Below are 144,179 nucleotides of genomic sequence, written 5' to 3'. Positions count from 1 at the left end.
CGAAAGTCTTACCGGGACTGCGGGAAGATAGAGGGAACCCACGAACGCACCCCAGCTGGGCAACGGGGAAGGTGAGGATAAGACGCCCTCTACTGAGGGCCTGGAAACTGGGGAGGAAGAGTCCTACCTTTACAGGGGATGCAGTTGGGGGCGCCCCCGTTGAAAATCATCCACTTGAAGAGCGTGTTGTCATTTACATCCTCCTCGGTCCACGAGGTGCTCAGGCGGCCGGTGCTGCAGCACTCCTCCTTGCTCAGTTCGGTCTTGTACAGGACCTGGCAGCGGCCGTTCTTCGCTTGGCGGAGCCAGCAATTCCCAGCTGCGAGGAGACAGGGGTGGGGAGGTGGGTGAGCGAGAGGAGAGGCGGAGTAGGGGGAGGGAGGGGGCGAGGTGGCGAGCTTGCGAGGGAAGGAGGAGACCCAGCGGGGATGGGGCGGGAGTGACTGTGGAGGAGTAGAAAGACATGGGAGAGAAAAGCAGAAAATAAATGGAAGGGAGTGAAGGGGTGGGGAAAGGGGGGCGGAGGAGACGGTTGAAGAGGTGGGAGGTGGGTGAGGGGGAAGGAGAGCGAGAAGCCAGAGCGCCCCAGCCATATCAATGTCAGTTACCAGTGACCCAGACACAACACGTGCAGCTTGCATTGACTTTTACTAGACTGTTTACTTTTATTCGTCCCATTTCATAACCTGCAGCGACTCGAAGAGCAGATTAAAGAACCTGACAAAAACAGGATGCGACGGATGTTTTTACATGTTGGTTTCATGTAGGCGGTACGAGTATTATTTGTGACAGAGGTTAAGAGAGTAGGAGAACTTGAGAGAGGGAGAGACCGACAGACACACACAACAGGAACAGATCAAGCAAAAGGCACTTGTGAAAAATGAAAGCAAAAAAGCAGCCGGGCCCTGCCCGGAGCTGCCCCGCGCGGCCTCGAGGCGCAGCCCGCCCGCCCGGCCCGTTTTGCAATCCGCCAGACCCAGAGGACGCCCGCGGCCACCGCGGTCTTTCGAAATCTCCGAGGGCAGCTTTTCTCGGCGCCCACGTCCGCGGCACCCAGGCAGCGCCTCGCCCCGAAAGGTGAGGGCGGCGAGGGGGCAGTGCCCAGGGGGACAGCTCACAGCACACTCAAAACGGTAACGCTAAAGAAGGAAAGTTACACGTCTGTCGCCAGGAAAGTGTAGGGGAAAAAAGAACAGGGGAAGGGGCGGCTTCCTACTATTTCACGGCAACATATACCTAGCTCATACCTACCGAGAGAAATCTTTGCAAGTACTTTCCCCTCCCCCCCCTCCCCCCGCCTTCCCAGGTTCGCGTTTGGGTCAGGAAGTCTTCTTAGGAACCATCAATACAATTTGAACAATCATTGGACCGCAAGCTGCTATTATTATTATTTTAAAAAATTGTGTCCGAAGACTCACTGCAATAAATTTGATTAAAAAAAAAAACAAACCCAAACTTTAGAAATTTGCTCTTAATGCATCTCAGAAATTAAAGAAGTTGTGAGGTCCTTCCTCGCTGTTCTCCATAAAGTTAGTCGGAGGAATGAGGCACAGAGAAAAAAAAAATTGTGAACTACTCAAAACACTCCGGGGTAAATTTTTTTTTTTTTTTTTTTTTTTTTTTTTGCGGGGTTGGGGGGAAGGGGTTGGAAGAAGCATCCACTAGGCAGAAAACTACTTCCCTCTAAAATTTTCAGCACCCACATCTCCAAGTTTGGGCAAAGTTGCTGAAACCACGTCCCCCGGCCACTGAAGAAATTTCAGTATCTACCCCCATCCCCCAGTCATTTTTTAAAGTATCCAAAAGATGTGGGAGGGAAAGAGGTTACAGTGCAAATGGATCGACTGAAATCTCCAGGCTACTGATGCCTGTCCCCTTCTTCAGAGCCAAAATAGGGGAGATAACATCTAAACTCATTATGTCCAGAACTTGGAGCATCTAACCCTAACTACTGAGAGAGGCTCCAGCTTACTCCCTTTCCTTTTAAAGGATAACCGCGCTCTCAACTCGACTGGCAGTCCGAAAGTGTCACTGCCTTCAGTTTTCCCACTCCACTCCATCCCGGAGTCGCTAAGTTGGTCCAAAATCTTCCGAGAGCAGCGTTGCTTAGAACAGACCCGGTGCAGACGACAGTAAAGTACAAACCCCTGCCCGCAGCCGAGCCTCCCAGCGCATCCCCCCTCGCTTACCCTGGGCGCTGCGGTCCTCCATGAACTGGCAGAGCAGCAGCAGCAGGAGGCACAGCCCGCCGGGCTGGTGCCTGGGACCGACCATCGTGGGGGCAGACGCGGGGCGAGGAGTGCGGCGGCGCGGGGAGCGGGCGCGGCGGCGGGTGGCTCGGGAGAGCGGCGCGCGTCGCAAAGGCGAGCGGCGGAGGGCGCAGCGATCCCGGCGCAGCCCCGCGCTCGCCGCCGGCCGCCCGCGCGATTCAATGGACGTCAGAAGCCGGGCGCAGCCGCGCTTTAAATCTAGACGGGGGTCTCCGCGGTTTGCGGTGGGCGGTCTCCCAGTGTGTGGGGCAGTGGGAGGGCGGCCGCGAGCAAGGGTGTGCGCGGCTCCTTGGGGGTGGGGAGCTTTTAAAAGTTCAGTGTGAATCAGGTGACATTTCCCACCTTCTGGAAACCCTTCCCAATTATCTGTTGGAGGTGCCCGAAATCAAAGCGGCAGGAGGGGAATCGCCGAGTTCTTATTTGCGTAGGAGGGAGAGGGAGGGGGAAGGCGGCCGGGCGGGGGGTGGGGGCGACGCTTCGGGGGTGGGGAGTGGGGAAGAACACCCACTTCAAGTCCTGCACGCCGCCGCTCGCAGGCAACGCCGGCGCGTCCGGGGTGGCGTGTCTGTGTGAGTGTGTGAGAGTGAGTGTGTGTGTGTGTGTGTGTGTGTGTGTGTGTGTGTGCAGGGGGGCGCGGTGGGGGCGCTGGAGGAGGAGGCGGCGGCGGCGGCGGCGGCGGGCGGAGCGGAGCTGTGGTGGTGGTGGGGGGGAACCCGGGAGTTTGTCTCTCCTCCCGCTCCTCGGCTCCAGAAAGACTTTGCAAACGCCCAGAGAGCCCGGAGCTGCTGAAATACCCGGGTGGCGGCCGGGTCGGAGCGCGCTGGCCCCGCCGCTCCGCCGGGGCGCGCGGCAGTTTTAGGCCCCCGCAGCCTGGGCGCGGGACCGGCGAGGTTTTGTGTCTGGGTCTGTGCGTGCCTGACTGTGCGGCCACCCCCCGTCCGGAGTTGGGGCTAAGAACCCCAGCGCCGGCGCCTTCCACCTTGGCTGAGCGGGGCCGAGACGCGGCCCTCGGTCTCGACGAGTCACAAGCAAACAAAAATGTTTAACACCTCGGGCCCGGCCTCCCCCCCGTCACAGTCTCGCCCTCTCCCTTTCTTTTCTCCCCTTTCACTTCGCGGCGTCTGGAGTCGGAGCCTGGAGCGGGGGCGCCGACGTAGGCGGTCTGCCCCCCCTCCCCGGCTCGGAGACTCCCCAGTTTCTGTCCTGTGTGCCTGTCTGTCTCTCAGTCTCCTTCTCAGCTCGCTCGCTCTCCCTCTCTCTCTCTCCCTCTCTCTGTCTGTCTCTCTCTCTCTCTCTGTCTCTCTCGGTTCGCGGAATAAAAAAGATTGCAACATCGATAATGAACTTCTGTAGCCTCAGTTTATTAAGCACAGTGCCTGGCATTCTTCGCTGAAAGTTGGCGGGTCTCTCATTTATAACATTTTTGGCACTGCTGAATGAAACTGAGGAGGCGATATTTCCTTTTATATAAAACGATTACTTCACGGAAAATGCTATATTGTTTATTCCAAAGCTGCCTTTTAAATTTCCATTCTTTTCGCTTCTGGAGCCCGAAGGACAACAGACAGCGAAGTATGCAGACAAAATTCTTGGACATTCGCAGGTCACTGGGATTTGTTCTTCCACGGATTTCAAATCCGCCCCTCTTCGCCCTCCCTCAAGCCTCCCCCCGCCAGACTGCCCCCCCATTCCTGCTTTCGCCCTCCCCCCACCCAACATCACCCCCCCCCCCCCCTTTCCACAACTGCAAATAACTCAGTGATAACAGATTTTTTTCCACCAACTGCAGGAGATAGTGCTAATCTTTTAATAAAAGATCCCATTACAATGGGATCTGTCTGGACAGACTATAATAGATCCCGAAATACAGCCGTGCTAATATTAGAAGACAGTTGTTTGGGTGCCTCTCAGACGGGCCCAAGCCCCCCTTTGAAAGTGGGCATGAATCACAAAGCCCCGCGGCCGCCGCACCTGCACCGCGCGCATTCGGTGCAGCAGGCTGGTAAAAACGGGTGACCTCGCCGCTGCTTTTCGCTTTATAATTACCGTCCTGAGGACGGGAGAGGAGGGGTGCGGGCGGTCTGGGGGTGGGGGGCTGGCTTTCTGCTGACTTCAGACGGCTCTGGGGTCTCCACATCCTTCTTAATATTTCCAGATTTATTCTTTCTCTCTCTCTCTCTCCTCCCTCTTCTCTCTTTCCCTCCCGTCCGCCCACTCCTTCTCTTTTCTCTTTCCCTCCCTCGTCCCCGAGTCTGCTCAAACTCCCCCCCTCCCCTCTTTCTTTCCCGTCTTCCTTTCTTTCTTCCCTCCAACGCAGCATTAATGTAGAGTTGTTTAGTGCCCTCTAATGGCAGACGACATTAACAATTAATAGCAAACTGTCCCCATTGCAGGAGCTGCCCCTCAATGGCAGAGTTCCAAAGTTGAATTTATTTCTTCTTTATTCAGGGAGGTGGATATAGTGCTTATATATAGTAAAGTGCTGGAGGGAAACTTTGCTTGCTTCTCTTCAAGTCTTTTTTCCCAAGGATAACAGCCGGAAGAAAGGGGAAAGCTAACAATTACTGTTATTTGACTTTTGCGTGTGTGTAAAAATTTGTCTTAATAGCAGCAAGAGACACAGCTTTTGTTTTAGCTAGGCTTATCAAACCATGTATCTAGAATTGGAAAATAAGTTAGATATTCTAAATACATAAAAGATCTTGGATGGTAGATGGTTGGATCTTATGGCAGTGCTACCAATAGCCATTGAAAAATTTTAAGACCCAAAAGTAATTATATGAATTTGTATTTGTCCCCTGTTTAAGAAAGAAAGGAAGACATTTATTGTTCCCAAATCTACTGTAGTCTCTTAAAGTTTGGAAAATCTAATTGCAGTTAGATTTTATAGCCTAGGACCATACAAAACATTAAAATTTTACTTGTGGTTGGTCATATATGAAGTCATCTTGCTTAGAGGAGTATAAGACAACATTTTAATCCATGGTTTATTTTCCCAATCCTTTTGGAAAGATGATTCTAGAGACCATCATTTCTTCATATTTTATAACATATAACAATGAAAATGGTGATGTAGCTTGCATGTTCTTATTAGATTTAACTTGTTCAATTACATGTACATATACAGTATGTTAATATAAAGAGAGCATAACAGTTATATGCAATATGGCTTTTTTGGGGGCAATCTATGTGACTAAATAAAACTTGTAATAGAGTCAGTTTTGGGGGGTTTAATAAAAATATTTATCTGGATTTTTGAGCAAAAGTATTTGGTTTATGTAGGTAGTTAATTTACACATAGAGAGGCAACTGGTATAGTAAACACTTTCTAAATTCATTTAATCCAAGGTGTGTCTACACAATTCTGTATGATGGATAAGAAGTAAAAATTCTGTTTCCATTTTATTTTTTGTCTACGTAATGCCAAATACTCGGACTGGTCATTTGACAAAATCAAGTGCATTGACTAGTTGCTTTGGCATCATGTAATTGTCTAGGCTGGCCCAAACAGACACAGGAGCTCTCCTTGTAAAAAACAAAAAAAATGTCACCTCTCATAAGAGTGCTCCAGTACTAGAGGCAGACCCAATACAGGATTACTTCTCGCCCCAGTGAGGGTGGCCCTGCAGGTCAGGGTTGAGGTCACTAGCAAACACACTGTGGAAAACACAAATGCTGTGTTGCTTTTGCCCTTGTGAATAAGCAGCTTGGTGTTTGTTTAATGATACAAGCTCATCCTGTTTTTCAGCTGCACCTTGGATAGTATTGATCTGTTTGGGAGAATGTCTGCCCTGAATCGGCACAGATCAGTCATCAGAACTCTTGCTGGTCTGGGTTATCTTCTGGCCAATTCAAGGAAATGAGACATAGGTCAATACTGGTTCCATATGGGCCTCCTATGGGCATCAACAAGAGACCCATCCAATTTCTGTGGTATGAAATGCTATCACACCTGTTCAATGCCATCACAGAAAAACAGCTGCTATTTTTTTTTTTTTTGCTGTTTTATCTCCTGTAAATGTTAAATATTGGGTTTGTGGATGTCTAAATGTCAAGGGGACATTTTAAAATAAAAATGCCTTCTTTCATTTTTGTTGTATGCCTCTAAGTTTGACTTCTTATTTTTTTCCTTTCTGTTCTGCCAAAAAAGTAAATGTAAATTATGAGAAACACAATAGGACCACTTTGTAACTGACTTTCTGGGCAGCACACAAAAAGACTGCTGTTCTCTGATTGTTTTTTTGTCAGCTTCAAAAGCTGTCTTCCTTCTGAAGTTTATAAATTTAAAATATTAGAGTTTAGCAAATGATTCAATCTAGCTCTGAAGATATCTACTTGAAATCATATGATTGTTGTTTGAGACCAGAACTGACCTGGTTAAATTTCAATCTCTAATAAGGGAATATGTATGGAGGGGGTGGGATGAAGTTATGTATGGAAAATTTGAAAGTCATAAACTGTGTAGCTTTTATTTTTTGCCTTAAAGTTAAGTGTTCGATTTTTTTGAAATTAGGTGTTTTGCAAAATGAATATTAAAATTTCAAATGCAAAGAAATAATCTTGTAGAATTTAAACACTTGATAAGTAGGCTGAAGTGATTTTAAAATCAGATTTTGTTCTTCTAGGTACATAAACATCTACTTAATGCGTCATGGTTTGAAATTGTGCAACTTCATAGGCTAGAATGAGGATTTGAGGTAGGGTGGGGGATAATAGTTCTGTATTAGCTGAATTGTTGCAGAACTAAAAAGTTAAGAAATGTGAGTACATAAAAGCAATGCTTATCCAAGATGTCCAAACCAATTGATTAAGTTTTTAAAAAAGTCATTAGAATATATGTTTTTAATATAGTACTGAGAAAACAATTGATTACCTGAACTTTTCTCTTTTCACTATTGCTTTGATGTTATGTAGAGCCAGTCATCATGGACATCTCGTTCTTTCTGATACTACCTGTCTCTGTATAACATTTTTTTTAAAGATTTTTTTTTTGTAAGTAATCTCTATACCCAACATGGAGCCTGAACTCACAACCCTGAGATCAAGAGTTGCAAACTCTACCCACTAAGCCAGCCAGACACCCCTTTGTATGACATTTTTTAAAAAGTTTATTTGTTTATTTTGAGAGAGAAAGAGAGAGAGAGGGAGGGAGTGCATGCATGGGTGAGGGAGGGGCAGAGAGAAAGGGAGAGAGAGAATCCCAAGCAGGCTCTGCAGTGTCAGCACAGAGACCCATGTGGGGCTTGAACTGACCAACCATGAGATCATGACCTGAACTGAGATCAAGAGTCATGCTTAACCAAATGAGCCACCCAGGAGCCCCTAGCACTTTAAAAAAAATTTTTTTAATGTTTATTTATTTTTGAGAGAAAGAGAGAGAAAGAATTAGAAGCATGCTCCAGGCTCTGAGCTGTCAGCACAGGGCCTGACATGGGGCTTGAACCCATGAACTGTGAGATCATGACCTGAACCAAAGTCGGACGCATAAATGACCGAGCCACCCAGGCGTGTCTCTAGCACTTTATTTTTAAAGATTTAAAAAATTTTTATATTATTTTTATTTAAACATTTTTTAAAAAAGATTTTGTTTATATTTTTGAGAGAGAGCATGACTAAGGGGAGGTGCAGTGGGGGACAGAGAGAGAGAGAGAGAGAGAGAGAATCCCAAGTAGGCTCCATGCTCAGTGTGGAACCCAATATGGGGCTTGATCCCATGACCTTGAGATCATGACCTGAGCCAAAATCAAGAGTCCAACGCTTAACTGACTGAGCTACCCAGGGGCCCCTAATGTTTAGCACTTTTAACCCCTGATACCATTTACAGGGGAGGAGGAGAGCAAATCAGTACTTGCTGTTTTGTTTTCTTACTTTATGATTGAAACAACATATCAATCAAAGTAGGAGCCACTTTCCTGGATTCTTCATTGGCTGAGGGTGAGTTGGCATGCTGTAGTTATGTATATTTTGGTTTCTGTTACCTCATTTAAGTTTCCATAGAGTGGCAGTGGTTTGCACATTTAATAATTAGGTGTTTTGTTTTGTTTTGTTTTTATAAATGTCTTTGTTTTTTTTTTTAAAGTTTATTCCTCCATCCTGAGAGATAGATAGATAGATGATAGATAGATAGATAGATAGAGCAAGGGAGGGGCAGAGAGAGAGAGAGAGAAAGAGAGAGAGAGAGAGAGAGAGAGAATCCCAAGCAGGCTCTGCACAGTGTGGAGCCTGATGTGGGGCCTGAACCCATAAACTGTGAGATCATGACCTGAGCCAAAACCAAGAGTTGGATGCTCAACTGACTAAGCCACCCAGGCGCCCCAATAATTAGGTTTTTTTAAGTGTTTGCCTATTTAATATTGCAGTCAGTAGTTGATGATTGCTGTCTGATCATCCATGTTGTCATCTCTGCTTATTTTTTATTTAACATGAATCCTATCTCATTTCCGATGTCGAATTTGCCCCAAAAGTAAAATATTATGTTTATGAAAGGTCCAGAGTTCACAAGGCAGTTTATACATGACTTTAGACATCCTATTGCGTCTTTATATAAATTTTTAGTTAGTCATCTTTCCTCAAAGGGGAATTAATTCCAAATCCATTTTGTGTTTTGCCTTTGCACCTTTGTAAAAAATGAAATGATCTCATATGTGTGGATCTATTTCTGCGCTCTTTATTCTGTTCCATTGATCTGTTTGTTGATTTTATGGCATACCACATTGTCTTGATTATTGTGACTTTATAGTAAGTAATGAAGTCAGGTAGTATGGTTCCTCCAACTTTGTTTTTTTTCAAGATTGCTTTGGATATTCTGGCTACATTTTCATATATATTTTAGAATCTGCTTGTTGAATTCTACAAAAAAAGCTTGATGGAATTATGACGGGGATACATCAATTTGGGGAGAAATGAAATTTTGACAATATTGAGTCTTCAAAACCATGAGCATTGTATATCTTTCCATTTACTTATGTTTTCTTTCATTTCTCTCAACTATGATTTGTAGATCTGTTTTGTATTTTGGCTGTCATTGAAAAACATGCTGAAGGATGATAAATGCAGTTTTCAGCTCTTTACCTCAAAATAGCTCAATGGGTTATAAAGATTTTCTGGTGCAGGGTTATGCTTGTCTCATTTCCTAAAGTTGATTGTCTATGGCCAGTCAAAAATGTATCTAGCATACTTCCCAGGAGTGGTATGCTAACTCATTAAAATCTGTTGCATGGATTCTTTTAGTGTTTCTCTTAGATTATAGCCACTTCTTTAAATGACCAATTTCTGTCACAATGACATTTACACTTAAAGAGTGTTAGAAATCAGGGTGCCTGGGTGGCTCTGTGGTTAAGTGTCTGTCTTCGGCTCAGGTCACGATCTCATGGTTTGTGAGTTCAAGCTCCACATCGGGCTCTGTGTTGACAGCCTGGAGCCTGGAGCCTGCTTCAGATTCTATTCTCCCTGTCTGTCTGCCCCTCCCCTGCTCTTGCTCTGTCTCTCAAAAATAAATAAAACATTAAAAAAATAAAATGAGTGTTAAAAATGATCCTTTAATGGTTAGTGTTTTGTTGAATATTATTTTATCATTATTCTTAAGTTTAAGCAGTGGAAACATGCAGTTCCCATTGAGCCAACATTTGGGTAGCAGTTACTTTCTGCCTTTATTTTTTTATTGGAGTGTTATGGCATCTTTTCGTTTGTCATTGCCCTCCCTGATTCATTCATCCTCCCCATAGTTTCCTTTCCTCTTATATCTCATTTTCCATCCACCAGAAGAAGTAGTACTATAACCTAAAATTGTACCTTTTGCAGCATGTATTGGTTTATTTTTTTTTCATGTAAATGTTACATTTAAAAGTAAACTATACTTTGTATTGTTTATCCAACCGTACTATTAAATATTTAACAATGGGTTGAGGTCAAATGGTGATGACACAACATGTGGAAATACGGGACAGATGATGCATTAAGTGTTGAAATAAATTATTTCAACACATGGCGAGACTTGCTATTTTTTGGATTAGAATATGAATATATATATTATGAACATTTGTAAAGGAATGACTTAGAGACAGTCTTGGTCAATGTGTGCTTAATAATCTCCCACCAATGGCCACTCTTTAGCAATATAAAATTGTTAGTATGTAAAGGAGACTCATTTATTTGGTTTTCCAATACATGAGATAAATGATTATTCTGAACTGGTCTTGTGCATTTTCCTTGCAAATAAGGATATGAAAATCATCAACAGGAACCATGTGTTAATGGCTCACATGCTGGGCAGATGGAAACACAGTGTAGAAGAACCATTTAGTTGAGATCATTTTGGCCTCAAGACTTCTAATCTTTGCTTTAGCAGAAAACATTGCTTTGGCCAGCCAGATGACACAACCATCACACTGTCAACATTTTCATTTTTGCCAGAGCACCAGATTTCCTGAAGAAATGTTTAGGCAGTGATTCCTAACTTTTTCTTATTCACAGTCCCTCTGAGAAGCTATTGGAAGATATGAACCATCTCCCCAGAACAGTGCACAGACACAAACACATATACACCCACCCAAAATTTTGCCTTCATTTTTAAGGAGGCCATAAACATTTAAAAGTCCATGCATAGATCCTCTAGTGTTCCATGAACTCCAGATCACAAACCCTGCTTTTGAAAGATTCAACTGCTAAATGGGCTGATTATTCTGCCAGTATACCCTAATCAGTCTACTTGCTTTTCAAGAACACTTCAGACCTCAGTCAGTGTTCCTTCTCTGGAACAATTCCATGTATTAGAGTGTCTTACAAAATTAACCAATGTCACCATTATAGCAACTGTCTTGAGAGAGTTCAAAACAGACACACATACTCCAAAATACATCTGTCTATTATTTCGTTCTTTAATAATATGTATTAAGTGCCTATTCCATGCCAGGCACGTGCAATATATCATCTCAATTTTCTTAACTATCTGTTCAGATATATATATATATATATATATATATATATATATATATATATATCTGATATATAACTATCTGTTCAGATATATATATATATTTCAACGCTGTGCTATGAGACTCATTCATACTGTTGTGTGTAACAGTTTATACTTTTTCATTAAATGAATGTATCACCATTTATTCATTCTGTTCTTGAAGTTCATTTGAGTTGATTCAGTTTTGACTATTATGATAATGTTGATATAAATATTCTTGTACTGTATTTGGTGCACATATAAACACTGAAGTATATACAATTAGGTCTATGCCTAAGAGTGGATTGTTGAGTCAGAGGTTCATCCATGTTGTTGTGAGCCAGTAGTTTGTTCCTTTTTATTGCTAAACAGTATTCCATTTTTGTGAAAATACTGCAATTTGTTTGTTTACTTTTTGATGGACATTTGAGTCATTTCCAATTTGGGACTATTGCAAAAAAAAGAACATATATTTTCATTTCTCTTGGGTGGCTGTGGAATATCTAGGAGTGGAATTGCTGGATCATAAAATAAGCATGTAGTTAACTTTATAAGAAACTGTCAAATGTTTTCTAAAGTAGCTATACTATTTTATACTCTTACCAGAAAAGTAGGAAGATTTTAGTCGCTGTGCCTCCCCACCAATATCCTCAGTTTTCCCAGTTTTAAACATTTGAATGAGTGTGAAATGATATATCATTGTGGGTTTTTTTACATTTAAAAAAATGTTTATTGATTTATTTTGAGGGAGAAAGAGTGTGTGCATGAGCAGTGGAGGGGCAAAGAGAGAGGGAGAGAGTGAATCTCAAGCAGGCTTTCTGCTGTCAGTGCAGAGCCCAATACGGGGCTCAGTCTCATGACTGTGAGATCGTGACTTGAGCCGAAATCAAGAATTGGATGCTTAACCAATTGGGCCACTTAGGCTCCCCAACATTCTGGTTTTACTTTGAATTTCCCTAAATGACTAGGTGAGTACCTTTTTACGTGTTTACCGGCCACTTACATCGATTCTGTTGTAAAATGTCTGCCCAAGTGTTTTGCCCATGTATTTTATACCAGGTAGGTATTATTATCACCATTTCCTAGATCCCTCCAGAAAACATAAAAAAAGGCTGAGTCAGGAAAACTCTATAGCCCAGCATTTAGGGAGGGATTATTACTGTAGGATTTCCAAGGAGTAATGAGAAAAAGAAATTGCTCTGTGATTACTACTGTATTCTAAGCAATTTAACATAATTTTACAGACAATTTTTTTATACCTAGATTACTCATAAAATCTGCACTTGAAGCACACAAAATATGTTAACAAAAATAGCCCCAAACATTTTTGTGGCTTAGTTTCCAATATAATTTCAACACATATTTATTAAATATCTGTTATATTCTCCAGATCCTGTGATGCGGATAGAGGAGCAAATATGATAAATCTAGTTGCAGCTTTCTTGGAATTTTGGAATAACAGAAAAGGCAGATATTAAATCAGTATGTGTAATAAATTGTGAAGAAGCTGGCAGGGAAGATCTTCCTGATGAAGTGACATTTAGCTGAGACCTTACATTTGAGGAGGGGTTGGCCAGGAGAAGGTGGTGCTTGAGGGAGATAGTGGAATAATATTTATAAAGTTCAGGAGGAAAGAGAGGAATCATTTGAAGAACTAAAAGAAATTTGGTGATGACCAAAGCACATACTTTGAGAGGAAGAGTGGAAATTGAGGAGATAGAAGAAGTTGATGGCACAGATTACGTAAACTATTGTAAAAACCTTGAGTTTATTGGTTTTCCAGAGGAAATCTATGGGAATATTTTAAGTAAGGAATATTTAAGTAAGTGCCATTTTTCACTTAAAAATGCTCTCTCTGTGTGAACTATAGAGATAGATTTAGAAGGCACTAGCCATGGAGAAAGGCCAACTTTTAGAATGACATCCCAGTAGCAGAACTCTATTAGGTGGTGAGACTTGGGTTAAAAACAAAGATTCATGACATGATTAAAAGATAGAATCCATAGGTTCTATTGATTGACTGAATGTGGGGGATAAAAGAAAAGGAGGAGACAAGGATGACTCTTGGGTTTCCAGTATGAATAAATGAGTGAGTGGTGGTATCATTTCCGGAGATAGATGATAATGGAGAAGGGGCAGGTTTTTATTTGGTACTGTGTTTAAGGATCCTATGGGACTCAAGAAATTTTGAATGCTCTAGATTGCCAAGCTTATCTTTTTTTTTTTAAGTTTATTTATTTTGAGAGAGAGAAAGAGAAAGCACAAACAGAGGAGGGACAGAGAGAGACAGAGAGAGGGGATGCAGAATCCCAAGCAAACTCTGCTCTGTCAGTGCTGAGCCCAATGTGGCGCTTGACCCCACAAACCATGAGATCATGACCCGAGCTGAAACCAAGTGTTGAATGCCTAACTGACTGAGCCACCCAAGTGCCCCGCCAAGCTTATCTTTATGAATAAATCTATTATGGGTAACAAAGATTAGTTTTCTTTTCTCACCCTGGAAACAGCCAGATCTACCTAGATATGATTAATTACAACCAAGAATATAAAGCATTTTGGGATGAACTAACCAAACAAATGAATGAGAATGGGTGGTTGTTTCATAGACCAATACCCAAGAAAATACATATTCCCCTTTGCACTTTTTTTAAAAACCATTTTTAAAAAATGTTTATTTATTTTTGAGAGAAAGAGAGTGCAAGCAGGGGAGGGGCAGAGAGAGAGCGGGAGAGAGAATTCCAAGCACGGTTCCCACTGTCATCACAGAGCCCAATGTGGGGCTTGATCCCACGACCCTGGGATCATGACCTGAGCTAAAATCGAGAGTTGGATGCTCAACTGAGTGAGCCAGCCAGCCCCTCCCCCAAATGCCCACCTCTTTGCCCTTTTTAAGTACTAACTTTAAAGGGTAGCAGCAACTCAAGATACAAGACTTACACAAGGATAGGATGAAAGGGGACCAAGCACCCTCTCAAGATATACAACTGTGTGGGAATCTTTGTCCTGTGTGAAGTTATCTCAGTCTCCAGTAGGCATTACCATCTCGGATGCAGTGCCTGGAGTGGGGATGTAGAGAATGGAAGATGAGAAATCCATCTCCAGCTATCTCTGACATTTATTCACACATTAAACAGTATTTGTTGTGTGTAAAGAATTAACTGAGTATAATTGAGTACCAATTGACAGTGAAATCATTAGATGTATGATTGATGGGGAATTGACATTTATATGGTGCCAAGGAAATCAGACAAGTTCCTAATTTAAGAGAGAAACCACAGCAGAATGGAGGATCAGGCTGCTGTCATCCAAATCCCCTTGTGAATCTTTGTATCACAAAGGTAGGGCAATCAGCTATAGGTGTATCCTGATGTAATGGAATGCAAAGAAATAACATCACCTATGTTGAATTATAGTCCAAAATGTGTAAATCAAATGTGATCAAGATATTGGCTCTAAATCATCATTTATAGGAGATTCAGGAGCTAGAAGAACTATACCTCCAGGATACTATCAAATTCAGAAGGTGAGTCGTTCTACAGAACAACTGACATGATATCAATAATGGAAGATTACAGATAAATACCCCCCTTCCATCCCCCAGATAGCTGGTCCTGAGAAAGATTTCAGATTATTCTGTGGGACTGAGCAACTAGTCACAGTAAAGGTGATGTCAGCTGGATAATGCATCTTTGTATAAACTCTCCTTTCCCTCTCTCTTCTATCCCTCACAATTCACTCCTGAACCACACTCTCCACTAAAGACCTTGGACTTAAGCCTTCTTTCAGGTTTTGCTTTCTAGGGGTCCCACACTAAAACTGAGAACAAGTGAGACACTGCTAACAGGTTTAAGGAACCAATGAGGCCATTAGATTACATAGTATTTTTTAATGTATTCAACTTTTTGGCTTAGTTTGGATGATGTTTACACATATACACTTCCTAAGATTATAGGACAAAGATGACAACTAGGTAAATTTGATTTAACGAGAGCTGAAAAGGATTCTAAGGCTATAAACAATTAGCAATATCTATTTTGGCTACCACATGGAAGTGTGTCATTTACCCATGTTTGTCATCCTTAGACTAAAAGATAAAGGTGATTAAGGTGTCATGCAAATCCACTGGGATGAGAGGTAATTACATACACTGATGGGGGGGGGGAAGGGTCACTGTTTTCAGGTGATATAGACAGTGTTTAATGGGCATTTCCCCCCATTTTTTTACCCCATCATCTAATGTTTCTTTATTTCTCCACAATCTTACTGGTTTCCAAACATGCTCCTCTCCTACAATCTTTACATTTGTTGCTCCTTCTACCTTTTACTGTAGAGATGTGCATGGCTTGCTCCCTTACTCCCTTCTGGTTTCTGCTCAAATATTAGGGAGGATATCTATCTATCTATCTATCTATCTATCTATGATATATAACAAAAGTTGATGATAAATTATATGTATTTATAAGCAGGGCTATTGATTATTTTGAAACCTAGTTTATACTGCAGAGGCAGAATAAATGCTTATGTTTTCCTCCTTTACATTTTTTCCAAAGTAAGGTGTTGTTCAAATGGCTATTTCAAGTGATGTTGATGATTTCAGGGGTTTTATTTTGAATTTTTTTTCTTTCTAAAAGATTAGTTCTCAAAGAATATATTTATGAGCTCATGAATAGTCATAGATTTGGTGATTTTCCATCAACTACAATCATTGGTTTTTTACAGCTTAAGTCATCTTAATTTTGGCCAGTGGAAGTCCCTTCAAGGTAGGTAGTCTCTGTTTCCTTTTCATGCAATCCTATTAATCTTGAAAAATTTATTTGCTTTATGGCACACATTGTCCTAGACCTTATATCTTTGCTGCTGTGTAGGCATGGAATCAGTCTTTCTTTAAGGAGCCCTGTTTTGTTTTTTAAATATATTTATTAATTATTTTTTAAATTTACATCCAAGTTAGTTAGCATATGGTGCAATAATGATTTCAAGAGTAGAATCCAGTGATTCACCCCCTATGTATAACACTCAGTGCTCATCCCAAAAGTCTTCTTTAATGCCCCTTGCCCATTTAGCCCATGACCCCACCCACACTCCCTCCAGCAATGCTCAGTTTGTTGTCTGTATTTAAAAGTTTCTTATGTTTTGTCCCCCTCCTTGTTTTTATACTATTTTTGCTTCCCTTCCCTTATGTTCATCTGTTTGTTTTGTTTTCTTTTTTTTTTTTTTTTATTATTATTTTTTTTTATTTTTTAATATATGAAATTTACTGTCAAATTGGTTTCCATACAACACCCAGTGCTCATCCCAAAAGGTGCCCTCCTCAATACCCATCACCCACCCTGCCCTCCCTCCCACCCCCCATCAACCCTCAGTTTGTTCTCAGTTTTTAACAGTTTCTTATGCTTTGGCTCTCTCCCACTCTAACCTCTTTTTTTTTTTTTTTTCCCTTCCCCTCCCCCATGGGTTTCTGTTACGTTTCTCAGGATCCACATAAGAGTGAAACCATATGGTATCTGTCTTTCTCTGTATGGCTTATTTCACTTAGCATCACACTCTCCAGTTCCATCCACGTTGCTACAAAAGGCCATATTTCATTTTTTCTCATTGCCGCGTAGTATTCCATTGTGTATATAAACCACAATTTCTTTATCCATTCATCAGTTGATGGACATTTAGGCTCTTTCCATAATTTGGCTATTGTTGAGAGTGCTGCTATAAACATTGGGGTACAAGTGCTCCTATGCATCAGTACTCCTGTATCCCTTGGATAAATTCCTAGCAGTGCTATTGCTGGGTCATAGGGTAGGTCTATTTTTAATTTTCTGAGGAACCTCCACACTGCTTTCCAGAGTGGTGTTTTGTTTTCAATTGATAACGTTACTAGGGGTGAAAATCTGGGTGCTAGATGTGCTCATTGCTATGACAGTGACATTGGAAAATTTCTAGGAGATTTCAATGGATAGAGCTAGAGAAAAAAATTTATAAGTTAAAAGAATACCTTTATTTTGATATTTTCTCTTCAGTTTAAAAAAATAATGGTTTCATTGTGGTATAATTCACTTATTATGAAATTCACTCTCAAAGGGTACAATTTTGTGGTTTGTAGAATATTCACAAACGTTACTATCATCTAATTCCCAAATGTTTTTATTATTCTAAGAAGAAACTCTGTACCCATTAGCAGTCACTCTTTTTCGTCTTTTCCCCTGGTCCTTGGCAATAAGTATTCTACTTACTGTCTCTGTGGATTTGCCTATTCTAGACATTTCATGTAAATGGAGTCATACTATAGCCTTTTGTATCTAGATTCTTTTACTTAGCATAATGTTTTCAAGGTTCATATTGTAGCCTGTACTGGTATTCCATTACTTTTTTATGGTTGAATAATATGTCATTGTGTGGATATGCCATATTTTGCTTTTCTATGCATCGGTTGATAGACATTTGGGTTGTTTCTGCTTTTTAGCTGTTACTTCTATGAACATACTCATACAAGTTTTAGTGTGACACACGTTTTCATTTATCTTGAGTTTATATATCTTGGAGTGGAATTACTGGATCATACGATAACATTATGCTTAACTTTTAAGATGCTACCAAATCATTTTCCAAACAGTATTTTTTTAATGTTTGTTTATTTGTTCTGAGAGAGAGATTGGCAGAGAGAGGGAGAGAGAGAACCCCAAACAGGCTCAGTGCTGTCAGCGCAGAGCCTGACCCAGGGACTCAAACTCACCAACGGTGAAAATCATGACCTGAGCCGAAATCAAGAGCCCGACGTTCAACCAACTGAGCCCCCGAGTATTTTGGAAACTGTTCATACCACTTTATATTCCACCAGCAATGTATGAATGTCCCAATTTCTCTACATGTTCCCCAACATTTGTTATTAACTGTCTTTTGGAATATAGCCATCTTAATAAGTGTGAAGTAATATCTATGTCCCCCCTCCCCTCAATAATAAATTCCTTTTGAAGCTAAAGTCATGTAAAGACATTCTGTAGTGAGGAAACAAATGACAGCAATCTACAAATTTCAAAGTAAAACAATTTAAATGCACAAGAGTGAACTTTGGTACTGGTGGATGCAGTTGGGAAAAGTAGCTTGTAGAACTTGCAGCACAGCATAAACAATCCATTTCAGGAAGAAATATATTTTTCAGGTAGAGTGAAAAGCTGTGAGATTACAAGAAGGTAACCTCCTATCAATACAGAAATATCCAAGTCTTGCAACTAAAGCATTGGAAGAATGAGTGCATAGGTTGGGAGGAGGTGATTTCTGAAGTTGAAGGTCATTTGGTTTTGTGTCCTGCTTTCTCATCTTTGTGGCTTTGATTTACATTTTCTCATTCAGTTTTCAAATTACATTACATTAGGGGTGCTTGGGTGGTTTAGTCTGACTTTGACTTGGGTCATGATCTCACGGTTTGTGGGTTTGAGCCCTGTATCCAGCTCTGTGCTGTTAGTGGGAAGCCCACTTGGGATCCCCTGTCCCCTTCTTTCTTTGCCCCTCCTCAACTCATGCTCTCTCTCAAAAAAATTAACATTAAAAATCACATTACATTAATTTATTGTTTTGTAAATTTTAACTTAAATTTTTATTTTATAATGTTCATGGTACCATGAAAATCTTGATTCTTTATATTGTTAATAAATCACTTATCTTCCATTTCCTATGTTATAAAAATTTTTCAAAGTCTTACTTTTTTATGTTACAAAAGATTCTAAAACCTTTTTTAAAAAAAGTTTTCAGGGCACTTGGGTGGTTCAGTTGGTTAAGTGTCTGACTTCAGCTCAGATCATGATCTCACAGCTGGTTGGTTTGAGCCCCACATCGGGCTCTGTGCTGATAGCTCAGAGCCTGGAGCCTGCTTTGGATTCTGTGTCTCCCTCTCTCTCTCTCTCTCTGTCCCTCCCCCTGCTCATGCTCTGTCTCTCTCTCCTTCAAAAATAAATAAACATTAAAAATAAATCAATCAATGTTTCTTTTAGAATTGGTTCTTAGATTTTGGCCTTTTTTGTTGTGGAGAGAAAGTTCTTTTTCACCAGGCTAGATTTGGAAAAGAGAAAGGAGAATTTACTGAAGCAGAAACACAGGAGAAGGGTAATGGTATATCTTGGTAGTTTTAAGCAAAACACATTTTTCCCCCTCAGTACAAAATAATATGTTTTACGGCAGAACATGTGGAAATATAGTAAAGGAGAAAATTAAAATCATATGTTTCCTTACCACCCAGAGATACTGATTATTAATGCTTTGGTGTATGTTCATCCAGAGTTTTTCCAAGTATAAAATCAATAATTCAGAGCATCACCAATACCAGTCCAATCAGGCAGGCAGAACTTTGCCAACAAAGATCTAGGCATTCTGGAAATACTTCTAACTTCCCAAGATTCCTATCAATATGCAAGGTCTAGCTCTGAGAAGGAAGGCTGGTAGGAAGTAGTGTTCAGGGAAGGTTCTCAGCCTGCAGATTGAGTTTTGAGCAGGGTTCCAGGTCTGTCTATCAACAAAGAAAATATGGAGGACAGGATGGAAGGCTCGTGGGTCTGAGGAAACTGATCTATTGCCAAGCTCTACAAGAATGGTAGGGTTATGGCTTCTATGTGTATCTTTTTCCTGATAGGGCTATCTCAGGAAAGCAGACAGACTTGGCCTCTACCCATGGAGCTCATCAGAGGTTCCAACCTTGGATTCTGAGGAAGAGAGACAGGCAACTAAAACAAGGGCTAACATTGTGCAGGTTGAAAATGAGTATTTCTAATTATATTACACATTTTCTGGAAAAAAAAATCTTTAAAAGTATGTACTAACATGGTGATTTTTTTCATCTCAAGCTATTAGTGGGCTTAGTTGAGTATGTTAATGACTATTTTTAATGGTAGAAGCAGAAAATTGCATTGTGTTATGGGAAGCAATTGGAGATATTTGAGGAATGTGTGTTCTTGTTGCCCTTATAATAGCTAAAGAGCTTTTAGGTTTCAGCCAAAGTGTCCCCCCTCCCCCCTCCCTCCGCCCCAGAAAATTCTAATAAGATGCAAGCTATACATCAGTGGAGAGCCTGGTCCAGTGGTGGGTGTTCAATAAATATTAAACACCAACAACAATTGTTGAAGTTTCCTATGTTATGTCTGCTCCAGAAAGGACGTCTTTAGCAGAACTATGGATTATGGATAGCCTGGAACTGCAAGAAAGAGAGACATAGAAACTTTGCCCACAGCCTAATCCCACACACCAATGTGTCAGAACAAAAGATTAGTATATGGCAGTAACTCCCGCAGTCCTCCTGACACACTGAGCTGCCTTTTCTTGCTATTGGCCTTTTATGAATAAGCAGTTGAATCAGCCTGTGATAAGGCAACTGAGAAGTGCTGGCATTTTGAAAGGGATAACCTGTGAATATGGTCTTGGGTTTTACTTACATATTTACATCTCCCCAGGTCTAGCTGCAACTTGAGAAGAAGTTGGAAATAAGGAGATAAGTATTCTTTGGACCAAATGAAGGGCAGAAGTCAGTCTCCCTTCTGATCTGCAGTCTGGATCTCATATCTGCCAGTTGAATCTCTATTGCATGCAGGACAAGTGCAGATTGTGCAACAGAGGGCCCCTGTGTGCATCTGACAGGAGAAGTTTGTTCCGAGTGTCATAGTGTTGCTTTCATCTTGATAGACTAGCACAGTCTGGGTGAAATGGTTGGGGGAGGGTGCTGGGGCAAAGAAAAATGCTCAGGTAGCTGAACAATGAAAGCTTACATGCTACGTGGACAGAAATGAAAGGAAGCACACAGATGGCTCAGTGAAACCACTGGTTAGCTGAAGCAATTGAGAAAGTGGAGTGGGGATTTCAGGAAAAAGAACATTTGTGAAGGCTGAAAACAATCAAGGGGATCAGGAACATGTACTGGAAAAGTGATGGGAAATACAGTAATGTGTCCATTAACCACAGCACCATCGCCATCAATCATCTTTAGTCCATGATGAAAATTCAACTCTAGAGAGACCTGTCTTGGCTTGTGTCTATACTTCATGTTGAAGTATTTATTTTTGTTCTTAGTATTAGAAGATGCTGCCACTGACAGCATTACTATTCATGTATGTGAATGGGGCTCAAAGCCGCTCCATTAATGACACATAGTCACATCTTGTCTAAGTACACATGTAGACAGTCTGTCTATCACCAGCGGTGGCTTTGCCTCTTCACCTGTGGAGCTGCATGAAATCTTGGTTGACAAAAGCTTCTGTACGTTTGAAGGTTGCGGCATCATTTATCTGTTGCCTGCTATGGCTCCCGGGAGTCGGAGGATATTCGGCATCGCTAACTGTTGAACTTCTACACATTCTTCTCACTTCTCTTTTGTTGACGCTGCTTCTAATCAAGCTTCTTTGGCTTGTGGTGGGTGCAGCTGCTGTGGTTAATGCATATGTCCAGGGACAGAGATTCAATGAACACAGCTTAGACCTTGATGGAGTGACTACATTCTGGATCTTTGTTTTTGGCACTCATGTGTTTCCACTGATGTTAATTACGTCCCATGAGTGATGCTGTGGAGATTGCTGTGGGAAACAAGTGAGAGTCCAAGTTACTGTCCTTCCTTTGGAGGGATGCTTACTGTGCACAGGTTTACTTTAGTTGACAGCTTGGTGCCATGCCTTGGTCCTTTTGAGGTGATGTCTACAGAAAGGAATTTTTGAAGGTGTCTTTGTTTGTTTGTTTGTTTGTTTTTTTAAAGGCTACCCATGCGTCTCTGAAAAAGTTGCCTAGGAGATGAAATTTGCATTTAATTCTTCCCGTGGATTTCTGGAAGTTTCCTTCATGAGGATGGTAACATCACCTCAGGCTTCAGATTACATTTTTACATTGGTATGATTTTGCATCATCTAGGACAAAATTCCATGGAATTGAATGTATTTTCTTGCACATTGGGTTTAGAAGTATAGTCACTGAATATATAGAAGTTCCTGAATGCACCAATGTTGTATGATACTGCCTTCTGTGCTGGCTTGATATTTAAGAGGATGCTGGGCATAGTCTGATTCTGGCTTTTAGAAACATGGTTTTGTCTAGCACACTGCACAAATAGATGTACCCAAATTCAACTGGTGGTGGAGAGCAGATTTCATAGCTGGTGTAAAGTCTGCCACCAAATCTAACATGCTGGCTTCATTATTATTTTAGGAGTTTAGGGAAATTTTCTTGTCAAGATACCTACTTGTTAAGAATCTGGTGTAAGAATCCGAGTTAGGCTAACAGAATACCTTGAACCGATAGTATCAAAAATATTGAAATAAAGTGGGTTAGGATTAAGTTTAAGAATTAAGTTCTGCGATTTTTTAGGATCATCTCTGATACCACAGAACTTGGTCCTCTTGCTTCACTGAGGAAAAGAACGTGTCTATAAGACAGATGTGACATTTGGATATTTGTTTTCTTTACCATATTCCATATTCTGCTTTAAATGAACTGTAATTTTTAATTGAAACTGTAAGTTTCCATATAGGTTTATATGGCTTGGTCAAAATAAAAATAAAAGAGATGAAGTATAGATAAAGGAAGATTTCTATTATTTATTAAGTAGAGTGGTTGATATGAGTGTAAAAATTAGAAAAAGTATATATTGAATAAATATGAAACATTCAGTGTATATAGAAATGAAATGTCTTATACATTTTGCAATAAATTGCAATATTAGGAAATTAAAGAGGGATATGCCTCCCTACTTTTAGGTATTATTTGAATTTTTGTAATCAATATATTAATTTTGTAAAGAAAAAATACATATGTTTATCAATTATCTTTGGTTATCTTTGAGGAAACCCCAAGCCCTATATAAAGTGAAGCAGCATTTTTTATGGATGCTCAGGTGCCTAAGGATACAAGACACTTTTAGGCAGACTCTTGGTCAGATGAGAGAACCCTGAGTATTGGGGTTCATGAATCCTCGGAAACAGAATTGAAGAGAATAAACACTAAGAGTTAACATGTTTAAATAAAAAATGAAGGTTGCCTATGCTCACAAATATGTGGCTATTCATTTTATTATACGCATCTATTGTGACTCATGCCTTTGACCCACAAGGAAACAAAAGAAGACATAGATGTGATCTCATCCCTTAAGGATTATCTAATTAAGGTAGAGAGCACAGACCTGAACAGCAATGGATTTCTCCCAAAGCAACCTAAAGCCGAGTGCATAACAATGTGGTGAACATGATACACATAATTCAAAGGAATTCAAGATAGGAAAACACTTGGTGTGGATCTGTTAGCTTTATTAATCATGGTCATCACGTTTCCAAGAAAGGATCATTTGAAATCAACAAATCTAATTAAAAAAATAAACATAAAGATGAATAAATCATAGTGTTCCCTAGAAGATTATAATTTTTATAGTCTCTAGAGATAAAATGCTATGGGAGGATGGAGGGATCAGTAATTAATTTTTTCTGAAGACTTTCAAGTGTCATAACACATGGAAAAGACCTCAAAAGATGGGAATTACTTCATTACGAGAAGAATGGCTTCGTGAATATTCCGGGCAAAAGCACAATAATAAGCAGTATAAATGTATGAAGAGCACTGGATTGCGGCGTAGGTCGTTGATTGGAGTTTGGGAAGATTAAATCGTGCAGGTACTAGAATGACATATTAAGAGATTTAGACTCAGATCCTTAAAGTCATTAAAGGCCATGAAACACGACTACATCTGTAATGGTTACTATGAAGTACATACAAAAATTGTAAATCGCAAATTAAAACAGCAGTTCCGGCAGGCGCAGGCGCAGTCCTGCCTCAAGGTACAGGATGCGCGCGCAGCGTTTTTGGCCGCCGCGGAAGTTTCCGAAGGGCTACTGAGAAACACGCTTCTCGGTCAGGATGGAATTTCCAGCCCTGTAAATCTGAGGGCCAGACCATGACCTGGTCAAATACGATCACCTTCTGTCTAGACTGGCAAAAGTATTGAAGCAGCATTCAAATTCCGCCCCCTTGGCGGAACTTTGCCTTCGGAGATGGTGGAGCGTCCCAGACCTTTGACACACTGCTGGAGTCATCTTTCGAGGCTCAAGGAGAGAGCTTAACGCTATTTCTGAAATTTCTAACAAGACGATGAAATGGACCATCTCTGTCACCGTTCTCCCATCATCCCTCTTTTGAGACAGTGACAGTTCTGAATCTGAAGATACCTTCTTCAGTCCCTGTGGGACACACCGAGAGATTCCTCTGGAAGCAGACTCCCCAACTCGAAAAGCAGCCTGCAGATGAGCAGGCGAAGCCCCTCAGACGCAGAACAGGAGCCTGATGACCACCTGGCTTGAGGCTTTGCCTATCGGGATGGTGCTGACGGAGAAGTGTGGACAGCACTGGAAGCTGGGATTCCTCCAGACCGGGTGACTAGGGCATTGTCTATAAAGGTGCACGCCGTTCACAGGTGAGCCAGGCCATCTCCGAGTTAGGGCAAAGGGAGGGGAACCCCCTTTTGAGAATAGGTAAGGAAGCCATAGCCCAGCTGCAGACCAGCCCCTGGACAGTTTTCTCTTAGACTGCAGGCAAATCTGTCCACCTACAGGGGTAATTAAGACACAATTAATATAACAAAGAATTCACCATTTTACAGTGTACAATTCAGTGGGCTTTAGTATATTCATAATGTTGTGTAGCCATCACGGATATCTAATTCCAGAGCATTTCCAACCCCGTACCTTTTAGTAGTCAGTTCCTAGTCTCTCTTCTCTCCAACCCTAGGCAACCACTAATCTACTTTTTGTTTCTATGGATTTGCTGATTCTGGACATTTTATGTAAATGGAATCATACGATAAAAAAAGAAAAAAAAAAAAAGGCAAAACAAAACAAACAGAAAAAAAAGCCCAGTTAAAGAAAGCCTATGGAATAAACTCATAGCTTCTCAAACAGTTGCTGTTGACATTTCAGGCATGCCTATTTAATCACACCGCAGATCATTCTGACCAAAAGACATTACACAGTTTTTGGCACGCCAAACCCTTTCCTATATAATGCTGAAACCATAAATCTGAAAAATAATAGTTTAAATAGTTTTATTTACAGTCACAGCTTTTTGCTAAATGTTGTACAAAAAAGAAAACCCCCAAAAGAAACATAAAAACGAAACAAAAGGCATAAGGAACAAGAAGTTCGCGATTTTACATAAAAGCTTTTGCTGGCTTCTATTATTATTATTATTATTATTATTATTACTACTACTACTACTACTACTACCAGTTGCTCCTTAGCTTTTATTGAGTTCCTGCTAATGGGTTATATATCTATCTTTTGAAAATGTTTTACTCTAGAGAGAACACTAAAATGTAAAGATCTACCTTTTAAACAAACGTTTAAATGTATAATATAGTTGACTATAGGCACAATGTTGTACAGCAGATCTCTAGAGCTTTTTTATTTTGCTTGATGAAACTTTATGCCAGTTGATTAGTAACTCCCTATTTCCTCCTCCCTACCATCTTCTGGCAAACACCATTCTGCTCTTTGATTCTATGAATTTGACTCTTTTAGATCCTATGTAAATGGATTCATGTAGTATGTGTCTTTCTGTGGCCTTATTACATTTAGTATAATGTCCTCAAAGTTCATGTTGCTGCATATTGCAGAATTTCCTTTTTTTTTTAAAGGCTGAATAGTATTCCGTGTTGTGTGTGTGTGTGTGTGTGTGTGTGTGTGTATATATATATATATATATATATATATATATATAATATAGTTTCTTTGTCCATTCATCTGACATTTAGGTTGTTTCTCCATCTTGGCTATTGTAAACAGTGCTGCAATGAACATAAGCGTGCTAATATTTCCTTGAGATCCTGATTTCAATTTTTTTGGATAAATACCCAGAGGTGGGATTACTGCATCATATGGTAGTTCTGTTTTAATTTTTTTGAGGAACTTCTATACTGTTTTCCATAGTGGGTGCACCATTTTTGCATTTCTCCCAGCAGTGTACAAGGATTCATTCCACTTTCTCCACATCCTTGCCAGTACTTGTTATCTTTCATTTTTCTGATAATAGCCATCCTGACAGGTGTGATGTTGTATCTCATTATGGTTTTGATTTGCATTTTCCTGACCATTAGTGACAGTGAGCATTTGTCATATACCTATTGGCTGTTTGTAGGCCTTCTTTGAATAAATAATGATGTAAGCTCTTATCCCATTTTTAAGTTGGGTTATTAGTTCTTTTTTTACTATTGAGTTGTGAAAATTCCTTATATATTTTTGTTATTAGCCCCTTAGCAGCTTGATAGTTTGCACATATTTTCTCTCATCCTATATGTTGTCTTTTTATTCTATTGATTGTTTTCTTTGTTGTGCAAAGGCTTTTTAGTTTGATGTAGTCCCACTTATTTATTTATTTATTTATTTATTTATTTATGCCTGTGCTTTTGGTGTCAAATCATTGCCAAGACCAATGTCATAAAGCTTTTCCTTTATGTTTTTTTCTAGGGGTTTTACAGTTTCGGGTCTTACATTTAAGTCTTTATTTTGAGTTGATATTTTGTGTATGGTATAAGATAAGGATCCAGTTTCATTCTTTTGCATGTGGATATCTAGTTTTCCCAACACTTGTTGAAAGACTGTTCTTTCCCCTTTATGTATTCTTGGCACTCATGTTGCATATCAGTTGACAATATATGCATGCATTTATTTCTGAATTCTTTTGTCTATTCTGTCGGTCTGTATGTCTGTCTTTATGATGATACCATTACTGTACTTTATAATGTATTTTGAAATCAGGAAGTGTGATACCTCCAGCTTTGTTGTTTTTTCTCAAGATTCATTTGGCTATTTGTGGTCTTGTGTGGTTCCATATGAATTGTAGAATTGTTTTTTCTATTTCTGTAACAACTGATATTGGAAGGGCGTCTGGGTGGCTCAGTCAGTTAAGTGTCCAACTTAGGCTCAGGTCATGATCTCATGGTTTGTGAGTTCGAGCCCTGCGTTGGGCTCTGTACTGACAGCTCAGAGCCTAGAGCCTGTTTCATATTCTGTCTCTGTCTCCCTGCCCCTCCCCTACTCACTCTCTGTCTCTCTCTCAAATAAATAAAATAAAACATAAAAAGAAACTGACATTGGGATTTTGATAAGAATTACATAGAATCTGTAGATCACTTTGAATAGTTTGGACATTTTAACAATATTAGAGTAAGTAAAGTAAGTCCATATACTATTCCAAATGCTTTACCTATAGTACTGTTTAAAATTTTTTCTAATTCTAGTTTTTACTTTTTCAATAAACTGTTTATTGTAGAGTAGTTAAGATTTACATAAAAGTCATAAAGATAGTACAAAAAGTTCCACTTACCTGACATTTAATTTCCCCTATTATTAACATCTTAACATTAGTATGGTGCATTTGTCACAGTTAATGAATCAATATTGATATGTTATTATTAACAAAAGTCCATACTTTATTTGAATTGCCTTAGTTTTTTAAAAAAAATTTAAGTTTATTTATTTATTTTTGAGAGAGAGAATAAGTGGGGGAGGGACAGAAAGGGAAGAAGAGAGAATCCCAAGCAGGCTCCACACTGTCAGTGAGGGGCCCAACACAGGGCTCAAACTCACAAACCATGAGATCATGACCTGAGCTGAAGAATCAGATGCTTAACCAACTGAGCCACCCAGGGGCCCCTGAATTTCCTTAGTTTTTATCTAATTTTTTTTTTCTATTCTAGTACCCACCCAGGATACCACAATACGTTTAGTCATCACATTTCCTTAGGCTGCTCTTGGCTCTGACGATTTATGGTAGTGTTCTTAATCATCACAATAATTCCATGTGGTAGGAATGTTATTCATTTATTTTTTTTACAGATAAGAAAGCTGAGGCTAGGGTCATACGGTAAAGGGAGTCAACTCTGGAAATGTGGGCCAGAGCCCTGACTCTGAACCACTGCACTGCTCTGCACTACTTCTAACATTGGCTACTCAGTACAAGGTAAATAAATGTACAGCTGCACACCTAGATCATGATATAAGGCAGCATGTGATAAGTACTTTGCAGCCCCCAAAGGTAAAGGTTATTTCTGGTTTGTAGGAGTTTAGCGGAATTTGAGAAAGATTTTAACAATGAGATGATATTTGAGCTAGGCGCTGAGAATTGGGAGGAATAATTATATAATATTTTATAGTTCTTTTTAAATATGTTAGAATCCCTATTCTAATTTGTTTTTTTAAAAATGTTTGTTTGTTTATTTATTTATTTATTTATTTATTTATTTATTTTTGAGAGAGAGAGCTTGTGAGCAGGGGAGGGGTAAGAGAGAGAGAAGGACAGGAGACAGAGAACCCCAAGCAGTCTCTGGCTGTCAGTGCAGAGCCTGATGCGAGCTGGAAATCACGAGCCATGAGATCATGACCTGAACCGAAATCAGGAGTCAGATGTTTAACCTACTAAGCCATCCAGGTGCCCCTTAGTTCATTTTTGCAGCATTTCCAGGGATAGATGAATGGATTTCTCCTGGAGCGAATGGCTTGAAGATGAGAAGTTTTAGGTCATGGTTTGATAAACTTTCAATATCTAAACAAAGTCATGTTACAGAATTTCACTTCTAAAAGGATAAAATTTAAAAAAATATGTTTTGTAACCTATGAATACTTAGTCTTAGAATTAGTTTGATCACATTCCCAAAATCCCAACCAATTGAAGATGAAGATGAGGTCAATTTTGTTTGATTAATGCATTGTTGATTCTTTTACACCATTCTGGCACTAGAAAGTATTGAATAAATATTTGTTGAATGAGTGAATGAACCTGATTCAATTCAGAGAGATGTTGGAAGATTTCTTGGTAATAACAGTTGGCAGGTGGAGGCTACTCACAGTTTCCCTTCTCAGATGAAAACACTGTTAGAGAATCCCAGCATCTTTTATGACTTGTACATATTCAGATTCTGTGGAGTCTCTAAAAAGGAGTAACAGAGAAGTTCTAGAGAGTCTTTACCCTTTTGCTCTTCCCACAGCTTTCCCAACTAGAAGCCTAACTCTCTGAATTTGTAAAAATTCATTCTCAGGATGTTCTAGCAATATGTTCTATTAATAACTTTTCTAAAAGGTAAGAGGTAGGTCTTAGAATATAAAGGTTATTTATTTGAAATGAACTCTACTAATTATTTTTAAATGATAACTAGTAGCCTTACTTTGTATAAATTAACTGTGTTCACAATGTGATTCACAAGTGATTCATGATTGGTTTTATAAAGTACACTTTTAAAGAAAGTGCATTCTGGTTCAGAGGAGAATGTGATAGGAATGTCATATACTTGATCTTTAGAGGTTTTGGGAAAATAAACAAAATTTCCAAATTTGGAAATGGTAATTTGATCAATGACAGGTAGGATTGAAAATATGCCCTTTGGAATTATGACCCCTCCCCTCTGCCATCCCTTCCCCAACTAAAGGGATATGTTTAAAAAAGAACAACTAGCCAACTGAAAGTAGTCTTGGCTAATTAAATCTAATGGGGCACGAACCTGGAAAACTGCCCTCTAGTGGAGTTTATTGAAATTTAGGCCTAGAGGTTCTAATAGAGATTTGTCTTACAGTCAAGGGTTCGATAAAATTCCGTATCTTTTCTCAGATTTCTCTAAAGCAGTGATGGAAATGGCAGAAAGAATAGGGGTGCCTAGGTGGCTCACTTTGTTGAGTGTCCAACTTCAGCTCAGATCATGACCTAGAGCTGTGAGTTTGAGCTGTGAGTTCAAGCGCCCATCAGGCTTGTAGCTGTCAGTGCAGAGCCTGCTTCAGATCATCTGTCCCCCTCTCCACTCTGTCCCTCCTCTGCTCTCTCTCTCTCTCAAAAATAAATAAACTTAAAGAAAAAGTAGAAAGAGTAAAGGTCAAATGTGACCCATAGAATATGCATTTAACATTTTATTATCCTTTCTTTTTTGTTATCAGCTCATGTTGGTTAAGACCTATGTTATACAAGTGGTTATAAATGTGTAAAAAAGATGTTATAACTCAAAATAAAATTAATAAAATAGAAAAAAGTGTAGGTAATTAATCTTATGAAGAATAGAGGTATGGTCATTTACTATGTGGTGACTGGTTTTGATGTTTGATTTTGTCTGTAGTTGTCTAGACTACTTTGGACAGAATCTCAGGGTGGGGAGATGAATAAACCATAGTGATTCTTTTACCCAGTGAAGTTCTAGAATCTCTGAAATGATACAATGAGAGCCCTCTGAGAACAAAACCCTTTAGAATACAGGATAGGCACCTGAGGAGGACAAAAGAATATTCCGTGATGAAGGAGAGCAGAGATTGGGTAAATGGGAGATATCAAGCTGAACTTCAGGCTTTTCATGATTCTCCCCAAGGTCAGTCCCTAGAAGAGTTAGTGTTGTTATGGTTAATGACTCTATGACTAGTTTCCCTCATCAAGAAAATGAGAGACATGAAAACCTTTTGGAAATGGCAGTACTAGCCCATTAGAATGCATTGAAAAACAAAGAATTCTCAGAGATAAACTCTCTTAACTGAGCCCGTAGGGGTTTCATTTGTGCTCGCTCTAGTGACATGTGGTGTAGATCCAGATATGTCCTGTGCCTTGTGATTGCAGTCTTTCTTTTGAAAACAGTTGCTGACAATCTGTCACTCCTTTGTTAGGGCTCAGTCCGTTTGAAAATGCTGGGTATCAGCTGCTGTTGCTGTAGGTCCATTTCTGTTTTCCAGCAGGTGGGTGTGTCTGTTTCTTTCCTTTCATCTCCATCCAGGCTTTCTTCTTTCAGACACTTTCCGGTTTGTCAAGCCAAGTATGCCTGTCATGTTGGAACCCAGCCCTGGGACACTCACCAACTTCTCTTTGTGTTAGTATCTCTCTTGACTATGTTTCCACTCTTCCTTATCTTCCTAAAGCCTGCCAGTCCATTCATGTGGTCACCTACATGTCCTATTCTCCTTAATGTGGGTGCTCAAAAACTGCCAGTTACCCTTGTAACCTCACCTCCTCTGTGTTTTCACTTCATTTAGACTTGCCTTGTGCTTTTCCACTGGGTCACTTTGGCCATTCCCTTTCTTTTCTTCTTCCTATTGTTTTCTGCATCAAGTCATACCAAGCCCTTCAACAGCTTCTCTGAACTGAAACTTTAGAGTTCAGTAGAAGACAGTAGGTTTCAGGCAGGCTGGGATTGGAATCTTACTTATTAGTAGCCCTGAAAATACTCATTCTGTCATAGAGTTGTAAAAAAATGGATTAGATAATATGGAAATATGCCAAGCACAACCCCCATAACCATAGATGTTCAACACAGAGTAGCTATTATTATTTATATTATTTTTGCATGAAAATGTTCCATGATACTATAGCCCACAATGCTTTTCTGCCTTTGTATTTGTGTGGATTTTCTTGGATTTAGGGTTCCAAGAGAGGTGGGAGATTAAGATACAGCCCTTACTCATGTGACCCTAGAATAAGGGGACCATGAGCAAGAAGAGGAGCTGTGATCTATAAATATGCTATCCACTGCCTACTCAGGAGGGGGTTTCTCTCAGGATCAGGCCCCTAGTGATCTTTACCTGAGTGTTGAAGTGGTTCCCTCTTTGAGCCCAAACCATCCCCAGAGACATTTCTTGCATGTGAAGGCACATGGTTCCTTCAGTTCCACTTTGTTGGTTTAAAGCTTTGAAGTCTCAATTGGACCAGCTCAGAATGTCCTACCTGGTGGGACCATGGAGCTTCTACCATATTATGGATTTTTGCTATGTCTTGGACCTGATGCCAACATAATTCTCCAGCTTTCTGATATGCTATTCCATTGCTGCTAATTTCTGCTGTTCTGCACAAGAATTCTCTAGATTGAGGAGTCTGTTGATAATTATGCTCCTGGTTTGTTAATTTCTTTTTTTTTTCTTTTTCTTTTCTTTTTTTTTTTTTTTTTAACATTTATTTATTTTTGAGACAGAGAGCATGAACAGGGGAGGGTCTGAGAAAGAGGGAGACACAGAATCTGAAACAGGCTCCAGGCTCTGAGCTGTCAGCACAGAGCCCGATGCGGGGCTCGAACCTATGGACCACGAGATCATGACCTGAGCCAAAGTCAGACGCTTAACCGACTGAGCCACCCAGGCGCCCCTGTTAATTTCTGAGATCCCCCAGGAATGAACTTCTGGTATAGTCTACTCTTCCCTTTTCAACTTCCAAACTATAACATGAGCACAAATACTTACACCTAGGAATCTCTGATTGGTGTCACTCTACAAGCCACAGCCTCTCACATATGTTCTAATCCAGGGGTTCTCAAAGTGTTACCATACAGGGGAGCTTTTTCCATGAAATTCTTCTATATCCTACCTTTCACACTCTCTCTGTTAAAGGTTACTATTGGGAACCCCAATAGACTTTAAGAATGTTGAGAAGGAACACAGATTGATTAGAACTCTTTGATAGAGTGAGAAAAAATTTCTTATTTTTCCAGTTTTGTTGAAGAAATATAATTGACATATAACGTTGTATAAACTTAAGGTGTACAAAATGATGATTTGATACTTGTAAATATTATGAAATGATTGTCAGAGTAAGGTTAGTTAACACCTACATCACCTCACATAAATACCTTTGTGTGTGTGTGTATGTTGTGAGAACATTTAAAATTTAGTCTCTTAGCAACTTTTAGATATATAATACAGTATTATTATTATAGTTATATATTAACTGTAGTCACCATGCTATACATTAGATCCACAGAACTTACTAATCTTATACCTGGAAGTTTTTACCCTTTGATGAACATCTCCCTATCTCCCCAACTCCCATCTCCTGATAACCACCATTCTACTCTCTGTTTCTATGACTTTGGCTTTTTAAATATTTCACATATAAGTGATATATGCCATTTGACATTCTCTGTCTGACTTATTTCACTTAGCATAATGCCCTCAAGTTTTATCCATGTTGTTAGAAATGGCAAAATATCCTTTTTTCTCCTCATGGCTCAATAATATTCTATTGTATGTATATATTCCACATTTTCTATATCCATTCGTAGATAGACACTTAAATTGTTTCTATGTCTTGGTTTGTTCTAAATAATGCTGCAGTGAACATGAGAGTGCAGATACCTCTTCAAGATCCTGATTTCATTTCCTTTGGTTATGTACTCAGAGGTGTTATTACTGGATCATATGGTCATTCTATTTTCAATTTTTTGAGGAACCTTCATACTGTTTTCCATAGTGGCTGCACCAATTTACATTCCCACAAACAGTGCACAAAAGTCCCTTTGTCTTCACATCTCTTCGGTATTGTTATCTATCGTTTTAGTAATAGCCATTCTAACCGTTGTGAAGTGACATATCCTTATGGTTTTGATTTGCATTTCTCTTATGATTAATGGTGTTGAGCATCTTTTCATGTATTTTTTGGCCATTTGTATGTTTTCATTGGAAAAATGTCTATTCAGATCCTCTGCTCATTTTTTAATTGGACTGTTTGTTTTTTTGCTGTTGAGTTGTATGAGTTCCTTATGTATTTTGGATATTAACTCCTTGTTAGATAGATGGTTTGCAACTATTTTCTCTCATTTCATAGATTACCTTTTCATTTTGTTGATTGTTTCTTTTCCTATTCAGAAGCTTTTTAGTTTGATGTAGTCCCATTTGTTGAAATAAATCCATGCATACCCTGGACATATTGCAGGTTTGGTTACAGACTATCCCAATAAAGTGAATATTGCAGTAAAGTGAGTCAAATGAATTTTTTGGTTTCTCAGTGCCTATAAAAGTTATGTTTACACTATGCTATAGTCTATTAAATGTGATAGCATTATGTTTAAAGAATGTATACTTCTTAGTTAAAAATACTTTATTGCTAAAGAATGCTAACCATCATCTGAGCTTTCAGGGAGTTTTAATCTTTTTGTTGGTAGAGGGTGTTGTCTCAGTGTGGATGGCTGCTAACTGATCAGGGTGCTGGCTGCTGAAGGTTGGGGGTGGCCATGGCAATTGCTTAAAATAAGACAACAATGGAGTTTAACTCATTGACTCTTCCTTTCATGAATGATTTCTTTGTAGCATGTGATGCTGTTTGATAGCATTTCACTCATAGAACTTCTTTCAAAATTGGAGTCAATCCTCTCAAACTCTGCCATTGATTTATCAACTAAGTTTATGTTCTAAATCCTTTGTTGTCATTTCAACAATCTTTATAGCATCTTCCAGGAGTAGATTCCATCTCAAGAAACGACTTTTTTTGCTCATCCATGAGAAGCAATTCCTCATCTCTAAAAGTTTTATTATGAGATGGCAGTCACATCCTCAGGCTCCATTTCTAATTCTAATTCTCTTGCTATTTCCACCACACTTGCGCTTACTTTCTTCTCTGAAGTCTTGAATTTCTCAAAATCATCCACGAGGGTTGGGATCAACTTCTTTTAAACTCCTGTTATTTTGATCTCTTTCTATGAATCATGACTGTTCTGAGTGGCATCTAGAATGGTGGTCAATCCTTTCTAGAAGGTTTTCACTTTACTCTGCCCAGATTTATTAGAGGAATCACTATCTATGGCAACTATAGCCTTACAAAGCGTATTTATTTATTTTTTTAATTTTTTAAATGTTTATTTATTTTTAATGTTTATTTTTGAGAGAGAGAGAGAGAGAGAGCACAAGTTGGGGAGGGGCAGAGAGAGAGGGAGACACAGAATCTGAAGCAGGCTCCAGGCTCTGAGCCATCAGCACAGAGCGTGATGTGGGGCTCGAACCCACAAACCCTGAGATCATGACCTGAGCTGAAGTCAGTCACTCAACCGACTGAGCCACCCAGGCACCCCTCTTTTTTTTCATGTTTATTTATTTGAGAGAGAGAGAGAGAGAGAGAGAGAGAGAGAGAACAAGAGAACAAGCAGGGGAGGGGCAGAGACAGAGGGAGTCACAGAATCCAAAGCAACCTCCAGGTTCTGAACTGTCAGCACAGAGACCACTGTGGGGCTTGAACTCTTGAACCATGAGATCATGACCTGAGTTGGAGTCGGACACTTAACCAACTGAGCCACCTAGGCACCCCCAAAGTGTATTTTTTAACTAAGAAGACTTGAGAGACAAAATTACTCCTTCATCCATGGGCTGTAAAATGGATGTTGTGTTAGCAGGTATGAAAGCAACATTAATCTTTTTTTTTTTTTAATTTTATTTTTTAATATATGAAATTTACTGTCAAATTGGTTTCCATACAACACCCAGTGCTCATCCCAAAAGGTGCCCTCCTCAATACCCATCACCCACCCTGCCCTCCCTCCCACCCCCCATCAACCCTCAGTTTGTTCTCAGTTTTTAACAGTCTCTTATGCTTTGGCTCTCTCCCACTCTAACCTCTTTTTTTTTTTTTTTTTTCCTTCCCCTCCCCCATGGGTTCCTGTTAAGTTTCTCAGGATCCACATAAGAGTGAAACCATATGGTATCTGTCTTTCTCTGTATGGCTTATTTCACTTAGCATCACACTCTCCAGTTCCATCCACGTTGCTACAAAAGGCCATATTTCATTTTTTCTCATTGCCACGTAGTATTCCATTGTGTATATAAACCATAATTTCTTTATCCATTCATCAATTGATGGACATTTAGGCTCTTTCCATAATTTGGCTATTGTTGAGAGTGCAAGCAACATTAATCTTACTGTACGTCTCCATCAGAGCTCTTGGATGACTAGGTGCATTGTCAGTGAATAGTAATATTTTGAAAGGAATCATTTTATTTGAGCAGTAAGTCTCAACAGGGGACTTAAAACATTCAGTAAACTTTGCTGTAAACAGATGTGCTGTCATCCAGGCTTTGTTGTTCTGTTTATAGAGCACAGGCAGTAAATTTACCATAATTCTTAAGGGCTCTAGGAGTTTTGGAATGGTAAATGAACATTGGCTTCAATGTAAACTCATCAGTTGCATTAGCCCCTAACAAGAGAGTCAGCCTGTCATTTGAAGCTGTGAAGCCAGGCATTGACTTCTCCCCTCTCGTTAGATGAGTCCTAGATGGCATCTTCTTCCATTAAAGTCTGTTTTGTCTGTGTTGGAAATCTGTTGTTCGTTGTATTCACCTTCATTAATGATCTTAGCTAGATTCTCTGGATAACTTGCTACAGCTCATACATCAGCACTTGCTGCTTTACCTTGCACTTCTATGTGATGGAGGTGGCTTTTCCCTTTAACCCTCATGAAACAACCTCTGCTAGCTTCAGGCTTTTCTTCTGCAGGTTTTTCCCTCTGTCAACCTTCATAGAATTGAAGAGAGTTAGGGCTTTGTTCTGTATTAGGCTTTGGTTTAAGGAAGTGTGTGGCTGGTTTGATCTTCTATCCAGACCGCTAAAACTTTCTCCATATCAGCAATAAGGCTGTTTTACTTTCTTATTTGTGTGTTCACTGGCGTAGCACTTTTATCTTTTATTACTATTTTAAAAGTTTATTTATTCATTTTGAGAGAGAGAGTGTGTGAGCAGGGGAGGGGCACAGAGAAGGGAGAGAGAGAATTCCCTGCAGGCTCTGTGCTGTCAGCGCCTGGAGCCTGATGTGGGGTTCCATCTCATGAACCGACCTGTGAGATCATGACCTGAGCCAAGATCAAGAGTCAGATGCTTAGCTGATTGAGCCACCCAGGGGCCCCATGGAGTAGCACTTTTAATTCTGTTTAAGAACTTTTGCTTTGCAGATCAACTGTTATAAGAGCCTATGTTTTGGCCTATATGAGCTTTCAACATGCTTTCTTCACTAAGCTTAATCATTTCTAGCTTTTGATTTAAACTAAGAGCCACCTAGGTGGTTCAGTTGGTTGAACATCCAAATCTTGATTTTGGCTCAGGTCATGATCTCACAGTTCGTGGGACCAAGCCTTGTGTTGGGCTCTGTGCTGACAGCGTAAAGCTTGCTTGGGAATCTGTCTCCTCCTCTCTCAGCCCCTTCCCCTGTCTTTCTCTCTCTCTCAAAAAAAAAAAAAAAAAAAAAAAAGAAAAGAAAGTAAGAGGCATGTGGCATGTGACTGTTTTACTTGAACATGTAGAGGCCATTGTAGGGTTATTAACTGACCTAATTTCAATATTGTTATGTCTTAGGAAATAGGAGTGCCTGAAGAGAGAGTGAGAGAGAGAGAGAGAGAGGAATGGGGAGCAGCTGGTTGGTGGCGCAATCAGAACACACACGTTTATTGATTAAGTCTGCTGTCTTTTCTGGGCATGGTTTGTGGCGTCCCCAAATAATTACAATATTTACATCAAAGCTTACTGCAAGAATCACCAAAACATGACATGGAGACAAGAAATGAGAAAATGCTGTTGGAAAAATGGTGCCAATAGACTTGCTTGACACAGAGTTGCCACAGACCTTCAATTTGTAAAAAAACACAGTATCTGTGAAGTGCAGTAAAGTGGAATACAATAAAATGAGGCGCCTGTACAGTTGACCAATATATGACTAGGGAGCCAGGAATACTCAGGGGGTAGGGATAGTCTCTTCAATAAATGATGTTGGGAAAACTAGATAATTACATGCAGAAGAATGATATTGGATTCCTATCTTCTACCACTCACAAAAATTAACTTGAAATGGATTAAAGACTTAAAGCATAAGATCTGAAACCATAAAAGTCCTAAAAAAATAGGGGGAAAAGCTCCTTGACATTGGTCTTGGCAATGATAATTTGGATGTGACACCAAAAGCACAGGCAAAAAGAGCAAAAATAAGAAAAATATTTCTTTTTTTAATGTTTATTTATTTCTTTTGAGAGAGACAGTGAGTGAGCAGGAGAGGTGCAGAGAGAGGGGGAGAGAGAGAATTCTAAGCAGGCTCTACACTGTCAGTGCAGAGGCCAATGTGGGGCTTGAACCCATGAACTGTGAGATCATGACCTGAACTGAAATCAAGAGGAGGATGCTCAAATGACTGAGCCACCCAGGTGCCCTGAGAAAAAAAATTTCTTAAACACTAAGTTATCTGTCAGAGTAGACAATATAGGCCTTTTCTTTCTGCTTCTTACTCCTCTCCCAACATTACAGTTATATAGATAAAATATATCTGAAAAACAATCAACCAACCAACTAACCAAAAAAAAAAAACCAAAAAAAAAAAAACAAAAAAAAAAAACTCTCCCCCAAATCTCTGAATCTTTCTAAAAGCCAGTTTTCCCCCCACCCCTTTCCTGTCCTTCCAGATTCTGTTCACCGATTTTGGACTATGTTTACCTTCAACTTCCTTTTTATGTCACCTTTCCCATCACTGACAGCTCTGTCCCTGTTTCTGGCCACCTCCCAAACTTCAATCTCCTCAGGATCCTCAAGCAGTTATTGTTTGTGCTTCATTTGATGCTGCTTAGTAGATGTGTGTGTGTGTGTGTGTGTGTGTGTGTGTGTGTTTAATTAGTAAGACTGTTTGCTTCTTGACGGTACTATAGGTTATACCCTCTAGAGAAGCTAGAATAATGACTTCCAAAGAGCATCTGCTCAATAAAAACATATTGTCTGGTTATTGATTTTTGCCTTAGTTATGCTTCACAATTTTCCTGCTTCCCCAGTCCTGCTTCTGGCCAACGTGGGATTATGTATGGCACCTGGAGACAAAGATGGCTTGGAGAACTAAAACCTAGAGATAATCCTATAAGCTCATTTAGAACAAAGGTTTAATTATCCCCCTATCAACTGAGCCTTTTATGTGAGCTGAGTTGCAATAAGCAACAAATTGGTGAGTTTCATTTGCTCTGCTTACTTTGGCTACTGTGAATAGCGCAAGGAACACAAGTCAGAGTGAAGGAGAAGCAAAGAACCTGCACAGGACAGGTAGCTTTTGTTTAGTCATGTTGGCCAAAGAGCAACACATGTGAGGTGTATCATTGAATATATATTTGACCTTTCTGTGTGGGGAAACAAGCATCGAACAATTTGTTTCATGATAGGCTAGAACTAGCCTGGGAACGTTACTTACTTTCTTTCTTTCTTTCTTTCTTTCTTTCTTTCTTTCTTTCTTTCTTTCTTTCTTTCTTTCTTTCTTCTTCTTCTTTTAAATGTTTATTACTTTTGAGAGAGAGAGAGGGAGAGAGAGAGAGAGAGAGAACGTAGGGAAGGGGCAGAAAGAAAGGGAGACAGAGGAGTTGAAGCAGGCTCCGCACTGACAGCAGTGAGCCTGATGTGGGGCTTCAACTCAGGAACCATGAGATCATGACCTGAGCCGAAGTCAGATGCTTAACCAACCAACCGAGCCACCCAGGTGCCCTGGGGAAATGTTACTTTCTAACACCTAATTTTCCTCATGTAAAAACCAAGGCTAAGTGGTGCTATCCCTGGCAATGGAGATGGCCAAGTGCCAGTGTGGGGAATAGAAATAAGAAAGAGTGTGACTGTTTACTGCTGCCATATGGGTGTGCTCTTTCTTCTTTCTCCTGTGTCCTTACTACTTTCCAACCCCTGATGGTCAATAGCCAGAGGAAGCTGGTGATCAGTGGTAAAACCTGTTGGCATGCTGAATGGGTATCAGCTCTACTAGGAACTTCTTCAATTCATCTCCCTCTTTTCATCTTTACCACTACCTCCTTAGCAGTGGATTTATATTCAAAATATTTAATAGGTGGCACAAGGCACTGACCTATCAGAATGGAAGCTGGTTTTAAACAATCAAAATAGTTATACTGTCAGTTCTTTAATTTGGAATCTAAGGTCCAATTGCCTCTGGCCTGGACCCTGTAAGGGCCTCCTAACACTGCAGTGCACCCTAATTCATTGCACAATAGCCAGAGTAGTCTTTTCAAGTGCAAATCTTATCTGGTCATCTCTCTCCTCTCACTTCCTAAAACTCTTCCATGGCCCTCCATAGCTCTTAGGATAAAGATAACCTCCTTAATATGGTCTTTAAAGCCTCACATGATTTGTCACCTGTCTGCCTGTAATATAATTGATAGCTTATTTTCCACACAAAACTGTAAACTGTTATGAGAGTAGGGACAATATTTGCTTTTTCCTCACAAGTGTTGCCCCAGCTACTACATAGTACAGTACCTTGCACAAAGCAGGAGCTCATTAAATATTCCTTGAATGAATAAATAAATCATGAAACAATCCAACTTTTCCAACATGTATCTTCATATCTAGTCCAGGATTTTTTGTACGTATGTGTGAGTGTGTGTGTGTGTGTGTGTGTGTGTGTGTGTGTGTGGTGTGTATGTGTGTGTGTGTTTAAATGTCTATTTATTTTTAGGGGGGGGGGAGAGAGTGCAAGGGGGGAGGGAGACAGGATCCAAAGCAGGCTTTGTGGCTCAACCTCACAAACTGGGAAATCATGACCTGAACTGAGTCAGATGCTTAACTCACAGAGCCACCCAGGTGCCCCTGAATATGTTTTTAATAAATAGTATTATAGAGGATTCTTGTCCATATTTCTTATATTGTTGAACTGCAATAGTATTTTCCTAGTGATGGATGTTGGACATGTGAGAGCTATTCTAGTCTGCCTTCTTCTGCCACACCCCCAACTAAATAGTCCTGTGGCACTATAGTTCTATTTCCCAAAGATTCTCCCAATATTCCCCTTCTCTTCAGCCCTTTGCTATTCTCTGGTCCAGGTCTCATCATTTCTTACAGTTACTTTCAACCTGATCTCCCTACTTTCTTTCTTATTCCCCTTTAGTGACTAGATGTCTAAAATCCAAATCTAGTCATGTAATTCTCTTGCCTTAAAATTCTTCAAGGTACCCTACAGAGGATCAAGTTATAGCACAACATATAAAATCCTTTGTGGGGCGCCTGGGTGGCTCAGTCGGTTAAGCGGCCGACTTCGGCTCAGGTCACGATCTCACAGTCCATGAGTTCGAGCCCCGCATCGGGCTCTGTGCTGACCGCTCAGAGCCTGGAGCCTGTTTCAGATTCTGTGTCTCCCTCTCTCTCTGACCCTCCCCTGTTCATGCTCTGTCTCTCTCTGTCTCAAAAATAAAAATAAAAACGTTAAAAAAAATTAAAAAAAAATCCTTTGTAATTTGGGACTTCTCTATGCTTTGAGATATTGTTCATTTAATAAATAGTTATTGAACACCTACTATATGACGGGATCTTTTGGAAACATAGTGAATGAGGTTGTGCTTTCTTTGCCCTTATTGATAATACTCTCTACTGGTAGGTTCACCCTTTGAAACAACCATATATAGCCAATATTTGTAGTTTCTCAGTTTGTGGTTTCTGCTACATCCTCATATTTCTTTTTTTTAATATCATTTATTGTCAAATTGGTTTCCATACAACACCCAGTCCTCATCCCAACAGGTGCCCTCCTCAATGCCCATCACCCACTTTCCCCTTTCCCCCACCCCCCATCAACCCTCAGTTTGTTCTCAGTGTTTAAGAGTCTCTTATGATTTGTCTCCTTCCCCCTCTGTAACTCCCCCCCCCCCCCACTTCCTCTCTCCCCTGATCTTCTGTTAAGTTTCTCAGGATCTACATCAGAGTGAAAACATATGGCATCTGTCTTTCTCTGCCTGACTTATTTCACTTAGCATAATACTCACTAGTTCCATCCATGTTGCTACAAATGACCAGATTTCATTCATTCTCATTGCCAAGTGGTATTCCATTGTATATATAAACCACATCTTCTTTATCCATTTGTCAGTTGATGGACAGTTAGGCTCTTTCCATAATTTGGCTATTGTTGAAAGTGCTGCTATAATCATTGGGGTACAAGTGTCCCTATGCATCAGTACTCCTGTATCCCTTGGGTAAATTCTAGCAGTGCTATTGCTGGGTCATAGGGTAGGTCTATTTTTAATTTTTTGAGGAACCTCCACACTGTTTTCCAGAGCGGCTGCACCAGTTTGGATTCCCACCAACAGTGCAAGAGAGTTCCCGTTTCTCCACATCCTCCCCATCTATAGTCTCCCGATTTGTTCATTTTAGTCATTCTGACTGGCATGAGGTAGTATCTCAGTGTGGTTTTGATTTGTATCTCCCTTTTGAGGAGTGATGTTGAGCATCTTTTCATGTGCCTTTTGGCCATCTGGAACATCCTCATATTTCTTTATCATGGCTTGGGTGCCCCTTCTGTTCCTCACCTTTACTCACATCTACCTGAAAAATTCCTATTTATTTTTCAGGGCTTAATTTAAGAACGATTTTTCTTGTGACACTTTGTCTGATTTCTTTTTGTCCCCCAGGTTTTACTGTTCTTTCCATACTCTATCAGAGTATTGGTTACATTGTATTTCTTTAGCTTTCTCCACACTAGTCTATAAATGCCACATCACATGATATTTTGTTTTAGTCATCATCATCTCTCCAGAGAATAGAAGGGTACCTGTTAAGTGGAAGTTAATAGTTTGTTGACTGAGAAAATGTTTCCTTGGAATGTGGGACCCAAGAAGATATGGTATATATTATGGGTCCTTCTGTGCCAAACAGATTCAAGTTACTAAGAAATCATAATTTATTGGTATATTTTAAAACTTAGTATATTTTAAAATATAAGGCTCCATTTTATTCAGTATTCTTTGTTTAAATGATATATACTGACCAATTATAAACTGACCTCTTATAAAGCTTATTATAAACTATGATAATTAACTTGCATAACTTGAATGATACACACAAAACTCTGACAAATCTCATTAGTAAAAATTTTTGTTTGACCCTTTCCTACTTTGGTTTATGATTGATTTACTGGTAAATGTTGATATTACCCCTTATTCAATTTGTCAGATTTTATTCCTACTGATGGGGATAGAAATTTTAGTAAGTCATTTTTAAGCTAGGTCTGTCAGTCATCTCTTTTTCCCTGGGCATATATTTTTATTTCCGTCTCTTGGTTATCCTTCAGCATAAAGTCAACGTTAACTACTTTCTGTGACAACAGACCCTGGTTAGAGCTCTCTGGGGTCCGGGGATTCTAGTGGAAGGTTTTCTGAGATGGGACTACTAGGGATTAATCTTGTCAATGAACAATTATTTATTAAGCACGTGCTCTGTGCCCATCTCTCTAGTAAGGTACAATTATTTCTGTTCTATTCTCCACCGTATTTCCAATATCTAGTAAATGCTTGATGAATATTTTTTTAATGAATAACATTTGGGAAATACGGATTCTGTTTATTGAGGGGTTGGGAAGAAGAGAGGGAGAGGATTATCCATTATGCTCCTGTGAGATGCCAGGCCCTGTGTTCACACTTGCCACACATTATGAGTTTTACAAGAACTCTTCGACATGGATGTGCTTATTTTATTTTTCATTTATCCCTTGTTTTCCCAGTTACAGAGCTAAGGGGTAAAATATGAATCATATAAACAGTATCATTGTATTCTTAGTTCTGTACTTAAACTGTCTCTCTTGACAGACTTTAGTTCTTCCAACCCCACCCCCCGCCCCGGTTTTATGGAAAATGGGGGTATCCCCTAGTACTCATGAAAATCATCTTGCATTTGCCACTGCCCTTCCATTTGCCACATTGTGTCTACCATTTTCTCCTCCCTCCCCCGCAACTAGCCGACTGCTGTGGATGTTTACACCTCCCCATGTCTCTAGGGGTTGGGCTTGCAATACTCCATGGCACTGAGGCTATTCCATTGTCACATCATGACCTGGTTTGTCCACAGATGCAACAGTGCCATTGATCTTTGAGAAAAACAACTGGGTGTCTAGATTATCTCTCTCCAGCAGAGGATAAAGCATCTGGAGGGAAGGGCTGATTTAGAGCACGGCACTCATCTGATGTGCTCTTACATGTGGTTTGGAAATCAGAGGCATGGAAATTACTGCTGTGTTGCTAGTAGAGGGAGTGTAGCTGGAGCTTCGGGAGAGAGTTCACTGTCTGGCTCAGTGTTTTCTGTTAAGATAAGTCTTCCAACTCTTCAGGAGTAGGAGAGAGGTAAGAGAGATTTGGGATCTGATGGAAAATGCCCCTGGGGGAACATGCAGTATGTTCTTATTTGTAAATAACCACCAAGGTAGAAAGTATGGCAGGAACAAAAAAATTTACCTGCTAGATACTGTTAGCCTTTTCCTCTTTTCTCTGCCTTTGAAGGGAAAAGAGTTTTTGTTTGTTTCTTTGTTTGTTTGTTTTTGCTTCAATTGTCCCAGGAACTGGGGTTTTCTTCTGATTAATGTCTGGGGTGTACTATTTGAAGGAGCCCCAAAGTCTAAATTGATATCCAAGACACAGGGCAGAGAGCTATTCAGGAAGAAAAAGGGATCCTGAGAAAAATAAAGCAGGAGTATAGGCTAGAGTTGTAAGGGTAGAGACGATAAGTGAGAGGAAGAGAGAAGAGTGATTACTGAGCAGCTGTGATGAAGACAAGAGACAATGATGTGAAAAAAGGATCTTAAGGATATTTGCTGTCTCTTAGAAAAATCTCAGTAAAAATTTAAGATATTTTAAAGTATATCTTTGAGTTTTGGACTTCTGTTTCGGTTGGATACAGTACTAAGACTGGTCATGAGAACGGTTCAGCTTTCTTTCACCATCTTACTGGGGAGCCACAATGAAGCCATTAAACCACTGGCAAACAGAACGATGGACTGTGAGGTGCAGACAATATGTATTTCCAGAGACCAGACAAAGCAGGAATTAATATGGACTGTGGTTGTTGGTGAAGGTTTCAAAGAGTTTAATGGAACATAGCTGGGAGTCAGATCTCAAGAAATGGACAGGATTTGCACAGATAGAGAGAAGGAAGGCCATTTTTAGCTAGTGGCAGTACACCTAAGTAAAGGCAGAAAGTATGAATGAGCATTGTATCTAAGAGGGGCTGGTCAAAAGTTCAGCCTAAGAGGAAGAGAAACAAGAGCAATGAGTAGTAATTGGGAATTTGAATGTATCAGTAAAGTGGGGTCAGGTTATGGAGGGTTTTAGAGATTATACCAAGGAGGCTGTATGAAATTTATAAAGGATAACATGTATTCTGTAGAGTGATGAAAACAAGTTTTAAAAAGACTCATCTGGAGAAAGTGATTGAAATGGAGGGAGCCTAGAGGCTTTTTGTTTTAAATCCATGTGTGTGTTAGGCATTTAGGGTTTAGATTTAGTGGATAGGAAATGTAAAAAGGACAAATCGTAGGACTTGCAACTAATTAGATGTTCAGGGCACATGAGAGATCAGATTCAAATATAATTCTAGTTTTTTTGGTCTAGAGGTTTTGAATAATTATGGCTTCATTCTTTCATTTATCCACTTATTTTTTTCACTTATTGAACAAATATTTATTGAGTACCTACCATGTTTTTCATACTGGGATACAGTGAACAAAAACATTGAAAACATCTTGACTTTATGGAGCTTACATTCAAGAGAGGGAGACCCATAATAAAAATGTAAAAAGTAAAACTTATAGCATATGAGCTGGTGGTAAGTTCTTTAAAGAAAAATGAAGCAGAGAAGGAGAATGGGTTGCGATTAGGTAAAGAGGTTACAATAATAAGTAATTGAAGTGGGGGGTGTTGGAAAAAGAACTAGTTGTCAGGGAAATATGGGATTTGGACACTACAGTGGCATTATTTTCTGAGAAATGTAGGCAAATAATTCTTATGAGAAATTAGGATTGGGAATGTATATTGGGGAGTCACCAGCATAACTCTAGTAATTGAAGCTTTTATTTAACCCTTAAAGACGTAGGAATTGATGAAAGCCTGAGGTCTTAACCTTGGAGCTGGGTTAAGGAGGAGTTGTCAACACAGAGCATGATGCGGGGCTCAAACTCATAGATTGCGAGATCATGACCTGAGCCAAAGTTGGAAGCTTAACTGACTGAGCCACCCAGGCACCCCTTCTCTGGCAATATCTTAAGACAGTTTCTAAAAGTATCTGGAAGCTTGCTGATTGAAAGAGCAAAGAACCAACTTTGTTGCCCAGAAATGAATAACCAAAGTAAAATTTATTTTTCTCACCACACCAAATGAGCCATTAAAATTACAGTGCCCCAAATAATGAGTACCTTATGAGTACCAAAGACTTTGTAGAAGTGTTTATTTCACAACGAATGCATCTACTCACCCTGTGTAAAGCTGTTGTGTCCCTCTATTGCCACAGCCCCTGATCTTGAGGTTTTATACTCTAGCACGAACAAGACCAGTGTGGCAGGGCATGAAGTCCCTTTAGACAGGGAAAAACCAGTAAGCAAATATAATACATGAAACGAAAAGTAAACAAATAGATGACTAATACTGTGATCTGGAGGGAATGGCTTATTAATTAGGCAATGGCTCCTCATCATTTTACAAGGCAACGTTACTAATCCCTTCTCATAAAGTCAGGGTTGCTGATGTACCTGATATTTGTTTTTTCCACATTAGAATCCTTTTCTTCTTCATTTAAAAGGGTTACTAAGCTAGACAAATGAAGCAAAGAATGCTCTGAGACTCTGTGGGATTGAACCATGAGTCTTGGTCTATGAATTGTAAAGGCATCCTCTGCTGACACTCTTGTGTGAACTTGCAGGCTGGTATGATAAACAATGGTGAAGCAACAAGAACATAACTCAGGAGACTTGTAGTGATTATGACCCACATCTCACATTACAGAAACTTAAATATCAACGATCTCTTGTAACTCAGTATGTATTTGTCTGCAATGGAAATTTAATAAGAAAGACATGAATACCATTCAATATTGGCCAAAAGCCCCTAAGACACTAGCTTAAAAAGTTAATTTCTTACCTCTTTGTTCTATTTATTAACCTGTAGGGAAATGATGGCAATGACTGCAACAAAAATGTCTCCTCTTATAATAATGCCCCGTGAAATCCTTAGAGGCTAAACATATTTGTTTCTATTCTTAAGTTACACAGACCATCTTTCAGTAATGGAAAGAAATAAATGATCATCTTTAGTTTTGATGTTCGGGAATTATGAGTCATCCCCATTTTGGGAACCTATAATTGTTAAATAGTGTTATCCTTGACTTATAAGCTCAGGTTTTGCTATTGGAAGCAAGTGCTTCCATTCCCACATTCCTCTCTGCTCTTTTCTTTATACAGTTCAGGACTAAAAGGAGTAAACATTTTAAACTTGAACATTTTTAATTTTTGCTTTTCTGTGGATAGTAAGCATAATATTACCATTCTTGATGTAATAATGACAGATGTTTGAAGACAACGTGACGTCGTTGATTTTAGTTGCCTGGTTTTTTTTTTTTTTTTTTTTTGGTCAGACTAGATATTTCTGTTTAACTAAAGTTGATTTGCTTTTGTATTTTTTTGTCGTTTCCTTGGTTGTGAAAAAGGAATACTTACTTTTATAAAGCATTTAAAAATATTAAAAAATTAACATATATCAACTCAATACCAGTCTTAGTATAAGATTTAAAATAGCTTAAATATTGTTTTAGATACAGAGTTCTGTAAAGTCAAGGAAACAGTAGTTAAATTGATTTTCATAATCCTTCTTCCATCAGATCATCTGGAATATATTAAACACATCTTCCCTTTACCTTACCGTAAAATCTAAGGGGAAATAAATATTTTTACAGAAGCGAATCATTCATATTTGAAGTTAGTGAAATTGAGGGCACATTCAGATTTCTTTCTTTGTTAAAGTAACTCCAAAGATACTTTAAAGCATGGTTTAGTCTGGCCAAATAAAAAGAGAAATTGGGACCAAGATTCAAGAAAGTATGTGTAGTGTACAATATCTGTGTTGGGATATGCTTTGAAAGACTGAAAAAAACTTTACATACATTTTAACATATCACATATCTTTACATATTATTAACATCTTAAAAAGCTGGACATAAAATGAAATGTGTAAAAGCCAACATTATGTCATGAAGAGCAGAAAAGAGAAGAAGCAGACATTACAAACTTTCTTGTATGCTTTATACCAAAATTCTTAAAAAAAAAAAAACAACAACTAGATGTGGCTTGCAGCCATAGGTGTAAAATAGATTATAAATTAATTTGGAAGCAGGTGTTTCCATGGTTGTGAGAAAAACAATGCCAACTGAACATTTCCATAGCATTAAGAGAGCAGACTGTGGCTATGCTTACAACAGGCAAGAAAGAGAAATAAGATCATAATGCTGGAACATATTCCTCACTTTCTGAAACAAAACCTGGAGCCATAAATGCTGCAGCTGGAAGAGTTTTGTAGGAGTTTTGATCTTGGTGGGCGAATTCAGCATTAACATCTTTAACTCAGATGCATAGCTTGCAGTAAAATCCATATCCATAAGGTATTTTCTATTCCCAACTGTGAAGTTTCTGTTCTTTCTTTTTCTTTTAAAAGGAAATAAACAAAGACCAAAAATTATTGTATTTGTTAAACTTCAACTTATCATTTCTTGGAGCAAGTAAAGTTGCAAAACAGAAATTCTCAAGCTAGCCATATACATAGTTATGGTATTATTATACTTTATACTCACTGGCACAGGATCCTCTTCCATTAGTGGGCTGCGTTGAAGAATAGCGATGTCTGTGCTTCCATGGGCAATATTTTCCTCTGATAAGAGTTGTGTTTCTATTTGGATATAGATTCAATATACTAGTTTTCCTACACCCAATTCTAGCAATTCCCCTCCCCCATCTTATTTTCATTTTAGAGCAAGGAAAAAATCCATCATAGGACTCATCTGTCATTTTATTCCCTGGCCTTTGCTGAATGACAGCTGTGACGTCTTTTCTACTCTACTCTCCATAGAACTTGGACATGTTATTATATACAAATTAAAATGAAAAAACTACCTGGTCCTCCAAGTGGCTACTTGCTTGACTGTTAATGAGATTGTAATATGGTACACTTGGCTTCATAATTTAAAATTTAATATAAATTATATAATATAAACTTATAGTACATTTAATACATAATATATGTAATATAAAATATAATTTAATATATACTTTATATAATTTACATATAATTATAAATATAATTTAATATATATTTGATAAATACTAAGGATGTAAACAAATAAATACAAACGGTTGGTCTTGTTATGGTTTAGTGGTAACTTCAATCTCTGCTTGTATTTTTATTAACTTAAAACTGCTAGGCAAAAAAATAAATGAATCACATATCAAACAATTATTTCCCACCATCCTCCTCAAATTGAGTAATCATCTACTGAATTGCCTGGTTATTTAGGTTGGGTTGAATCATATGGCATTGTTATCTCCACAGGACAAAAACAATTGAATGTTAGCAATGTCATATGGTTCAGCTTAATAGATTCAGTTTCAGTCACCAATCACTATTCAGTATTTCCTTTTGCTGGTTCTAAAAATATTTATATCAGAAATCTTTCCCCTTTGCACTTCCATTGGAGGGATTTAGCTTTGTCCCACTAATTTACTATGTGCCCTTGTTTTCTCTTCAAGGGGCACATTTTCTCTGCCTTCATATTCTTTTCCTTCTATTGTTTCTGGGGAGAGAGTAGGAGAGAGAGCAAGAGAGAGAGGGAGAATAGAGAAGGAGAACAGTGGCACATGATCCTGCCCCACGAAACTGTTCCCAAACTCTCACAAAGGTGTTAGGAGTAGGTTTTGGTAGAAACCAGTAAATAGACTGGGCTTCCTGCCTAGTCTAGTGTGGGAGTATAGAAGCAGAAGCCCAAGGAAACCAGTCTGAAGCACTCACAAGAATCACAAGGAGGACTCTGCTTTTCACAGTCCTATAGAATTTGGCTTTCTCCAAGTTTAAATACATCTCTAAGTTCCCTATTTGACATCTGTTTCATTTTGGAGTCCTGTCCAGTATCATTGAATTAGGGGCAGACCTGAACCAAGAGTACAGCCTTAAATTGACGTCTAAACTGTAGGGTGCATTGTATAGGGAGATTAGGGATTTGTTGGGTTGGCTAAAATTTTGATGATTTTGGAGATTCCATTTAAATTTAGAGCAAAGTTGTGGAAACCATTCTGAGATAAGCAATATAGCCTTCAGGGAAAGTACACTGTTTAATATTGGCTATTTCGGAAAGAAGCCAGGTATATGCTGAATTACAAACAAGATGGGTGGTAACTTCTGTCAGTATAAGAGACATAAGAACATACATAGGACTTCCTGGTATGCAGTGTGGTTTTGTTAATGGAGAAAAGAGACATTTTGTGGCAAACTTCTACCAGCAGGAAAAACCATTGCTGTTCCAGGAATCAAGTTCAGGAAATATGAAAGAAGCCAGAGAGGTCGACTACTCCAGCACCATGAACAAAGGTGCTCATATGAACACTTAACATTTTTTGTATGTTGATGAGGCCCTAGAAGGAAAAGCTGCAGAGAGTGGGGTGCCCATTTAACAATATCCCTTACAGGGTGGTCTCTGACTCTGAGGGTGAAGAAAATGTGGCATACGGTTTAGATTGGGAATTTTACCACCTTCCTGGGGCTCCCTTAAGCGTGGCGCTGTTGACTGTATTAACAATAGTGCTGCATTCATAGACTTCTTTTACCTTTGCTACCAGAAGGGGCCTTGTGTGATTGGGCTGAGTGGGAGAGACCCCTCAAGTTAATGAAGAGGTGAAGCCAGAAAAGGATTCCAACAGGATCTTAAGAGACTGGAAACTGGACTTTCTCCTCTAAGGCCAGAGGAGAAGAATGGAGGATGCTGAGGCTTGGAGCGAAGAAGGTCTGTGCTACTGAGGGAAACTGTGAGCCAGGTAATCAACATGCTTTGTCTTCTCCTCACCTTTTCCTCTGGGGGAGAACTTGGTAAAGTCATAAAGGCTGCTAATATTCCCCTTCTCACCTTCACTTAGGGGAAACTTTAATAAGATGGAGAAAAGTACATTCACTAGAATTCATTTAGATGGGTAAACGTCCCATTTAGGGAAAGTGCTTGGGGTGTATAGAAGGAGATTCCAGGGATATGGATGGAACTCTTTTGAGCTAGACAAGCAAAGAACTTGCTCACTTCTTAGAGGGGAGGAAAGGAGAGACTGGTACTGATGGACTCCCTGCCAATGACAGAGGGTCCCATGTTGTATAATGCAGTTTCTTCATGACTTTAAAGTTGTAATCAAGGTAATAAATTCGAGAAACGCTTGAGCATGAACAGATTTTTGGTGGAAGCCAATGAAGAGGTTCCGTGTGGAATCAGTGGGAATATATATGGATGAAGCCAGAGAGGAGAGAAACTTGGACATTACCCAGAATTCTGCACTTTCATAGTCTGTATAATTGACAGCCAGGTTTAACCAGATCTGTGATAGATATGTGTGTGTGTGTGTGTGTGTGGTCACCTAGCTGAGTAAAAGGAGTCATGTCTTCCTGGGAATCTTTCTGCTCCAGGACTGTATGTTTCCACGGCAGCACTTTATGTACAATATTATAATTACAATCCTTTCAACTTTTTTTTCCCCAGACAGAGATATCTCTAATCCACCAAGCGATCAGTGTTCCCCCCATTCAAAGGCTCCCTTCTCTTTCTGTTTCCATAGGAAGTTCATGTAGATGAGGCAAAATTCTTTCAAATAATTTTAACCTTGTCCCCATCAGATGGTTCTAATAAGACCAGAAAAAAAAGGGAGCAGGGAATCCCCTTGTAAGTTCCATGTGACTGCCATACTCATTTCTGCCTTACATTTTTATCTTTGCCTGCCTAAATGCCTTTCTTCCATTCAAATCTTATCTATCCTTCAAGGCCTACCTAAAGGCACACCTCTGCCTGAACTTTTTTCTTCCAGTTCTTGCTGATCTGCTTCTCAGCATTTTTCCTGTCTCTAACTCCACTGCACTCTTCTTTGAGGATGAAGCATGTTTCATACTTCTGGAACCTCCACTGTACCTAGCACAATGCTGAGTGCAAAGTAAGCATTTCATTTAAACATGTATTGCTAGCTATGTGCAAATGTAAGCCCCTAGAGGGCGGGGCCTAGCGCTTGCAGGTGTTTTTTTGTGTTTATTTTTTTGTTTGTTGTTGTTTTTCACAGAGCTTTATATATTTTGGTCTATTTGACTATATTGAACAATGAGGACCGTGAAAGTACTGGAAACCTCATCAAAACTCTCCATGGGACGCATGCTTGCTCTGATAATTTATGATGGATATGAAATAGCAATGAACTGTTTTGTAGCTGTACTCTCAGTGGCCAAGCATGCCAGGAGAACAATTATTACAATTATTACCTACTGAGATTTTAACTGATTTTCCTTTGTGCAAATATTTTTGTAAGGCTTCTTAAAGGACCCAATATTTTGACTTTGCATTCATCTGCACTGAATAATGAATTATTATTACTAGAAAAGAGACAAGAGCAAAGCATAAGTGGAAAATTAGCAACCATTGGTCCATAGTAAGACTGGAAAATGGAATTAAGCCAGAGTCTCTTTCCTCACTTAAAGAGCTCATACCTTCCTTAAAGCCTTGTGTTATTAATAATAATAATAAAAAACGTTGTCAGCTACTTGGATCCAGAGAGCATTCCAAGACTAACAGAAATGGTTTCAGGGAGCCAAGTGTTCAGGGTTTGCATAATTGCTAAACACTATACTTCTCAACTTTCATAAGATAAACCCATCTTCAAAATTTATTTATGAGATGAATAATTGAGCCTGAAGATTTGATTCTGACATTTCCTGTCCTTATTATAGACCTCTGAAGAGTTGTCTTAATCATGTTTTCAGTGGTGTCCAAGAATGACATTCTTCTGATGATTTTTAAGCAGAAACCACATACATTTTTTCAGCATTAAGTGATAGACTCAATTTTGGTGACCATTTCCTTTGGGGCATGCAGTTGTGCCTCTTTCACTTGTGGAGTAGGTCCTACTGGAATGGAGGGGTCGCACCCTTCCCCCAGTTTTCCTCCATGCCATCAATTCTGTAGAAGATTTGGCTTCATGAAAAGCCTTTCTGTGTCATAGACAAAGGATATTCTTTTTCATCCCTGGAAAAGTTCTCTTTCCCAGGGAGTCACATAGAGAAAGGTTGGGTGAGGCAGGAATGAACTGACTCATTGATATATCTCCCATGAACTCTTTGGATTGCTTTAGAGGGATGAAGTTGAGCAGTGGAACCACTGTCTAAATTCCAAGGCAGGGAACTGGCTTAAGAACAACAAACACAATTTGGGCCTGCATAAAATAGAGGGCTTTCTAGGGGATCAGAAAAAACCTGTTTTGCACAGGTGCTACTCTAATTGTGATCCAGAGTTATGGAGAATTTCACAGTGAGCTGCAGTTCCTGCATTGTGACCACAGCTGTTATAATTCAAGCCCCTCCCCACCCCGTGTGGTGGTCTTGCATTGTTACATAGGTCCATAATAGGATGCACATAGAGACAGAAAACAAGATATCAAGGCTGTGTCTGGTTCCAGTGAGCGGGGGTGGCTTTGCTCCCACAGTTAGCTGTTGTTTAATAGGGCTTTGGAGAGGCAAATGTACAAATTGAAAATTTCTTCCAGTATATAGAATCACTTGTTTTAGTGGTTACCAAGTAAAGATTCCACATGCTTTTATTTTAAGTTAAAGTGGAAGGCAAAATTAAAGAAAAAGAACTCTAGTGTTCCAGAGACTAACACCCAGGTCAACAGGTTGTAAGTTTCTGTTACCAGTGTTTTTTGGTATTATTGCCCTTAAAAGGTGGTTAGGTCCTGGTTGTTAGTAAGTCTTTTGTATGCAAAATGTTATCCACTGTATTTGATTCTGGGGGTAAGAATAGAAAGTGTCCATTTGTTTTCATTAATGGATTCACTTGATTGAGCACTGGTCATTTAGTGGTCTGCGTTTAAACTGGTGAATATGGGTTTCCTTGGGGGTTGTTATCCTGTACAGCGTTGGCACAATATTTTGAAACATGGGGCTCAACGGACTAGGCCAGTTTTTAAGATTGTATGTTTGGTTTGCTGCACTTCTGGGATGAGGAAATAAAGTACTTCATTTCTGTCAAATTAATTAAAAAAATAACAACAAATCCCTTTTCCTTGTTATTTGGAACTCCTTTTTGAACTATCAGTGTGATTGCTTTTTAATTTTGAAAGTTTTGTCACCTTATTCTAGGTGACATATCTCCAGTCTTAAACGATCTTGGGTGTTCCTACCTCCCCAACTTTCTACAGGACTTTTCTTGTGTCACTCGACGCAATATAAATTGCTTTGCTGTCACTTTCTCATATAGCCATATTTCAGTGCTTTTTTCTTCCTGCTCCCATAACACCGTATATATTTTGTTGGTAAAGGGATTCTAAATTATTCAAAGGTTAAGGACTGTGGCATACTTATCTTTGTATCTCTGTTAATCTGAGTGCATTTATTAACTCAAGATTATTCCCCATCTCTTACTTCTTTCACAAACCTTTGTTTCTTTTCTTAATACGCTCTTTTGTCATCCCATTGAGAGATACACTTTGTTAATAACTTTAGTGCAGTGGTCCTCAAGCTTAGGATCACATGGAGAGCTTTATAAAAGCACTGATACCTGGGTCCCTTAGGAATTTTGATTTGATTGGTCTGTAGTGTGGCCCTGGGTTTTGCGGTTTTATAAAAGCTCCCTAGGTGATTCTAATATCCAGTCAAGGTTAAGGGGCACTGCTCTAGTGCCCTATCAATTTCAGACATGAGTTTATTTGGCTTTGTACTCTCTGCAAATATGTAACTCTTTAGTTTTGATGATGATGATGTTGGTGGTGGTGGTGATGACCATAACAACCACTGAAAGTTATTGAGTGCTTCTTATATGCTAGGCACTGAACACTTTACAATTTATTTTACTTTCACAAAAATAATAAGAGGTAAGAAATGGTATTACTTCCATTTTACAGAAGAAGAAATCTAGGCATAGGGAGGTTAAGTAAATCATATGAAGTTACATAGCTGGTAAATGACAGAGCTGAGATTCACACCCAGGCAGGCTAACTTCAGAGCCCACATTCCAAACCACAACATTTTGCTGTTGTCTGTCACACCTTCTTCTTGGGACAGTGACTTCTGATTAATGGGGATTTCCGATTATCAGAAAAAAAAATTGCTGGTCAGTCACATAGCATTTCCCCTGGTGCCTTCATCTGTACAGCTCTGTACTGAGTGGTATGATGAGGAAGAAATGTCTTCTAAAGAGAGAACAGATCAAAATATACAATAAAGCATGCCATAGAGCCATGGAAAAATCGAATCCGTTGTTCTTGACCATTGCACTTTTGACCAGTAGCAACCCCTTTTCCAGATGTGACAATAAAAAATATTTCCAGACATTGCCAAATGTCCCCTCATTGAGAATCACTAATCAAACAGCCTTCAAGCTAGTAATAGTAATTAAACTTAAAGTAATAAGATGTTTTGATTGATAGTGACACTTTTTTCAAAACAAACATATCATAATTTATTTATTCAAATGAATGTTTCTATCCAAGTAATCAATCGACTTGGAACTCTGATTTATTCCAACAATATATTTAGAGCCATGTCTGGTGAGCAAGGTGTGTTGATAAACTGTAGATTTTAACGACATGGTCTTTTCTTGTATGACTCCTAAACTGTCTTTAACAACCATTCAACAAGAAGGGTTCAAACTAATGTCTGATTAGTGATGTCCTTTGCAGAAGCCCTTACAGAATTTCTCTTCTGAAGTACAGTAATATATAACAATACTTTATAATGCTTATTTTTGATCAAAAGTAAACTTCCATTTTCTAAGAACCACATATCATGGATGTACGAAGAGTTTTCATGGGTGAACAGGCCCTACTACTAGAGAAGCCTTCTGAAGGAAGTTAGATTTTTCGTTTTAAAAGAATTTTATTTATTAGTAACTTCTGCACCCAACATGGGGCTTGAACTCACAACCCTGGGATCAGGAGTTGTGTGCTCTTCTGACTGAGCCAACTAGACATTCCCTGAGGGAGTTAGTTTTGAAAGAGGGAAAAGCCAAGGACTGGCTGAGAAAAGTTGGGAAGCAGTGCAGGTGCTAATAATAATAATAACAATAATTTGTGTAAAGCTTGGAGGTGGGAGGGAGTTACTCATGAATTAGGGATGGTGAGCAGGTGCACTTAACTAGATTGGAGAGTCTGAGTCTAGGACTATAGGTCTCAATCCTCACCATTTGGCAGCCTCATCTGAGAAGTTTAAAAAAACCATAGTTGCTTCAGTCCTATGTAAGTCTCTCTGGGGGTGGTGCCTGGAGCCTCTGTTTTGTTTTGAAAATCTTCTCAAGACATCTTAATGCATAGAGATGTTTGCGAATCAATTAAATAAGACGTAAACTTGGTTGAGTAAAGGTAGCCTGCAATCCATGTTTTCCATGACTCACACAGCAATAGTAGGCCAGGTTGGGCTTCTGAGCAGGGGAACAATAACCTCCTGCGGTTTTGTAGGTACCAAGATGATAATACTGATCTAATATTAGAGAATCCAAAAAAGGTTAAATAACTTCTTAGTTCATCTGGTCAGTAAGTGCAAAGCTAAGGAATAATTCCCAAGTCTTTGATTTCAGGTCAGTGTTTATGCACTGGGGCAGACTGGAGAAAGAATTAAGAAATTTGTTGGACAGCTGGAGTGGGAGAGAAGTTAGAATAATATGGAAGGTGTCTGTATGTTGAGAGGGCCTTAGCAGGAGGGAAAGAAACTGAAAACTGAACACCTGCCATGCACCAGGCTGTATCTCATTTAATCTTAGCAATCTCCTGACAGGGTAGTAGTGGCACATACGGGGGGTTGAGGCCCAGAATGGTCACTAACTTGCCCTATGTCACATAGACAGAAAGTGAGATATGGACTTACACCTATATCTGCTGGCTCCAGAGCTCATGCTCTTTTTACTGCCTCATTTGGTCTTTTATCTGAGAGCAGCGGTTCTTTACTGAGCACATTTTCCCCTTCAGGGACATCTGGCAATGTCTGGAGATGTTTTGGGTTGTCACAATTTCAAGATAGGTTGGGACTGCTACTGCTGTCTAGTGGGGTGAGGCCAGCAACGCTGCTCAACAATGCACAGAACAGCCATAAAGAATTATCCACCTCAAAATGGTGCTAGTGTTGAGGTTGAGAAAACTTGACCTAGAAGCATGGTAGTAGCTTAGGAATTTGGAAATGAAGGACAACTTTATGGGTGAGGTGATGAAGTAAGTGGCTCCAAACATTCATGTATTAGTCAGGTGTCCAGTTAAGTCTATGTTTCATCTCCTTCCACCTGAGAGTTATTTGAGGCTGACATGTTGCTGACTACCTTGTTATGTGGTAACTGACCTCATGCCTTAACTGTGCTTCTCTACACAAGCCTTTCTTCAATACCCCAGATGGATTTACCGTAAGGATAGCTTTTTGCCAGTTTCGAATCACCTGTTAGGATGAGGAGGCTTTTTATCCCCATTCTTTCTTTTTTCTCTTGATTATATATTATTATTATTGTTGTTGTTGTTGTTGTTATTTATGGCCCATTGAATTCTTGGCAGATCTGTTAGACATTTGCTTCTAGTTTCTAATTTTGGGCCTTTTGTTTGAGGGAGGTGGATCCTTGTTTACTAGGACCTGAGTGGAGACGCCTAAGCCCAGGGGCCACAATGAGGTAGCCATTTTTAGTTACTTTCCACCTGGGCTGAATATGAGCCAGAAGATAAGAGGCAAAACATATCCCATTATCAGGCCCCTAAGCCATTGACTGCCCTGATTTCTCTCACGGATATTCTTGTTTCAATGCCAGTAAGCCCACATACTCTGTTTGTGGTGGCTTGGAGCCAAAATCCAGGTGTGATATTCCAAAGCATTCTTGTAGAGGAGTTTTCAGCTGGTATTTTGTTTGCCTGCATTTTTGGCCAGTCTCAATCCTTTGGGAGCCAAAAGCTTACAGAACTGTAACATTTCTAGCTCTTACCATACCTGTCTATAAAATATGCATGAATACAGACTTTACACAATGTGTCTGTAGCCTTTGGTGACCCCTTCCTTGCCTTTCTCTTTCTTCAGGAAATTCCAAGAGGCTGTAGAAACACCTCCTATCTAGCTAGTATTCATTGGAAATCTGGTACCCTCACAAAGTGCCCTGAGAACCCTGGCATGAAAAAAAGGCACTTTTTAAAATCAAGTGTGTTATTCCTAGTTTTTAGAGGAAGACCATTCTCAAATGTTCATCCTAAGACAGCCCTGGAGGAAAATCATAATAAATATACTAGCCATAAATAAATGTTACCACTCTATTCATTGTAGGAAAAGACATAAAAATAATCTAGATTTGGATTTTGGTGGGTTTGGCTTTGGGAATCATAGTCATTCCCTAAACCTCCCCCGCTTTGGTTTCTTTGGGGCCGTTGTGTCGTTCCTCTCATTTGGGGGCTCACATGTGTGTGTTCTGGCTGGCTCTGTGATTTCCTCCTGTGCTCACCTCTGCCTCTGCTCTAGGCCTTATTATCTCTGGTGTCTGTCTTGGCCTCTGTTTGCAGGGCAGTGGGGCACGTGGAGGGAGACGAGTCAGTAGACAGAGACTTATGGTGGAGGGTCTGCAGACAAGTTAGGTTCCATTACTTTTATTGTTGACATGTAGACTCTTCCAATCTTATTTCTGTTATCTGTAAAATGGGAAAAATGCTCTGTTATTTCTTCACCCTACACATGAATTGAGAGGACTTTGCCTTGTTCACTAAATCTAGGACAATTCCTGGTGCCTAGTAGCCACACAATAAATATGTGTTGAATGAATAGATAAACATCATGTAAAAGTCTCCAATTCTAAATGAATTTAAGGTACAGCCTTTTGGGAGAGGATGTTGCACTTTAAATTAGTCTGTTTTTAGTACACAGAAGATAAAATAAAAAATTTTGACATTATTTCTGCCCTGACTTGCTTCTGGCCCTGGGCCATGCAACTATCGGAAGAGCACCAGGAATGAGATTATCATAGATCTTTTGATATCGGTACTGAGGGGCCTTTCAGAGCGTCAGTATGATTTTAGTGGAAAAATGCTTTTTACTGTTTATTGTGTACTTTGTAAAGGAGAATGATTGTGTAGAATCTTCGTCTAGATTTTTTGCACCTCAGTTTTTAAGATTCACATGAAGAAGAAAACTAGATATAGGATATGGGATCTAAGTCCACTGCATTGTATATTTCCTGGAGACTTTGAAGCAGGGAGTACCCTGACCTCGCCCTGCAGCTCAGGGAGAGTGAAGGCATCTACAGTCTGTGCCTGAGTCTTGATTCATAAGCATGATATACACACCTTTGGGCTTGCGTGTGTGTGTGTGTGCGTGCACATGCACGCACACACACATACACACACACATAATTAGGACAGGGGCAGCTCATTCAATGACTAAACTTGATGCTGACAAGTGCAACTTTAGCTAAGATTCTTTGTTGCACTACTGAACTTTAGAGAGCTAGAGCTTGCATATGTTTTTGTTTACTCAGTGGTAATTTTTCTTTTTTGAACATCCTTGTGATCAGAAATTGAAATGTTAGGATATCTTCTGCCATTGGTAATCTGCCTGATCTTTTAGCTAAAAACCCCAGGGCTACTTGAAACTTAGGATTTTTAGATTTATGTTTTAGAGATTTTAGATTTTATACTGTAGATTTTTTTTTTAAATAAAGGCAATAAGGTACATTTACTGTTATGTGACACCCTCATCAGGGTCTGGACTATTATCCACAGTCAATCAAGTTTGTGTAATAAAATGCATATTTATATGGAGAGAGACAAATGAAGACTGTGAATAGCCTCATGGAAAGTCAAGTCAGATTTGGCCAACAAATGAGTTTAGGTGAAGTCAGGTTTTGCACTTGAATTTAGGAAAAATGCCTTTTGATTTTTAGAAAATTTTAGATATTTGGACTATGAAAAAAGTACTGTAGACTATTATTAAATAGCTTTATTTTTTAGAATTCCATTAAGAGAGAAACTTTATTTTATCCAGAGCCTTGTGGAGGGAGGTAGGTGGTTTGCCTTGAAGTCTATTCTCCTCCATAGAAAGTCTGCAGTGTTTCTGCTCACAGTCATTTGAAAATAAGCTCAATGTATTTCCTGGTGCGGGCTGTTAAAATGGCTTGGATTCCACTAGAGGGCAGTTGGTCCTTATCTCAGTGGACTTTATGGTCACCAGATTGTCATTGCCTAATTAGGTAATTTTTGCCACTGACCACCACTCATTTTTGTTTCTGTTCTGCACCTCTCTGTCTTACTTGGCACCACCCACACATCTATATGTCCGTGATGTCCCTGCTTACATTTCCAGCCTATACTGCTTTTCTGAGCTCCTGCTTAGTATCTCTAGTTGGTTGTTTTAAAGAACATTCATTTAATCTGGACATATCGAAGATCAACCTCAAGAACTCTATTGACTGTTCTCTACCCCCAGTTCTCTTTTTCTTGTGCTCCTTGGTTCAGGGAAAACCACCACTATCTATTTGCTTATGCAAGCCTTGGAACCTAGGCTTCATCCTTGACACTCCCTTTTCTTATATAGTTCCAAATCCTTTCTGTTTTATTTTCCAAATACTTCTCATTGTCTGCCTACTTTTCTATGTCTCCTAGCTATCACATTCTTTTGCTTTGTTACTAGCCACCTAACTCTAGCATGCCTCTAGCATGCCTCTCTGCCTTATACCAAATTTCTCTCATGCCTCTGCTTCTCTTACTACCAACTCTAGACCTTTCAGTCACTCTCAGCTTCTATGCTCACACCTGTAAATCTCTATCCACCATGAAGTACTGTTTTTTAAGCATGTGAATGCCCAATGAACTACGGAAGATGGTAGTAAGACCCAAGGTCTTCATAATGTGGTGGACTATCATTCATTTACCATTCTTCTATTAGTGGATATTAAGAGACATATAACGGTTTCTACATTTTATTTCAATTATAAACCATGCTTTATTGAACCGCCTACTTTGGTGCACATACTGAGTTTTTCTCTGTATGGAGTCCTGAAAGTGAAATTGCTAGATCAAAGAATTTGCACATTTTACATTTTGATAGATATTGTCAAATTGAGTCAATATATACTGTTTGAGAATGCTTGTTTCTACTTGTCAAGGCCTAGTATTTAAATAATTATTTAAATTAAATGTCACCTGATGGATGAAAATATTTCATTATTGTTTTGGTTTGTAATTTTCTGAATAAAACATGGAGGGGAATCTGTGTGTTTAGTGGAGATCTATCTATCTCTTATCTTTAGCCCTTTTTTAAAAACTTTTTTTTTAATTTAGAAAAGCTCTTCATAGTCATTTGTTTAATCAACAAGCACTAATAACCACTGACATTGTGTAGGCATAATGCTAGGTATTGGGATTTCAGAGAACACAATACAATATACAATATATAGTACCTGCCCTCTTAAGAGTGGTCTGATTGGTGGGAATGAAGACTTGTAGAGAAAATAAATGCCGTAAGATGTTACAGCTGTTAGATGAATTACCTCCTTAATACAGGGTTGTGTGGCACTTGCTTATCAGTCAGTCACCTGAGAGGGAGAAAAATTGAAAATGGCATAACATTTCATCTCTCTAGTAATTTATTGCTCTATCCTTAAATGTAACTGTTTACATATTTAAGTCAGTAATTATTGCTTATGCTACTATTTCCTAAGGTTATAGAACTAATAATAAAGACTCTTTGAGGTAATTTAGCATTTTAATATAGAATGGTTTTTTATTCTATCTTTAATTGTAGTGATGTTCTCACTCAACTAGATCAGAGACCTTTGACAGCTTCCATGACCTTCCACTGCACACATTTAAGCGGGCATATTCAGACACACACAGATAGAATTACACAGACACAGCTGAGCCAACTGGTATTATGAGAAAGGACTAGACCGAATGCTAGTGACTAGGTTGTTATTTGGGTGAAGAGGATCCTCCAGCTGTGGAGACCCACATACATGAGAACTCTATTTGCCAGTTAAAACAAAGCTGATTTAATACATCAGTGAGGCAGTTTATTAAGCACTATAGAAATCTGAGTGAGTTAGTAGGATAGTAGGTGACTTACTTATGTCTAGAAAGAGGGTTGATTATAAAATAGAAAATTTAAAAACTCATTTTATTTGTCTATACACTGATGATGAAGCAGCAGAAAGAGAAATTAAGAAAACTCATTTATAATTGCATCAAAAATAATAAAATACCTAAGCATTTTTTAAAATTTATTTCCAGAGGGAGAGAGGGAGAGTGTACGTGCATGAGTAGAAGAGCGGAGAGAGAAAGGGAGAGAGAGAATTCCAAGCAGGTTCTGTGCTGTCAGCCCCTGATGTGGGGCTCAAACTCACGAACCGTGAGATCATGACCTGAGCTGAAATCAAGAGTTGGACGCTTAACCGACTGAGCCACCCAGGAGCCCCTTAGGAATAAACTTAACCAAACAGATGAAAGACGTAAATTCTGAAAACTATAAAACTTTCTTGGTGAAAGAAATTGAAGATGACACAAACAAATGGAAAGACATTCCATACTCATGGATTGGAAGAACAAATATTGGTAAAATGCCTATACTACCCAAAGCAATTTACAGATTTAATGCAATCCCTATCAAAATCCCAACAGCATTTTTCATAGAACTAGAACAAACAATCCTAAAATTTTTGTGGAATCCCAAAAGACCCTGAATAACCAAAGCAATCTTGAAAAAGAAAAACAAAACTGGAGGTATCACAATTCCAGACTTCAGTTATATTACAAAGCTGTAGTAGTCAAAACAGTAAAATCGTATGGTGCTCACACAAAAATAGACACGTACATCAGTGGAACAGAACAGAAAGCCCAGAAATAAACCACAATTATATGGTCAAATCAATCTTTGGCAAAGGAGACAAGAATATGCAATGGGAAAAGACAGTCTCTACAATGAATGGTGTTGGGAAAACTGGACCACTTTCTTACACCATACACAAAAATGAACTCAAAATGGATTAAAGACCTACATGTAAAATCTAAAACCATACAAAACCTGGAAGAGAGCATAGGCAGTAATGTCTCTGATTGACCATAACAATATCTTTCTAGATATGTCTCCTAAGGCAATGGAAACAAAAGTAAAAATAAAATGTTGGGACACCATAAAAATAAAAAGCTTCTGTACAGCAAAAGAAACCACCAACAAAACTAAAAGATAACCTATTGAATGGGAGAAGATATTTACAAGTGACATATCTAATAAAGGGTTAATATCCAAAATATATAAAGAACTTGTATAACTCAACACCAAAAAAAAAAAAATAATAATCTAATTAAAAATGAGCAGAGGATATGAACAGACATTTCTCCAAAGAAGACATAGAGATGACCAACAGACACATGAAAAGATGTTCAGCATCACTTATCATCAGGGAAATGCAAATCAAAACCACAATGAGAGGGGTTCCCCGGGTGGCTCAGTCAGTTAAGTGTCCGACTCTTGATCTCAGCTCAGGTCATGATCTCATAGTTTGTGAGATCAAGTCCTGCATCAGGCTCTGTGCTGACATTGTGGGGCCTGCTTGGGATTCCATCTCTCACTTTCTCTCCCTCTCCCTCACTCGTGCTTGTGCTCTCTCTCTGTCTTTCTCAAAATAAATAAATAAATGAAAAACATAATGAGATATCACCTTGCACCTGTCAGAATGGTTAAAATAAAAAACTCAGGAAAAAGTGTTGGTGAAGATGTGGAGAAAAAGGAACCTCTTACATTGTTGGTAGGAATGCAAACTGGTGTAGCGACTGTGGAAGATTGTATGAAGGTTCTGCAAAAAATTAAAAGTAGAACTATGCTATGATCCAGTAATTGCATTACTAGGTTTTTACCCAAAGAATTCAAAAACACTAATTCAAAGGGATATATGCACCCCTATGTTATTGCAGCATTATTTACAATAGCTAAATTATGGAAGCAGCCAAATGTTCATAGATAGATGAATGGATAAAGAAGGATATGGATAAATGAATGTGATATATGTACACAATGGAATATTATTCAGCCATAAAAACGAATGAAATCTTGCCATTTTCAACAACATGGGTAGAGCTAGAGACTATAATGCAAAATGAAATAAATCAGGCAGAGAAAGACAAATACCATATGATTTCACTCATGTGGAATTTAAGAAAAAAAATGAGCAAAGGAAAAAAAAAGAGAGTCAAACCAAGAGACAGACTCTTAACTCTAGAGAACAAACAGATGGTTACCAGAGGGGGGTTGGGTGGGGCAATGGGTGAAATAGATGGAGATTAAGAATTACACTTGTCTTGATGAGCACTGAGTAATATATGAAACTGTTGGATCACTGTATTGTACACAAGAAACAAAACTAATACTGTATGTTAACTATACTGAAGTTAAAAAAAAAAACAAAAACTCCTCTTATTGGTACAAAAGTCGCTGACAATTATTCTCTTCTTAAAGCAGAAGGCAAAAGGGGTGGTTCAGATTTGCTGAGAATGAGCTCACTGTGAATTTAGGTTGGCAGAAGAGTAGGTAGTCTTATTTCTTTTTAAGCATAATCCCAGTGTAACAGACTAGAAAGGAGGTATGGAGTGGGCAGGATTATTGGTCAGGTCATTACAATGAAGTGCATGATGCCCTCCTCCAGGCTCTATAACTGTGGTAAGAACCCTCAAAAATGGTGACGATAGGGAGGAGGGAGTCAGAAGGATGATAAAACTGTGAAATGTGATAGTACATGCAATAGCTTGTAAACTGTGAGGTTTATAGGTATAATTTTCTGTAAAAATATAAATCCCCGCCACCAGCATAGAATGTCACTTATAGAATGGGTTTATAAGCAGCAATCTGGTTGGAAAAGAACACGGTTCAAAGTTGTGTTTGCATAGCAAACACCTTGTTTTTGTTTAGATTGTGTGTGGGTTGGTAGGAAAGGTAGGAGTGTAGATTATGGGTCACTACAACACCACATGCATCCCCAAGAGATCCTATGGCACCACCACTGAACCTCACAAATATTTTGTCAAGATAGACACTGAAAACAGAGATAAACTCTGACCGCCATCTTGTGGAGGGATCTACCATTACCAAGTCAGATTGAGTGTGAGGTGTTAGCGGGGGATGGGCTGAGAGGTAGATGAAAGCCCCAGGCATATGTTTTTTCTCCCTTGAGGATTCTGGTAGGGACTGTAGGTGAGATAAAACCACTCAGATAACAAAATTTGCCACCTGGCAGGAGAGCTGTATTACCTGAGCCTGTAGAGGAGTCTTTCCTTAAACTGATTTAGAGTTTCTATAGCATGGAGGATGTGGAATAGCTTCAAGGGAGTATTTGTCATTCTTTATCTCCTTGTTTCCAGATCCCTAGCTTGGAAAGGTATTTTTCTCACATTCTTCAGGGTTCAAAGAGCTTACTGAACAACAGACACTCAATATTTATTCTTCAGTATTATTCTATTATATGCCACACCAGAGCACATTTGTTTTCACAACATTTAATTAGATTTCCCGGAAATGGAAAAGCCATTTGCTTTTTTATGGATTTACTATCAGTCTGAAACCTAAGAACCTTTCCAATATTTTAATACAAACCAGTCATACTGACTTAAAGGAATGTGTTCAAAGTAGGAATAACACTGATAAAAGAGGCTTTTGATATGTCCCGGATAGCACCCAGCCTGACAGGATGACATTTTGGTGAAAGTGAGTAAGACATGGTATCAAAGGGAGACTTTTCTTTCTTGAAATATTTAAAACATAGTTTGCTTTTCACTTGGCACAACAACAACAACAACAACAAAAGAAACCACGTGGCCATTTTTCACTTTGCAAAGCATTCTTTACAGATGCCTGTCTAGTTGTTCTTGGATGGCTTCAGGGCACTGACACCGCATTCATCTTTTGAAAGTTCTCTACCAGGTCCAAGTGGATGTTGTTGATCCCAGGAACGGGTGAGGCACATCATGCCTTTCAAAGGTTCAGCATTTTATTTGTCTGTAATGTAGCATGCTAACGAACATATCTGGCTGAAGATTGTGTCTTTCACTGTATCTAGAACCTCATAGGACAAGAGCATTCTATGTTTCTAATGTAGATTTGGCAGCAGTACCTGGTGCAATGCTTACTTAGCACATAATAGGTGCTGAATGAATGCTCCAAGACAGAAGGGTCTAGCTATTATCTGCAAGCCTAGAAATCTACTAACATTCTTTTTTTTTTTTAAAATAAAAGATGTATTTATTTTGAGAAAGAAAGAGAGAGTATATATGCACATTAGCAGGGGAGGAGCAGAGAGAGAGGGAGAATGTCCCAAGCAGGCTCCATGCTCAGCACAGAGTCCAACACAGGGCTTAATCTCACCACCATGAGATCATGACCTGAGCCCAGATTGAGAGTCAGATGCTTAACTGACTGAGCCACCCTGGTGCCCCATGAAATTCTTGAATAGATGTCTACAACAAACCCCTCTCCTAAAAAATGGCCCCAACTGCTCTTTGCCATTTGAGACTGGATAATTCTTTGTTGTGGGGGGCTGTCTTGTGCATTGTAGATTTAGCAGTATCCCTGGCCTCTACCCACTAGATGCCAGTAGCATCCCTCAGTTTTGGAAACCAAAAATGCTTTCAGACATTGACAAATGTCCCTTGGGGTGCAAAAGTCACTCCCAGTTGCTAATCACTGCCCTAAACTAAGTGTGATTGTGTGGAGCAGATCTAGCTCTAGGCATGAGTTGAGTCAGCAGTAGTAAATAATGAAATATGATAGGAGCACCCTGGCAATGCCTTTTTGACCAATAATACCTTTTCTGCCCTCAGCATCCTCTAGGAAAGCTGATCATAAACATCGTAGCTGGGATAGTTACAGAATGTTAAGAGCAAATGACTGAACAATCAGCTAGGGAAATGGTTCATTTTTGATTTAAAGAAAAAGACAGTCATTCAGGAGTCATGCAGTCACTTTTAGAAAGCTGGTGTCCAAGAGGTGATGTGGAGTAATGGGAACAAAAATGGAAAGGAAGTCAGGAGGCTTGCATTTTAATCTTGGCTCAGCTACTGACCACCTGTGTCTTGTAGGGGACTTCTCTTCAGTTTGGCTGATAACAAGGGGGATGAACTAAGTGACCCATAAGGGTCTTCCTAACATTGGTGTGTGAAGAAATTACAGATTTGTTTATCTAATGAATAGCCTTTTATTACCTATTTTTACAGAGGTGGAGCAAGGCTTTGAAGGAATGCAGTGCAGGAATCAGAAAGGTGATTAGAAGTATGGGAAGATAAGTAACCGGGTTTAGGGAATGACAAAGTCTAAGATAAGGGAAATGGAATTTGTGCTAAAGAGAAATCAGAATGTACAAGGAAAACACAAAAAGCATTCGGTTTTGCTGTTTTGTGTATAAGTGTGTGTGTGTGCAAGTGTGCACATGTGCACATGTGCATGCAGGTTGGTGGTGGGGGTGCTGAATCAGCCACAGCTAGCAAGCTAGTTAGCTTCCCTTATGGCTCCTTAGGGAAGAGGGTTTACTCAGGAGAACAGTCTCTCTTGCCAAATATGAAAACCACCATCATAGGTTACTGAAAGCAATGGGCACTATTGCATGTGTATGGAAGCTCTCACTGGAGCATTCAATGGATTCAACTGCATTACCTTATTTTGCAGATGCACATGTCAAAACAGTCCATAAATATTATGTTTAATGGAAACCAATGTCATGATTCATTGACTAAAAGAAGTAAAATTGCCTGAAAGATTCCAATATTCAATAACACAGAAACCAGGGTACAACAAACCTGGCTGGAATTTGGATGTTTGAAGAGTTTTTCGGCCATTTTGGGTTTGATAAAAGAGCAAGCTCATTTTATGAAGCAGTCTTAACCTTACTTTCTAAATATGATGTGTATTTGAAGGGAAATTCAACCCATATGTTTTTGATTAATTTTACTTAAATCATCAAAATATTATTTCTTAAGGGTTGTTTGATGTCTAAGAAGTATTTAAGCCCTTTGAATAATTTTTAAAATATATATATATATTTTCTCTTTAAAGCAGGAAATCACTTTTTAAAGAGTTTAGGTGGGTTTGGACACAAATGAGATTCAGACTTGAAATCCTGACCCTGTAAGATTAGGGAAAGTTTGAAACTTGCCAAAATAGACTCTCCCATTCCTCCCTAAAAATCAGTACCTTCTGATACTGTATTGTCAGCAGAAATATTTGGGTATTGTCCAACAAAGTAAAATATTTTGTTATAGCTTTCTCCCAGTCTATAGGGTTCATAACCTCAGTAAACTTTGATTCCCCTCTCTCTCCTTTACATTGGTTTTCGTATCAAGGTAAGTTACTAAGTTCTGTAGCTCTTTCAATCTGTCTCTTCCTCTTGCTTTTCATTGTCTTAACCCTTTCCAGGCTTTTATCGCGTCAGGCCTAGATCACAGCATTTACCATCTGGCTCGTGCCTTTCCCTTTCTAGTCTCTCTGAGCTCCAATCAAATGTGTATGTTGTTGGGGTGCCAGGGTGGCCCAGTTGGTTAAATGTCCAACTCTTGATTTGGGCTCAGGTCATGATCTCAAGGTTGTGAGATTGGGCTCTGCACTGGGCATAGAGCCTGTTTAAGGTTCTCTCTCTTCCTGTTCCTCTGCCCCTCCTTGCCCTCTCTCTCTCTCTCAAAAAAAAAAAAAAGTGTATGTTGTTGCCTTTTAATCCTTACCTAAATCCTCCTCACTAAGCTCATCATTATTTTTTCAAAATGTTTTATTTATTTTTGAGAGACAGAGAGAGAGAGAGAGAGAGAGAGAGAGAGAGAGAGAACAAGTAGGGGAGGGGCAGAGAGAGAGGGGGACAGAGGATCTAAAGTGGGCTCTGCACTGAATCTGATGTGGGGCTCGAACTCACAAGGTGTGAGATCATGACCTGAGCCACAGTCAGACGCTTAACCGACTGAGCCACCCAGGTACCCCAGTCATCATCACTCTTCTATTAAATAACCTTCAGTGGTTCCTAAAGCCCATGAATCCTTTAGTTTGCATTCACTGGTTCTCAGCATTCTTTGGCCCTTGCATACCTTTTTAAATGTATCAGCCTTTGCTGACCAGTGAAAAATCTCTTCTCAGAGTGGCTTGGTTGCTTTGCCAGAAACAATACGTGTTCTTAGGTCTGAGATGCCCTTCTTCCTCTTTCTCCTACTCATTCAGTGTGAGGGCTAACCTCAGTCTCACTTCCTTTCTGATGGTTAGTACCCATGCTATCACTCTCTCCTTAGAGTTCTTGCATCACTCTCTCACCTTGTCTCTCTGAGTTTGTGCCTGATCTTATGCTGCTGTAGAGAATCCCTTTACTTCACAGATGTCTATGTCTTGCCCCCATATCTGGACTGGAGACTTAGTTCTGTAGCATTGGTTCTTCAAGTGTAGTCCCTGGACCATACAATCAGCAACATCTGAGAATTTGTCAGAACTATAATTTTTTAGGTCTCGACCCAAAGTTGCTGAATCAGAAATTTCAAGTGTGGGGCCCAGCACTCTGTATGTTAACAAGCCTTCTATATGATTTGGATGCATGTTCACATTTGAGAACCACTGTTGTAAAGAAAAAGACAAATCTTATGTTTCTTTGTATCTTCCACAATGCCAGGGAAAAGCTGAAACAAAGTTATTAAAATTCTAGATAACTTGAATTTTAAGACAATCTCTCAAAGACATGCAAAGAAGAGAATGAAAACGCTTTCAAAAGTTTGTTATGAAATTTTAAGAAATAAAAAGCTACTATTTCTTACTGATTGCTATGAGGATTAGATGGATTGCTAGTTTATTAATAATTCTCTTAAGGAGAGTTTCTTAATTTTCCCCCTTTCTTAAGGATTTGAGTGTTGCTCAGCAGTGAGTAATCAGATGATAGAATTCAGCACATTATGTTTTTCTAACATTCTTGAAACTCTAAATCTGTAGGTTATAGGTGATATTTTTCTTCGGAGGTTGTGTGCTTGGTGGTCGTTTGTGAGTCTGGAGAATAATTTCCTTCTATTTCCTATTAAAATCCTTTATGATAGCTTAGAATTCTCATGCAGTGATGAATGTTGGCTACAGAATAAAAAAAATAATTATATACAGAGAAATCAACCCTTTGCATATATCTATACACAATAGAGAAAAGTAAATTTAACTTATTATTTTTTAAGAGATATAAATATTGCATTCTTCTCTACTCTCTCCAATCAAATTGTACACATCACCACAGTTTACAGGATTCAGTGCTGAGATTAGCTTTGACCCTGTCATATCTTTTCTGTACTTTCCAGGAAAGCTTATAGTCAGTGATGAACCGTGTAAAGTCCCTGGGTCTGGCAGGTTTGCTTATTGGGCAGGCTTACAGTTGCCCTAAGCCAATTGACAATACCTGTACATTTGAGCCCAGGAAGATGACAGAGGATCCATGGGTCTTCCTTAAATTCCATTGGTAACAACCTGTGAACCTGGTTTTTGATTAGAGGCAACAACAAGTTAGTCACCATAGAATTAAAGGTAAAGTTTGTGCTTTGGTATCAGACAAACCTGGATTTAAAGTTCAGCCCTATCTCTAATTAGCCATTTGCCTCTTGTTTTTTCTTTTGGAATGAGGTTTCTAATATCTATTCTGCAGGGTTGTTGAAAGAGGGTGGCTAATGCATGCAAAGTGCATGTCCAAGTTGGATGCTGATAATTACTGTTTGTAATTCTTTTATTTTTAATCTCAAAGACATAACTTGAATGAAGTCATCCCCTGTCCAGCTTTTTTAATTTCAGAGAGCTTTGCTTCTAATTGTTCTCTTTTAATGGTAACTGTGTTGCATTGATTTAAAGTGTGTTGAACAGTTTTTCTTTTGTTTCCCTTCTTCTCTTCTTTATTGAAGCTGTACCTCTTGAATTTCTGGAAAGCAGGTGGGTAACTACATCAGTGCTATCATTTTTTGAGAAATCAAGTCTGTCTGGATCTTCCTTCTTTCGTTGAATTAGTATTTATTGGATGCTTACTCTGCCAGACTCAGAGCATACACAAGTGTGCACAGGGATCAGAGCATTGTCTGCTTAGTTTCAGCCAAAAGTCAGAGAGCTGAAGTACAAGTTTGTGACTAGAATTATCCTATTATCCCTACAAACTTGGATTTAGGAGTTGTGGAAGCAGGTATATGCTTACGTGGTGAGATTTTCCAGGACTTAATACAAGGACATTTCCCCATCTGTTTGTAGCATACCTGATGTTTCATCCACTAGAGTTAGCTCTTTTATTCTCTAATCTGAGGGAAAGTGTGAGTTAGAAGTAATAAATACTTTTTCCCTGCAGCATTCTCTGAACATATTAACAAAATTATCTTATCTGATCAGCAGAGCTACTCTTAGTAAAGAATAGGGAACTAGGAGGATAACTGTGCTAAAGATTTGCTTTGGAGGCCCATCAGGACGAGTATAGGCAGGCCATTGTGGAAGGCCTTGCACAGTTAGGGTCTGTGGTAACTTCCAAAATGGCCCCAGTGATTCTTACTTCCTGTTAGTCACACTCTTGTGTTGTCTGTACCACTTTGTTTTTTTTTTTTTTTTTTTAATTTTTTTTTTTTCAACATTTTTAATTTATTTTTGGGACAGAGAGAGACAGAGCATGAACGGGGGAGGGGCAGAGAGAGAGGGAGACACAGAATCAGAAACAGGCTCCAGGCTCCGAGCCATCAGCCCAGAGCCTGACGCGGGGCTCGAACTCACGGACCGCGAGATCGTGACCTGGCTGAAGTCGGACGCTTAACCGACTGCGCCACCCAGGCGCCCCTGTACCACTTTGAATGAGGGTTTCCTTTGTAACCAATAGGACATTGTGGAAATGACTCCCAAAGCTAGGTCACAAGAGACATTGAAGCTACTGCATTACTTGCTAAATCAGTCATTCTATGGAATGCCATCTATCATGTTGTGAGGTCTCTCAAGCAGCCCTGTGGAGACTTTCTTATGGTGAGGAACTGAGGCCTTCTGCCAACAATTGGCACAAATTTGCCAGGTATTTGAATGAGCCACATTGAAAGTGGATTTTCCAGCCTTACTGAAGCCTTCAGAACACTGTAACCCCAGCTGACATCTTCACTTCAACATCATGAGAGACCTGAAGGTAGAACTACTCAGCTAAACCACATCCAAATTCCTGGCCACAGAAATGATGTGAGATGATAAATACCTTTTTAAGTCACTAAGTTTTGGGGTAATTTGTTTAACAGCAATAGATAACTAATACAGGGCCCAGCATATGGTGCTAGATTCCTGGAGAAAAGAGCAAAGTTAAGGAAGCAGATATTCAAAGGGAAGATTAGAGACGTCAAAGACAGATGCTGTTCTTACACTTCATAAAGGGAATATAGAGATGGGTCTGGGAATGGTGGTGGGGAACAGGGAGAAAATTTAATATGTGATTATCAGAGTATGTGGAAGGAAGAAAAAAAGGCAAAAGGATGGATGTTAGTTTAGGAAGGACTCCTGAATGAAAAACTTGGAAATGGATCTATGTTTCAACACTATGGGAAGTTTTGAAAATTGAATTTTACTTGAGCAATCTTTGGATTTCATCAAACGGTAGGGTCATAGTAATATAGGTAAAAGAAGTCTCCAGAGATTCACCCCCTGTACCCCCCACCCCAAGACTCTAGTAAAGTACCAAAGACTATCTAACCTTTTAAAAGTCAACATGCCAATGAAAGCAGCAGTTTCTAAGGCTTGGAAAAAGGCTTCATATTCATTTAAACAAAAGAGACTTTCTAAAATTATCTCCAGCTATATGAAACTATGAATCACTTTTGTACCTCCAGGAAAGACTTAAGTGACATATGAGCATTTAGGTAAGAAGGCATTGTATTACAGATTAACTTTTTTTTTTTTTTAAACAAATTACTTTCTTTCTACATGGTTTTTGTAACATGTCAACATTTTATATGGTTTTAGTTGGGGAGAAGGATGAGTTTCTTTGGAAAGGGGCAAGGCAGGAAATCAGTAATGATTCATACACTTTTTCACATGCTTCTCTGACGAGTTTTAATCACAAATCTGGGTCCACTTGTATAACAAAAACATTAAAAGAGGGTGTTTTAAACTGCTTCTTTTTATTAATCATGTATTTGGTCTTGTAAATAATACACGCAAGGACATCCTTGTTACGTCAGTTGGAAAAGTGATTAACTAGCTGTTTAACTAGGAGACAAGAATATCTTGCAGCTTTATATGTACTTCTTAAATAGCTATGTGTTTGCTCTTGTGCTATTTGATTTAGGAAAATGCTTTAAATTTTAGAATTTCTTTAATTGATTCCTTTAAAATTTATCTATTTTGAGAGAGGTAGTATGTATGCACTCAGAGAGGGAGAGAGGGAATCCCAAGCAGGCTCCGCACTGTTGGTGCAGAGCCAGATGTGGAACTTGATCCCACGAACATGAGATCGTAACCTGAGCTGAAATCAAGAGTCGAATGCTTAACTGACTGAGCCACCCAGATGCCCGTCTTTAATTGATTTTTAATGTTAATGACCCCTTCTATCTTACTCTACATTTCATGACAATTTTTAGGACTCTAAAGATAGTTTTCTATGCCACAATAATCTTTTTTTTTTTATTATTTTTTTTAACGTTTATTTATTTTTGAGACAGAGAGAGACAGAGCATGAACAGGGGAGGGGCAGAGAGAGAGGGAGACACAGATCGGAAACAGGCTCCAGGCTCTGAGCCATCAGCACAGAGCCCGATGCGGGGCTCGAACTCATGGACCGCGAGATTGTGACCTGAGCCGAAGTCAGACACTCAACCGACTGAGCCACCCAGGCGCCCCCACAATAATCTTTTAAAAGAGGGGCATATTTATATGAAGGGAATGCACTGTTATTTCTTTTTAAAAAATATCTATTTACTTTTGAGAGAGATAGAAAGAATACAAGTGTGGGAGAGGCAAAGAGAGGAGGACAGAGTATCAAGACCAGCTCTGTGCTGACAGCAGCAAGCCTGATGTGAGGTTCAAACTCCTAACGGTGAGATCATGACCTGAGCCAAAGTTGGATGCTCAATCGACTGAGCCACCCAGGTGCCCCAAAACTTTGTTATTTCTAAGTCCCCTTGATATGGTTTTTACTTTAGTTTTCCCTTAAGTCTAACTCTTTTTCCCCTTTGTTTCTATTGGAATGAGGTAATCCTGGATTTGTAGAATCTTTTGTGTTGGAAATGACTATAACTACACAGACACAGCATAGCATTTACTAAGAATAAGAGAAATGGAAATATCGGTAGTGCTGCTCACCAAGCATGTGAAAATACTTAAGTGCTCTATTTCCAGAGAGAAAAATGCCACTTAACATGTTTGTTATTAATTTGGGTGACTGAAACATAGGTGCACATAAATTGTGAACCAAAATTGAGGAATAGAATTTAAAAATTATGATAAGTGGGAGAAATGGTTAAGGAGGCCAGATGCATTAACAATGCAGTAATATAATATAAGACATTTATGAATAAGGAAGTTACTTGGAGGTTGACAGCTCAACAGGTTAGTAGGGTAGTATGTGAATGTAGTACATACTTCAGTAATAGCCTAGAAGTTCAAGCAGGAGTTAGAGACTCCAAACATCATTTGTTTTAAAATCACCTTAACTTTTAACAATAGCCAAATTATGGAAAGAGCCTAAATGTCCATCAACTGATGAATGGGTAAAGAAATTGTGGTTTATATACACAATGGAATACTATGTTGCAATGAGAAAGAATGAAATATGGCCTTTTGTAGCAAAGTGGATGGAACTGGAGAGTGTTATGCTAAGTGAAATAAGTCATACAGAGAAAGACAGATACCATATGTTTTCATTCCTATGTGGATCCTGAGAAACTTAACAGAAGACCATGGGGGAGGGGAAGGAAAAAAAAAGGTTAGAGATGATGTTAGATTCATTTATTAAGTCAAAATTGTAAAGAAGTTAAATATCCAACAGCAGGAGAATAGGTAAATATGTCATACTACATATGTGACAAAATTATACATATATTTTATTAAAAATGTTTAATGTTCATTTATTTTTAATGTTTATTTTTAATGCTTATTAAATCTTATTTAATATTTATTTAATGTTTATAATTTATTTAATGTTTATTTATTTATTTATTTTTAATGTTTATTTATTTATTTTCACACAGAGTGTGAACAGGGGAGGGGCAGAGAGAAGGGGAGACAGAGAATCTGAAGCAGGCTCCAGGCTCTGAGCTGTCAGCACAGAATTCACAAACTGTGAGATCATGACCTGAGCTGAAGTCAGCCACTTAACTGACTGAGCCACCCAGGTGCTCTGTGACAAAATAATATATTGTCTTTTAAAACTATTTCTTTTTTTTAATGTTTATGTTTTTATTTTATTAATATAATTTATTGTCAAATTGGCTTCCATACAACACCCAGTGCTCATCCCACCACGTGCCCTCCTCAATGCCCGTCACCCACTTTCCCCTCTTAAAACTATTTCTTGAAAGCAATTTTATAACAGACAAATGCTTAATATGATTTTAAGTGAATATAGGAGAATACAATATGATCCTGATTTTTGAAATTTTAATTCCAGTATAGTTAACATACAATGTTATATTAGTTTCAGGTGTACAATATAGTGATTCAACAATTCTATACATTACCCAGTGCTCATAACAAGTGCGTTCTTTAATCCCCATCACCTAGTTCACCCATTTTCTTACCCACATCCCCTCTGGTAACCATCAGTTTGTTCTTATAGTTAAGAGTCTGGTTTATTTCTCTCTCGCTCTCTCTTTTTTTTTTTTTCCTTTGCTCATTTGCTTTATTTCTTAAATGCCACATATAAGTGTAATCATATGATTTTTGTCTTTCTCTGACTGACTTATTTCACTTAGCATTGTCTAGCTCCATCCTCGTTGAAAATGGCAAGATTTCATTCTTTTTAATGGCTGAGTAATATTCCATTGTGTATATATATACCACATCTTCTTCTGCATTCATCTATCTATTATGGACATTTGGACTGCTTCCGTAATTTGACTACTGTAACTAATGCTGCAGTAAACATAGGGGTGCATATATCCTTTTGAATTAGTGTTTTGGTATTCTTTGGGTAAATAGTAGTGTGATTACTGGATCATAGTGTGCTTCTATTTTTTTTAAGTTTATTTATTTTGAGATAGAGAAAGGGGGGGCAGAGAGAGAGGGAGAGAGAATTCCAAGTAGGTTCTGTGTTGTCAGCGCAAAGCCTGATGTGGGGCTTGATCCCACAACCCTGGGGTCATGACTTGAGCTGAAATCAAGAGTTGGATGCTTACCTGACTAAGCCACCCAGGTGCCCTGCATACTTCTATTTTCAATTTTTTATGTAACCTCCATCCTGTCTTCCAGAGTGGCTGCACTACTTTGCATTCCCACCAACAGTATAAGAGGGTTCTTTTTTCTCCATGTGCTTGCCAACACTTGTTTCTTGTGTGATTCTGATTTTTGTTGAAAAAACACAGTAAAAAGTGTAGAAGAAAATATACTGAAGAGAAGAATGCTAACTATTTACCAGAATCCCTTTGTCTCTTCTTCTGGTATACGGCCATGCTACATTTCCCAGCCTCCCTTGTAGTTGTGTGTGACAATGTGAATAAGTTCTATCCAGTGAAATGTGAACATCAATGATGTATTCTACTTTTAGGCTTGACTCCTAAAACTCTCCCACACATTTCTCCTGCCCCTTTTTTTTTTTTCAAACTGTTCAGTTGACTGGGATGTCAATACTTAGGACAACCTTGGAAGTCACATGTTGAAAAAGGCAAAGTAGACATCAACTTAGGTTCATGAGTGACCAAGAAGAAGTGAGTTACCCTGCTAATCTGAGTACTCATCTAGAACTGTCCGTTGAGGGAAGGAATACATGTCTATGGTGTTCAGCTGCCATCGTGGTTCCTGATAGAAAAACAGATGTGTTTAAGTCCATGTGAAACACCTACTAGGTATTGCCAGAAACATTTAGTTGGGAGTAGACATGGTGTGTTTTATAGGAACCCAAAGACTTTCAGGGCACGTGGGTGTCTCAGTCAGTTAAGCATCCGACTTTGGCTCAGGTCATGATCTCATGGTTTATGAGTTCGAGCCCCACATTGGGCTCTGTGCTGACAGCTCAGAGACTAGAGCCTGCTTCGGATTCTGTGTCTCCCTCTCTTTCTGCCTCTCCCCCATTTGCACTTTGTCTGTTTCTCAAAATGAATAAATGTTAAAAAAAAGACTTTGATAAATAGGAATATAAACTAATGTTTATTAAATTAATATTTTAGTTATTCAAGTTTCCGCATTTGTATGCACGTATTGAGGTCTGAGGAAGTCTGGGCTTACATGTATTAAAAAAATTTTATACTTCAGCATATATTGCATTTCTTAATTGGGAGAGGTAGTGAAAAATATAAACATAACTGTGAAAAATGGGAAAATATAAGTAAATTAAAAAACAAGGGTCAAGGAAATCATAAATTAGTGTAGAAGGTAAAGACCTAGTGAATATACAATGCACATGAGCCACTCTGTCCTATGCAGTTCCTGAAAAATGAGTGTAAATTAACTCTGATTTTATTATCAACCAAGTGATTAGTTAAATGATTAATACATCAATTTTTTATATGTGTAAATGGCTCCATTGGCAATTAGTTCTGAAAGAAATTTCTCAATGGATTTTCATATAGGAAACGATGTCCTCAGCAGTATCCATAAGAAAATATCAGAAAGTCTGAGCCAAGACTACACTGAATGTTAACTAACTTTAGAATTAAAAAAAAAAGAGAGAAAATACTAGAATGGGATTCACGGTGCTGCCTCTAGATTAACTAAAAGGACAGTGAGTCAAAACAAACCTCAGGTAAAGAAAATCAAGAAGGAGAGTGGGAGGTATAGCTTGACAATAGAACATGACAGATGATGGCCCCATTGGATCAAGGACTGAAACCTGTGTCTAGAGAAATAGTTGGAATTTATATTCTTTGAATAGTATTCATTAATATCCTTGTTCTACAGAAGGCTTTTTACATGTTGGGCAGTAGGTGATTTTCAGGAAACTGCTGTAAACTCTCATCTTTTTTCCATTTGCCCACATATCTGTCTGCAATAACCACTAGCTCTGCCTTTTCAGTCGTGTGGGAGCGCCTCTCACTGACAGAGTTGAACCCAGAACCGTAGTTCACAGGGATCCTGGGAAATTCATTTCTGGACTTCTCCCTTGTGATAGTAAGAATATGGAGAAAGAAGCTATGATGTGAAATGGATAATGGACCATCTAGAACACTGCAGAATTATTAGTGACAGATCTCCAATGGCAAGTCAACATATAAAAAACAAACCAAATTGCCAACAATAGGTAGTTACAACATCATTTGTTTTTTAAAAAAATTTTTTATTAAATTTTTTAAATGTTTATTTATATTTGAGAGAGAGAGAGAGAGAGAGAGAGTGTGAGTGGGGGAGGGGCAGAGAGAGAGGGAGACACAGAATCTGAAGGAGGCTCTAGGCTCTGAGCTGGCAGCACAGAGCCTGATGCAGGGCTCGAATTCATAAACTATGAGATCATGACCTGAGCCAAAGTCAGACGCTTAACTGACTGAGTCACCCACGAGCCCCAAACATTATTTGTTTTAAAATCACCTTAGCTTTCAACAATAGCCAAATTATGGAAAGAGCCTAAATGTCCATCAACTGATGAATGGATAAAGAAATTGTGGTTTATATACACAATGGAATACTACATGGCAATGAGAAAGAATGAAATATGGCCTTTTGTAGCAACATGGATGGAACTGGAGAGTGTTACGCTAAGTGAAATAAGTCATACAGAGAAAGACAGATACCATATGTTTTCATTCCTATGTGGAACCTGAGAAACTTAACAGAAGACCATGGGGGAGGGGAAGGAAAAAAAAAAGGTTAGAGAGGGAGGGAGCCAAAACATAAGAGACTCTTAAACACTGAAAACAAACTGAGGGTTGATGGGGGTGGGAAGGTGAGGGGTTGAGGGATGGGTTGGGATGAGCACTGGGTGTTGTATGGAAACCAATTTGACAATAAATTTCATATTAAAAAATAAAATAAAATCACCTTAAAAACAAAATTATATATAGAAATACCTATATGTAAATACAAAGGAAAAAAGATACACACCAATCTGAAAATAAATGTATGTCTGGGGGTGGGAGTAGGATTTTGTAGGAACAAGAGAACTTGTATATTATGTTATCTGAAATCCACACATATATGGTCAATTATTTTACAACATAGGAGCCAAGAATATACAACGAGGAAAGGACAGTCTGTTCAGTAAATGGTGTTGGAAAAATTGGACAGTCACAAGCAAAAGAATAAAACTAGACCATTGTCTTACACCAAACACAAAAATTAACTCAAAATGTATAAAGACTTGAAAGTAAGACATGAAACCATAAAACTTCCAGAAGAAAATTCAGACAGTAAGCTCCTGGACTTAGATTTTAGCGACAATTTTTGAATCTGATACCAAAAGCAAAAGCAACAAAAGCAAGAATAAACAAGTGGGACTACATCAAAGTAAAAAGCTTCTGCACAGCAAAGGAAACCATAAACAAAATGAAAAGGCGACCTATTGAAAGGGAGAAAATATTTGCAAATCATGTATCTTGATAAGGGGCTAATGTTCAAAATATATAAAGAATTCATGCAACTCAATAGCAAAAATTCAAACAATCCTATTAAAAAATGGGCGGAAGATCTGGATAGACTGAAGAAGACATACAGATGGCCAACAGGTACATGAAAATAAGCTCTGCATCATCAATCATCAGGGAAAAGAAAATCAAAACCACAATGAGATATCACCTCACACCTGTTAGAATGGCTCATATCAAAAAAGACTAGAAATAATGTGGGTGTGGAGAAAAGGGAACCCTTGTACACTGTTTGTGAGAATGTAAACTGATGCAGCCACTATGAAAACAGTACAGAGATTCCTCAAAAAATTAAAAACAGAACTACCGGGGCGCCTGGGTGGCGCAGTCGGTTAAGCGTCCGACTTCAGCCAGGTCATGATCTCGCGGTCCGTGAGTTCGAGCCCCGCGTCAGGCTCTGGGCTGATGGCTCGGAGCCTGGAGCCTGTTTCCGGTTCTGTGTCTCCCTCTCTCTCTGCCCCTCCCCCGTTCATGCTATGTCTCTCTCTGTCCCAAAAATAAATAAAAAACGTTGAAAAAAAAATTTAAAAAAAAAAAAATAAAAAAAAATAAAAACAGAACTACCATATGATTCAGAAATTCCACTTCTAGGTATTTATTTAAAGAAAACAACTCAAAAAGATATATGCATTCCATGTTCATTGTAGCATTATTTACAATATCCAAGATACAGAAATGACCTGTGTCTATTGATGGATTAATGAATAAAAAATGTGGTTTATATTTTATACATATACATACATACAATGGAATAGTATTCAGCCATAAAAAATAATGAAATCTTGCCTTCTGCCACAACATGGATGGACCTTGAGGGCATTAGACTGAGTGTAATAATTAAGAGTAAGAAAAATACCATATAATCGCTCTTATATGTAGAATCCAACAACAACAACAACAACAACAACAAAATCGAACTCACAGAGAACAGACTGGGGATTGCCAGGGGGACTGGGAAAAATGGGAGAAGTTTTTGTTTTTTAGTTTATTTTTTGAAGTTTATCTTTATTTTTTTTAGCAATTTCTACACCCAGTGTGGGGCTTGAGTTCACACCCCAAGACCAAGAGTTGCATGCTCTTCTGACTGAGCCAGCCAAGCACCCCTGTTTTTTTAGTTTAAATAAATTGAATAATAATTTTTAGAAAGCAGATGAATTTCTGATTCTACATATCTCACCATACAATAAGCATTGAACTCATGGCTCATTCACAAGCTTTTAAAATGTCAGATGCTGGCACGTCATGATCTCATGGTTTGTGGGTTTGAGTCCCAGGTCGGGCTCTGTGCTGACAGCTCAGAGCCTAGAGCCTGCTTCGGATTCTCTGTCTCCCTCTCTCTCTGCCTCTCCCCTGCTCATGCTCTCTGTCGCTTAAAAATGAATAAATGTTAAAACAATATTAAACAAAACAAAATGTCAGATGCCAAACAGGACATCTATGATTAAGAATCTGAGTCTGGAGTTGTCTACTCGAAATTGGAGTTGGAACTGATAACAGTAGATATCCAAAAGAAACAAAATTGAGTGAACAACTAAAGATAATAACTAATGCCAGGGACTTTGGCCTCAGGATCTTGGGACAGGTAATAAATCTGGCTCAGAATAATTTATACAGAGGAATTTTCTAGCTATCATATGCCATTCTTATCATTTCACTTGCTGTCCCATGTCTTTGGGAGATGGGTAACATTCAGTCAATTGATTTAAATTTATTTAGTGCTCTTTATGTTGGTTGTGATTATCCTGTTATATTTATTGAATCTTGAGAGAGGGTCATACATATTTGTGCATGTTAAAATAGCTACATGTGGAACCCCAGATCCATTAGATCAGTTAAGTAATTTATCTCTTTCAATATATTTCATTTTAAATTGTAATGTCTGGAGCATTCTTTAAAAATATTTTTTAAATATAAATTTTTGTGTATTCTATAATTAAAAAGAAAAAATAAATGGAATTATCCTGGGATAATTAGTACCTTAACATAATAATAGCGTAAACTACTAATTTCTGTAGTGGGATATTCTATGACCACGTTGAAGGCAGTGAATGGCGGAAAACTTGAGTTCTAGTCCAATTTCTGCATTAGCATTATGTGGTATGACTTAGGATAAGTAATTTGATTTTCTTAGGCCCCTGTTTTCCCAGTTGTGAAATAAGAGTTTGGATTAGGTGATTTCTAAGATCCCTTTCAGCATGGACAGCCTGTAATTCTAGGATTTGTTGGAGAGCAGTATTAGAAGCATGGAACAGTTCTAGGTGTGGTGGCGAGGAAAAGGCACTATGTTACTTTGTCTTTGGGAAGCAGGAGGAACTGACCAAAAGTACTAAGGATTCAGAAAATCAAAGTGCGGGCAATTGAAGGCAACTTTTGCATACATTAAAGTTTCACTGAAGTTCAGCTTTCTTCCTGTGAGACACTTGAAATTACATAGAGATATTTGTTTTTATGTCTATGAACAGGGATTATATTCAGTTGGTTTGTAACAAAATTGCTCTGTGGGTTATTTTTGGAGGGCATCTTTCCTAATTGTTTGGGTCTATTCTGTATGAATTGTTGAATATTAATCCTAGACATACATCATCCATCTAAAGAGGTATAGTCCTTTCTTTTTTTTTTTTTTTTAATTTTTGATGTTTATTTATTTTTGAGACGATGCAAGAGACAGAGTGCAAGCGACGGAGGGGCAGACAGAGGGAGACACAGAATCTGAAGCAGGCTCCAGGCCCTGAGCTGTCAGCATAGAGCTCAACGCGGGGCTCGAACTCATGAACCGTGAGATCATGACCTGAGCCGAAGTCAGATGCTTCACCGACTGAGCCACCCAGGTGCCCCATAAAGAGTTATAGTCCTTTCTTGTTTCCATTAGGAAGAACCTAGATGTGAAGATAGATTTTCTGCTATTCAAGGATCCGATTTTGCACACAGGTTATGTCAGAGCTGAAAATCTATCCTCTCAGGGACTGAAAGACTGAAAGTGAAGGTGAATATCCTTCCAGTAAAAGTGAAACTAGACTTCTTATTTACACAATCCAAGGAGAGTAAATACATGAGGACCAAACATACCAGTTGAAGGAAGTCTATTAGTAAAAAAGCATATTAGCAAAATTAGATGTAATGATCTAAGTTTTCTATTATTTGTTGTAATAATGATGTACTTTTATACCATTTCTTGGGCAGTATTATTAACTTTTGACATTAAATATCATATATGTCCTCAATGTTTCATGCTATATAACAGAGCCTTTTAGAGATAGTGTTCTAAAAAATTCCAAGAAACATATTTACAAAGATTGATAATCCATGCATAGGGACTAAAAAGGAAATTTATATGTTCATGGTAGGATTAGTCAATATTATGAAGGTGTCAGTTTTTCCTGAATTGATTTAGAAAGTCAACTCAAACCTAGTCAGAATATCAGCAGGCTTTCTTTTCTCTCCTTTCCTTTCCTTTTTTCTTTTTTCTTTTCTCTTCTTTTCTCTTTTCTCTTCTCTCTCTTCCTTCTCTTCTCTTCTTTTCTCTTTGACAAACTGATTCTAAACCTTATGTGGAAATGCAAAGGATCTAGAAAAACAAAAAAAATTGAAAAAGAACAAAATTGGAAGACTTACATTATCTAATTTCATAACTTATGATAAAGCTCTAGTAACCAAGAGTGTGGCATTGGTATAAAGACAAATCAATGGAACAGAATAGAAAGCTCATAAACAAACCCATGCATATATGTTTAATTGATTTGCAGAAAAGGTATTAGAGCAATCCAATGAGAAAAGAATGATCTTTTAAACAAATGGTGCTGGAGCAATTAGATAGCAGTATATAGAGACATGAACTTTTACCTTTACTTTACATTATATATAAAAATTAACTCAAGATGCATCATAGACCTAAATATAAGAGCTAAAACTATAAAATTGCTAAACAAAAACATGTGAGGAAATCTTACAAAATAATACAGATGGTGAGCTTTTTGAGGCTCGTGACCCATTCCGTCATTCACCATTTATCTCTTTTTTCCTCAGTACCTAGCACAGTGTCTGGCTCAGAGCCTGGAGCCTGGTTCGGATTCTGTATCCAAGGTATCCAAGGAATGCCAGAACTCAGACCTAGATTTGTTCTCTGTATTTCACATCCCTGGTACATGCTCTCAGGGTTGGCTTTCACGCCTTTCATGCTGCACAGGTGGAGAATGTGGAACTCCATAAGTCTCAGCCCCCTAGGGGATTTGCCCACAGTACTTCTGAACTGAAAGAATGGGGCACCCAGTCTTGGCCCATACTTTGGTATCTCCTCAGTTCCTAATTGATCCTACTCTAGATTGGATCTGGTGATGTGAGCTCCTTGGCCACCCAGGCTGAGACTCTGAGAAAATACAGTGAGAGGGAGTGCAGAGGTTTATCAGTGAGAAGGTGGTTCAGCCCAGGGTAAGAGTTGTTCCAAAGGAGTATAGAGAAGGGCACTTAAGTCACCATAAACAAGCAAAATATTTATTTTTAAAGTATTCACAGGAAGGATGTGATGCTATTTTTATAGGAAGGGCAGACTTTGTTCATTTCCTGTTCTCTGAATTAGAAATCTCCAGTTTATTTTGCTCATAACCTAGACAAGCCCTAGAAAGAAATACCATAACTGAGAACTTCTTTGTCTTTCCCCCTTTTTAGTCTCATCATTGTGCTACCTATTTCCTAAGCACTAGTGACATCTTCATTTCAAACTTTAACTGATCTAGTCCATGGTGGAGTTAGCACTAGATCTGAGTCCTGGGAAACTGTTGTCATTTAGCAACAGAAGTCCTGGTCTCAACGGGAATATATGGTTTTAGTCTGTTAGAAGCACATGATTGGAGATTGAGGAGGGTCACCTTGGTCAGAAAAGCATACAGAACACATCTTGTGTATCTATGAACTTCAGATCCATGCCCTCTTAGTAGTATCCTAAGCTTCACATCTTTTTTCTGGATAGATATTAATTCCCTTTCCTTGTGGTTTATGTATTATTTTGTCTTATGGAAGCAGATGCTTTACTTCCAGGCATATCTTTCCTTCCGTCGTGGAGCACAAATGAGTACTGCTAAATAAATTTGCTAAATAGATTACCTTTAATTCAGGTGAAGGTTACTCTTAAAATGGGGCACCTGGGTGACTCATTTGGTTGAGCATTGGCTTTGGCTTAGGTCATGATCTTGCGGTTCATGAGTTTGAGCCCCACATCGGACTCTCTGCTGTCAGCTCAGAGCCTGATTTAGATTCTCTGTCTATGTCTCTCTCTCTGCCCCTCCCCACTTGTGCCTCTCTATCAAAAATAAATAAACATTAAAAGAAAAACAGATTACTCTTAAAACTAGAGGACTTCATCCAGAAGAAGGCCTGCTTCAGGATCTGCAGTTACTATGAACAGTCTCTTACCATACCTTGGTATTTGGCCAATCCCACTCCATATGCCCTAATGGTTATATATGGCAATCATATGAACAAGATTTGTGATAATCATTAGATTGTTATATTTGAAGAATCCCTGGTAACCAAGTAATTTACTCCTTTCTCCTAATGACTGCGTCTATCTGCTTGGACATTGTGTAAAAACTTGTGTGTATAACTTCTTTCCAGAGACTTTGTAAAAGACCCACTCTTTTTACCTCCCCTCACTACCTGCTCCTCTAGATGATTTGAGAATAGCTAGCCTATGACTGAGGGGATGGTCATTGAGACAACAGTGGAAAGAACTTCTGGTTCATACTCTGGGCATTTATGGTTTTCTACACATTTTAGAGTAGCTGCAAGAAGAGCTAGCTTTTTATTCCAGGCACAATAATGTCAATATATTTTGTAACATCTTATTTTTACCAAGAATTTTAAACTGCTTTTAACCAAAGCAGGCTTTCTGACAGGGGAGTTGACATTTATTTCCCTTTATCCTCTGTGTGACATGTATAAAGTAGGAAAATGAACAAAAAAGTCAAGTAGAAAGGACTAGAACATCTCCTCCAATGACCAAAAGTTGATGGATATTTCTTCTGTAGATTTCAAAGAACTAAGATTTTATACTGCCACCATGTTCTTTGCTACTCCTATAACACTGAGGCTTTCATGTATGTTACTGTTCAAAATTCACTGTTTAATTTTTTTTAATTTTTATTTATTTTTGAAAGAGAGACAGAGTGCAAGCAGGGGAGGGGCAGAGAGAGAGGGAGACACAGAATTCGAAGCAGGCTCTAGGCTCTGAGCTGTCAGTACAGAGCCCAAAGCAGGGCTCGAACCCATGAACCCTGAGATCATGACCTGAGCCGAAGTTGGACACTCAACCAACTGAGGCACCCAGGCACCCCAAAAATCACTGCTTATAGGGGTGCCTGGGTGGCTCAGTCGGTTGAGTGTCTGACCATCTCAGGTCATGATCTCATGGTTGGTGGATTCATGCCCCACATCAGGCTTTGGGTTGATAACGTGGAGCCTGATTCAGATTCTCTGTCTCCCTCTTTCTCTCTGCCTCTCCCCCGCTCATGCTTTCTCTCTCTCTCAAAAATAAACATTAATTTTTTTAAAAAAAGGAAAAAACGTCACTTCTTAGAAAGCAATGTGTGTTGATAGGGTCTACTGTGAGCTACGGAAATTGCATCTGAAGGTAGCGGTGGCTTCTCTGAGCCTGACTTGTCTTCAGTATTGGAGTTTCACCTTGACTTAGTCTGCTTAGGCTACTGTAACAAAATACCATAGACTTGGCAACTTAAACAATAGACATTTATTTCAGCACAGTTCTGGAGGCTGGAAGTTCAAGATCAAGGTGCTGGCAGATTGGTCTCTGATGAGAGTCCTCTTCCTGGTTTACAGATGTCATCTTCTAGCTGTATCTTCATATGGTAGAGAGAGAGGGCTCTGGCCTTTTCCTCTTATAAGGGTACAAATCCCATTATGGGGGCTCCATTCTCATAACTTCATCTAACCCTAATTACAAAAGCAAAAACAAAAACAAAAACCACAAAACCTAATTATGTCTCCAAGGCTTCAGCTCCAAATACCATCATATTGGGGATTAGGATTTTAACATATGAATTTCGGGGTGACACAAACATTCAATCCATAGTACACCTTTTGCCCTCAGTTTTGTGTGGGGTCTTTCTATGACCTCACTGGATGTAAAGTATAAGAACCTGAGTAAGATTTCATTTGTACTTTTTACTACTGGTCCCCAGGAACAGAGAGTCTTATGAATTTCAATTCTTGTGAATTTGCCCTCAAGGGAAAGTTATGCAATTATGATTAAAATGTAACATTCAGAGAGATCTGTGTTAAGCATTTCTCAGATTTATTGGGGTACCCTGAGTAGCACATTAGCAGGAGGATTTTTTTTTTAATTGTGTCAGGTTGGAAGGATTTTACCATTTACTTTTTGATATAAACAGATTCTATCCAGCAGTCACCAACAACGTGACCTACATTTTGTAGTACAACAAAAAATCTCAGTGAAAAATAGAAACGAGGAGTTCTGGACTTAAACCTAGAAATATTTAAGAGAGAGGTGTTTATAGGTACTTCTTTCTGTTTACCACCTTAAAATAGATGCACTACCAATGAAAGTTCTAGGATTTTATTTCAGCCCACATTTAAAATATTCTGGATAAATGCATGTGGTTTACTTTTGCAATGTTTACAAAGCACAAACAGCATTCAATATCTAGGCTTAACCTTACAATATTATCTGTTTTATTGAAGTAGAGTGTTGTATCCTGAGCAGGGCTGGACAGTAGGTGCGTTAATTCTATGATATTTTGTTTGAAGCCAATGCCATTAACTTTACTGAAACCCCAGTCCTTATTCAATGATAATTACTTAACGGTAAGTGGTATTTATTATTCTCTTAAGTTTCTACTTTGGGTGAGGACAGATATTGTTGAATACTTTGAAAGGCTTTCAGGAAAATAAGGAAGGAGACTTCTTTTCCTTCTAATAATGCAATATTTTCAGGAATGTAGGCTATATTCCTTAGGCCAATCATCAGGTATGCCTAGTTGTAGACAGTGATAACTTTGTTGGGCCAATTGTCTGTTGCTTGTCTCAAGGCCTAGGGAAATATGCCCAGGGTGGAGGGCTGCAGGGAGTGTTTCTCCAACCTTTCCTCAGAGTAGGAAGCAATTGTGTGTTGTCTGGTACTAGCTGTAAGGCTGAGGAGACCTTGCTTTTTCATAGAGATATGTAGCCTTTCTTCATAGGATTCAGTCTATAATAATACTCTGTAGTCAGAAATCACAGAAAACCTTGGGGCACCTGGCTGGCTCAGTGGGAAGAGCATGTGACCTTTGATCTTGGGGTTGTGAGTTTGGGCCCCATGTTGAGTGTAGAGATTACTTAAAAATAAAATCTTTAAAAAAATCATAGGAAACCTCCTCTTGTGTAAGCCCTTTCTTGTTGATTACGCACAGTTTCTCCTCTTCCTCTATTCCTTTTAACATTGAGCTTCCTTTGACATAAATAGAGACTCTGTTTTGACTTTAAACTAGAAGGAAGTGGAGATAGAGTAACAGAAGAACAAATTTCTAAATAACAGAAGAAACTTCCTTTTATAAAGCTGAATTTAAAACACTCTCCTGGGTTTTTGGCTAGGATATTTTTGGGCTGCCTAAACACATTTACCAGTACACTTGCTATGAACAAAATCACCAGTATGCATTTATGGGTGGATCCATTTCCTTTCTAGCTGTATTATCCTCAGGCCATGAGAACTCTTCTGGCTTAGTTACTTAAAATGAATGCACAAAAACAAATTCTCATAAAATCTACTAGAAAAAACTTAGACAACCCATATGGATTAAACATCTTATTAGCCTAACCTAAAAGAATTAAATGTATGTAATTATACATGTTAATTTATATAAGGAGTAGTGTTTATGGCATTAGATAAATATTGACCCACTCACAGCTGATTAGTCTTATAACAAACTAAGTCTTTCTTGGACATGTTTTCAGGTGTACCTCAGAATCCTCTCCCTGGTAATTTTTACTCAAATGTATGTGTGATGGGTATTTTGTATGTCAGCTTGACTGGGCAAAGGGATGCCCAGAGAGCTGGTAAAACATTATTTTGGATGTGTCTGTGAGGGCATTTTTTAAGAAGAGATTAGCATTTCAATTGGTAGGTTGAGGAAAGAAGATTGCACCAATGTGAGTGTGCTTCCATTTAAGGTCTGAGTAGAACAAAATGACAGAGGAAGGGCGAATGTGCTCTCTGCTTAAGCTGGGTTATCCATCTTCTTCCACCTTCAGACATTGGCACTTCTGGTTATCAGGCTTTCAGACTTGCACTCAATTGCATCACTGGCTTTGCTGGTTCTTCAGTTTGTAGATGGCAGATTGTGGGTCTTCTCAGCTTACATTATTGGATGAGCCAGTTTCTATAATAAATTTCTGTCTCTACGGGAACCCTCTTACACTGTTGGTGGGAATGCAAATTGGTGCAGCCGCTCTGGAAAGCAGTGTGGAGGTTCCTCAGAAAATTAAAAATAGACCTACCCTATGACCCAGCAATAGCACTGCTAGGAATTTATCCAAGGGATACAGGAGTACTGATGCATAGGGGCACTTGTACCCCAATGTTTATAGCAGCACTCTCAACAATAGCCAAATTATGGAAAGAGCCTAAATGTCCATCAACTGATGAATGGATAAAGAAATTGTGGTTTATATACAAAATGGAATACTACGTGGCAATGAGAAAAAATGAAATATGGCCTTTTGTAGCAACGTGGATGGAACTGGAGAGTGTGATGCTAAGTGAAATAAGCCATACAGAGAAAGACAGATACCATATGGTTTCACTCTTATGTGGATCCTGAGAAACGTAACAGAAACCCATGGGGGAGGGGAAGGGAAAAAAAAAAAAAAAAAAAAGAGGTTAGAGTGGGAGAGAGCCAAAGCATAAGAGACTGTTAAAAACTGAGAACAAACTGAGGGTTGATGGGGGGTGGGAGGGAGGGCAGGGTGGGTGATGGGTATTGAGGAGGGCACCTTTTGGGATGAGCACTGGGTGTTGTATGGAAACCAATTTGACAGTAAATTTCATATATTAAAAAAAAATAAAAATAAATAAATAAATAAATAAATAAATAAATAAAAATAAATTTCTGTCTCTATATCTATCTATCTTATTGGTTCTATTTTTTTTCAGAGAACTCTAATACGGCACATAAGATATAAATAAAATTACTGAGTCTTAAACCCTCATCTTAGTGATGTCTCCTGGTTTATTCTCATTCTTCTTTTGAAAAGGTAAAGTATGGGAACAGTGAAGTAAGATACACTCTGATTGTGGTTTTAAAAATTCTTTATACATTAATTGGAAGTATATCCAATTGAAATAACCTAGGAGTTCAACACTAAGGCATTGGTTAAATAAATTAAGATAATCAATATAATATTAAATTGTTTAATAAATATTAAAAGTAGTGTTACCAGTAAATATTTACTGATACAGAAATATTTTCATAATATGTTGTTTTTTTAGAAATTAAAAAAATGTTTATTTTATTATTTTTGAGAGCGAGATAGTACAAATGGGTGAGGGGCAGAGAGAGAGGGGTACTGAGGATCTAAAATAGACTCCACGCTGACAGCAGCCAGCCTGATGTTAGACTTGAGCTCATGAACTGTGAGATCATGACCTGAGCCAAAGTCAGATGCTCAACTGACTGAGCCACCCAGGTGCCCCTATTCATAATACATTGTTAAAGAGTCCACCTAAAAAATCATATATGTTGTAGCACTCATAAAGAGCTAAATGTATATACATAAGAAAAATTCTAGAACAGCATTATTTTATATAAATATGATACAAGTCACAAATGTAAGCCACAAATGTCATTTAAAATTTTCTACCGGCCACATTAAAACAGGTAGAAAGACGGGCACTTGGGTGCCTCGGTCAGTTAGGCATTTGACTCTTGATTTTGGCTCAGGTCATGATCTCAACAGTTGGTGAGCTTGAGCCCTACCTCAGCCTCTGCTCTGACAGCATGGAGCCTGCTTGGGATTCTTTCTCTACCTCCCCTACTCTCTCTCTCAAAATAAATAAATAAACTTAAAAAAATAAGTAGAAATAAATAATTGAAATTAATTTTAATAATATATATTTAAGTCATTATAGCCAAAATATTATTAAATATTAAGTATTAACTAACAAAACTATTGAGATATTTTATGTATTTTTGTACATGAGATATTTTACATATTTTTGAAATCCAGTGAGTATTTTACCTTAGAGCACATTTTATTTTGGACTAGATATATTTCACCTACTCAGTAGTGTCATGTAACTAGGCTGCCATCCTGAATAATGCAAACCTAGAAGGATGTGCATCAAAATATTAATAATGGCTATCTATAGATGGTAGAATTATGAATTTATATTTTGCTTACTTGTATTTTCTAGTTTGTACAATAAGCATCTAATACTTTTATAATAAGCCTATGTTTACTTTAAAGTGTTTCATGAATCATATTAAAAAAAAAAGTGTTTCATGAAGTGTGGTGAAACTCCCATTTGCTTATACCCCCAAGAAGTCTTCTAGTGGAGGAAGAGGTATTCTGTGTTTTCAAGACAGCAGAAGTTTACAAATGGAGGCTCAGATCAGTACTATTGGTAGTCAGGGGCCTGTGCATGTGTGTGCATATATGTGTGTATGTGTGTGTGTGCATGTGTGTGAACGGAGATGGTTTGTGAAGAGCTTTTTGTGGATACTGGCAATTCCCGCAGTCATGGAAGCATGGTGGCCCTGAGGCATGAGTAAATGTAGCCTTATACTGAGGATCATTAACCTGAAGTGATAGTCCTTGGTACCAGTCAATTCCATTTTTCTTCACTGGAGTATCCTTATATTTGTTAGCCCAGGATGACCTACTGTACTAAGCATGAAATCTGGGCTAGATAGTTCTTGGGTTGAGTTGTAGAGGTTAAACATGAACATTTCAGAGCAGTTGGGGCCAGATTCCCATCAAAAGTAACCCCTTGGGAATTTGGAGTACTCAAGTATTAGCCAAGTTAGGGTCTAGTTCAATATTCTTCTGAAATGACACACTGGAATTATTCTGTCAGAGGGAGCTATGGAATGTACCCTATCATGTGATCAGAAAGCCCTGAACTGTAAACAATGGAACTGTTAGAATGCCAGATGGAGTCATATGGAGATCACTGACACTTCACATGCTATCATCTTAGTGGCCTCATAACAAACACTGTATTCATTAAAACTGCACTTGGGGTACCTTGACCTATGTCAATGATGGTCTAAAATACTGGACTAAATCACTTCTAATTCATTTGGCTTTTATTATAGTAAAGTTAATCATGAAAAACTCATATGGTATTAATGCCAATGTCATAAGTTCTTTATCAAATTTCTACCCACAATTCGTTATTAATTTTTCAGGAGATTGCCATATGTTCCTGGCATGGAGTTACAGCAAACATGAACTGGTCCCCCAAGGTTATGATTAGAGCAGTTTGAGCCAATCTGACAAAGCCTCATGTGCCTTTACGTATAAAGCACCTGCCAAACCACATGTACACCAGACCACTGGAATTCTTTGGCATTGTTTTTCTGAGCAGGAGGTTTGGGTAGTGGGGCACTCACCAAAGCACTCAATATTTCTTTCTTTTTGTTTTAAAAATAGAACATTCATACAAAATAAGCCTCATCTCTGGTTTCCAAACCATAAAAATTTTGAAGGAGGGTCTTTCAGGAAACCACTGTATTTCTGAATGAAACTTCATGAAGTCCCATCATCCTTTTCAACTATTGCACTCTTTGCAGAGCACCCTGATGGTCTATTAATAAAACCATTTCACCTAGTGAAGATACTGATGTAGAATCAAGGAGAAAAGATACAACACCTTTATCTGGATTACAGGAATGAATTGGTATTTTCCAGGAATCCTCCCCTTTTTGACTTAATGGCACAGTAGCTGTGACACACAACTGCTCTGTTCCCTGTTTTAGAGAGCAGACCAAGTGAGGAAATATACACTTAATAACATTACATGGAATGGAAAAATTAGTCTCTCCTCTATACAAGTATAGTCTCACAGAAAACTTATAACCTATCGAGCTTATGACTTGCAAAGGATAATTCAGTGTTCCTTGTTTATAAAGATTCTGAAACTACTTCATATCAATTAGGGGAGGCCAGTTGCTTTAACAAATAGACGCCAGGGGCACCTGGGTGGCTCAGTCAGTTAAGCATCCAACTCTTGATTTCAGCTCAGGTCATGATCTCACGGTTTGAGATCATGGCTTTACCTCGGGCTCTGTGCTGACGGCATGGAGCCTGCTTGGGATTCTGTCTCCCTTTCTCTCTGCCCCTCCCCTGCCTACTCTCTTATCTCTTACATTGCTCTCAAAATAAATAAAAATAAATTTAAAAAATTTTTTAAAAGTTAAAAAAATAAAAACATTTTGGGATGAGCACTGGGTGTTTTATGTAAGCCAATTTGACAATAAATTATATTAAAAAAAAAACAAACAAAATCAAATAGATCCCAAAGTATATAATGGCTTGAATACAATACAAGTTCATTTCTTTCTCATACAAGTATTGGACAGGGGAATAGGTTGGCAATATCCCTCCTCTACAAAGTCATTCAGAAATCCAGGATAACGGAGGCCTTGCCAATTTTAGCATTTGGATGCCCCGGGGTACCCCCTAAGGGAAAAGAGCAGAGAGGAAATGCATAGGAGAATTTTATGGACCAGAAGTGGACATGGAATATAACATTTCCACTCACTTTTCATAGGTTAGGATTCATTTATATGTTCTCACCTAACTGCAAGGGAGACTGGGAAATGTGGTTCCTGGCTGGGAATCAATTTTCAAATAATCTTTACATTATGGATGGGGAGCCATGAATTTTTGGTGGACAGTTAGCTACCACTGTTATATGCTCTGTCCTTTTCTTTTTGAGAAAATTTAGTCAGATGAAAAATTAAAGCCAGTGTTAAAAATGGTAAAAAATAACAAGAGAACAGATCATTTCTCCCAGGAATAGTCTTAATGATGGTACCTTCATTTCTATGTACACTGTCTCCATGAAGCTTGTATAGAGGTGATTGAAGAAGAAAGGAAATGGGAGCAAAGAAGGAGAGAAACACTGAGGAGGAGAAGGAGGAGAGGAAAAGAGAAGGGGAAAAGATGGAGAAGATAGTAAAAAATATGCTGAGGTGATAAAAATAAAATTGTACTACCCTGGATATGCTTAGGTATTAAAAAAGAGTTTCCAGCTTTTTACCTCTTTTGTTTCCCTCTCATGCCATAAAACAACTTTATGCAAGCTGGGCCCCAGGTCCCCTTCACTGCAGATATGTTCTAACAGTAGTTTAGTTGTTTTTATCATTATGCTATTGAAAAGATAGTGCATATGCAAAGGCTTTGTAAACTACATAGAATTATCTCATTGTAATTATTATAGGTTTTAGCATTAGACCTAATGCACATTTTTTAAAGGTTATATTGGTGGGCTAAATAAAGTAAGAATCACAATTTACTGATTGCAATTTTGTTTTACTAAATAGTATTATATATTGATATATAAAAATACAAATAGGTAAAGACATAAATTCTCAGTGTGCAGCTTGATGGATTTTCACAAAACGAACATCGAGAAACATAACATTACAAGCATCCAGAAAATCCTCTCGTGCCTGTTCCTAATCATTATATCCTCCTTCTTCCTCAGGGATAACTTAAACTTTATATAAGTGGAATTATACAGCATGGATTTTTTTCTGTGACACTAATTTATATTGTTGCATGTGGCAGTAACTTGTTCATTTTTATTACAGTATGAGATTGAATTTATGAATATATGACCATATATATATATCTGTTTTACTCTTCAAGAGCATTTTGATTGTTTCCAGTTTTCAGATATTGTGAATAACACTGCCATGAACATTTTTGTACATGTCCTGTTGTTTGCAAATGTACACATTTCTTTTTTTTTTTAATTTTTTAAATGTTTATTTATTTTTGAGAGAGACAGAGACAGAGCATGAACGGGGGAGGGTCAGACAGAGAGGGAGACACAGAATCTGAAGCAGGCTCCAGGCTCTGAGCTGTCAGCACAGAGCCCGATGCGGGGCTCGAACCCATGGACCGTGAGATCATGACCTGAGCCAAAGTTGGACGCCCAACCGACTGAGCCACCCAGGCGCCCCTTAAATGTACACATTTCTATTCAGTATTTACCTAAGAATGAGATTTTTGTGTCAATGAGTAGGCATATTCTCTCTTCCCATGGATACAGCTAAGCAGTTTTTCAAAGTGGCTGTAACAGTTCTCCTTCCCAGGAGCAGTGTGTTCAAGTTCTAGTTTCTCCACATCCTAGCCAGCACTTATTACTGTTAGTCTCATTTTTGGTCACTCTGATGAATATAGAGTGATTTCAAATTTTCCTGATGATTAATGAACTTGAGAGCCCTATCATATGTTTATTAGTCATTTGGGTATCCTCCTTTGTGAAGTGCCTGCTCATGTCTTTTGTCAATTAAAAAAGGCTAATAGTCTTTTTCTTATTGCTTTGTAGGGCTATGTCATCTATTCTGGATATGAGACCTTGTATAGATAGTGTACTTTTTTCCTAGGACTTTTATTGTGCCACTTTCATGTGTAAATGTGAAAATATGTAAGTATATTATCCAATTGGAATTGATATTTAATATGGTATGAGGAAGATTTAAGATTAATATATTTTCCATCAACTGGATAGCCAATTGACCTAGGACTGTATATTGAAAAGACCCTTCTTTTAACACTTGTAGTAGGGCAGTGGTGTTTTGCTCAGATTCCCGTTTACCAAGCCAGTGCACCCATATCCTCAGTTGCTGTGCCAACTATTAACAGTTCATGGCTGCTCCTCAGACAATTGGGCCTCTTTTAATGGAAACCATCTACCCTTGGCAGTTACATTTCCATTGGGGATGTTCCTCAGCCAGTGAATGACTAATGTAGGGGCACAAAAGGCTGGCTTTTTTCTGCCTCAGGAAGGGTTAACCTGTGGTGGGTGTATGCTTCTGAGTGTCCTCCTGTGGATTAAGCCATAGCTAGCTTTCACCCAAGACTGCATCTTTGCCTGGCTTCTTCTCCTTTCCTATTCTGCCTAATTCCCTCTCTGTAGAATTTTTTTCCTAAAGAGCATTCTCTCAATAAGTTATGTATATTACAAACCCTATTTCAGTCTCTGTTTCTAGGGAACTCAACCTAATACATTTGTTTCTAGAAGTGCTCCTAGGAAGTAGACTCTAAGAATGGGGTCCCAAGTTGAATCACTTTCTATCAGTATAAAAGAATACCTCATCATTAGTTATGATAACCCATTATATGCAGTAGAATTACAGTTGTTGAGACTGTGATCTGTGGTGATGGGGATGTGTATAGTGGAAGAATTTGCACTGGTTTGTTTAATATCTCTGGCATTTGGAAGGTAGCAGAGAAAGAATACAAGAACTGTGAAGTTGAGTGGCTATTGTTGATTGCCACTGAAAAGAGAAAAGGCTTAGGACAATCTCTAATTTTAAGCAAACTGTGAAGGTTTGGGGACAGCTTAGATAGTCTTCAAATGACATCATTTTCTACTAGTAAAAGACAGAAATGAAGATCAGGCACAGGACCTCATTTTTAAGAGTGGCAGAGCTTTGGAAAAGGCTGAATTCTCAGCCTAGCCAAATCTATGCTAAAGATAAGTCCCTGATAAAGAAAGAGATGTAAGACTTGATATGAGGTTATCTTGGTAGATGAACTTGAACACACAGATTCTTTTGTGCTCTCTTTGTTTGCAGAAGTAGCACCAACTCTCCATTGTAGGCAAAGAGTCTCCTTTCTTGAAAATTATGAGGCAGGCATCAATATTATGTTGGTTCACCTCAAGATCTGCCCTTAATTCACCTTCCAACTATTCAACCAATACTAGGATTAAATTTTATCATGAACTATCTGGGAAAACTATGGAGAGAGTGATTATTATATTATTCAATATTTACTGGAAGTTCTAGTTAATGCAGCAGGACAACAAATAGATGATATATACACAAACAAATGAATAAATGGTTTACAGATCAGAAAGGAAAAAGTAAAACTGCCTTTGTTCACAGATGATATGATAGCCCATGCAGGAAATCCCAAAGGATTGGTAATAAATACTCTGGGAACTAATAAGTAATTAAGTCAAAGTCATAGGAAAAAAGTTTATTTATTTGTTTGTTGATTTTTACAGAGTGATTTTTACAATTTGGAGGGGATGTCAGATGGTCCAACTTTCCATTTTTTTAAATTAATTAATTAATTAATTAATTAATTTATGGAAGACAGAAGGCATGAATGAGTGAGAATCCCATGCAGGGGGCTCAAGCTCACCCGCAGCAGGGCTAGAGTTCATAGAGTTCACAGAGTTCACTCAATGTGGGGTTCGAACTCATGAACTGTGAGATCGTGACCTGAACTGAGGTGGGATGCTTAACCGATTGAGCTATCCAGGTGTCCCAAGAAACAATTTTAATATCCAAGAATCAATTGCTTTCCTATATATCAGCAATGAACATTTGAAATTTGAAATTAAAACACAACACTATATTATAACAAAAAATGAATATTTAGGTATCAATCTGACAAAGTATATTCAAGGTTGAGGAAAGCTACAAAACTCTGATGAAGTAAACCAAAGAAGTTCTAAATAAATGTAGAGATTTTATGTTCATTGATAGGAAGACACAATATTGTTAAGAAGTCAGTTCTTCTAAATTTGATCTGTAGAGTCAATGCAATTCCAATCAAGATCCCAGCAAATTATTTGTGGATCTTGAAAAACTGGTTACAAAATTTATGTGGAAAGGCAAAAGACCCAGAATAACCAACACAATATTGAAGAAGAACAAAGTCTGAAGACTGACACTATTTGATTTACAACTTACAGTAAAGGCACAGTAATTAAGATATCCGCAAAAGAATGGGCAAATAGATCAATGGAACAGAATAGAGAGCCCAGAAAAAGACTCACACAAATACAGTTAACTGGTCTTTGATGAAGGATCAAAGGCAATTCAAAGGAGAAAGGATAGTTTTTTCAATAAATGGTGCGAAACAACTGGACATTTATATGCAAAATAAGTCTAGGCACAGACCTTACACCTTTTACAAAAATGAACTCAAAATGGATCATAGACCGAAATGTAAAATGCAAAACTATTAAACTTCTAGAGGATAACAGAGAATCTGGGTGACCTTGGATTTGTGTGATGACTTTTTAGATAAATAACCCAAAGTACGACACATAAAAAAAATTGATAAGTTGGACTACACTAAAACTAAAAACTTCTCTATGAAAGATACGGTTAAGAGAATGAGAAGACAAGCCACAGACAGAGAAAATATTTTCAGAACACATATCCGTAAAAAGACTCGAATCCAGCATATACAAAGAACTCTTCAAACTCTACAAGAAGAAAACAACTCAATTTAAAAATGGACCTAATATCTGAAAGACCCCTCACCAAAGAAAATAATACAGACAGCAGTAAGTATATGAAAAGATACTTAACATCATATCATTAGGGAATTGAAAATTAAAACTGCAATGAGATACCACCATACTACTAGATATCTAGTAAAATGGTGAGCTAAACAGTCTTGCCATATGATCCAGCTTTAGAGTCTTAGATATTTACCCAAGTGAACTGAAAACTTATGTACATAGAAAAACCTGCACATGAATGTTTATAGCAATTTTATTCATAATTGCCCCAAACTGAAGCCACCAAAATGTCCTTCAGTAGGTGAATAGATGAATAAAACATAGTATAACATTTTATTCAGTGATAAAGAGGAATGAACTATTAAGCTATGAAAAGACATGGATGCCTCTTAAATGCATATGGCTAAGTGAAAGAAGCCAGTCCGAGAAGGCTGCACACTCTATGGTTTGAATTATATGACTTGTGGAAAAGGTAAAACGATATAGATGATATAGTAGTTTCCCGGAGTTTAGGGGTGAGGTCGAATAGATGAAGTATAAGGGTATTTTGTAGGGTCAATGAACTATTTTCTGTGATGCTCAGATGGTGGAAACATGACATTACATATTTGTCAAAACCCATAGAAGTTTATAGCACAAAGAGCAAAGCTTTAGCTTTGAATTTTTAATTATGAAATTAAAAAAAAATCATTTAAAAAGTGGAAGATCTCAGATGTAATACAGAATGTAACAAACCAATCTAATTGCTTTACAAATGTATGAAACAATTTTACTACAGGTGTGTGTGTGTGTGTGTAGGGGGTAACAGTGCTGACCTGAGTAACTTTGGAAATAAGTGGAGTCTGCATGTACTGAGGCACTTTACTCTAGTTGATAAAATTGTTTCTCATAGGGGTACGGGTTAACAATTCTGGAACTACTACATATGCATACTGGAATTGAACAAATAAGCAAATAGATGGCAGATGGTGGGAGCAAGGTGTATCACTGTTGAAGGTTACAGATAAACAAGAAGAGGCTGGAATGATTTGTAGGGTAATGATCAAGAGTTGGAAACATTACTGTGACCTCATGTTTAGCCTAATATAGACACAGATGGCTACATATAGAAATATTTATAGATATGTGTATCTAAACACAGGTTAGTATACACATGTATATTTTCTTGCTTTCTCAGTTGAGAGGTCCTAGAAGCAATAATGTCTCAGTAGCAACGAGCGCATCTATCACCCAAATGTTGGTTTCTAGTATCATTCTCCAGTAAAAGGAACCAGGGTGCCTTGCAGAAATGGTTGGCTTAGGACTGGAGCAAAGAATGTACAAGATAAATCTGAAGTATCTTGTAGTGCTAGAAAGTAAGGAAGTTCTCAAATATAAGAATCCCCCACAATAATAAGGGTATGTGATGTCAAAAGGACATAAGAACAAACTGAAAGAGCTCTCAGTGACAGAAGCTGGAACAATTTGGGTAAAAAAATGAAGTAGTAATGGATTATAACAAAAAGCATAACATAAATATATATGAGTCCATACTGATATAGACAAATTATTGAATAAATAAATAAATAAATAAATGGGAGAAGAGACAAATCTCTCATTAGAAAAATTCAAATAATTTATGTATATACTTTACTATCAAGGAGGTAGAAGATAACTTTTCAGTCCTTATGGTGGGCTGCACGTAATGACTTCCTTCCCAAAGTACAATATACAAAAGGGGAAAACAGAGTCTTCAGTTGAGAATACTGGCAAGCACTACCTTAGGCAAGTGATCAGGGTTAACATCAACAGTGAAAGTCATGTTGATAGTGCATACTATCAGTATGATATAATGAGAATGGCACTTTGCCTCTGTGGTTTTTTTCTCCCAAACCTATAATGCCCATCTGATCAGAAGAGAACATCAGACAAATCTCTGTTGACAAACATTCTACAAAATACCTTACCAGTACTCCTCAAAACTGTTAAGGTAACCAAAACCAAAAGTCTCAGAAACCATTACAGCTGAGAGGAGTCTTGGGAGACCTGATGTTTAAATATAATGTGGTATCTTAGAACGGAAAAATGGTATTTCACCATTAGGTGAAAACTAAGGAAATCTGAGTGGTTTGGACTTTAGTTGATAAGTTGTTTTGTGTTGGTCTCAGCTTATTGTTAAAAAGAAGACTATAGGCCTAAGGTGGACTCCCTTGCCCCCAGAACTGTAAACCAGGACTGAATTGCAGTTCCAACTTCTCCAGAAGTGGAATTTTAAGCCAATCAACCTGGATATTTCTGGTCAACAGTAATTAAGTAATCTGGCACACGGGCCCCTCTGTTATCTCCCAAAGGAAGATGGGGTAAAATCTGCATGATAGGACACCCTGCCTTTCCTGTTGAGAGATAATGACCTGGCCTGAAACAGTCCTTTCTTTTCTTTTGCTAATAACGTCTTGCCCTACCCTCCTTCCTATAAAAATCTTCCACTTTGTACAACTCTGTTCTACTTGCTAGCTGGGATGCTGCCTGATTAATGAATTGCTTAATAAAGCCAATTAGATCTTCAAATTTACTAGGTTGAATTCTTGTTATTTAACAAAAACCAATGTTGTGGTTGGACCAGCCCTTAATGGTTCTTATTATGATTGCAAGATGCCCTTAAGCAACAATCATCAGGAAACTTTGAAGAAAAAAAAAAAAAAAAAAGAGATTGATTACTTACAAGACCTGGAAATTACATAGCACACCTGGACCACACATTGAGGTTGTAGGTATAAAGAGAGTGCATGGGCTGGGGGTTCTGTTTTTATTGGGGTTGAGGGTGGGAGCCTAGGGTTTCCATAGCAGTCACTCTTGATTGATAAATTTAAAACATAACAGTGGGAATTTAAAGCAGGGTGGGAAGAACGGCAAGTGACACAATTGTTCAGTTACTGAAATCTACCAGGGTCTCTCAAATAAAGGAGACTGGGATGGTGGGGGGAGAGGGATAGGTAGTCTGGCTCCTTCCCTAATCCTGTGGCTGGCAGTGTGTTTATTCAAGACAGACTGTTTCAAATGGATGCCTGAGCAATCAAAACTTAGGTCAGGCAATACATTACAAAAAAGAAAAACAACCATCAGGGCTTACACTATGTAATAATATGTTAATATGATTCAATAATTATTACAACTGTAGCATGAAGTTGTAGGTGTTAATAATAGGAAACCCTGGGTGTGGCAAATATGAGAGCTTGCTGAACTATCTTCATAATTTTTCTTGAAATCTAAAATTCCTAAAAATAAAAGTTTTTAAAAATAAGAACCTGAAATCCCCTTGGTGAGAATTTCTTTAGTGAGATTTTAATATTGAATAAATCAAAACCTTAGTCTCCAAATGAAAATGTTAACGGACTAAACACTCCAATTAAATGGCGGATTACCAGAATGAGTTTAAAAAGCAAGCTCTATGTTCTAGAGACTCATGCACTTAAATATAAATACTAAGTAAATTGGGAAAGTAAGTGGATACAAAAAGATGTGCCATGCAAACAGTGAAAAGGTTTGAGTGACTATATTATTATCAAACAAAATAAACTTTGAAACAAGGAATATAACTAGCGTAACTGGTATAATTAGCTAATACTTTCAGTATAGTGTTAAATGGGTTTGCAGAAAGAGGACATCCTTAACTTGTTCCTGATTTTAAGAAGAAAACATCCAGTTTCTCACAAATAAGTATAAGCTTTAGTTGTTTTTTGTTTGTTTTTGGTAGGTGTTCATTATCAAATTGAGGCAGTTCCTCCTCTATTTGTGGTTTTCTGAGGGTTTTTAATTTATTTTTAATTAATTTATTTTTATTTGAGAGTGAGAGTGTGTGTGAGAGTGTGTGAGGGGGACAGGCAGAGGGAGAGAAAGAGAAAATCTTTTTTTTTTAATTTTTTAAATTATTTTTTTAAATTTTATTTTTATTTTTTAAAATTTACATCCAAATTAGTTAGCATATAGTGCAACAATGATTTCAGGAGTAGATTCCTTAGTGCCCCTTACCCATTTAGCCCATCCCCCCTCCCACAACCCCTCCAGTAACCTTCAGTTTGTTCTCCATATTTAGGAGTCTCTTGTTTTGTCCCCCTCCCTGTTTTTATATTATTTTTGTTTCCCTTCCCTTATGTTCATCTGTTTTGTCTCTTAAAGCCCTCGTATGAGTGAAGTTATATGACTTTTGTCTTTCTCTGACTGACTAATTTCACTTAGCATAATACCCTCCAGTTCCATCCATGTAGTTGCAAATGGCAAGATTTCATTCTTTTTGATTGCCAAGTAATACTCCATTGTGTGTGTGTGTGTGTGTGTGTGTGTGTGTGTGTGTGTGTGTGTATAAACACCACATCTTCTTTATCCATTCATCCATCGATGGACATTTGGGCTCTTTCCATACTTTGGCTATTGTTGATAGTGCTGCTATAAACATGGGGGTGCATGTGTCCCTTCGAAACAGCACACCTGTATCCCATGGATAAATGCCTAGTAGTACAATTGCTGGGTGGTAGGGTAGTTCTATTTTTAGTTTTTTGAGGAACCTCCATACTGTTTTCCAGAGTGGCTGCACCAGCTTGCATTCCCAAGAAAGAGAAAATCTTAAGCAGACTCCAAGCTCAGCCTGAAGCCCGACTTGGGGCTTGATCTCATGACCCTGAGATGATGACCTGAGCTGAAATCAGGAGTCAGACACTCAACCAACTGAGGCATGCATGCACCCCTCTGAGGGTTTTTATTATGAATTTTGTCAAATCCTTTTTTTGTGGCAATTGATAGGATCATTTGTTTTTTAAATTTAGCCTATTGATGTGGCAATACATTGATTTTTTTTTTTTGAGTGTTAAATCAGTCTTGCATACTTGAAATAAATTGCACTTGATTGTGTCATATAATTCTTTTTACGTATTGTTAGATTTAATTTGGTAATATGTTTTTAAGGATTTTTATATCTATGTTCATTAAGGATATTGATCTATAGCTTTCCTTTCTTTTAATGTGTTTATTTAGTTTTGATACTAGGATAATACTGGCATTAAAGAATGAGTTAGGGAGCATTCCCTCTGCTTCTGCTTTTTGAGAGTACTTGTGAAGGATGGGTATTTCTTTCTTAAATGTTTGATAGGATTCACCAGTAAAACAATATTAGCCTGGGGTGTTTTGTTTTGTTTTGTTTTTTGAAGTTTCTTAATTATTGATTTCAGTTTAATAGATACAGGAATATTCAAGTTATCTATTTACCCTTGTGTGAGGTTTGGTGGTTTGCATCTTTACAAAATTGGGTAATTTCATCTATGTTATCAAATTTGTGGGCATAAAGTTATTTGTGGTATTCTTTCATTACCCTTTTAATATGCATGGAATTAGTAACGTGACCCTACTGGTTATTTGTGTCTTTACGTTTTTGTTAGCCTGGCTGTCGATTTGCCAATTGTATTGATCTTTTCAAAGAATCAGCTTTTGGTTTCACTAATTTTCTCTACTATTTCCTTGTTTTAAATTTCATTGACTTGGGGTGCCTGGGTGGCTCAGTTGGTTAAGCGGCTGACTTCAGCTTAGGTCATGATCTTGTCGTTCGTGAGATTGAGCCCCCAGGTCCAGCTCTGTGCTAACAGTTCGGAGCCTAGAGCCTGCTTTGGATTCTGTGTCTCCATCTCACTCTCTGCCCCACCCCTGCTCGTGCTCGCGCTCGCTCTCTCTCAAAAGTAAATAAACATTAAAAAATTAAAAACAAATTTCATTGACTTATGTTCCAATTTTTATAACTTCTTTTCTTTTGCTAGAGTTACGCTTAAATAGTTCTTCTTTTCTAGTTTCTTAAGGTGATGCTTAACTTACTGATTTTAGATCTTTTTCTTTTTATAGCATTTAATGCTCTAGATTTCCCTCTAAACACTGCTATTATTATAGCCCACAAATTTTGAAAAGTTGTATTTTTGTTTCCATTTAGTTTGATATTTTAAATATTTCTTGAGATTTCTTCTTTAAGCCATGTGTTATTTAGGAGCATGTTGCCCAGTTTCCAAATATTTGGGCATGTTCCAGCCATCTTTCTGTTGTTGATTTTTACTGCATCCATTGTAGTCTGAGAACATACTTTGTATGATTTTTATTCTTTTTAACATGTTAAGGTGTATTTAATAGCTGAGAATATGATCTATCTTGGTAAACGTTGCATGCAAGTTTGAAAAGAATGTGTTTGGTTCTTGTTGGATGGAGTGGTCTATAAATGTCAATTAGATCCCGCTGATTGATGATGTTGTTGCATTCAACTATGTCCTTACTGATTTTCTGCCTGCTTGGTTGATCAATTACTGACAGGAGTATTAAAGTCTCCAGCTATAATAGTGGATTTGTTGGCTTTTCCTTGTTGCTTTATCAGTTTTTGCTGCATATTTTTTGACACTGTTGTTAGGTGTATACATGTTTAGGATTGTTACATCTTTGTGTGTGTGTGTGTGTGTGTGTGTGTGTGTGTGTGTGTGTGTAATTGCTGGGTCATATGGCAATTCTATGTTTAACTTTTTGGAGAATCACCAAACTATTGTCCACAGTAGCTGTATGTCTTCTTGGAGAATTGACCCTTGTTATGTAATACCCACCTTTATCCCTAATAATTTTCCTTGTTCTGCATTCAACTTTATTTGAAGCTCTTTTAGCTATTCCAGCTTGCTTTGATTAGTGTTAGTACATATAGTTTTCTCCATCCCTTTATTTTTCACTTATCTGAGTCTATATTTGTTATAGGTTTTGTGTGACAAAATATAGTTGGATCTTGTTTTTTTGTTTAAAATTTTTTTTATGTTTATTTTTGAGAGAGAGAGAGAGAAAGAGCGTGAGCAGGGGAGGGGCAGGGAGAGAAGGAGACACAAATTCGGAAGCAGGCTCCAGGCTCTGAGTGGTCAGCATAGAGCCTGATGTGGGGCCGGAACCCACGAACTGGTGAGATCATGACCTGAGCTGAAGTCTGACGCCCAACCTACTGAGCCACCCCGGCGCCCCTAGAATTTTTTTTTAAATGTTTATTTATTTTTGAGAGAGAGAGAGAGAGAGACACAGAATCGGAAGCAGTCTCCAGGATCTGAGCTGTCAGCACAGAGCCCTTCGTGACGCTCAAACTAATGAACCATGAGATCATGACCTGAGCCGAAGTCCAACGCTTAACAGATTGAGCCACCCAGGTGTCCCTTGTTTTTTTGTTTTAAATCTACTTTGACAATTGCAATCTTTTGATTGGTGTATTAGTATCTTTTTTTATAAATTTTTAAAAAAACATTTATTCATTTTTGAGACACAGAGACAGAGTGTGAGTCGGGGAGGGACAGAAAGAAAGGGAGGCACAGAATCTGAAGCAGGCTCCAGGCTCTGAGCTTGAATTTATGGAACATGGACCACAAGATCATGACCTGAGCTGAAGTTGGAGGCTTAACCAATTAAGCCACCCAGGCACCCCGGTATATCAGTACCGTTGTATTTAAAGTGACTATTGATATAGGTGAATTAATATCTATTATGTTGGTGACTGTTTTCGATTTCTTGCAGTTGTTCTTAAATTTAAACCAATTTCTGCTCTGATTTAAATTGGTCATCTTATATGATTTTCTTTTATCTCCTCTTTTAGCAAATCTATTATGCTTCTTTAAAAAAAATTTAGAGAAATTCCAAGGGTTTTAGGATCTCTGTGCCAGAAACAAGGATGAAGACCAACTACGTATGTCTTCTTAAATATTTCAATATCAGGGAGGAGGGGCCAACATGGCAGAGAAGTAGGGGGATCGGAAGTTCCCTCGTCTCTCAAACAAAGCAGTATTGAGGCCAAAGGACTTTGAACTCTAAGCTTCCGGGCAGCAAAGAGACAGAGTTGCTTCCAGGGCTTCCAGGGGCCCACTGAGACAACCTGACAGGCCATAGGTGCATGATTGCGAACTGGGAGAGAGAAAACAATTTAGTTGTTGCCTTAGACTTTGTAATATATATATTTAACCTAAGTCTACCTTCAAAGAACTTGTGTAATGTAACTTATGACTGTGTTGCCAATTCTCTCTAGTTCCTTGTGACATTGTGATCATTCATTTTACTTATCAATATGCTATAATCACCCAATAGATTATTACTATTATTTAGAGTTACATTTCAGATTAACTAAGAATAAAAGTAACAGATTTATTTTACTTTCACTTATTCCTTCACTGATGCTCTGCTCTTCCTTATGTAATCCAACTTTCTGACCTATAAAATTCTGCCTGAAGAACTGCTTTAACATTTCTTTTAGAGAGGTGTGTTGTCAATGGATTCCCTCAGTTTTTGTTTTTTGGAAAAAGTATTTCTCTTTTACTTTTTGTACATTAAAATTAAAATTTTTTTTTTATATTTTAAAGTTTTTATTTTAATTCCAGTTAACATACAGTGTTATATTAGTTTCAGGTATCTCCTTCACTTTTGAGGGATAACTTTGCTGGATATAGAATTCTACATTGGTGGTTATTTTTCTCAACACTTTAATGATTTTCCTCCACTCTCTTGTTAGCATAATTTATAATGAAAGAAAGAGTTCCACTCTTGTAGCTTCAGCTGCAGCTTGCTTTGAATCTGCTATGCACATATATAGTTCAGGGGTTAGCTAAAGACCTGGGCAGAGTTTATACACAAAATTTGGGGTGTCCCTTTTCTCAGTCTCTTCTTTCCAGGATTCAGCCTTCATTTTCCACTGGCTTTGTTTGTTTTGGCTTTATCTCCTAGCTTTTTAGACACGAAAGATAGAGGATTTTCTAAAAAAGTTTTAGCCACCCTGTAATATGCCATGACAATATGCTCTTAGAATAAAGCTACAAAAATAGAAGTCTTACCCTGCTATGTTCTCTTCCAAATTTCCACACCCCTCCAGTATTTACCTGGTCTTATTAACTCTGTAGAGCCTTGAGGTAGTTGTTTTTTGTATTTGTCCAGAATTTATATTTGTTATTTTCAGATAGTTTTTTTCTGTTAGGAATGTATTCCACCAAAGTGGAAACAGAACACTCTCAGCTTCTGGCTTCTACTGCCAGAGTCTTTAGCTTGTACCATAGCCCAATGGCTTCTAATGAAAACAAAGCTGAGTTGCTGAAATTCCATTGCTTCACAAATAAAATGGAGGCTTAAATGAATTGAGACATGTAAAATTAGGCAGTAAATGTTGATTTTATTTTTCCTGTATCTCCTTCTGTTCTTTCACGGAGAGGTTCGATCCCTAATCCTGGATTGTCCATGTTCAAAGGCCAGCCTGAAACTGTAATTTCTGGCAGCATTTCTATAGAGTAGAGGTTTTATCTTTTTTGATTTTGCTCTATTTAAATGAGACCTACCCCAACACCCTCAGGTGGTAAGAATAGGAGAGGAGGAAGTTATCTTAATCTTATAAAGCCAATAGCTTAATAATGAATAATAAGCATTTTTTTCTTATAAGTGCTTTGGCTGACCCCAGTACTCTGCCAGTATCAGGCAATTTTGATAAGTTGTCCCTTCCACCAGGACTCTTCTGTGTTATGCTCCCTTTCCTTCAATTCTTCTTGAGATAATTCACTAACCTTCCAAAAGCATTATTCATTTCATATGCAGAGGAGTTTAATTATAATCTTGTCTCATTCCCAAATACTCCAAATGCTGTCTCCCTCAACCAAATAAAATGGCCATCAAGTATTGAATTAATTGAATACAGCTCTCCCCCAGTGAAGAATGTTGTGACCAACTCTTAAATGAGGATTTTTGTTGCTGCTGCTGCTGTTGTTTTTAATTTTCATCGCATTCACTTTACTAGGGAATGAAAATGACGCATATAGCTTCTCAAGATCTTTTTACAATTCTGAATCCAAAAAGCTCTGAACACTGGAAATTTTTCTGCAAGTTGTTGCAGATTTATTTGGCTGCAAAACCTAACTGCAACTAATGTGAAGCTTTTCATAGCCTTTCGTTATCAATTTAGTGTAAGCATTCATATGTGTCACTGCAGAAATATTGATGTCCTTGATTATGGGGTGCTGCTCCAGATTCCAGCATTGGTGTTTCATAATATATGGAATTACAAACTGCATTACCTATTTAAAATGTGAAAAAATCTGAATTCTAAAACACGTCTTGTCCTAAAAGTGTTATTTTTAAAAATTTTTTTGAATGTGAAATTTATTGTCAAATTGATTTCCATACAACACCCAGTGCTCACCCCAACAGGTGCCCTCCTGAATACCCATCACCCACCCTCCCCTCCTTCCCACACCCCATCAACCCTCAGTTTGTTCTCAGTTTTTAAGAGTCTCTTACGTTTTGGCTCCCTCCCTCTCTAATCTTTTTTTTTTTTTCTTCCCTTCCCCCATGGTCTTCTATAAAGTTTCTCAGGATCCACATAAGAGTGAAAACATGAATCTGTCTTTCTCTGCCTCACTTATTTCACTTAGCATAATACTCACCAGTTCGATCCATGTTGCTACAAATGGCCAGATTTCATTCTTTCTCATTACCAAGTAGTATTCCATTGTATATACATCTTCTTTATCCATTTGTCAGTTGATAGACATTTAGGCTCTTTCCATAATTTGGCTATTGTTGAGAGTGCTGCTATAAACATTGGGGTACAAGTGCCCCTATGCATCAGCACTCCTGTATCCCTTGGGTAAATTCCTAGCAGTGCTATTGCTGGGTCATAGGGTAGATCTGTTTTTAATTTTTTGAGGAATCTCCACACTGTTTTCCAGAGTGGCTGCACCAATTTGCATTCCCACCGACAGTGCAAGAGGGTTCCCATTTCTCCACATCCTCGCCAGCATCTATAGTCTCCTGATTTGTTCATTTTAGCCACTCTGACTGGTGTGAGGTGGTATCTCAGTGTGGTTTTAATTTGTATTTCCCTGATGAGGAGTGACCTTGAGCATCTTTTCATGTGCCTATTGGCCATCTGGATGTCTTCCTTAGAGAAGTGTCTATTCATGTCTTCTGCCCATTTCTTCACTGGATTATTTGTTTTTTGGGTGTGGAGTTTGGTGAGTTCTTTATAGATTTTTGATACTAGCCCTTTGTCCGAGATGTCATTTGCAAATATCTTTTCCCATCCTGTCGGTTGCCTTTTGGTTTTGTTGATTGTTTCCTTTGCTGTGCAGAAGCTTTTTATCTTCATGAGGTCCCAGTAGTTCATTTTTGCTTTTAATTCCCTTGCCTTTGGAGATGTGTCAAGTAAGAAATTGCTGCGGCTGAGGTCAGAGAGGTTTCTCCCTGCTTTCTCCTCTAAGGTTTTGATGGTTTCCTGTCTCACATTCAGGTCCTTTATCCATTTTGAGTTTATTTTTGCGAATGGTGTAAGAAAGTGGTCTAGTTTCATTCTTCTGCATGTTGCTGTCCAGCTCTCCCAGCACCATTTGTTAAAGAGACTGTCTTTTTTCCATTGGATATTGTTTCCTGCTTTGTCAAAGATTAGTTGGCCATACTTTTGTGGGTCCAATTCTGGAGTCTCTATTCTATTCCATTGGTCTATGTGTCTGTTTTTGTGCCAATACCATGCTGTCTTGATGATGACAGCTTTGTAGTGGAGGCTAAAGTCTGGGATTGTGATGCCTCCTGCTTTGGTCTTCTTCTTCAATATTACTTTGGTTACTTGGGGTCTTTTGTGGTTCCATACAAATTTTAGGATTGCTTGTTCTAGCTTTGAGAAGAATGCTGGTGCAATTTTTATTGGAATTGCATTGAATGTGTAGACAGCTTTGGGTAGTATTGACATTTTAAGAATATTTACTCTTGCAGTCTATGAGCATGCAATGTTTTTCCATTTCTTTATATCTTCTTCAATTTCCTTCATAAGCTTTCTATAGTTTTCAGCATACAGATCTTTTACATCTTTGGTTAGGTTTATTCCTAGGTATTTTATGCTTTTTGGTGCAATTGTGAATGGGATCAGTTTCTTTGTTTGTCTTTCTGTTGCTTTATTATTAGTGTATAAGAATGCAACTGATTTCTGTACATTGATTTTGTATCCTGCAACTTTGCTGAATTCATGTATCAGTTCTAGCAGACTTTTGGTGGAGTCTATCAGATTTTCCATTTATAATATCATGTCATTTGCAAAAAGTGAAAGCTTGACTTCATCTTTGCCAGTTATGATGCCTTTGATTTCCTTTTGTTGTCTGATTGCTGATGCTAGAACTTCCAACACTATGGTAAACAACAGTGGTAAGAGTGGACATCCCTGTCATGTTCCTGATCTCAGGGAGAAAGCAGTCAGTTTTTCTCCATTGAGGATGATATTAGCTATGGGCTTTTCATAAGTGGCTTTTATGATGTTTAAGTATGTTGCTTCTATCCTGACTTTCTCGAGGGTTTTTATTAAGAAAGGATGCTGAATTTTGTCAAATGCTTTTTCTGCATCGATTGACAGGATCCTATGGTTCTTTTCTTTTATTAATGTGATGTATCACATTGATTGATTTGCGAATGTTGAACCAGCCCTGCATCCCAGGAATGAATCCCACTTGATCATGGCGAATGATCCTTTTTATATGCTGTTGAATTCGATTTGCTAGTATCTTGTTGAGAATTTTTGCATCCATATTCATCAGGGATATTGGCCTCTAGTTCTCTCTTTTTTTTTTTTTTGCTGGGTCTCTGGTTTGGGAATCAAAGTAATGCTGGCTTCATAGAATGAATCTGGAAGTTTTCCTTCCCTTTCTATTTTTTGGAAAAGCTTGAGAAGGATAGGTACTGTCTCTGCTTTAAATGTCTGGTAGAATTCCCCAGGGAAGCCATCTGGTCCTGGACTCTTATTTGTTGGGAGATTTTTGATAACTGATTCAATTTCTTCACTGGTTATGGGTCTGTTCAAGCATTCTATTTCTTTCTGTTTGAGTTTTGGAAGTGTGTGGGTGCTTAGGAATTTGTCCATTTCCTCCAGATTGTCCAGTTTGTTGGCATATAATTTTTCATAGTATTCCCTGATAATTGCTTGTATTTCTGAGGGATTGGTTGTAATAATTCCATTTTCATTCATGATTTTATCTATTTGGGTCATCTCCCTTTTCTTTTTGAGAAGCCTGGCTAGAGGTTTATCAGTTTTGTTTATTTTTTCAAAAAACCAACTCTTGGTTTCATTGATCTGCTCTACGAGTTTTTTTTAGGTTCTATGTTGTTTATTTCTGCTCTGATCTTTATTATTTCTCTTCTTCTGCTGGGTTTGGGGTGTCTTTGCTGCTCTAATTCTATTTCCTTTAGGTGTGCTGTTAGATTTTGTATTTGGGATTTTTCTTGTTTCTTGAGATAGGCCTGGATTGCAATGTATTTTCCTCTCAGGATTGCCTTCGCTGCATCCCAAAGCGTTTGGATTGTTGTATTTTCATTTTCATTTGTTTCCATATGTTTTTTAATTTCTTCTCTAATTGCCTGGTTGGCCCATTCATTCTTTACTATACTGTTCTTTAACCTCCATGCTTTGGAGTTTTTCCAGACTTTTTCCTGTGGTTGATTTCAAGCTTCATAGCACTGTGGTCTGAAAGTGTGCATGGTATGATCTCAATTCTTTTATACTTATGAAAGGCTGTTTTGTGACCCAGTATGTGATCTATTTTGGAGAATGTTCCATGTGCACTCGAGAAGAAAGTATATTCTGTTGCTTTGGGATGCAGAGTTCTAAATATATCTGTCAAGTCCATCTGATCCAATGTGTCATTCAGGGCCCTTGTTTCTTTATTGATCCTGTGTCTAGATGATCTATCCATTGTTGTAAGTGGAGTGTTAAAGTTCCCTGCAATTACCACATTCTTATCAATGAGGTTGCTTATGTTTGTGATTGTTTTATATAATTGGGGGCTCCCGTATTCAGTGCATAGACATTTATAATTGTTAGCTATTCCTGATGGATAGACCCTGTAATTATTATATAATGCCCTTCTTCATCTCTTGTTACAGCCTTTAATTTAAAGTCTAGTTTGTCTGATATAAGTATGGCTACTGCAGATTTATTTTGACTTACAGTAGCATGGTATATAGTTCTCCATCCCCTCACTTTCAATCTGAAGTTGTCCTACGTCTACAATGAGTCTCTTGTAGACAGCAGATAGATGGGTCTTGTTTTTTTATCCATTCTGATACCCTATGTCTTTTGGTTGGCGCATTTAGTCCATTTACATTCAGTGTTATTACTGAAAGATATGAGTTTAGAGTCATTGTGATATCCGTAGGTTTCATGCTTGTAGTGATGTCTCTGGTACTTTGTGGTCCTTGCAACATTTCACTCACAGAATCCCCCTTAGGATCTCTTGTAGGGCTGGTTTAGTGGTGATGAATTCCTTTAGCTTTTGTTTGTTTAGGAACACTCTTATTTCTCCTTCTAGTCTGAATGACAGACTTGTTGGATAAAGGATTCTCGGGTGCATATTTTTTCTGTTCATCACATTGAAGATTTCCTTCCATTCCTTTCTGGCCTGCCAAGTTTCAGTAGATAGTTCTTCCACTAGTCTTATGGGTCTCCCTTTATATGTTAGAGTGTGTTTATCCCTAGCTGCTTTCAGAAATTTCTCTTTATCCTTGTATTTTGCCAGTTTCACTATGATATGTCATGCAGAAGATCGTTTCAAATTACGTCTGAAGGGAGTAATTTGTGCCTCTTGGATTTCAATGTGCCTCTTGGATTTCAATGCCTTTTTCCTTCCCCAGATCAGGAAAGTTCTCAGCTATGATTTGTTCTAGTACACCTTCAGCCCCTTTCTCTCTCTCTTCCTCTTCTGGAATTCCTATTATACGGACATTGTTCTGTTTGATTGCATCACTTAGTTCTCTAATTCTCCCCTCATACTCCTGGATGTTTTTATCTCTCTCTTTCTCAGCTTGCTCTTTTTCCATAATTTTATCTTCTAGTTCACCTATTCTCTCCTCTGCCTCTCCAATCCGAGCTGTAGTTGCCTCCATTTTATTTTGCACCTCATTTATAGCATTTTTTAGCTCCTCCTATTTCTTAGTCCCTTGATCTCTGTAGCAATAGATTCTCTGCTGTCCTCTATCCTTTTTTCAAGCCCAGCGATTAATTTTCTGACTATTATTCTAAATTCTTGTTCCGTTATATTGCTTAAATCGTTTTTGATCAATTCGTTAGCTGTTGCTGCTTCCTGGAGTTTTTTTTGAGGATAATTCTTCCATTTCGTCATTTTGGATAGTCCCTGGGGTGGCGCAGAACTGCAGGGCACTTCCCCTGTGCTGTCTGGAGTAACATGTGTTGGTGGGCAGGGTCTCAGTCAGACCTGATGTCTGTCCCCAGCCCATCACTGGGGTCACAGTCAGATTGGTGTGTACCTTATCTTCCCCTCTCCCAGGGGCAGGATCACTGTGGAGTGGTGTGGCCCCTGTCTGGGCTACTTGTACACTTCCAGGCTTGTGGTGCTGCTTTGATGGGATCTGGCGTATTAGCCGGGGTGGATCTGCAAGGTGCACAGGGTTGGGAGGGGCAGGCTTAGCTCGCTTTGCTGTCGGCGGTCCTCTGCAGGAAGTGCCCTGCAGCACCGGGAGGGAGGCAGGCAGACCCTCTTCTGTAGGCCTCTTGTCTATTTTTGGCTCGGGAGAGTCCATTATGCTAGATATTTTTGGCTCCGGAGAGTCCATTATGCTGGATATGCTAGATATCTTTTGGCAGTTTTCTGGGTTAGTTAGGCAGATATGGGTGGAATCTATGTGATCAGCAGGACAAGGTGAGCCCAGTATCATCCTATGCCGCCATCTTCCGAACCAAATCCCTAAAAATTTTAGATGAGGAACTGCAGACTATATTCTGAAAAAAATTCCTTAGAACACATTCATGTCTTATACTTTATATTGGAAAATTATATTCCATAAAAGCAGTTATTTAGAGACATATTTACTGTTGAGTCAACTGAACAACTCATAGCAAATTAAAGTCAACACGAGGAAAGGAAACTAATGTTAATTCATATTTCAATAGAAAGAAAGGCAGCAATTGAAAAACTGCAACCTACTCATCAGTAACCTTTGCTCATTACCCGAACTGCAGGAATTCTTTTGCATATCTGCATGCACAGTACAAAACTTACAACATTTCAAAAAATTGAACAATAGACTTTGTAGAAAAAAGGTCCTCAGAAAGCCATAAGCATGAGCTAATGTTAAGTATGAACATAAAACGTTAATGCTCTTTAATTAGTCATTTTACTAGTTATAACGCAATACCCCTTTTTCTTAAGGTATGTAAAAATGGAAGGCAAAAGAATTTATCTTCTTACTTAAAAACCTCTTTTTAAAATGTTTATTTATGAGAGAGAGAGTATGCGCAAGTGAGTGGGAGAGGGGCAGAGAGAGGGAGACACAGAAATCTGATGCAGGCCCCAGGCCCCAAGCTGTTAGCACAGAACCTGAGGTAGGGCTCGAATAATGAACCATGAGATCAGGACCTGAGCTGAAGTCGGATGCTTAACCGACTGAGTCACCCAGGAACCCCTGTCTTCTCACTTTCAATTCAGGATTTTTATTTTTAGGGTTAATTCTTGACTCATTAGTATTATCAGATAGGCCAGGAACCATACTATAAAAGTCTTTGATCTAGAATCGTGGTTATCATGTTCAAGGGGTGTGGCATTTGGTGGTGGGATTGAGGAAGGATGGTAAAAATAAATTTTTCAACATAATGCAGTCATTATAAACATCAAAGCAAGTATAATCAATGAAATGTCTATTTTGTGGACCTTCAGGGAATTAAACTTAACAAATGTAAGGGAAATGCTTGATATGGTTCTTGATATGGTTCACAAAACTCACACAACCACCTTAGTTTCCCAGTATTTTGTCACAATTACAGATGGACATTTTATGATGGCATGAGAAGGTAAGGTACATTGTAGCAGCAGAGACAGGTTAGAACTCTTGAGTTGCTTTGGGTAAATAGATCTATGGTTAGAACTTTGTGATCTTATACTATAAAATATGCCTGATAGGCCTTTTATTTTGAGGATTAAGGAGGGGAGAATTTTACCTAAATGAAAATTTCAGTGAAATTTGACCATTACCATTTAAATCATTTGACATTGAAATTGTATTGATACATCTTTGGAGCCCTGACTTAAATCACCATTTCTCTAGGTAGATGTATATATTTTCATTTTTCTTGGTTTTCTTTCTTTTTCTTTCTTTCTTTCTTTCTTTCTTTCTTTCTTTCTTTCTTTCTTTCTTTCTTCTCTTTCTGTCTGCCTTTCTGTCTTTTTGTATTATTTTTTTTCATTTTTATTTATTTATTTTGAGAGAGAGAGAGAGAGAGAGTACAAGCAGGGGAGGGCCAGACAGAGAGGGAGAGCGAGGGAAAATCCCAAGCAGGCTTTGCACTGTCAGCACAGAGCCCGATGAGAGGCTTGAACTTGAAAACTGTGAGATCATGACCTGAGCCGAAACCAAGAGTTGGATGATTAACTGACTGAGCCACTGAGACATCCCTCTTTCTTTCTTTCTTTTTTTTTTTTTAACTTAAAGTTTAGTTAACATACAGTACAATATTGGTTTCAGCTGGCTTTCTTTTTCTTTCTTTCTTTCTTTCTTTCTTTCTTTCTTTCTTTCTTTCTTTCTAACTGTATAAGGCTTGGTCTTTCATTATTTTCCTGGTTACTCTGTAGAGTTTCTTTCCTCAGATATTTATGTGGCTGGTTCCTTTTTATTCAGACCTTAATTTAAATATCACCATTACTTTCCTTCTCCTGATTCTGCCCTTGTTTTATTTTCATACCAGGACATTTCTTCATAACACTTATAAATATGTTAAATGTTTATTTCCAGTCTCTCCTCATACCACCCCCCCCCCCGCGATGTGACACCAGTAGCAACCTTGTGTTACTCTCTACTGAACTCTACTACAGAACAGTGCCTAACATAGAACAGGTGCTTAATAAATATTTGTTGAAATGAATTAATATGTGAATGAGCAGAACAGAGTCAAAGTGCAAGAAAATTACAAGTAGTTGCAATGGGAGAAAATACCAGATCTACTGTTAGTTAATTATACCTTGGATTTTTCACATACCTAATATGCATTTATAATGGGAAGTGTTTAGGTTTTAGTTTAAAGACTTTAAAATCAGGGGTGAGATGTACTGTTCTCCAGCAATATCTCAAAAATTGCTATGAATCTTTAAAATGCTGACCTCTAAATAAGACATGCCTAAAAATGGGAGTCAGTGAATTAGCATGGCATTCAGAGACATGAAGCCTAGTTGTTCCCAAGGCTCTCAGTCTTTATTCCTTCCCTCCCTTTTCTGACTCCTTACCACAGAAGGATAAAGTTGAACTGTGTTCCTGGTGAGTCCAGCCAGGGCTGGGCTGATGTCTTGTGGGTTAGGACAAGTCATGCCAAAAGCAAAAAGTAAAATATTTTTGAGTTTAAAGGATAAATTTAAACTTCAAAGAATAAAAATGGTAGTATATCGAGTAAACAATAGAACTGAGAAGGAAATAAAACCAAGTCTAGGAATAGAGTAAGGTGCTCCAAGAAGATTGTTACAAGAGTCTGTAATTTGTTGTTTTTGCCCACTAAATTATATGATGTATGGGGAGATTGACCTGGTATGAAGTATGAAGGAACAGATTTGAATAAGGCATATAGATAGATATGTTGGAGAGAACGCTAAACTTGTCTTCTAACTCTTAAGATACACAACCTGAGAAGATGATCTAACTTCTTTGAATATCAGTTATCACATCTATAAATGCAAATATACGCTTCATTGTGTGTGTAAGAGAGAGAGAAAATTAAGTAAGATAATGGGCTACATTGTCTGGTATCTAGATTTGTTAAATTTATTGAAATGTCTTCACATGAATGCTAAAGCAGTATTTGAAGTATACTTACCTTTTGAAAAGCCATAAATTTGGGACATAGATGAGGTTATTGAGATAGCAATAATCTTAGGCTTCATCATTGCTTAAACTTGTATTGAACACCAATTTTTATGAAGTACCATACTAAGTGCTCATGATTCAAAGATAAAAGAAATATAATCTAATAGAGAAATTAACATGTATATAATGTTGCTATTAAAAATATGTCTTCCAGCTATAACATTGTAAATAGCTACAATTTAAAGTAGGGAGTTATTAGTATAAGAAGAGACTGTAAAAGTACCATTTATGCGTTAGAAAACAAAGTACATTCATCTGAGGCTGTGTGGAGACACTGGGAAGGCAAAATGAAGAATGGAATGTAGGTGACATTTCCTTTCCAAATCAATTTGGCACAGGTATATTCTAAATGATAGTTTTACGTGCATATTTTTTCTGTTGCTTTACTGTAACATTTCAAAATTTCAATTTTCCTATAGTTATATAATGAATATTAAAAAAACATTTTTTGCCATTTGCACAGTCTATAGTGTACCTATTAAGCCTGCAATGACTAGTAAGGAGAACTGGGTGAGCCCAGAATTGTTCTAACAATAGATGAAATTTCGAGTGGCTTCAGTTCTTCTGATAGAAATTGTGAGACTGTCACACTTGAGAACTAGTTTCTCAGCAACATAAACAGTTGGCTTCGGGAACGTCTTGTTCTGAAGCAAATGCTCAAAGTATCTTGATTTAACCGAATTTATTTAGAAAGTGAGTGGGGTTGAATCTTATGCAACTGTTTGATTAAGTTTGACATTCTTGTGAGAGGGATACTTACTAAAAGATAAGGCTGCAAATCACAGAGAAGTTCCAGAGGAGGGATTGAAAAAGATGTATAGAACATGGAAACCATTTGAAAGTAAAAGTTTGTGAACTCATGGAAACTGTTAACCTTTGGAAGACAATTCTGAGCTCTCTATTCAGGAAGGTCATGTACAACTCAACTACCTCTCTGGGATTTGAATCTCAGCTTCTATTAGTTTCTTTAAGCTCCCCACAAATATTGTTTACTATCCAAAAATCTTCTTGGACTGAAAAAATATCAGAGTCCTAGATCTGACTCCCTATGACTACACTCTGTACCCTCATTTACGTGAAAAAATTATATTGTACAAAAATTGCATTACTTAGAGCAGGGGAGGTATGAATTACTGAAAAGTTCAAATGTTAGATTTAAAGAAAAGCATCATTATTTTCAAAGACATGGAATACTTTGAATCACCTGCAAGTAAAGCTTTGGCAAGGCGAGAGAAGGCCTTGTCTGTTTTGGTGACTAGATAAGATGGCACTTGAGATAACATATTAATTGTTTATATTCAAATGGATGCTGTTATATAGCACTGGAAAACAGTTTGTTCTCTTAAGTAGGTCAAGCATTCTCCCCTGAAAGCTTGTTTACGTCAGAGAGATTTAACTAACATTGGTTCCTTTCTTTACAAATACTGTAAAGGAAACCCAAGTTAGATATCACAAAGTACAAATTAATAGAATTCAAACTGATGAAAGGGTGTTGACTTTTACTTCTGTATTAAAGTTCATAATATTTTATTGCTCCTAATCAGTTGGTAATCTGAATGCATCTACTGGTTGAAAATAATTTTATTGACTATTTGAGATGCTTTACTGAAAAAACTTCAGATGATATAATGTGGATGCAAGATTCTGGATTACCCCTTACCCCCACATCAACGTTTAGTTTAATTCTCCCATTTTATAAAGGCATGAACACTCAGCTGTGAAAGGTATCGGGCAGAAGTGTTGTAATAATCAAGTCACCACCATGTTCTCTTTTGGACGTCCCTGTACCACCTGTATGTCTGAGCTTATACAAATGACCAAAAATGGGAGAAACAAACCAACATTGAAATTCCTTTATGAATAGTCTTTTATCCTAACTTCATCTCTGTGAATGACCTTAAAAATGACCCTAGGTAATGGCAGTTATGCTCTTGGCAATCTCTTTCCCTGAGGGCACCTGTCACAAAACAGGTCTGTAGTGCATGCTGTCTCCCTTGGAAATTTTCCCTTGAGTTTTTTTCTATCCTTTTCCCATCCCTCCCTGAATTCTGATGGGACAAATCCTTACTGCCAGCATCAGCAGAAACTGTAATCTCCCTTCTAGTGCAACATATGTAATAACCTATTATAGCTTTGGGCCAGAACTTGAACCTTCTTGATTTATTAAAAGAAAAAAAAAGTTGACTTAAAGATGAACTAGAACTTTATTTTCAGACCAAAGAGTAAAATGAAATCAATCTCCTTGGTTTTTCTTTTTGTTACTTCTTTTTTTTTCTTTTTTGGGTGTTTTCATTATTAAATAAAACCACTTTATTAAGTGAAACAAAACTCATATACAAACGACTGAAATAAATGGACCAAGATTTATCTTCTTTCTTCCCATTTTCACCCAATGAATTGTTTTTGAGAAATCTGAAGACTTAAACAGGACTCCCTAAAATAACCAACTAGCAGTTCTGCAAAAAAGGAAACCAAAATAAATACATCTTCTTAGAAGTCAGTTATAATTTCTCCTCTGACTTTTTTTCCTCCTTTGCTTACATGCTCCTTAACCCCTATTCTTCTCTGTCCCCATTCCACCTCTTTTGGGGAAGAGCCAGGATTCAGAAAACAAGGGTTGCATGGTAAGGCTTCTGGCCTCCTCCTTCTGTGGCAGTGAACATTGCCACTTGAAATATTTCTTATGCAGATAACTTAAGGAGACCAGTGAATTAATGTTTTTAGATGACACTGATCCATAAAGATCTCTAAATAATTGCCACTAATAGGTCCAGTTTTGTGGTGGATTAAATATATTCTTAGAAGTAAATTGTACCTGAATCAGAAGAGAACAAGGCTGACCTGATTTCCTTTGGTTTCTTTTCAAAGGAATGAGTAGTTGTTTTCCAAGAAAGTTTACATTTTCTTTCCTATGTATATATAACAAAATAATATGTAGAATACATAATATTATATATAATTTATAATAATATATAATATTATATATATATTTTTTTGAGAGAGAGAGAGAGGCAGGGGCAGAGGGAGAGAGAAAATCCTAAGTAGGCTCCACACTTGGCAAAGAGCCAGATTCAAGCTCAACATGGGACTTGATCTCATGACAGTGAGATGACCCAAGACGAAATCAACAGTCGGACACCTAACAGCCACCCAGGTGCCCTGAAAGTTTCCATTTTTCTTACATTAATGTACTTTTAGCTTATACTTGTTATAGCCATGAGGCTGTCTCTTGTGCTATGACCTCATGGCCATGTGGACAAATGAATTATCCTCTAATTGTAAATTTAGAGGGACTGATGTTTTGATAATAGAATGATCTTACTTTCTGATTTCAGATCACAGTGGATTTGGGTCTAGTGAGGCCTTTGCCTGAGACTTATAATCTTGATGAGTTTTCTATTACTCTGCCTATCTATTTCTTTCCTTGTTTCGAGACCAGAGATGTCTGATCAGGTTTCAAGTCTTGCATCTAACACCAACTTCTGACTTCAAATTAATTTTCTGCATAAATTGAATAACACACTATACCTTACTGAAGGTAGAAAAAAATGAGAAGAAATTTGCTTCTGGTCAAACCCATGTTGCTTCTCTTTCAGAGGACCTTTACAAGTAGGCTTATTTATGAGTTCAGATTTTAGATAATTAGCCTCACTAAGAGATCAATCTTTTTGTTTGTTTTTGGATGCAAAAACAAAATTTCAGAATTAAACACTTTATTCTTTCTCCTGAATCTCTTCAGTTTTCCCCTGTAACCTGCTGCTTGAAGTCTGAATCATAGTTGAGGAGGGCATTTTAAAAATAAACTTCTGATTTTAAAATAATTTCATATTTATAGAAGGGTTGCAGAAGTATTACAGAGAGTTCCCCTGTACCTAGCACCCATTTTCCCCTATTGTTAACATTACTGTGATATAATAATTACAGCTAATGAACCAATATTGGGAACATTATTATTAACTGACGTCTATACTTTATCTGGGTTTCTTTATGTTTTTCCTAATGTACATTTTTTTTTTTTTGTTCTAAGATCCCATCCAGGGTACCAGATTACACTTATCCTTCACATCTCCTTAGGCTGCTCTAGATTGAGACAGTTTCTCAGACTTTTCCTGTTTTGGATGATCTTGGCAGTTTTGAGGAATATTGGTCAGATACTTTGTAGAGTGCCCCTCAATTTGTGTTTGTCTGATGTTTCTCTTGGCTTGGTTGGAGTTATGTTTTGTGGGTTTTTTTTGTCATGTTTATTTATTTATTTTGAAACAGATAAAGAGTGAGCAGGGGCGGGGCAGAGAGAGAGGGAGACAGAGAATTCCAAGTAGGCTGCATACTGTCAGTTTGGAGCCGGATGTGGGGCTCAAACCCATGAACTGTGGAGATCATGACCTGAGCCAAAACCAAGAGTCAGATGCTTAACCAAACTGGGCTACCCAGGTGCCCCTGGAGTTATGGGTTTTTAAAAATTTTATTAAGTTTTTCAGTTTAATTCCAGTATAGTTAACATAGAGTGTTATATTAGTTTCAGGTGTACAATATAGTGATTCAACAATCCCATGCATCACCCCGTGCTCACAACATCAGGTGCACTCCTTAATCCCTATTTTACCCATTTTCTCACCCACATCCCCTCTGGTAACCGTCAGTTTGTTCTCTATAGTTAAGAGTCTGTTTATTGGTTTGTCTTTTCTCTCTTTTTCATTTGTTCATTTGTTTCTTAAATTCCACATGCGTAGAATCATATGGTATTTGTCTTTCTCTGACTGACTTATTTCACTTAGCATAATACCCTGTAGCCCCATCCATGTCATTGCAAATGGCAAGATTTTATTATTTTTTAATGGATGAGTGATATTCCATTATATATATATATATGCCACATCCCCTTACCCATTCATCCATCAGTGGACACTTAACATTGCTTCCATAATTCGGCTGTTGTAAATAATGATGCTGTAAACATAAGGTTGCATAGATCCTTTTGATTTAGAGTTTTTGTATTCTTCAGGTAAATACTCAGTATTATGATTCCTGGATTGTAGGACAGTTCTATTTTTAGTTTTTTTTAGGAACTGGGGTTATGGGTTTTCAGGAGGAAAACTAGAGAGATAAAGTAATATTTTCAATGTATCGTATCAAGGGTACATTCTATTAAGATCACTGATCACTGATGATGTGAACTCCCATTCCCTGACTGAGGTAGTGTTTGTCAAGTTTCTCTACTGTAAAATGACTCTTTATTCCCCCCTTCAATACTGTACTGTTTTGGAGGTCGCTTCATACATCCTATACTTAAGGAGTGGGGAGTTTGCTCTACTTCCTTGAGAGTGGAATATTTATTTGAATTATTTGGAATCTTCTGCAGGGGAGATTTGTCTATTCTTATTTATTTAATATTGCTGTGGACTCATGAATATTTCTTTTATACTTTCAATTTTAATCCAATATTATTGTATTTTCTTACTCAAATTGTTCCATTTTTGGACATTAGGTACTCTTTTTTAAATAATTTTTAAGAGAGAGAGAGAGAGAGAGAGAGAGAGAGAGAGAGAGAATCCTAAGCAGGCTCTCTGCTGTTGGCACAGAGCCCCATTAGGGACTCAGTCTCATGAACTGCAAGATCAAGATCGGTAGCTCAACTCGCTAAGCCATCCAGGCACCCCTGGCCATTAGGTCCTTTTTTACTTGGCTCCTATATCTCTCTGACATAGCCCCATCACTATGAGTTTTTGTTTTTGTTTTTGAGTACTTCATTACTTTCTGATGCTACAAGATGCTTCAGGCTTATTTTGTGTATTCCAACCCTATTATTAACCTTTTCTCCAAAGAGCCAATTCTTATTATGAATAATGGTATTAGAAACTATGATCTGGGTGCTAAAGTCTAGGGTGCACTTTTGACATTTTATTTCAGAAGCTGGCCCAGAAGGACTCTGGTGAGGTGGTATTGAACTACAACAGTTATTATAATTTTTATTCCCGAATAATTTGAATCCAATGTCTATTTTGGAATCTTCTGGAATTAAATTTGAAAACTCACTATCTAGGGAGGAAAGCATCCCCATTCAAAAATTCACAACAGGTGGTGTAGCTTTTGCAAACATATAAATAGGAATTTTCAAAATATTTTAATAAGACATGTCAGTCTAAAAAATAAGCACAGAAAGTAATGAAATGGACTTCAAATGTGTCCCAATCCAGCTTAAGAAATAAGACTTTTTGGATATGATTACCTTCTTGACAAAAGTTGCCATGATTTTGAATGTTTTTGCATGTTTTTATATTTTACTAACTTTGCATGCATTCTTAAACAGTATGTAGTATTGTTTTGCATATTTTTAACTTTATGTAAATGGTCACATATCCTTTTTTCCTACTTAACTATATATTTTTGATATTTTTTTCTATGTTGCATTAGCTTATTCATTTTCATTGCTATGATTCAATTGTGTAAGAATAGTATAATTTTTTTCATTCATTCTCTTGATGGTGTTCATTAATGTTATTTATAATTTTTAAAATTAATACAACAACTGGTGTAGTGAAGACAAATAAGTTATTTTGATTGGTTTGGTTGGACGTTTTTGATTTGTAGGAATAGCTCTGCTCACTTCCTCCTCCCCACCACCTCTGTAGATATAGCTCTGAAATTCATCTACCCATGGTTGTTGTGTTCCCTAGAACAACCTTGGGGAAAAGTTCTTATTTTGAATTAATTAGCATGACAAAATATTTCTTCATTGTTGTTTTCATAAACATATGTGCAATGTTGATGCATTGCTGATTTCATGATCTCTACATTATTCTGATGTTAAGTAGCCTTGTTTAATGAGACCCTCAGTATTGATAATTTTCTTTTCAGTCATTCAGAGATAGAGGTGAAATCATGGTCAAATCACAGTGCTGACATTCAAATTGCTTATTTTATTATAGAGTTTCTAGAAATGTTTCAAAGCTACTGATCTGTGATAGTTTTGGATGATAGAATTTAAATTTAAGTTTCCTAGGATTAAAGCTTGTGTATATCAGTGAAACTAATATAAAGGTCAACTAATTTGACATGTGTAAATTATTTAACAAAAAATATACATTGCAAACTTATTATTAAATAATAATTAATAAGTTATTAAGTCTATCAACAGTCCTCAATTGGGCTAAATTTCTTTAGGATCTTTAGCAACTCAGGCAAGTACATCTTAAAACTTCTAAATTTCTAAGGTGTCAGGGTTACCTCAGGATTTCACTACAGGTCTGTTCTGCTTCAAGTCAAAGGAACATACAATTCTCCTGGGAGGGGAAGCTAGGAAGATTCTTTCCACTTGATTTCTTGTGCATGAGAACAACTCTGGGGAAGACACAATCAAGGAAAAGAGAATGGGAAGATTATATGAGCTCCATAGAGAACAGTCTACTTGATTTTGATAATTGGTAATGCACTAGGAAGGTTGTTAGTGAGTGTTTGGAGCATATCAAATGTTATTCATTTCAACACTTGGAATGACTAAAACTTAAATTATGCAAACATTCTTTGGATCTCATCATCAAATCTCATGTTCCCTTATTATATCCTCTTTAATATCCAAATATTAATTCCATTAAAAGAGGTTTTTTTTGTAAACCACTATAATAGAAGGTCTAATGTCTTTAGATTGCCCTAATAAAGACTGAAAAATAATCTCTAAAACATGGAAACAAGCATGATTTGAAATTTGTATTTGATCAGTTGCATCCTCTTGCATCATCTAGACTTGCTTTATTCATAGTGTGTTCCAGCCCAGCAGTAAAGCAATGCCAAAATATTAACAATGCCAGCTTTTGAAGGCTTGTTTCATTGTATTATATTGTATCATCTTTGGCTTCATCTTTGAAGTTCAGTTTTTATGTTTCTCCTTAGGTAGAAAATTTTTTCCCTGAAGGGATGTCATTCACATTGGCTCACACTGGCCTATTCACTAATAGGTGCTAAGAGGTGCAGTAGACTCTCTCTAAATTATATTAGCCAGTTTTATTTCCCTTTCTGATGGAATTCCTGCACCTAGTGTTCTAGTGTTGATTGGTCCCTAATGGGCTTTGGCTCTTGTCTCCACTGCAATGGAGTAGTTAATCCTTTTTCATGCTGTTTTTACATTAGATTGTAGTCCACACAATCCTTGCAGGCTGGTAAAAACCAACTGAGCTTCTCTTAAAACCAATTTCCTCACTGGAAGTTTCCAAGTGATTTTCATAGACCTACACATGGGTCCCCCAAGTTCTTTGGGGAGGTAAAACTTTCTAAGTCAGTGGCCCTTATTAAAGGTTGTACATTTCAGACAGTTGCCTCTCATTCTAAAGAGAGTAAAGTGGCTAGAGTGAAGAATGATTTTGAAATTCCCATTAACTCTTCCTGTCTGGCTGCCTTGCTTACCAGATGGCTTAAATGTGTTGCTGTGTCACTCTTGAACAGTGACTCAGCTAGACTATGACCTTAGATTTACCTCAAAACCTTTAAGCCAAAGGAAATAGTTAAGTAGGAGCTAGAGCAAACAAATAGGCCCACATGCCTTATATGTTTACTATAATCACCTGCTCAAATGGAGACACTGTTACTGCAACTAGGAATTCTTTCTGCCTTAATAAAAAAGATATTTCTGGTGGTATCTAATAGTAAAAGTAATTTTGATTAGGAACAGTGGTTGCTTCAGGCAGACAAACTAAGTGGCTAGGGTAAAGGGGAGGGAGGAATAAGGGAGATTTGTATTTCACTGAACACTCTTTTGGATTTTGTACAATATGCATGTATTGTTTATTCCAAAATAGAAAATATAAGAAAAGTAAATGTAAACAAAGACAGAGAAGGGAAAGGACATAAGTAATTTTGCCCAGTTACTTTGATTAAAAAGGAAGTGTAGGCATACTGGTTTTTGGAGAACTTTTTTTGTTGTTATTGTGGTTTGGCTTCTGACGTGTTTGCAGCTTTTCACAACCTAAGGTAAAGCTCTGGGGGAATACTTGGATGAACTTTTCTGCAGATGCAATTTAAGGCAAGAACTCTGCTTTTGCTCACATGCAGTACAAGGCATGTGCCGTTTTGGCTTTTAGGTTTCATTTGGATAGAATCAAAGTAAGAAGAGATGCTAAAGACCATCATTTAGAATTAATATATGTCTTTCTTACCCTTTTTCCAAATGAAAAAGCTGAATTGAGGGGCCACTATAAGAAACATTCAAGGTTACACAAGCCTACAAGAACTGGATATGATGCAAAGTTGGGGGCTCCTCCCCCAGTACAGTCATATCTGGTGACTTACTTAAATAGAGGATAATGTGCATGATTTAATTGGTGAATGCAGCCATATAGAAAGGCAGAATTTGGTGTCAGTGTCAGGAAAGCCCGGATTCTTTGTGATAACATATTTTAAATAAATATAAAAGTCATAATGGAGATAATTGCATCAAGAGAGGGACAATGTAAAAATACGGTCCAACTTCATTTTCTCACTGGAGTGGAAATTTGTATGGGAAAGGGCAGATTTTAAACATCCTTAAAGTCTTGCACCTCATGTGAGAATGCTAGTTATGCTTTCTTTGTCCATGTGTGTTTGCTTTTGTGCCCCTAGAAAAGTGGGAATAGAAACAGCAAGATCTTTCCAGGAGTGTAGGCTAGATGGTCTGCTCTTCTGAGACCTCTAAGTAGCAGGCTATTAGGGAAATCTTATATTAGAATGGTATTTTAGGTGATTAAAATCCAAACGATCTTGTGAAGATAGCTCAAGAAGCATGTGAGAGAAGGAAATTGTGTTGTTCTGATGTAGATGCCAGTTAAGAAATAGGAATCCTAACAGCAAGGGGAATATGTTATTCTAAGATGGGGGTTCTTACCATTGGGGCCGTATTAGATTGTGCCCAAGCATAGGGCTGTGGTCTGGACCAGAAGTGACTCGACTGGTCAGTTTTTACTTGTATTTTGCAGGAGCCTCTGAAGTAATTTTCCTGACACTGTGCTCATGTCACTGCAACCCATCTGCATGTGGTTGACAGAATATGCTTTAGAAAATGCTCTCTGCTCTGGTTAATAGTAAATACTTTAACAGCTCCTCATCGTCTTTCGTATAAAGTTAAAATTCCTTAATAAGGCTTGAAAAACCCTTCACAAGTCAACCCTTCGCATATCAACTTCTCAGCCCCATTATCCTCCATTCATCAACAAGCCTGTAAACCTCAGCTTCTGTGAACTGTTTGCAATGCTTTGAACATTGTATGGTCTATCATATCTCTGAAACCTGGTGACCTGAAGCTGTAAGATGCTTCCCCCTCCTTTTTAAAAATCATTTCCTGGTTATGTTTTGATGTTTCAGTTCAAGCACCATTTCGTTTATTATTTATTCATCAAACATTATTGTGAATGGGGATTTAAAGATGAGTAAAACGTGGTCCCTGCTCTGGAGGAACTTTCAGTCTATGGGAGATAGATATATGCAAACAGTTAAGTGAGGTATATACACACCCAGGTTTCATTATGGAAGAGGGACAAACATTCTTTGACGTCTCCAGGCTGTCACAGGCTCCAGTTCAGTGCTCTCACGGTCACTGAGCCACTAAATCTGCCACATACACATACCATTTGAATCTTTAAAAAAATTTTTTTAAATGTTTTTTTTTTTTATTTTTCAGAGAGAGAGAGAGGGAGAGAGAGAGAGAGAGGGAGAGAGAGAAACAGAGCGTGAGCGGGAGAGGGGCAGAGAGAGGGAGAGAAACAGAATCTGAATCAGGCTCGGTTCTGAGCTGTCAGCACAGAGTCCCAACTCACGAACTACAAGATCATGACCTGAGCTGAAGTCTGACACTTAACCGACTGAGCCACTCAGGTGCCCCTCATTTGAATCTGTTGTTTTGTTTTTAAAAATTTTTAATGTTTGTTCATTTCTGAGAGGGGAGGGGGAGAGCAGAGAGCACGGGAGACACAGAATCTGAAGCAGGCTCCAGGCTCTGAGCTGTCAGCACAGAGCCTGACGTGGGGCTCGAACCCATGAGCTGTGAGATCATGACCTGAGCCGCAGTTGGACGCCCAGCTGACTGAGCCACCCAGGCGCCCCATTGAATCTTAATCATTGGCTTTCTTTCTCCCGGAGTCAGAACTACTTCAATAATTTCTAAGTCTTCAACCCCTACTGCTTTACTGGCCTGTGGTAAGTATCCCAAGAATGTTTTTTTTTTTTTAAGTGAATAAATGTAGGAGTGATTACACCCAAGAAGTATTGGAACCTTGTGTAATCCAGCTTATGGCAGGGAGCTAGACCAAAAAGGTCATGAATAATCAGAGCCAGAATCTGTGGCCTAGTGGGCCAAACCTATCCATAAGCTCAAATAATGAAGGACAAAAATTCAAGAGTCTTGCAGTGGAGACGATTTTGCAGAGAGGATAATGGAACAGACGCCAGAAAGAAGTAGAAACAAACCCTAGGGGTGGGAAAGAAGGGGAGAGAGAGAGGTGCTGGTTCGGTCTCTGGTTCAGGAGAGCCAGTCCCATCTAACTCAGCTGAATTGCATCTCTGAGAAAGCTCTGTGCACCTAGCAAGATGTTCTGTTTTCCCTCCCTCACACCTCCACTCTCTTATTTGTTTAATTTTTAGTGGGCTCAGTGAGGTTTTTGTTTCAGGCAACCCCAAGACACCTGACTACATGTTGTTAATGTACTCAGACTTTTAGAACGAGACAGGGGAAACTAATCAGCATAGAACTCATTAATTTGTCAGAATGCTTTTCCCTCTTGACTATATTTTAATCAACTGTCACATGGTTACATTTCAAAATATTTGTGGATAAATTAAATAATTGTGAAGAGTTTACTAGTCTTATTATCTCAAAATGAAAATGACCTGGGCTATTATAGTCCAGAGAAGAGATTAAATGAATCACTTATTTACATCATTTACCTAGTTGTCATTGTTGGTTGTTTATTTTTTGTTGTTGTTTTTTGTTTTTTGTTTTGGTTTAAATGACCTAAAAGAGTGTTCCAAAGTATTTCCTGGGAAACCTAAGCAGTCCTGAACATACAGGAGTAGGAACATCCAGATCTCTGTAATTATCTAGCCATAGTAGTAAATGGAAACATGACCCAAGAATAGTTGGCAAAGCTTTGTGTGCAAGCTATACACATAAAGCGTCCGATTATAATAACAAAGTCAGATGTATAGGGATATTAATAAAATCAAGAAATTCCCGGTATTCTTGAAAAGGAATGAGTTTTGACTGATTATCTTGGAATTTAGATTTAGAATAGAAAAACATAAATTCATCAATTATGCCAAACTTTTCTAATTATTCAAAGCTAAAAAAATATTTGGAAGTATAAATTTCTATACATATATATAAGAAAAAGAAATCTTTCTTGGTTTTAGTGAAACACAGACCTGCATCCTATGTTTCACTGCAGAAACTTCCTATCTTATGTTCTAGTACATCCGTCTCATTCTGAATTATATTCTTTTGTTCTGATGTTGGTGATTTGTTATAGATGTGTCATTTGTCTTAAGCCAAACTTAAATCCTTTTAAGAAGGAATCAGAGGCTTAAATAGGGAATCAGAGAGGACATTTCCCACTCTGTGGCTGCATTGACAAACCTCTTGCAATTTGTATTTGATTGAATCAGAATCAAACTCCCTACCAGAGCCGAATTTCCTTACATACCTGGAAATCTCCATGTATGCTCAGACACTAGGCTGCTCCCAGAAGGCAGCAGACTTTTGTTGTTTCTTCTAGGTCCAAGACCTGACTTGAATTTTCCAAATTATGCGCAACCTAAAATTTTGGGCAACAAAAATGTGTGTGACTTAATTTATTATATGTAGGATATTGCTGATTACAAACATTTGTTAATAATATATGCTTTCATGTTAGTAATCTCAAGGAAGTAGTTTATATATCCCTACTTACAGAGGAGGAAAGCCAAGGCCGCAAAAGAATCTTAGAACTGGGTATGTGTGTGTGTGTGTGTGTGTGTGTGTGTGTGTGTGTGTGTGTATTAAATATTGCTAAAAATTACATGCTCAATGTAAAAATTCAAATAATACAGAGTAGGGAAGGAGAATTTCTTCATATTCTGAAAACCTCAGTCTTTGACTTTAAGGCTTTCAATTGACTGGATGAGGCCTACCCACATTATGGAGGGTTATCAACTTTATTTAAAGTCAACAGATTTCATTGTTAACCACATCTACAAAATATCTTCGCAACAACATCTAGACTGGTGTTTGACCAAACAACTGGACACCATGACTCAGCCAATGGGGAATATAGATCTAGCCATCATACTGTAGATGCAAATGTCCAAAAGAAAGCATTAAGCAATGGAACCTAATTGTTGATCAACAAGAAAGAACCTATTATGATTAAATTGGGTTTATGACAGGAAATGCCAGAATGGCTTCATATCGGAGCTGGGCTTTTATTTATTTATTATTATTATTATTATTATTATTTTTAATTTACATCCAAGTTAGTTAACATATAGTGTAATAATGATTTCAGGAATAGAATTTAGTGATTCATCACTTACTTACAACACCCAGTGCTCATCCCAACAAGTGTCTTCCTTAATGCCCCTTGCCCGTTTAACTCATCCCACCACCCAGAATCCCTCCTACAACCCTCAGTTCTCTGTATTTAAGAGTCTTTTATGGTTTGTCTGCCTCCCTGTTTTTATATTATTTTTGCTTCCTTTCCTTTTTGTTCATCTGTTTTGTATCTTAAATTCCATACATGAATGAAGTCATACGATATTTGTCTTTCTCTGACTTATTTTGCTTAGCATAATACATTCTAGTTCCATCCACATTGTTGCAAATAGCAAGATTTCATTCTTTCTGGTCACTGAGTAATATTCTATTACACACACACACACACACACACACACACAGCGCATCTTCTTTATCCATTCATCAGTTTATGAACATTTGGGTTCTTTCCATACTTTGGCTGTTGTCAATAGCGCTGCTATAAACATTGGGGTTCATGTGCCACTTCACAACAGCACAGCTGTATCCTTTGGATAAATACCTCGTAGTATGTTGCTAGGTCATAGGGTAGTTCTATTTTTAATTTTTTTGAGGAACCTCCATACTGTTTTCCGGAGTGGCTGCACCAGTTTGCATTCCCACCAGCAGTGCAAAAGAGATCCTCTTTCTCCGCATCCTCGCCAGCATCTGTAGTTGCCTGAGTTGTTAATGTTAGCGATTCTGACAGGTGTGAGGTGGTATCTCATTGTGGTTTTGATTTGTATTTCCCTTATGATGAGTGATGTTGAGCAGTTTTTCATGTGTCGGTTGGCCGTCTGGATGTTGTCTTTGGAGAAGTGTCTATTGATGTCTTTTACCCATTTCTTCACTGGATTATTTCTTTTTTGAGTGTTGAGTCTGATAAGTTCTTTATAGATTTTGGATACTAACCCTTTATCTGATATGTCATTTGCAAATATCTTCTCCCATTCTGTCGGTTGCCTTTAAGGTTTGCTGATTGTTTCTTTTGCTGTGCAGAAGCTTTTTATCTTGATGAGGTCCCGGTAGTTCATTTTTGCTTTTGTTTCCTTTGCTTCTGGGGACATGTCAAGTAAGAAGTTGCTGTGGCCAAAGTCAAAGAGGTTGTTTATTTTCTTCTCTAGGATTTTGATGGCTTTCTGTCTTATGTTTAGGCGTTTCATCCATTTTGAGTTTATTTTTGTGTATGGTGTAAGAAGGTAGTCCAAGTTCATTCTTCTGCATGTCCCTGTCCAATGTTCCCAACACCATTTGCTGAAGAGACTCTTTTTCATTGGATATTCTTTCCTGCTTTGTCAAAGATTAGTTGGCCATACATTTGTGGGTCCATTTTTGGGTTCTTTATTCTGTTCCATTGATCTATGTGTTTGTTTTTGTGCCAGTACCATACTGTCTTGATGATCACAGCTTTGTAATATGTCTTGAAGTTTGGGATTGAAACCTCCAGCTTTGGCTTTCTTTTTCAGAATTGCTTTGGCTATTTGGGGCCTTTTCTGGTTGTATACAAATTTTAGGATTATGCTAGCTCTGTGAAGAATGCTGGTGTCATTTTGATAGGGATTGCAGAGCTGGGCTTTTAAATGTTATTCTTTGGATTTCAGTTAGCCTATTGATAATCTAATCAATGCTTCCAAACTGATGTGCTTAAAATCAACTTCAAATTATAACACTTTGGTTGAAATTTACTTTGGAAACTGTGGTATGCTTCTGGATGGGATTTGAAGAAGAAAGGTGGCAGTGGTATGGGAGATCTGGGAAGAGAGCATGTGATTGACCAGCACCTCTTCTTTCTTTGGTCCTCCACACACTTTTGGTGACATGTCTGCATTCTCAAACATCTATTGGTTTGGCTTGAAGATTCTGTTTTCTGCAAAGCTCGTTGGATTCTTCTTGCTTGGTTTTAGAAGAAGATGTGCACTGCTTTTGTATGTTTTCTTCCCCCAGAAGAGACCAATACATATAGTTGTATAAGCCCTCAACCAAGAATTACATCATTTCACATGGAGGGGTGCTACCTATTCACACTGAGCTTTCTTCTGTGATCCAGGTCATATTCTGTCCATGCTGATTTACATATAAGTGCTCAAGTTGAGGAAAGAAAAAAGACTAAAAATGTCCTAGGACTTGTACAAAAATGACTCAAAAAGAGACAATTAGACATTTTGAACATGAGCGGCTATTTGATATTATAGAGTTATTGTTAATTGTTTTAGTTGGTATAATGAGTTTTTGGCAATTTTTAAAGCATAATTATTATATAGAAATATATGCTGAAATATTTGTAGATGAAATAATATGATATCTGAGGTTTGCTTTGAAATAATGTGGAAGTGGGAGTAGATGGGGATATGGGTCAACTAAGATTGTGAGTTGCTCATTGTTGAAGCTGTGTTCTAGGTATATGGTAGTTCATTATTAATTCTGTCTACTTCTGTTAACATTTAAAACCTTATGAAATAAAAAGCTGAAAAATGAATCAGAGTTTTAAAATGCTCTGTAGATAATATATATTCTTCTCCCTGCTGTCAGGTCAGGTCTTGGACCTAGTAACTGGAGGGTTGAATGGAGAGAGGAACAAGACCAGGGACAAAGCTGATTATTGCAGGGTGTGATTGTGTGTATTTGTGTGGGGTTTTTTAGATTGCTTTAGATTGGTGTATTGAATTATGCTTATCCCTTTTATTAGTTGTGTGTAACTATATAATAGCAATTGAGGTGTGGAAAAATCTTTAGTTCTCATATTTATTAACTGTTCCATCAGCAAATTTCCAGGTAAACGTTACTATTTTTGCTTAATCACTGAAAAAAGTTTTGAAGATTGAATCACTTTCCTAACATTCATTGAGTTAGCATAGGCAGAAAGTAAGACCCTGTTAGTGATATTTTTAGCTCTCAGTTTACCAATCTTCATGTCATCCTAACATTCCCATGAGTTTTAGCCACAGTTTTTGTTTTTTACTATAACAAAGTCAAATACTTTAAAACTTAGGCATCATGGAACAAGTTCAGATAATGAAGTGCCACCTGGATTTTGGCACCATTCCTTTCATATTTGTCATCAAGAGTCAAAAGTAATAGGAAAGAAATTAGGCAGATAAAAGCAGTTTGGTTTCGCAGGAACGGAATTGACGTTGTACAGTCAGTGCTGTGGAATTCTGAGTTCTGCCACTACAACTACCACTACCATCCTCTCTAATCAGTTTCAGCAGATGTTGGGTTGAATGAAAATCCGGAAATCCTCTACTACAATGAAACTAAACATTTCTGCCTAAGTCTACAATATTTAGTCATAGCTCATGTTTATTCCTTTTACGTTCTGAAACTATTATACATGGCTTGTCATTGAGTTACTTTCAATTAGTATTCCCTTGTTGAGTTTTGCCAGGAAGGCTACCCGATCTTTTGACCGACTAATATGGTATTAGGAGGCATTGGAGAGAGTACTATACTTCTTTTTATGACAATGTTCCCAAAGTCAAAGTTTTAACCAGATTCTCTTTGTCTGCCTTTCTGATTTCAAGGACTTTGGTAGAAGTTGATTCTTGTTTTTTTTTTTTTTTTTTTTTTTTAATATTTACTTATTTTGAGAGAGAAAGAAAGTGTGAGCAGGGGAGGGGCAGAGAGAGAGAGGGGACAGAGAGAGAATCCTAAGCAGGCAGCACAGAGCCCACTCTGAGGCTTAAACTCATGAACCATGAGATCACAGCCTGAGCCAAAGTCAGACATTTAACCGAGCCACCTGGACACCCCAAAAGTTGATTCTATTTTAAAGTAATCTCTTCATTATGTCTAACCACCAAGTATACCATTTTTCTTAGATTTTAGTTGGAGTAATTCTCTATTACCCCAATTTCCTAGACATGATTAAGCAGAGCACATTTTGTAGCTATTTATGTGGACTCGGAAGGAGTTTACCATTTATATTAAGGAAGAGTTGCTACTTTGCCTAGAAAAGATGAAGTGTGTGTATTGCACTTGAGATCTCCATAGGCTAGAATGAAGAGTACCCAAATGGGTGGAAGTGTCAATAGTCATTCTCTTTCCAGGTATAGTTTATTCCTTCTATTTCTGCCTAGTTCACCCTTTCAGTGCCAAGGTGATAGAAGATTCCATGGGAATAGTTTCTGTACCTTGGTAACCAATGCAGTTGCTCTGGAAGCCAGTTTGCTGGTAACAGCATTGTGAAAGTCATGAACAAATAGCATTTTGCCTTTACCTGAATCCATATAATTGGTTTTAAAATTGGGGAGATTCTGCCATCTTCAAGAATGAGCCTAAAGAAAAAGGAAAGTATTATATTAATGGTGTACTATGGTCACGTTGTTCCAATCTAGCCACTGAAGAGTACATTATAATAGTGGGGGTATTAATTCCTTTTGTCACATGTCGAAACAAAGATATAGTAATGAGGAGGATTCTGAATGGAAAATTCCATTTGAGTAAGTAAATTACTCTGCAAGCACTAACCCTTGAAGAAGCACCGAAAGTGTTAAAGCAAGAACAGAGAAAATTTAAAAATGTTTCTATGGTCATGTAGACAATTGCTTCAGAGTTTAATTATCCTCGCATTTGCCCTTTAACAGAGTGGGCCCCTCATTCAGGTGTCAGTTGGAACAACCAAGTAACAATGCCTCTGAAGCATGGATTCAGATGACAGAGTGACCCATATCCTAGTAGTGATGTTGCTATTATAGGTCAGATCCAACCACAAAAATATACCCCAGTAAGGTATCCACAGGAAAATAAATCTAATAACTTTCCTCTTCAGTTCCAACGTTGTTCTCCTAGAAATAGTTGGATCTTTTTGACTTGGAAGGATCAATATTTTTTAGAAAATGCTCAACTTCCTATTGAGTAATTAATTTGCTGAATGATTGGTTGGTTCAGAAAAATCTGGGGTTGCCACCTATATAGTTTTCACCTGAATGATGAGGAATAAACCAGAATAATTTTTGCCCTAGGTCCCAAACATGGAAAATAAAAAACAAAACCCAAAGACCACTGTTTGCACAATTCTTGACCAAGCATTGGAAAGTATGATATGAAATACTTATTAAACACCTTACAGATGCTTATTAACATTCTAATTAAAATTAACCTGATCTTCGTTCAATAAACTTGTGCCACCAAGAAATATGACATCTGTGGAATGTTTAAGCTCAGTAATTGGGTCGCAAAAATACTAAACAGAGACCTAAACTCACTTGGAAATGTTTACTTTTATTTAAAAACAGAATTCTCAAGTGCCTCTCTGCTTTGTGATTTCATCCAGGACAAGAACGAAAATACTGAAATGTGGCGGTATTTCTAACAGAATGAAAGCCAAGAAACACTGAAAACACAGTCTTGAGATTTCCGGTTTAATTTCCAGGACAAAGAGATTCATTGTCGGTTTATATCATCTCTGCTACATGGATACCTGGATCAACAAAAGCTGGTGACCTCTGTGGGGTCACCCAGTGCCCCATTTTGACTCTGATTTTGTACTACTCTTCACAGTTGTGAAGTGCTGGGATGAGGCCAGCCTTTCTTTACCACACTGGCTCCTAATCATTCCCAAAGGAAGAACTGGAAAATATTTGGGATTTTTCTTCTATACTTTCACATTAGTTTATTCTCAGAGCACTTATCATTTGTGTTTTGAGCCACATGTTGAGTAAAGATGGAAGAAGCATTTAACCACTTTTGTTCCCTAAAGAGCAATATCATATTTTTGTTAGTATAGTGCTTTGTTTTGTTTTGTTTTGCTTTGACACACGGCTTCTGTAAAAATTAAAGTCTTTCTCTTTGGACTTAGTACTCAATTCAAGGGAATAAAAACAAACACCAACTCATGACTTTTTCATGTTACAAATTTAATTGCTTTTCATGATCAATCTTTTTAGGATATAATTCAACTCATTGTCTTACACCTATTACATGTAGCAAAAATGTATCAATTTTGTAGATTTTGTGACCAAATTCATTAGTACTTTGAGTTTCACTTAGCACTATTTTTCACAAGTGCCATTTCCTTTCCTTGTAATCTTATTTTGTTAACATGTTCAAATGTGGGAATAAGATAAGAAAGCAGGATTGTGGGGTACCTGGGTGCCTTAGTCGGTTGAAGGTCTGACTTTGGCTCAGGTCGTGATCTTATGGTTCATGGGTTCAAGCCCTGCATTGGCTTCGGGTCTCTGATGTCAGGGGGGTGCCTGCTTAGGAAACTGTCCTCCCCTCTCTTTGCCCCTCTCCAACTTGCACGCACGTGTGCTTTCTCTCTTTCTCAAAAATAAATAAACATAAAATAAGGGCAAGGTTGTTAGCACCCAATTCTTTCACATCACCGTGTTGTATACAATTTCATGAAATAAGACAAAGAAGTAGACAAAGAACTAAAGGGAAACAGAGGTTATTAAATTTGATTAAAGGATGAAATTTGGTTCTCAGCTGTCCTGATTTGTTTTGGGCCAGAGTGCATTAAGCGGATGTTATTATTTATTTATTGCTGAATTTTGTGTATGGCTTTGTTCAGCCATATCAGTGTATCTTATGCTACTTTACTGTATCTTTCATATCCATTTCTTTTTTTACCTTCCCATAGCCACCACTCTATGGCAACTTTTAATACCTTGCACTTTAGAAATCAGCCATAGCTTCCTGGCTGGAAAGGGCAAACTCAGGTGACTATCCACAAGAACAGTAGGATTAAGTTGGGAATAAATTGACCTGAGAGAGACTGGACTGAGCAGATAAAACTTTTGGAGTCAACTTACTGTTCATTAGGCTTCCATCTTGAACCACCACTGCTGAGTCACTCTATACCCATTGTCTTTTTACTACCTGCACTACTAGATTCCTCCAGTGACTCAGCTCCTGGTTTTATTCCAGTTTTATGTGTAGAACTGTTCTTTCATGTTCCACCATGACCTCTATCCCTGGTTTTTGCCCTCCATATATACTTCCCAGTCTCCTTCTGCTCTGCATCTACTTCAGACAACCAGCACTTTATAACATGGGACTTCAGGTTTCCCTAACAGTAAACAGTGAAAATTATGGAACAATTATGGCTTATCTTGATACTCAAGTATCAGTCACCAAGGAAATTGTTTTAGTGATTTGTCTTCTATGTACAATATTTGTTCTCTTTTTGGAGACACTCACCAATTACATTTTTATAAATGCAAATTGTTCTCTATTGGAAGGGAAGATGAATGGTATTAAAGAATGCTTTTTTAAAAAGTCTGGTGAATTATCAGAATGGATGAGAGGGTTTCTAGATAGATTAGAAGAATCTGTGAGGTTACATGATATGTTTTAGTGCAGTGGCTTTTTATGTTATGGTACAATTCATTTTAAAGAAGTAAAGTCAGCTCATAGCACGTCAATATTGCCATCCATTCTATGACCTTGCCTCCTTTATTTTTGTGTCTTCTGATTGATCACTGAAGGAAGCATGTTGTACGGTTTGTGGCATCTTGATCTTTAGGTCTTCGTCTTAATCTTTGGATCTTCCCTTTTCTGTGCTGGGTGTTCTACTCTGCTCTTAGTTTTATACTAATCTTTGCTCTTTTCTTCTGGTATCTTTTGATACCAAATAAACCACAGACATGTCAACTCTTTAGGCAAAAAATTGCCAGTTACCTTCCTTTGACTTTGTCCTTATTTATTTGGTCTGTAGTCCTCAACTTATCTCCCAATTTTGACCCATCTACTGTTTTTAGACATGTCTGCTAATCTTGCTTTCCCCAGCACTGGTAACCTTTGTGGTTGAAACTGATTCCTCTGGCTCTTTTTATTTTATCATTATTATTTTTAAGAAATGTTTCTTTCTTTATTTTTGAGAGACAAAGAGCACAAGCAGGGGAGGGGCAGAGATAGAGAGGGAGACACAGAATCAGAAATAAGCTCCAGGCTCTGAGCTGTCAGCACAGGGCCTGACACGGGGCTCGAACTCATAAGCTGTGAGATCATGACCTGAGCTGTAGTTGGATGCTTACCCGACTGAGCCACCCAGGCACCCCGCTCTGGCTCTTTTTAATCTCAGTCACATGGGATAGGATTTCCTTTTGCCCTGTCCACAGCTTCTGAGATCCTAAAACTTGATAAGGTTTACTTTTCTGACCTGGAGAATCTTGATCTACTAATAAATGCCTTCTGACATGAAATGCTGATTACTCATCATTTCCGTCTCCAAATTCATCTTTACCCTTTTCTTCCCAGCTTTGTTTCTTGAAAGCCTGACCTCTTTATGGACTGTACCACCCAAGCTCTCTTGTCTTCCGGTTTCCATGTGGGCTCAGCAATGATGGAAATTAGAGATATGAGTTAGTGGAGTTTTATTCTCTCTGCTTCTCCTCACCTTGTTTGGGCAATGCCATCTTCCTTCACCTGTGGTTCCAGCTATTTTAATTAGGAGGCCCTGCTCTTACGGCTCCAGCCCTCACTGGCTAACATGATCTTCTTTTTATCTCATCTAGTATGGAGTAGGTAAAAGCCTTCCACTGAAGCTGGCCCTCGGATGTTTTACCATTCTTCACTGGTAGTCCTAATCTGGCCCACGCTTTTGTAAATAGTTACATCATTAAACGTTCTTCAATTAGTCCTTTGTACCATCTATTTCTTGCAGGATTTCTGCCTGATGGGTTTGAGAATAAGACACAAAGCATGTGCAATTGATGTTTATAGGTCTTTATACATGTGACTTCCCTTTGGGGGATGGTGATGTGAAGGTCACAATATGTCTTAGAGTTGTGTGTACACACATCTTAGGCAGATTGAAAAACAGGTATTGTGAAGAGAGGATTGCTTGAGGAACATGGACAGTTGGGATTTTCTCTTTGAGGGGATGAAATATTAGGATGGGTACCCTTGGATAGCCTTCTACTCTTCTGCTAAGTTAGTACTTTATAGAATAGGCACAGTAACAGGCAATAGAATAGGCATAGAGAAGGTTAGAGTAGAAGTTGAAGCATATGTGCATGAATCAGCCAGTCCACCCAGAGTGACGTTGGATTGCTTTTCTCCTTTGGGGGTAATTAATGTCTGCCATACTAAGTCAACTCATGAATTAAGTGTAAAACTGCATACCTGTGAGGATTGGCTTTCCCCTCTATTGAAGCAGAAAAAGACAAGTGGGCAAAGCTTGATTAGCATCTCAGATGGGGAATAGGTAAGAGGATTTTAGCTGAATAGAACTTTGAGTGTACAACAGCATCATTTCTGGTGGTGATTAGATTTTAGTGGCACTTACTTCATAAGCTGAGCAGGAAAAAGTACCTGTGGGCATGCATTTTGTGAAGACTAATGACAAAGGATTCTGAGACTTTCTGCAAGAACTGTGAGGCTATCAGAACAACAGGAGACGTGGAACCAGTAAGAAGCTAATCATTCTGATGTGCACTCACTTTATGGGGGGCCTTCCTAGAAACATGGCAGTGTTGCCACATTCAAAGTTCAATTGAGGGTTACCAAATTATTGTCTTAATCCACTGGTCTATGGCCCTAACATGTCTCTGTACTTTTAAGGCCCATCAGACTGCAGGAAATTTGGGGTGTTTAATCACAGTGTAGAGACTCCACTATTTTTTCAAAAACGTTGAACTACACAGCCAAATTTAGCAGAGAGTTTGGGAATTATCTGGTAAATTACTTTATGCCAACAGCTAAATGGATTCATTCTGAACCCAAGATGATTTTTTTTTTTTTTGGCTTATTCAGTCAATCCAAATTGGCTTTGTCTATGGTAGACAAAGTTAACAGATGATGGACTGTTAGACAAAGGACTATTACTAGCAGAATGAAGTGGAATCATATTTAGGGAAATCATGAAAATCTTGTTTCAGTTGGGATTAGAAAAGAAGAGTGAAGAACTACATATGTGTAACTTTTTGGGGGGAGCACTAAGTGGTGAAATACTGACTGAAAGTTAGTGTTAAAAACAGTAGTTACATGTTCTAAAATTTTAGGTCATAGAAAAAATTAATAGCAATAAATATTCATCTTTTGACCTGTGTCAATTGACATGGGTGATGAAATGGACCCAATTCACCAGATTTCTGTTCCATATTAATTGGACAGGAGTGATTTAAGACAAGTCCCTCAGTCTTTGCCCTGAATTAAATCTCTACCCTTTATGTTTCTCCAGTTCTATCCTACTCAGTAAAGAACCACACAACCCACACTCATAGTGAACAAAGCTATTATTTAATGGAATCTTTCCACTGTGAAACCAAATTATTTTAATTGGCTTAAAATATTACTAAATACTGAAAGCCAAGTACGTGACCTCCGGCCCTGCTAGTGTTTAAGATATCATACTCTTCATTCTTTCTGGTGAAAGTCCCAGGCCCATTTCTGAAGAAGGGCCAAATGTAAATAAATTCATAGTGTTTAGATCAGGGTTTTGCCAATGTATATTATGTCTCATATGAGCCTTTATTATATAACTTTCTTCTTTGGGTTTTACAGAGTTCTTGTTTGTTGACATTCAGGGTGTGTCTAGAAAGTATATTTTTGATTCATCCTACTCACCTAGGCAGAGTGCCCTGGACATTAGAAGATGTGGTTTATACTTCATGGTTTATTTTTTGTGGTTGTATATTTCCTACATTTTGTTCATGTGCCCTTGGACTTAGGAAAAGCTTGACAGCTCATTTTTATAAATCAATAAATAAGTAAGTAATACATCATGGATCAAAGGCCACAGCAGCAGCACCGTAGAGAGAATTATATTGTCCTAGGCACTTATGTACTTATAATGATGATATCCTTGGACCTAAGGCCTAATACATTTTTCGTTAGAACTATTAGATTCCATACAAGATCAACAATTACAAACACTCTAGTGGAGATAATTAAAATTCAACAGGCTTCTTTTACAGGCTTCAGAGTTTAGTATTCTCACATCCTCCTCTTTGGCCTGACTTCTTTCTGTATTTCAGAATTCCCTTGTTTGATTTCCAAAAACTACTCTGTTAATACCTCTTAAACCCAGAGGCATAATTGAAGAAGAATGAAACTTGGAATTCTCAAATCTTTAATGAGCCTCCTAGGGGCAGGTCTAGCTTAGGAATTCCATCTAAGAGCAAGCATGCCTATCAGTCTTCATGCTCCAGGTCAAACTTTAGAACCTCTAGTCTGAGAAGGGATTTTATCTTTTGTAATATCCACCAGGTTTCCTTTGGGAAGAAAAGAGCAAGCTTGAGAGGGGTAATCCTCAGAAGCTGTAATCTAGAATGTACCCTATGCATATGGGGATATTCATCTGCCTTATTGAGCACTGTCTCCCAGCTCTCAATAAAGTGCCTGGCATAGAGGAGGACTCAAACATTCTTTGTTGAGTCCATGAATGAATAAATATAATTTTTGAAGGCAGGTAGAGAAACCAACAATTTAGTAGGTAGTCTTAAATCTTTAACTGATACCTATATTTCAAAACAAAACAAAAGATAGTTTATGAATAAAAGAAAATAAAATATGGGGAGATGGAAAACAAAGGAGAGACAATGTGGAAGGAAGGGAAGAAACAAAATTATAGCACTTTGTCCTGATAATATGATTGCATATTTGGGTATGATAGTATGCTTAGTTTTCTGTTAAATTGCCTTATTTTGGCTTTTTCTGTCTGTTTTGTTGTCAATAGCACTGGGAAGACTTAAGCAAAATCATGGTCATTGAAATTTTCCCTAAAAGCATCTTCATCCTTTTCATCATTTTATTCCCAAGAATTAGAATAGTAATGTCAACATCAATAAAAATAGCTCACATGCTTAGAAACCTTACTCTGTGCCAGACATGAGCCTAAGGGTGCTATGTGCATAATTGCACTAAATCCTTATGACTACCTTATAAAGTAAATGCCATGATTTCTTGAATTCTACAGATGAGGAGACTGAGATGAGGAGATTTAAAGGAGTTAAGTTCCTTTGCCCAAGGTCACACAGCATGTATGTAGTAGATTTGGACCTAGGTAGCCTTTCCCCACGCCTTATCTGGGTGTCCAGGGTCCTTAATGCATCCTCCTGGTACCTGCAACCCCATTACAGTGTTCACTCCAGCTATGAGGCCTCGGGGGGCCTACAGTGTATCTGCATGGGCTTTCCTAATCTTACACCCTTTAAAACTTATTTGTCTTAGGTGCTTCAGAGCCCTGCACTGAGAAATAAATCCTCGCTAATGGATTAAGAGCTGATAATGAGTTAATTTGTTGCAATTCCAAGGAGATTTATTTATATATTTAACAGATGCTCCTTGAAGATTGTGCTTTGCCCAAAGGAGTGACTTCAATACTGAGAAGTTCAGACAGTTGGTAGATCTTTGGGAGAGGGACACTAATTTGGTCTAGGCTGACTTTTCAGTGCCCTTCATATCACACTAAAAAAGCAGACGTCCTTTTAGCATATGCTCTGGGAAGATGTGATGAGAGAGTAAGTGTTGCATGTTCCTTCATTATTTATAAGTAATTCTAGTCAGGCTCATTCATATGTATGTACTAATTTCCCCTTTTGGCTGTGAGAGCACCCAGGGAAGTTTTTCCTGTATCCTTTGGGGTGTCTTGGGAGATAGGGCAGTTTGACACTGGAGAAGAGAGAGTGCATCGCTTTTTTTTGATTGATATTTGTGCTGATGCAGCAAGCAAACAAACTTCTCTGTGGGTGTGTGCGTTCTGAATCAATTCAGAATTCCTATTTTAGTGGTATTGTTTGGTTGTGGTATATGTGTGTGGATGGAAAAAAAGGAGAGAGAAGGTGAGAGAGGGAAGAGAGAGAAGAGACAGAAAAACTCTGGATTTAATTAGAATTGAGTTTACATCTGTGCCTTTCTCTGAGAACCCTCCTATATCCTAGCTGTGAGAACTTGGGTAAGCTAACTTACCTCTTTGGTACTCAATTAGGAGATCTTCTCAGTTTGGACATACTATAATTCTGTGATTCAATGATTCGAATATTTGCCATTTGTAAACCTTTATTTCAAGGACCTCACCAATTGTCTTAGGTTGAGTTCCCAAGAAGCTGACCGTAAGACAAATATTCCTATGCAAGTGATTTTTTAAGGAATTGTTGCAGGGAAGAACAGTAAATGGATGGGAAGGAAGACAGGAAAAGTAGGAAGCCAAGCAAAGATCCATCTTAGGCAGAGTCCTGCAGAATGTCTATCAGCCTTATCCACAAGGGAACTCTGTAGTGTTAGTTGTGCTTTGGGGTTGTCATGGCATGAGCAAGGGAGCTGGGTTTCCTACCCCTGTCCCTTGTTAAGAGCCACCTTGTCTCCCCTGATCACCTTCTCCCCAGATCCCTGAACTTCTCATTTCTCCCAGGCATGCATGCAGTCAAAGGGACTCCAGCAGCCCAAGGACAGTTCTTTTAAAAAAGAGCGGGTGCTAGCTGTTAGAAGTGAAAGCATATTCAAGAGGGAATGGTGCACAAAAATGGTGGAAGAAGATCTGAGAAGAGCCGGATGGAGCACTGTTCATCTCCATTTTACCACACATTGTGAAAATGGGTAAGTTTGTGACATAGCTGTTACTGTCAACATTCAGTTTACATAGAGCGAAAGATGGTAAGTGAGACTTAGAAATTAACCACTCTCTTTTCAGGAGTCACCAGTGAGGCCAAAAGCCA

At 38.2% G+C, this 144,179-nt stretch overlaps 1 protein-coding gene and 1 long non-coding RNA gene across 4 annotated transcripts in view; one reads left to right on the top strand and one right to left on the bottom strand.

The window, feature by feature from the left end:
* FST (follistatin) overlaps positions 1-2,702 on the bottom strand; it is a 6,877-nt gene extending 4,175 nt beyond the window's left edge. Inside the window, exons 1-2 of one of the 3 annotated variants that reach the window (XM_058719523.1) lie at positions 2,190-2,702; positions 128-319 (exon numbers count right to left, since the gene is read on the bottom strand). In XM_058719523.1, the coding sequence (XP_058575506.1) occupies positions 128-319; positions 2,190-2,274 (277 nt within the window). In that variant the 5' untranslated portion in view covers positions 2,275-2,702. The remainder of the gene's footprint in view (positions 1-127; positions 320-2,189) is intronic. The other 2 variants (XM_058719531.1, XM_058719513.1) reach the window with 2 other exon arrangements.
* Positions 2,703-24,048: 21,346 nt separating this feature from the next.
* Positions 24,049-136,302, top strand: LOC131505675 (uncharacterized). The gene is made up of 2 exons (XR_009258505.1): positions 24,049-24,640; positions 135,851-136,302. It is a non-coding gene; the product is annotated as an uncharacterized LOC131505675 (long non-coding RNA).
* Positions 136,303-144,179: the final 7,877 nt, after the last annotated feature.

Source organism: Neofelis nebulosa, chromosome 1 (genome assembly GCF_028018385.1).
Source record: "Neofelis nebulosa isolate mNeoNeb1 chromosome 1, mNeoNeb1.pri, whole genome shotgun sequence".
Classification (NCBI taxonomy): Eukaryota; Metazoa; Chordata; class Mammalia; order Carnivora; family Felidae; genus Neofelis; species Neofelis nebulosa.
This window is presented reverse-complemented; position numbering and strand designations above follow the sequence as displayed.